General features: G+C 38.2%; 1 protein-coding gene across 1 annotated transcript; it reads right to left on the bottom strand.

The window, feature by feature from the left end:
• Positions 1-96,349: 96,349 nt before the first annotated feature.
• On the bottom strand, positions 96,350-98,487 carry LOC131597157 (uncharacterized). Its single transcript, XM_058869868.1, has 3 exons — positions 97,651-98,487; positions 96,915-97,524; positions 96,350-96,369 (listed from the first exon to the last, which is right to left on the bottom strand). Exons 1-3 carry the CDS (start codon positions 98,485-98,487, stop codon positions 96,350-96,352), a joined length of 1,467 nt encoding a protein of 488 aa, XP_058725851.1.
• Between the last annotated feature and the right edge of the window lie 45,692 nt (positions 98,488-144,179).

The raw sequence follows: 144,179 nt of genomic DNA, 5'->3' as shown, positions 1-144,179 counted from the left end.
TCATTTAAGAGTCTGCCTCAACCTTGGGCTTTGTACAAGGCAGAAAATAATGTTTTCCCTAGCTAGAGTCAGCCACAACCTTGGGCTTTGTACAAGGCACACAAAAATAGAGTCATAATCTAAAAAAACCCAATTTCCTCAGCAGTCAGCCACAACCTTGGGCTTTGTACAAGGCACACAAATAGAGTCTCCCTAAGAAGAGTCAGCCTCAATTCTGGGCTTTGTACAGAACACCAAATAAAATCCATCAAATAAACACTCTCCAAATAGAGTTAGCCTCAATTCTGGGCTTTGTACAGAACACAAAAAATACCCTGTAATTAACCCCCAGTGGAGCCATCTCCCAGAGTCAAATAAATCATTAATAAATCAATCAAAAAGCCTCAAGCTTGGGCCTCATACAAGCCAGCTAAAGTCAAATCTTTTATACAGTAGATAGACATAGCTTATCTCTATAGAGAGATATTTTTACTACTCTACCACATTCAAACAAACATTACATTTCAATTTCAATTTCAAACAAGTCTCCCATTTAGGATTTTAAAAGGCATGAGCTGGCAGTAAAACCCAGACATGTGCTAACTTTCCCTAATTTGGACGAGCATCTTTCTTTCATTTAAGAGGCATCTGACTGGCATACTTGTACACACAAGTAAGGTCCCCCTCTTGAATGAAATGAATTCAGTTATTCTGTCACTCCTTTACAATGTTTGTGGTAGAATAGTACAAATACCTCTCTGTAAAGATGATTTCATGTCTCTTTACTGTAAACAGAGATTTAATTCAAGCTTCACCCTTGAGCTTCATGCAAGGCACCAAAAACATTAATTTCCCTAGTTAGTTCCCCGAACTACATTAAGCTCTGACTTCCACTAGGGATATGTAGGCATGAGGTTCACAAGGAATCTCAGCGAGCTAATAAAAATACCAAAAATAGTCAGTCTGTCTATCTGTCTGTCTTTTCAAATCAATTCAATTCCTTCTCCTAACACAAAGGAGAAACTTTCCCAATCATTAGCAATAAACACAAACACAAATGACACAGAGAAGGTTCCTGTAGAGTACTACAGATATGTAGGGTGTTTAAACACTTCCCTATGTATAACCGACCCCCCGGACTCCAGAATTTCTAGTCTAGGTGAAATCCCCACACTTAGCAAACTCCTAGGGTTTAGTTGAGATCTTTTTTTCCCTTTCCTACTCGTAGGACAAATAAGAAAGTTCGTGTGATATCGTAGGAAGAACTGAAACAAAATTCATCCCACCACGGGCGCATTCTCCTTCCAAATTTCGCGTGAAGGGTCTAGCGTGCCGTCCTCCCAAGTGAAACGGGGAGGTAAAGAAAACGACACCACAGAAACAAACCGTCCTCTACTGGGAGAGACTGCCATTTGTCGACCCTGTTATGAAAGAAAGTGAGCAAACTGTCTTCTGCTGAAAGAGACTGCCATTTGCTGACTTCTGCCGGGGATTATGAACTATCCTCTGGATGAAGACTACCATTCATTGACTCCGCTGGCGAATCATTTGTCGATCTCCTGGGAGATTCTGATTTATTTTCTTTGACGAAAAAGTGGCATCTCTTGACCTTGCTGGGGAAATACCAAACTGTTTTTTTTTCTTAGGAGGAAAAAACGTCCACTTGTCAATTATGTCGAGGAATCCACCCTATTTGGAGAAGAGAACTGCTCATCGACCCTCTGGGGAATGCGAAATAGATTATATTATCCGAATAAGATTGTCGAGTGTCGCTCTGTGGGAGAATCTCGGCTGAGGATTTCCAAAAGTGAACAAACTATCTCTTTGAGGGAGACTACCATCTATTGACTTGCTTGGGGAAATCTCTCTACATGGATTGTTGTCTTAAAGGAAAAAGTTTCTCCAGGACTTGCAGGGGAAACTTGAGTTCATGCCCTCATGACTCGGGCATTCTCATGATTAAAAGCCTAATTTGACTATGCAGTTGTGATGTAATGTATGCATGAATATTATGACAATTATAAAATGTAAAGTGAATGTGAATAGAATTGCCGCGGATGTAAAATCCTATGCTGCGACTTGAAATTCTTGTAGAGCAGAAGATGTCCTCTTCTTGTAGTTCGAACTCTGTTGGGAATATCTGATTATCAGTTGTCCGCTGTCCGAAGTGAGTAGTATGATTTGAAGTAAAGATCCGTCATCGGGAGATGCTCGCAAAGCGACCTCACGGGGAAATCTTGGTTCCCGGAGTCTCAACCGTTCTCGGAGCAACTATTTGCATTCTTCCTATTGTTTGTAAACCTTAGAAAGAAATTTCACCTTTATTTTTGCAAGTAAATTCATTTTATTTATAAAAACATTTGTTTCAAGAAAATGACTGTTTAAACTAAAAATGTATTTCAAGAAACTGAATAAGACTAGATTGCAAAGGAAAAGCACAAGGCTCAAAATATTATATATGGAATGGTAATCAGCCAAATGCTTGATTCCATGGAGTATTTACAAAGTTGGAAATTGGTAATTTTCGGGAAAAGGGCTACGATGAAACGTGACGACCGTTATCTTTCCCTTCCACTCCAAGTTGCGCTGTATTCGTGCTTCGTAGAAGATGACCTACTGCTGATGAACACTCCGCTATGGATTTTGAATGATCAAGTTTTGTCCTGAACACAGTTACTTGCCATTTATCCCTAACTTTTGCGTAAACTACCCCTTTCGGGTTTTAAGTCTACCGGGATTGATTTTTTTTTTTATGTCTCTAACTTTTGCCTGAATCGCCCTTTCGGGTTTTCGATTCACCGAGACGCTCTTTTTTGCCTAAGTCGCTCTTTGCGAGTTTTCAACTTAGCGAGCTGTTCTTTTGTTTATTTAGGCGAAGTATTTCTTGACTGCGTCGACGTTCACAGGACGGGTGAATTCTTCTCCATCCATAGTCGTGAGTATTAAGGCTCCTCCTGAGAAAGCTCTCTTGACCACGTAGGGGCCATCATAATTGGGAGTCCATTTCCCTCTCGAATCTGTGAGAAAAGATTGAATCTTTTTTAGTACAAGGTCGCCTTCTTTGATTGTTCGAGGTCGGACCTTTTTGTCGAAAGCTTTCTTCATTCTTTGTTGATATAGCTGTCTGTGGCATAAAGCTGTCATGCGCTTTTCTTCGATTAAGTTCAATTCATCGAATCTGCTTTGACACCACTCGGCTTCTGTTAATTTTGCCTCCATCAAGACTCTCATTGATGGGATTTCAACCTCTATAGGTAGGACTGCCTCCATGCCATATACAAGGGAGAAAGGAGTTGCTCCAGTCGAAGTACGTACTGATGTACGGTAACCATGAAGAGCATACGGGAGCATTTCATGCCAATCCTTGTAGGTGATGACCATCTTCTGAATGATTTTCTTGATGTTTTTGTTAGCTGCTTCTACAGCTCCATTCATCTTTGGTCTGTAAGGAGATGAGTTGTGATGTTCAATCTTGAATTCTTCACAGAGATCCTTCATCATTTTGTTATTCAAATTTGACCCATTGTTAGTGATTATCTTGCTAGGAATGCCGTAGCGACAAATGATGTGATTCTTGATAAACCTGACGACAACTTGTCTTGTAACGTTTGCATATGAAGCTGCTTCAACCCATTTGGTGAAATAGTCTATAGCTACCAAGATGAAGCGATGTCCGTTGGACGCTTTTGGCTCGATCATTCCAATCATGTCGATTCCCCACATGGAGAAAGGCCAAGGGGAAGAGAGTATGTTGAGAAGAGATGGTGGCACATGAATTCTATCGGCGTAGATCTGACATTTGTGACACTTCTTTGCGTACTGGTAGCAATCTGACTCCATTGTCAGCCAATAATATCCTGCTCTCAGTATTTTCCTTGTCATGGTGTGTCCATTGGTGTGAGTACCAAAGGAACCTTCATGTATTTCTCTCATGAGTACTTCTGCTTCTTTTTTGTCAACGCATCTGAGCAGAACCATGTCGAAGTTTCTCTTGTACAGAACATCTTCATTCAGGAAGAATCTACAAGCTAACTTTCTCAAAGTCTTTCTATCTTTCTTTGATGTCCCAAGAGGGTACTCTTGCTTTTGAAGAAAGTTCTTGATGTCGTGATACCACGGTTTGTCGTCGATGATTGCTTCTACGGTGAAAACATGAGCGGGCCTATCCAGGCGCATAACATCGATCTGAGGAATGTCATTCCAATGATTTATCCTAATCATGGAAGAGAGTGTGGCTAATGCATCAGCCAAGTTGTTTTCTTCACGAGGAATGTGATGAAAATCTACCCTGTCGAAGAATGGTAACAATCTTCTTGCGTAGTCTTTGTAAGGGATTAGCCCAGGTTGGCGTGTTTCCCATTCTCCTTTGATTTGATTGATGACCAAAGCAGAATCTCCATATACATCCAAGTGTTTGATTCTTAGATCCATGGCTTCTTCGAGACCCATGATGCAAGCTTCATATTCGGCCTCATTGTTTGTGCATTTGAAAGTTAATCTGGCAGTAAATGGAATATGGGTACCCTGAGGTGTAACAATGATTGCCCCAATTCCTCGTCCATAAGCATTGACAGCTCCGTCAAAGATTAAGCCCCACTGGGATCCTATCTCAGGTCCTTCGTTTGGTAGTGGCTCATCGCAATCCTTCATCTTGAGGTACATGACGTCCTCGTCTGGAAAGTCGAAACTGGTTGATTCATGACCATTGAGCGGGTGGTGAGCCAGGTGCTCAGCTAGAATGCTTCCTTTCACGGCTTTCTGTGCGTGATACTCAATGTCGTATTCTGATAACAACATCTGCCAACGGGCAATCCTCCCGGTTAAGGCAGGCTTCTCAAAGATGTACTTGATTGGATCCATATGAGAGATCAAACAAGTAGTATGTCGAATCATGTACTGGCGGAGACGCTTGGCAGCCCAGGCCAAAGCAAAACACGTTTTCTCGAGCATGGAGTAGCGGGATTCACAGTCAGTGAATTTCTTGCTCAGGTAGTAAATGGCATGCTCTTTTCTTCTCGTCTCGTCTTGCTGTCCAAGGACACAACCCATGGAATCTTCTAAGACGGTTAAGTACATTATCAAAGGTCTTCCTTCCACTGGAGGAGACAAGATGGGTGGTTCGAGCAGATATTCCTTAATGCTGTCGAACGCTTTCTGACAATCGTCTGTCCAGACGCAACTTTGATTTTTCCGTAGAAGTTTGAAAATAGGAGCACAAGTTGCTGTCATGAGATATATGAATCTCGAGATGTAATTCAGACGTCCAAGAAATCCTCTAACTTGTTTCTCGGTTCTGGGTGAAGGCATTTCTTGAATTGCCTTGACTTTGTCTGGATCTACTTCAATTCCTCGTTTGCTGACAATGAAACCAAGGAGTTTTCCTGAGTAGACACCAAAGGTACACTTGTTGGGGTTCAGGCGAAGCTGAAACTTCCGTAAGCGTTGAAATAACTTTGTCAAATCCTGTATGTGATCTTCTTCATTTTCTGATTTGGCAATCATGTCGTCCACATAGACTTCCACTTCTTTATGCATCATATCATGGAAAAGTGTAGTCATGGCCCTTTGATAAGTTGCCCCGGCGTTCTTTAGTCCAAAAGGCATAACACGATAGCAGAACGTGCCCCAGGAGGTGATGAAAGCTGTTTTTTCCATGTCTTCAGGTGCCATTTTGATTTGGTTGTATCCTGCGTTGATCTGCTTTTGAACTTCCTCTTTGATTTTCATGGCCATCTCCGGATGAGTTCTTCCTAATTTTTGCTTGACCGGAGGGCATTCTGCTTTTAATGGCAAGTGATGCTCCACTATACTGGTATCCAATCCTGGCATATCTTGATAAGACCAAGCGAAGACATCTGAGAATTCTTTGAGCAGCTGTATCAAACTCTCTCTGATCTCTGAATTGAGCGAAGCTCCAATCTTAACCTCTTTTCTGTTTCCATCGGACCCAAGGTTAATGATCTCTAGAGGCTCATTGTATGGCTGAATGGCCTCTTCCTTTTGTTGAAGTAACCGTGAAATTTCCTTTGATATTTCTTCGTCTTCTTCTTCCTCTGCCTCGAATACAGGAAACCCAAAGTTTGGAGAAGTCATACGGTCGTACGTTTCAACGGGGTATTTTATGATTAATCTGCATATGTGTGATAAGTTTTATTTAGACAACGAGGGAAGACTCGGTGTATGCAGTTAATAACATTTTTGATGTTTTTAAGGGTGTTTTTTTTTTTTTAGGATTACCAATTTCCGAAAAAAGAAAAGGGAAAACTAAACGAAAGAACAGAATGACATTTTTATTTATGGACAGTCATTTCTTGAAACAAAGACCCTATAAAACAAAACTCTATTGCTTTGGGCGAAGCAAAGAGGGACATTTTCCTAAGAAATAGTAAAATGCAAAGCCCTATGAAACATCTCTTCACCCTGGGCTATGGTGAGAGGACAAAATAACGGTGAAAGTTCCTACTTAGGAGTGCGAACAACAGTTGAAACTTCAACAGCTGTCCAATAGTGGCGAACCCCATTGTGCACTAAGTAATCTGGAACCTTAGGCTTAAGCTGGCCTATGGTAGGTCTTGATTTACCAACCACTGTCTTTGCAACACTCAGACGATCTTCTTCTACTTCAGCAGACTGAGCGGTGTGAGCATACCCATTTCCAAGTGGAGTATGTCGGTTTTTCTTTTGAGGAAACCTCCAATCTTCTGAATGGAGAGACTCGTTGTCGGAGACACTTTCGAGATCATCCTCTTCTGTATTTTGGTCTTGCTCTTCTCCCAAGATGGCATTGACTAGATATGTGAACTCTAAATCCGTAGCCTCGGAAGGTGACTTGGGGATATAATCCTCAATGATGACTTCACCAGGTGCTGATGATGAATAGCAAGGGTTATACATCTCTTTTGGCTGAGAGAGGTACTCATAATCAATGTTCCATCCAGTTGGAACAATGTCTTCAAGAGAGATTCTTGAACTTTCAGGAGCGGAGTATTTTACCATGTAGTCGAATTTTCCGCTTGGTTCTCCTAATGTATCCCAAGTCTCTTCGGGGATAGGAGGAACTTCTTCTGATGAACCATGACTTTTGGTGGTGAAGCTGTCAGTAACTTCATCACTGCTTGGTTGAGTCTTACTTTCAGATTCTCCATTTGGATAACAACAAAGTGGTTCAGACTCTGATAGGGAGATATATCCTGCTTTGTTAAGATAGGATAACCATTCCTCTTTATCGGTGTTTTCCGTACCGATGGTATTGACTGTTTGTTGAACAGGTTGAAGAAAGCCTCCACTGCAGAAAGTTTCTTGAATAGGGAGAACTACCTCAATCCCTGGAACAGTTTTTGATGATGTTGGAAAGAATCCAATTCCTACTGTTCTTGTTGTTGGTAGGAATATTAATGTTCCCCCAACCACTGGTAGTGCCATCCTTTATAACTTGGATTGCATCTTTGTATGAAGAGATAGACGCTGCTTTCTCCTTTCCTTTGTCCAAGGAAAGTGCTTGGAATTTAGTTCCAACAACTTCTTTTGGTTCTATGTCGGAGAATGATGACAGGTTGCTGACGATCAGAGCTCGTTCTCCATATACGGTTACCAATTTGTCATTTCTTATGAACTTCAGTTTCTGATGAAGTGTTGAAGTAATTGCCCCAGCCTCATGAATCCATGGGCGACCTAGCAAACAGCTGTATTGTGCTGGAATATCCATAACTTGGAAAGTGATTTTGAACGTCTGAGGTCCAATAGTTATGGGAAGATCTACCTCTCCGAAGACTGACTTTCTTGATCCATCAAATGCTTTGACGATGACATGATTTTTTCTTAGAGGGTAATCTTCGAAAGATAATCTTGATAATGTTGATTTAGGCATGACGTTGAGAGAGGATCCATTGTCTATTAGGACTCCTGTGAGTGTATCACCCATGCAGCCAACTGAGATGTGAAGTGGAAGATTGTGGTCCACTCCTTCTTCAGGAAGATCTTCGTCACAGAAACTTAGGTTAGTTCCGGCGGAGATGTTGGCAACGATGTTGTTGAATTGGCTTATAGTAACACTTGGTTCTACGAAAGCTTGTTCTAAAACTTTCTGTAGAGCTTCCCTATGAGCTTCAGAACTCAATAGCAGGGAAAGAACAGAAATCCTAGACGGAGTATGTAGTAATTGATCTACAATGTTGTATTCACTCCTCTGGATTAACTTCAAGATCTCATCATTTTCTTTCGCTTGAACAGCATTGGTCGGATGATGGTCTTGTCTATGTGGTACTTCCTCCGAAGGTTTCTCCACATTTTCTGTTGTTCTGTTGAAGACTCGTCCACTTCTGGTGACTCGACTAACATCAGCAATGTTGACAACAGAAGGTAATGGTATTTCCTTACCATTTTCAATGAATGTAGCGTTGTACTTGTATGGTATAGCCTTGTCAGACTCATACGGTACAGGTCCTGGTAAGTATATGACTAGTGGTGCAACTGCTGTCTTCCTGCTATCATACTTGACTTGCATAGGTTCAACTTGATTAATTTGAGGAGATACGGTAAAGACTTCATCATCTTCTCTGTTGGCAAGAACAGTAATGGTATTGTCATCCATCAGCTTTTGAATGTCGTTGCGAACATGCAAACATCCTCGTGAATTTCTTCGACAGGTTTCGCATCTACTGTAAGCGTGGAAATCTGTTCCAAAGTAGGCAAGTTCATTTCAAGTTTTGTGGAACCTGACTACCGATCCTTCAAGATCTTCAACTTTGTAGATTTTGTATTCTCCTGGACATCCTTGAACCATGTTGATGTCATGTTCAGTTCTGACTCGGATATGTTGAATCCATCCTAAGTCCATTTGTTCTTGTAATGCAGCTTGAACTACGGCACATCCTTGATTATTCTTTGGACAAATTTCACATGTGAAGTAGTTGTGAGGTGGTACATGACTGTACCCAGCTTGTCTAGCGTGCATCTTGACAAGATTTTCCCCTATCTGACGAATGTCGTAGATTTGAATGACGTTAGGGTGTTGATCTATCAGATTTACTGAAGCTTCTTTATGCTGCGGCAAAGGATTTGCTTGGACGTTTGGATTAGTATCTTTGAAGGATAGCATTCCGCTCTTTACTAATCGTTGGACGTCAATCTTGAAAGCGAAACAATTCTCAATATTGTGACCTGGTGCCCCCTGATGATAGGGACAAGATTGGTCAGCCTTATACCATGGTGAGGAACTGTTTGTAGGATTTGGAGGACTCCTTGTCTGAATGAGTCCTTTTGCCAGTAATGTTAGAAACAATTCTGCATACGACATTGGTATGGGGTCAAAGGCAGGATACCTTGGAGCCCGATTGTTGTAATTTGGAGCTCGAACCTGCTGCTGAGGTTGCTGCGACCTTTGTTGAATTTGTTGTTGCGAGACCTGAGGTTGATAAGCTGGCGCTGAGTTAACAACCGGAGTTATTGTTGCAACCTGAGGTTGGAATTTCTTCTTGATTTTGTGCAAGACATTGCTGACATCTTGATCCTTTTTCTTCTGGAAAGAACTTCCATACTTCCTTGGACCAACAGAAGATTCTGGTTCTTTGTTCAAGCGTCCTTCTCGAACTGCTTCTTCTAAAAGTACACCCATGTTTACCATCTCGGTAAAGTCACTTGGTGCACTTGCAACCATTCGTCCGTAGTAAAATGGACTCAAAGTTTTGAGATAGATTTTCGTCATTTCTTTCTCTTCAAGTGGTGGACAAATTTGAGCAGCAACTTCACGCCATCTCTAAGCGTATTCCTTGAAGCTTTCTCTATCCTTTTGAGTCATGGCCCGAAGTTGATCTCTGTCGGGAGCCATATCCAGATTGTACTTATACTGTTTGACGAAGGCCTCTCCGAGGTCTCGAAAAGTACGAATCTCTGAACTGTCCAAGTTCATGTACCATTTGAGTGCAGCACCAGTCAGGCTGTCTTGAAAATAATGAATGAGCAATTGTTGATTATCAGTCTGAGTCGACATTCTTCGAGCGTACATTACGAGATGACTTTGTGGGCATGAATTCCCTTTGTACTTCTCGAACTCTGGTACTTTGAATTTGTGAGGAATCTTAACATTTGGAACCAGACAGAGGTCTGCAGCATTCTTCCCAAATAGATCTTGTCCTCGGAGAGTCTTGAGTTCCTTCTGCATTTGCAGAAACTGTTCCTGGAACTCGTCCAATCTTTCATACACGCCAGCATCCTCACTTGGAGCGTGATGATATACTTGTCCACCCTGCGGGGGAAAAGTATGCATAATGGGCTGTGGAGAAGCCATGACAGCAGATCTTGGAATCTCAGCATTCTGTTGTGTGAAACCCATTGCCGTTGCTCTTGGAACTTCAATTTCCAGAGGTTTGTAACCCTCCGGTGGACGCATATCCATGGTGACTTTTGGAGCTTCAGAAGCTGGAGGTATGTACCCTTCTGGAGTAAAGTTATACGGCATGCCCCAAGGTCGATCAGGCGGCATGGTATACTGAGGAATAGGAGTAGAAACAATCTCGGAAACCACAGTCCTTTGTGGTTCTTCTGGCGTTGGTCGATTCTGCGCAACTACCAGGGCTTCTACCATACTATTGAGTCTTTCAACAGTACCTTTGATAGTATTAATCTCTTCTCTGAGTTCTTCATTCTCTTGCTCAAAGTCTTCCATTCTCTTCTTGCGACTTGAACGAGTGTTGTATGGATGAGACAGCTTGAAAGTCTTGGTTCACCTCCTTCTCCTCCTCTCTTTCTGGAGAAAGGAAAGTGACTATTAGATCCGCGACAATTCTCGTGTCAGTGCGTAAAACTAAAGCGATGTATGATATGCAATTAAGTTATTATTTTTTCAAGGAAACACCATAATTACGTTATGAAACATCAAACTTTTATTAATTAAGCGAAAACGCCGTTTTTACATACTTTGAAAAATGAAATACAGAGAAATTGAGAGAAAGGACACTAAAACTTTGATGAAGAGTCGACTTCACGTTCTAACATCTTCTTCTGTTTCTTGAGCTGAGCGTTCTCTGACGTGAGCTGATCGATGATCCAGGAAGCAGGAGGGATATGATGAGAAAGTGATGATTGTGTCACTTGTCGATCGAGTACTTCAAGCAACTCATCCTTCCTTCTTAGGATGTTTTGAATCTCAACATTTTCCGTGTTGACGATTCGATACTTGTTCCTCCAAGCATTCCTTTCTTGGCATACCTTGTTTAATGTCGCTTGTAATTTTTCAACATCGGTGGAGAAAAGGTAAATTGGTTCCCTTAGGGGAATAGGTTCTTGATAATGATATGGCATCCTGAGCTTGAATGCTCTGACGCGTACCCATTGAAGGTAAGGATCCAGGGAGATGCAAAGATGTTTTCCTAACAATCTTCTCCCTTTGCTGTGAACAAGACGCCAGGCTTGGACAATTTCCTTCTTCAGCATGTTGCCATGATCGTCGATGTTCTTGAAGAACAGACCCTCCAATTGGATGTTACTTGGAATATTTTTCATGGGATAGCCGTATTGACGACGGGCTAAAGCTGGATTGTAACTGATTCCTCCCTTAGTTCCAATAAGGGGTATGTTGGGAAAACTTCCGCAACTGAAAATGATCTTGGTTTCGTCGTTGTCAGGACTACACCAATCAATGTCTGTATGAGTGAGAGACATGATTTTCTGTGACCAGTAAAGGCCATCCCTCATATTCCAGAAAGTGCTAGACTTCGGCAGGTGCGAAACGAACCATTCGTACAACAACGGTACGCAGCATGTGATTAATCCTCCTCGCTGCAGGTTTCTTGAATGCACAGAGTGATAAGCATCCGCAAGCAAGGTTGGAACTGGATTTCCAATTAAGAAGATCTTAATTGCGTTGATGTCATGATCCATGATGTAGATCCTTAAGTCCTTTCTCCGTTTCTCTCTTTCTATGAAGTTCAAAACGTTCGTTATTTAGTTTCCTTGAAAAACGACTCGAAAAAGACTCTTTTTGTTTTGTTTTTAGTTGTTTATTAATGAATGATGCATGAATGCATGAATGCACACACAAGAGTTTTAAACAAACATGGCGTTGAAGGGTATAGTGGTCATGAAGTCAAAACGCGAACCCCGCCCCAATGGTAAACTAAGGATAAGGATTTTTGTACCTGTAGAACGAGTTCTAGGGGTCTCAGAGTTTTTGCTCAACCTTAAAGATACGTTGACTGGTATCTATAAGAGAGTTTCCTCTGAGTGTAGTATCTGCGTGACAATTACTTCCGTAATCACCGCTCTACGTCCTAAAAAAGGCTTTAAGTGGGGTTAATGTGTTTCTAGGTCCTCCTGGTACAAATCAGTCTCGGAATGCAGTGGCGCAGTTAATCACAACCAGCCAGGCAAATCCCAAGAGTAGAATTGTGAACCAAGATTAGAGGGTCTTCACCGGGAAGACATCCTCCATCCTATCTTATGTTGCACTCAAATCCGGGTATAGGATTTCTCACCACAAGGGGGAATCAAGCCCTTTCCCGATACAGAATAAACAAAATAAACAAATATATATGCAGCAAACACATGATATGACACAGAGGTTAGGCAGGACCTCTCTTGTTTGAGGGGGAATTTGGCATCCCTAATTCCTCATTGGGGCTGGACCAGCAACAGGTCAACCATTGGTTTGGATGAAAAACCAAGGTTTTTAACACTTATATCCCCAGCAGAGTCGCCATTTTTCTGTGGTGTCGTTTTCTTTACCTCCCCGTTTCACTTGGGAGGACGGCACGCTAGACCCTTCACGCGAAATTTGGAAGGAGAATGCGCCCGTGGTGGGATGAATTTTGTTTCAGTTCTTCCTACGATATCACATGAACTTTCTTATTCGTCCTACGAGTAGGAAAGGGGAAAAAAGATCTCAACTAAACCCTAGGAGTTTGCTAAGTGCGGGGATTTCACCTAGACTAGAAATTCTGGAGTCCGGGGGGTCGGTTATACATAGGGAAGTGTTTAAACACCCTACATATCTGTAGTACTCTACAGGAACCTTCTCTGTGTCATTTGTGTTTGTGTTTATTGCTAATGGTTGGGAAAGTTTCTCCTTTGTGGTAGAAGAAGGAATTGAATTGATTTGAAAAGACAGACAGATAGACAGACTGACTATTTTTGGTATTTTATTAGCTCGCTGAGATTCCTTGTGAACCTCATGCCTACATATCCCTAGTGGAAGTCAGAGCTTAATGTAGTTCGGGGAACTAACTAGGGAAGTTAATGTTTTTGGTGCCTTGCTTGAAGCTCATGGTTGAAGCTTGGAATTAAATCTCTGTTTACAGTAAAGAGACACGAAATCATCTTTACAGAGAGGTATTTGTACTATTCTACCACAAACATTGTAAAGGAGTGACATAATAAATGGATTCATTTCATTCAAGAGGGGGACCTTACTTGTGTGTACAAGTATGCCAGTCAGATGCCTCTTAAATGAAAGAAAGATGCTCGTCCAAATTAGGGAAAGTTAGCACATGTCTGGGTTTTACTGCCAGCTCATGCCTTTCAAAATCCTAAATGGGAGACTTAATTAAAATTGAAATGTAATGTAATGTTTGTTTGTTTGAATGTGGTAGAGTAGTAAAAATATCTCTCTATAGAGATAAGCTATGTCTATCTACTGTATAAAAGATTTGACTTTAGCTGGCTTGTATGAGGCCCAAGCTTGAGGCTTTTTGATTGATTTATTAATGTATTATTTGACTCTGGGAGATGGCTCCACTGGGGGTTAATTATAGGGTATTTTTGTGTTCTGTACAAAGCCCAGAATTGAGGCTGACTCTACTTAGGGAGACTTTATTTGTGTGCCTTGTACAAAGCCCAAGGTTGTGGCTGACTATTGAGGAAATTGGGTTTTTTTTAGACTATGACTATGACTCTATTTTTTGTGTGCCTTGTACAAAGCCCAAGGTTGTGGCTGACTCTAGCTAGGGAAAACATTATTTTCTGCCTTGTACAAAGCCCAAGGTTGAGGCAGACTCTTAAATGAATTAAGTATGGATGACTCTATGGGGAAAGATCCTAAGTGTTAGGAATCTTTGACACATGAAAATATGGTCTATCTGCCTTGTACAAAGCCCAAGGTTGTGGCTACTGAGTGATGAAGAACTCACTGGGGAGACTCTATTATCTGCCTTGTACAATGCCCAAGGTTGAGGCTGACTCTTGACAGGGGAGTTTTATTGTATGGGTGCCTTGCATGAAGCCCAAGGTTGAGGCTAACTGTTTTTGTTGGTTTTGACTCTACTGGAGATTAAAAGGACTGTTTTTCTTTTGGAAGCTAACCCTTTCCAGGGATTTTGACTCAGCTGGTGAATTGTTTGTGAAAGATTGACTTTATCATGTTTTTTTGTTGTTTTGGAGGCTGACCCTTTCCAGGGGTTTTGACTCTTTTGGGGAAATTATCTCCTAAGAGAAATGAACCTTTATTTTATTTATTAACTGATTTTTGGAGGCTAACCCTTTCCAGGGGTTTTGAAAGAATAAAAGAATGTGTTGGAGGCTAACCCTTTCCAGGGGTTTTTATTGAAATGATTAATTTGGGTAGCACTCCATTAATTATTAAAGGATGAAAAGATTGGCAGAAAGATTATCTAGTGGAGACTTCTTGTTTAAAGCCCAAGATGAAGGCTGACTCAATGCTGAGGATGACCAAAACATGGATCCTAGACTCTACTAAGGAGGATTGATGAAAATAAGGGTGACAGAGACTGTCCATGTCTCTCATTCCAAAAGGTGTACTCAATGTAAAATTGAGACAAACTTGGCTTGTTTAAAGTCTGGTTTAAATTGGAAGAAACTCACCAGGGTAGGCTAAAAGGTGACTAAAGACCTGTTCCTATGTTTATAAGAAACCTGATGGGTCCTTGTATACAAGCTCCAGAGGAAGCTGGAAATGCTTTTAAGAAGCCTGTGGGTCCTTGTACAAAGCCCAAGAGGAGGCTAATCGAGGGTCCTTGTTATAGCACAAGAGAAAGCTATGTGGTTTTGAACTTATTTTGGCTCTAAGCAAATGGGTAAGAGGTTTCACCGGGAATAATTCCTCTTTGGGTGGATGTGCCCTATTATTTTGGATTATAAGGTTTTTGCCAAGATGTTTCACCGGGAATAATTCATCTTGGTGGTTTGAACTACAGATCTCTAATTAGGAAAGAGCCTTCACCGGGAAGACATTCTCAATCCTAGGTCATATTCCTATAATATATATATATATATATATATATATATATATATAGTTTAACTGTCCTAGGGTTTACACTCAAACGTAGTTCTAAACTAATATATGTACAGTTTATATTTGACAGTAATTTAAATAAAGACTGTAAATGGAAAGCTTGTAAAGCCTAACCTGGATGGAGTGGAGGCCTTTGAAGAAGTATGTACAGAGCCTCAACAGTATTTTTGTTGTTTTGTTGATAACAGTTGAATGTATATGATAAACAGTTAATGGTTTTTTTGAAAACAGAAGAAGTGAAGATGGACAAAGGTCACATAGGTATCTGAAGTGTTTCACCGGGAATAATGCCCTTCAAATACCAGAAGAATGTTTTGAAAACAGAAAGGAGATTTTGAAAATACAGTTTTGAAAACAAGCTAAGAAGAGAAGGTTTTTGGGACTTACACTCTATTAGAGGCCCAGTACTTTACAGTACTGGTGATAAAAGCAATTGAAAATGATTTGGAATGATACAAGGTTTTGTTGTTTGAAAACCTTAATCATTTGATTTAATCAGAGATTGAAAACAGTTTTGAAAATTGACAAAGGTCAACTTAATTAAAGTAGAAATAAAGATTTTTTACTTAATTAAGACCTAATCAATTAGGGTTTTATCATAAACTTTATTTACAAAATGTTTTAGGTTAAAACAAAGTGAAAATATGTATTAAAGTATTTAAGAAAACACCTAAAACATACTATTTTAAACCTAATAAAAATACATGAAATAAATAATATTTTTATGATTTTTTTGATTATTCACAAAATAGATATATTAAATAACAAGTATGTGAAAAATGAAGTGAAAATGAATTAGTTTGATAGGTTAAATAAATATGTGAAGTTGTGAAGAAAAATGAAAGAAATTAGTGTTAAAAAATAAGTTTTGGCCCTTGGAGGGTTTGAACCCACGCCCTTGAGGTCATTTCCTCAAAACTATACCACTGGGCCAAGGCGCGCTCGGTGTTAGTGACTTGCCTTCATTTGGTCATGTTTCAAAACAAGTTGTAAATCTTTGAAAAATAAAAGAATCAAAAAGTCTGGGGCGAGGGGGATTCGAACCCCAGACTTGTGGCATGATGAGACTAAGGGCGTATAGGTGGCCACTGGGGCAAGTTGTTCAGTCGTTAATAAAACGCACACCATTCAAAATAAAATAAACTCTCCCCTGAGAATTCAAATTTGCGCGCCACCACCATCTTCGTCTTCAACCTCAAGCTCTCCATTTTTGAATTTCTGAACTTACTCGTTTCTCAACCATTTGCAACGATGTAAACATGAAACTTGCTCTAAATTCACTCACGATTCTAAATATGTAACTAACATGAACTATCATTAACTACATCTAACTAATTTACCAGAAATCGTGAAGAACCCTAAAATTTCAAAATTAAATTAAATGACTATACTGAAAGATAAATGGATGATGATAGAGGGTTTTCAATCCTCTGATGATGCTGAACAAGATAGAATCGAGCTATTTCACAAAGAGTACTTAAATTAAAGAGAAGGAGTTCAGAAACTTACCTCTGAAAATGGAGATCGTGAGGATGATAGAGAGCAACTGGGCTTGTATGAATGATCCCAAAAGCTTCCTTGTGGCTCAGTGATGCTAACTGAATGCTTGTAATGACCTCAAACCTCCTGAATTGTTCTATGGACCTCCCTCGATTTCAGCTTCAAGTGAACATGGAGGGTGTTGATTCTCGAGTTACAGATGAGCTGCAGCCATCTGGTTAGCTTCACTATGACCTGAGGAGTGTGTCTGGATGATTGGCTTGCCTTGAAACCTTCTGAATCACTCCATGGACCTCCAACTGCAGATGCTCCAAAGTGAGAGCAACAATGGTGTTCCTCCACCTACAGAAGTGATCCAGGTGCTTGGATCACCTCAAATGACCTCCCTTGAGATGTTAGAATGCTCACTTCCCAAAGATAAGCTCTGGTTTGAAGAAATCGATTCTTCTTGCCAAAGAACTTTGAAAAACAATGAACAAGAGAAGAGAAAGAGAAAGCAAGTAATATGGTTGCTTTGGTGTGTTTTTTGAATGAGAATGAGGCCTCTATTTATAGGCAAATGTCTCAGTACTGATTGGGAGAGTGAGCTTGCTTAGTGAAGTAAGTTTGGTTTCTTAGCCATGAAGAAATTTCAAAGAATATCCAAATGTGATCATTGCATTTTCGAGCCACCTCCCCTATCCATTGATTCTATCTGATCTTAGGGGACAATTCAGATGCAAAGTGAGCTCTAATTGGTTGGTGAGAAGATTCCTTGGGTGATTCATCAGTTTGCCATAAATTCTCAAATGTAATCATTACATAATCACATGTTCTTGTTTTAGGAATCTTCTTCAATTATCATGGCATGGTGAAAATGAATGCATGGCATGTTTGCAGATGTATTATGGGTCATGTAGCATCTGTATTTGAGGTCATGTGCACAAAACTTCAAAGTTCCAAAATGATGCATGACCTATAATTTCACTTCATGAGGCCAACTTTGAACAAGCATAACTCTTAGGTCAAATTGAATTTTGAGAAGGTTGAACACAATTTGGAAAGCCCTAAACATCTACTTTAAATCATTAGTTTATGTCTTCTTCAGAATCCTTTGGGAAATTTGTGAAAAATGAGGCCAAAGTTGGAAGAAAACTAGGTTAAAACACTTAGAAAAATTTCTAAGTGTTTATGACCTAAACTTCAAAATTTCCAAAACTTCATAAATGGTTGATCTTTTGAAAAAAGTTCCCTTGTAAGATGTTGTTTTATTTGGCAAGATCTACAACTTTCATGTTGGAAGTTTTTTGAGTTGTGTAGGTGAAATTTTGAGATCTCACCATGCCTTCAAAAACCCTAATTCCCGACTTTTCGCTCCTTGATGAATTTCTTTGAATTTCTTTGACCAAATGACTTTGACATCCATATATTGATGATATTGATCTTTGAAAGTCATTTTTTGACCAAAAACCTTAAAAGTCAATGATGATCCTTCACAGTTGACTTTTTCCTGACAAAGTGAATTTTTGGGCTTTTGTGTAGAAATAAGATCTTCTCCCCAAATGGATGATATAAATGGATTATATGGAGGTAGTAGAGATCCTTGAATCATGTCTTGAGTTTTGGATTCATGCCCTGATTAAAAGTCAACTATCTTGGTGAATTAGGTCAAAACCCTAATTTGTCGACCATGTGAAAATAATGACTGTAGACTTTGAATTGAAGTGTGATGTCTAGTAGATCTTGTCATATGAGTTATTTGAAGATGATTGATGTCTTTGAATGACCCTCTGAGGTTTTTTAGGGTTTCCCAAATGTGATCCCTGATTTCAGTCCTTGATAGGCTCAAAACCCTAGTCTGGTGACCTGAGTAAACCTGTACTCAGATGACTGGATGTCTAATCAATCATAGATGAGAAAAATGAAGTTCTTGAGCCCCATGATTGTATTAGGGACTAATCCTTGTATTGATTGATCCTTTGCCTGAGCTTTCTTGTCTTTGAGCATCCTCGATTAGGTACCAGATGGAGAAATGACTGCTCTGGGTACTTGTCTTGACCTGATGAAAATCCTGAAGATATGTCATCTCAGGGGGGTCAAAAATTAGGGTATGACAGATTGTATTCTTATTGTAACTTTCTATGTAATTCTATTTGGATTTTTGTAATAGATTTTGAATGGAACTTGAATGGATAATTGTAATGAGCTTTTGTGATCTTTTTGTAATGGATTTGGATGGAATGTAATGGTATTGTATGAACCTTGGAAGAATTTGATGATGTATAGAACTTGATTTTTGTAATGAAATTGGGAATTTATAATGAATGGATTCTTTTGAAGTATTTGAATGGTGGAACTTGAATATGGCATAATGAATGTCATTTGGAACTTGAATATGGCATAATGAATGTCATTTGGATCTTGAATTTTGAGTTGAATGAATTTGAATAGAATTGCACCAATGCCTAACAAATCTTTTTGACGAATAATCATGCACGCCTTAGTCTTGTAACGGGAATACGAAGCACTTCCGATTACTCTCTTTTTTATTTATTTACGCAAATCCACTTCAAGTTTTAATGAATAACCTCAAGTCCACTTAATAAACCTTCACTTCCAAATTTCAACGGCAAGTCTTGAATCATTAATTCTCGAAATCTCAATTAACCCGCAATTGAAGTACTAAGTACATGATGCGAGCCAAAAGTTGTATTGATCAAGATAAATGAACAAGTCAACCTCTCCTGCCATTACCCTTGTATTTCAACCCACCACAACAGTAATGCCTTGAGGAATTCTTGAAGAAGATAAGAATTGAAGCGTGTAAGGACATATCGACATGAAATCCGATGAATCTCAGTCGAATTAATGATTGCAGACACCACATATAAAACCCATATTCCTCTTCCCCTTGGTGAATCTTCATAGAGGAAAACCTTGTAGCTTTAGGAGAAAGAAGCACACAATGAATGACCATATAAAACTCTAGCTTCCAAGATCCTTGATCCAATGCAAAGTTATTGATTAATGATGCATGATGTTATGTTAATGCCCTAATGGAGAAATGTATATGAAATGATAGGCCTAAGCCAATTAGAAATAAATATGTGGGCAAATTTTGGGGTGCAACAACAGGCCACAGTTTTACACTCCGGATTCAATATTTCTATAACATACGTCTACGCTTTGATAATCATGGCTAAATCATATATGTGGCCACAGTTTCTGAGCTGTGGACAACTTTAGCGTGGCCGTAGGCCAAATTTCTAGTAGTGGTGGAATGGGAAACATCTAATGAATAGGTGTAGCCAATGTACTTTGAAACCTGATAAATGGCCACACAAAGTTATGCCAATCCCTAGGAGGAGATTAGATGCTGAGGTAGCTATGAGTGGTCAGTGGTTACCAACTTGGGCAATGGGGGAAAAATTTCAAGTCACACATTCTTATAACAGCCAAGAATTTATAGTTGACATAGCTAAAAGGTCATGCTCATGTAATTTTTGGCAGCTAGTTGGTATTCCCTGTAGGCATATTGTTGCTGCCCTAGGCTTTAGACAACAAAATCTAGAAATGTTTGTTCATGAATGTTATAGCAGGGAAAAATATGCTTTATGCTATGGTTTTCCTATTAGTCATATAAATGGACAAGACATGTGGCCTATGGTTGAAAGTGAAGATCTCTTGCCTCCTGACTTCAAAAAGGGTCCTGGTAGACCAAGGAAATTGAGGATTAGGGAGACTGGAAAGGAAGGTGCTAGGAGGAGGCTACCTGGTGTGTCTTACAGGTGCACTAAATGTGACAAGATTGGGCATAATATTAAGTCATGCAAGAGCAAGGTGCAAGATCCAAGTGCCTTGAAAAGAAAGGTATGTCATTAATGGATATTGATATTTCTTTTTACTTTAAATTATATACTGATAATATAATAATGTTGCAGAAAAAAGGACAATTGAGAACTGCTACTAATGCATGTGCAGACACTCCAAGTGCTAGTGAAGTCAACACAAATGAGGTCAATGAGTTCAACACAAATGAGGTCAATCCAAATGAGGTCAACACAAGTGAAGGCAAGGCAAGAGAAGGCAATCCAAGTGAAGGCAAGCCAAGAGAAGTCAATCCAAGTGAAGTCAAACCAAGTGAAGTGAAGACAAGTAAAGCCAAACCAACTCCATCTGAAGTCATTTCCAAAAACAAAGGAAAGGCTCAGGTGAAACCAGTGAGAAATAGGGTTAGTGAGAGAATTAAGGAAAATTGGTTTAAAAAACCAAAACCTTACAAAGGTCCTGAGTCTGCACCAGAACAGCCATTATGCTTGACAGAAGAAGAAAATAACAATGTATCACAAAAAAAAGATGAAGACTACTCCTAAGAAGAATTTAAAGAAGACCCCAAAGAAGAAGTCTATCAATGACTTGTAATTTGGTGTTACTAGTTTACTATGTCTTTTGCATAATTTGGTGCTTTTTGTAATGAACTCATTATGCACATTTATGTTTTTGATGGTTTTCTGAATTATGCACTTTGGTGTTTTTTGTATTGACTGAATTATGCACATTTGTGCTTTAAGTGGTTTTCTGAATTATACACATTTGTGCTTTTTGTAGTAACTGAATTATGCACATTTGTGCTATTGGTAATGAATCAAGTATGCATTAGTGTTATTTATATATGATTTTGAATTATGCACATTTGTGCTTTTGGTTATTTCTCCCTTATGCAGTAGTGTTTCTCAATACATGTTACTCAGCAAATTGAACCAAATTAAACTGTTAACAAAATCAGCAAACTCTTTTCAAATTTTAGACAAAATCATAAAACTCCTTCAATTAATAGCTTTTATCCAAGTATATTACACATCATTGAAACTTACATCATTTAACCCTAACTAAATTAGACAAATTACATGAAATTGTAAATAAAACCAACAATCAAACCCCACCAGCCTTATCTTCTATTTCGTTTGAGAAATCATTTGTGGCTACCTTTAGATCATCACATGTAAAGTCATGAACCCCAAACTTTTGGATTATATCTAATCTTTGACTTTGTTGTCTCAATGGATAAGAAGATAATCCCACAGATTGTACATATGATTCAACATAGTTATTATTGTATTGGCTCTATAGAGATATATGATTACATTTACTAGGAGTTGTTGCACCCCAAAATTTGCCCTCTTTATTTGAGCTTTAATTTAATAACGACGTTTATTCCGTTGTTTAAAAATTGAAGAAAAGTAATAAAAGAGTTCTTATGGTTTCGAAGAAGCGCGACGTGAAAATGGTTTAAGCAGTGGAAATACGAGAAAATTCACAAGTCTTATTATGATAGTGATATGAGCTGAATTCCCGCGTTGGTCAGACCGTTTCGACAATATCTACAATCTTCGTGTTCGGCTCAAAAGCCAATTCTTTGAGGAGGGTTGTCAGATTTGCAAATTACTCGAGAGATGTAGGGTTTCGTGCCTCGGAAAATTCATATCTCATGATCCGTTGGTCGGATTAGCTTGAAAATTTAACTAGAGCTCCGTGCCGTCATTACCCAGATTTCATATGTTTGTACCGTCGGCCAATTATCCACCGAAAGTGCTCAGTATTTTAAGGATCGTCGCGTTGTTTCGATAAAAAGTGTGTTTTCGAGTGTGTCGCATCGAGTTTGAAAATTCATAACTTCTTCGATTTTTATCGTATGAAGTCCGTTCCGGTGGAATTTTCTTGGAAATTTCGTTAGCTTCGATTCTTCTTCACACGTGCCAGGTCAGATTTTGAGCCAAATATTGAGTTTTGTCGAGTTCTTTGAGCGGTACGCGCAAAATTCTGCACAAGTCGCGCCACATGAACCGACGTTTCTCGTCATTCAAACGCGCGTAATTTCGTCGTCGCTTATCCGATTAAGACGATTCTCGCAACTATGATCTAAAATTTTCGTCATCTTCGATTGGACGTTGGTTTCGTTCCGAAATTTGGAGCCGAACCGAGTTTCCTTAAAAACGAGCCGAAATAAGACGCATCGAGGGCAATTTGGACGTTTCGCGTTAATAATATATAAAATTTTGCTCTTCACAAATCAAAGGGACTCTCATAATTTCAATTCACCAAAAATTCATAAACACTTTCTCTCAATTCTCTTGAATCAAAACCACAAATTACATAAAACTTTCATCAAAAACTCATCAATCTTCATCAAGATCAAGAACATGGATTGAAGAATCAAGATTCGGAGTTCGAGTTTCTTCTCCTCTCTCCTCAAATCTCGCGCGCCTCTCCCTCTTTCTCCTCGGATTTCGCGTTCGCGTTCGTGTCGCGTTCGTGTCGTGTTTCGTATCGTGTTCGTGTTCGCGCTTCGGTTTAGATCTTCATCCGGTAAGTCTTCGGATCTTGAATTAAGTTTTTAATTGTTGATCATTATGTGAATTAAAATCTAGATCTACCTCTTGTTCTTGATTAATGAATGATTGATGATGATTGATCGGTGAATTTGCGTATTGTTGCTCGAATTGATCGTGTTCATGTGAATTGTGGTTAGATTTAATGTTCATTGCATGTAATTGATGTCTGTTGATGATGGATTGTGATATTAGTGTTTGGATCCATGATCCGTCGGTGATTTCATGTGTTTAATTGTTAACATTCATATAGACGACTTGTGTCGCACTCAAAGTGTTTGAATAAATGCATGTGTTACGCTTTTGCTTGATAATTGCTTTGCTTGACGCGTCGCGCTTTGCATGATTATGCTCGTTTGACTTGTATGACTCGTGTTTAATCCATGATTCAATGCTTGTTTGTTTTGATTGCGAGTCGGTACGATTTTGAATTGAGTGCGAATGGCTCCGAGGCTTTAAAAGTGTGTAAAAAAACTGTTTTCTACAGCAGGAACCGGGTTGTCCCAGGCGGGAACCGGTTCCCACTCAATCCAAAATTGTTGTCTCTCTGGTTTTCGTACCAGGAACCGGGTTGTCCCTAGGTGGGAACCGGTTCCTGTGTTGTTTTTACTCTCTGGTTTTTGTACCAGGAACCGGGTTGTCCCTAGGTGGAAACCGGTTCCTGCGTTGTTTTTACTCCCTGTGTTTTTGTACCAGGAACCGGGTTGTCCCTAGGTGGGAACCGGTTCCCAGCTTGCTTGTTTGGCCAGTCTCTGGTTTTTTGTACCAGGAACCGGGTTGTCCTATGCAGGAACCGGTTCCTGTGTGTTATTTTTGTGTTTTCTTTTCTAACTTCTATCTTGCATAACTTTTTGCTCATAACTTCAATTTGCACGTTCTTTATATCGTCGGAAAGTTTATGAGACGTACTACCTTGATATATGCTTAGTTTACATTAACTTGTAGATCATTCATGTGTGGTTTCACTTTGATATGTCATCGTCCATTTCGTGTTTACATTACTTGCCCACTTCTTTTCGCTTTATGATAATAACGCAATTCCGATTGCGGTGTTTGTTATCTCTAACTTGTGTGCTAGTGTGCAAGAAATATGGATAGTCACCGATCGATGCTTATTACTCGAGTGTTCCACTTCACTTGCGGGATACAATTCTATTTCACTTGTGTCGTGTTCTCGACTTGGAGACACGATCCCATTGCTTTATATCTGCTTGTTTGGTTTGCTTGTTACTCTTACAGGTGTATTGCGATTATGCTCGACGTGCATGTCGATGTTTGTACGCTTTATGGCTAATTGGTGTGCTGACTATTTGCTTTTGCTTTGCTAGTTCGCTCGCGGGATACTATTTTGTTCGCTTCGCTTTAGTTTACAGATCATCATCCGTTTGGTATTGATTCCGTTTCATTTTACTTCTTCTCGCACTTTATCACTTTCTCGCATCATCCTTTAACATGAGAAGTAGGATTTAGACATGCATCTGGCCAAGCCTTCGAAAGAGTCTCTGTTTTTGTTGGTGTGTTTACATTTGTGCTTTGCGGCAGGGAGTCACGGTGTAATAAGTCCTATATGGCACTCCGTTAAGTCCTCATGGAAGGCATGCGGGAAGGGTTAGTAATCAACCCCTGTCTAGTCTCATCGAGTCCGTTCGGTATGCACACGCTACGCGTTGCTTTCTTCCGAACCTGCACAAGATCTTGTTATCGAGTATGTCAGGAAAAGGGTTCATGTAGCCGGACCCCCTCCTTTCTTATAGCTCGCATCGCTCGATGTTGATGCTCGGTGTACGCACGTACCGTTTTCCTTTACGATCCGTGACGGCTTGGTTTCTGAGAGGAACTCGCTCCTCTTGTCTATGGCCCAATCATTTTCGCGAGGTCTGATGCTTGGTTGACTTGGGTTGAGCTACTCCCCTTGGCTATGGCGGGACCGCCTTTCTACCATTCGGCCAGTGCCGTTGGTTTGTTTTCTTTACAAGCGGATGCTCGTTTGTGTGCTATTTGTTTGCTTTCGCTTCTCCTCGTAGGCTGATTAGTTTAGTTTAGACTGGTACTCTTTGTATGCTAACAATAGGTAGCAAGCTTTCCCCCTTAGCTTAGGTCTTCCTCATGCATCTTTTAAAACACAAACCACACTCTTTGATTTTCTTTTCTTAAGAACTTGTTATTTCCGCTCCATTTCCAAGCGTAAGCCTCCAAAGGTCGAGCAGCGGAGTGTGAATGTAACTCGTTCACCTAAAAAACACAAAACAAACAGAAACTAGTTAGCCGAGCTACGGTACCTCTGATTCCGCAAAACGGATACGTAGGCATCGGGGTAGGGCCCGTGCGAGTATAACTCTTTATTTTCCCTACATTTTGCATGCATTTTAGTCCAGATTAGCGCAATTTGCTTACACACCCATAGTTTTTAGACACAAGCGTGGATACCATCGAGTACGATGGGCGCGTGGGGTGCTAACACCTTCCCCTCGCGTAACCGACTCCCTTACCCTTTTTCTCTGGTCTTGAGACCGTTGTTTTGTTTTGTGGTTTGCTGGCATTCCCTTCCTTTTCAGAATAAATATGTTAGTGGCGACTCTGTTAATTTTCGCCGTAGCGACACGAGTGTTACCAACAAAACATAAATAAAACATTTTAAAGAAACAAAGTGTAAAACATTGTGTTTATAACTAATCTACTAGAAAAATGAGGTAAAATATCAAGGAAAAAAATAAATTTATTACCAATAAGGAATTTCATTTTTGAATTCAACCCTAGTCCAACAACTAGTTATGAAAGAAAATATGAGTTTGCATTTTGATAATTTAAAGATAATACTATACTAAAATATTCACATAGAATATTATATTGGATAGACCTTTTAGTGTCGTGGATCTATTTGTGATACATGTAACTACATTTTTTGATTTTTTAAAGCCACATATACAAGTCATATTTTTAATAAGTTAAGATTGAAATTAGGATTTTTCTTAAAATCATATGTTACTCTTTCGTTAATAAAATAATTTCATTTATTTTAATCAATTTATTTTAGTCGATCCGTGTTTATGAAAAATGAGCTAAAATAAAAAGTTATTTTTTAAGAGGACTTATATTAACATGTGATGAAGTAATTAATTAAAAGAAACTTTCACAAATTGATATACTTTTGGTACATAAAAGTATATTGCAAATGTTTGTTTGTATATAGCAACCTAGCCTATATAGACTTCATGTAACAATGTTTTTGCCTGAAGCTAGAATTTACATTTCATCAATCTGCTTAAAAATAAAACTCAAATAAATATGAGGAAACTAAATTTGTATTTCCTTCAATGTAATTATAAATAATAAATAAATATAATGACTAATAATAGTATATAAAAGATATACAAAATAAGTAGTTCTTTTAGTAAAAAATAAATATTTTGGTAAAAAGAATAAATGAAATAATTAAGTAGTCATCTATCTGTGCGTTTACACGATCGTATAATGTCGTTATAAATAATAAAAAAATATAGTATAGTGATGGTTAAGAAACATATATAAAAGATATATAAATTAAGTAATCTCAACTCGTCGAAAATGTCTATTTTAGTAGAAAAATAAATAAAATAATTAATTGGATAATTATTGTCTATTTAAATTTGGAACTTATAGTTGATTTCAAAATATCAGAATACTGAGAAATAGCCATTTTAAAAAGAACGTAAAAATGATGACTCTTGATTTTTTTTCCACACACCATAGACAATCGTGTTTTTTTATTAAAACAAATATTTATATTATTTTTTAATATAAATACAACGATCTTATATAAATGAAGAATAAGATTCCTTATAATTTCCTAATAATATAACGTTATATAAATATATTTTAAAATATGAGTTAATATTAATATGTAAATTAAAGTATGCGTCACATATAAACTACACAAATATTTTTATAATTTTAATTATTATTAATATTGTGATAAGACTACAGAGTATAATTTAAAAAAGTACTAATAAATTAGGTTTCCTGCATAAAGAACAACATATTTTATGGAGATTATCTAGTGATTTAATAAGTATGTAGCTTAACTTCAATTCTAGAAGAGTATGTAGTTCTAATTTGTTTACAAAATAATCTTTTTTTTTTGTATTAGTATTCAATTCGAATACGAGAAGATTCAAATATAAGAGCAACCAACTTGTTCACCACCAACAATTGTCCATGTTGAATCGAATGGAATCTTTTTTAAAGAGTAAGTGGCCAACATTGAGTGGAGTTATAATAAAAATAGGTATGAGCTAGAAAGCTATAATAAAAATATGTATATTCAAAAATGGATAATATGTGAAAAGCTAAACTTTGATAGAGGCAGAGAAAATAAAATGTGATAGTGAAATGTTCCAAATCTATCATTGTATATTAGGTAGTGTGAATTTTTTAGAGTTAAATCATATATTTCAAATATATTCTAATTTTACATATAGTCTAGCTCTGCATTTACCATACCTTCTCATAACATGTTTATTGTATGAAGTATGACATTGTGTATAAGATTTATTGGTGACTATTCTTAAACCAAAAAGCTCTTTTATCAGACAATGATTTAAATAGTCTTCAATTTAATTCTAATAAGAGTAAGGAAAGATTTTGTTTATAAATAAATCATTCAAAATCTTAACAGAGGAAATAAAATTTAAAATAAACTACAGAGTAAATAAGACTACAATAAGAAAATTAATACTGTGATAATTATCTAATTTCACAATATTAATTATTATTAAGGGTTAAATGCAATTCACTCCCTGCCATTAGGGCGTGTTTCCGATTTGTCTCGTGAATCTTTTTTTAGGAAGACACTCTTATAAAAGTGTAAAGCCAAATTGACCACACCCTTTTACTACTCATGATGACTGCGCATTGACTGAATGGCTGACGTGGCAAAGGAATAATTTTAAAAAATAAAATTGAAGAAGAATCCTTTTTTGTTAGGTTTACCCCCGTGAATTGGAAAAGCTAGGTTTCATTGTTTGGGTTGGAGAAGACGGCTTGAAAGCGTAACGCAGTGGAGGAAGACGAATCCATGGACGGCAACGGCGAATGTTCTAAGGTTAGTTCCCTTAATCGATGTCTGTAATTTGATGCTACCATGGTTTTGTAAACTTTTTTCTTACATTAAGTTTAACATTTCAAAATAATGTACTGTTTAATGTTGTGTTTCGACATGAAGGATAGTTTATTGATAATAATGATGGTGAAACGATTTACAAGGGTGGTGTTTCTACTCTGATTTCTGGGGAACATATAGATGAGTGGAAAATGCATCATGTTCTTAACTTAGTAACTAGATGGGGGTACTTAGAAGGGTTTTTTAGGTTGTGGACCAAAATAGTTAACATAGACCCTAATTACTTTCAGATTAGAAATGATGGGGATGCTTATAATTTTGCTGCCTAAGGTTGTGCGATGCAAGTGGATGGGGATATTTTGGGGAACATGATCCAAGTGTAATTGGTAGAACCCCTAAGTTTGTGTCTGATTTAGAGGTTAGTGATGAAGAGGTTGTTGAAGGTTTTAATGCTATTGAGGATGAAAGGACAACTGCCATTATTGATGGGTTTGATGAACTTGATGGTATTGATGTCACTGTACCAATTAGGGAGGGTCCAGTTATTGCAGGTTTGTTACCATGTCCAAAGAAGAAGAAATTTGATGATGATGAGGAGGAGGAGTACCTTAGTAAAGAGCTTAATAGTTCTGACACTGATAACCCAGAAGATGACAAAAATCCTAAGTTTGAGAAGTTTAAGAAATAACTTACAAAGGATTTTAAGTTTAAGTGGGGTATGCAGTTCACTTCCCTAGATGACTTTAGGGAGGCTATACGTGAGTGGACAATTTTAAATGGGAGGGAAATAACATTTATAAAAAATGAGGGATATAGGGTGAGAGTTGAATGTAAGGCCAAGTGTGGTTTTTCAATGCTTTAATCAAAAGTGGGCCACAAGCACACTTATGCAATTAAGACTATAAAGGACACTAACACATGTGCTAGGAGTTTGGATAATAAAACTGCAAATTCAAAGTGGGTGGCCAAGGCAGTGGTAAAGAAAATGCAGACTTGTGACAACTTGAGGATCTGTGATATTATTCAAGATATGAGGCAAAATTATGGAGTGGGTATCACTGTGGGCTGAGCATGGAAAGCAAAAATGATTGCAAGACAAATGATAGAAGGGGGTGTAGACAAGCAATATTCAAATTTGTGGAGATATGCAGCTGAACTGCATACGGTGAGTGCTGGAAACACTGTAAAGATCAACATTAAGATACCATCACCTTCCATCCAACCAAGGTTGGTTCTTTCTATTTCTGTTTTGAGGGATGTGAAATAGGGTTCATAAATGGTTGTAGACCTTTTATTGGGGTGGATGGCTGTCATCTAAAGACTAAATATGGAGGGAAATTGTTGATAGCAGTGGAGAGGGACCCCAATGATCAATATTTTCCACTGGCCTTTGGGGTTGTTGAAACAGAAACAAAAGAATCTTGGAAGTGGTTTGTATAGTTGTTAATGGAAGATATTGGAATAGAGAATAGATATGTATTTATCTCAGACCAGCAAAAGGTATTGCCTTTAACATTTAATTATATACTGTTGTTTTATATTTAAACTAATTATGTGTTATTTATCATTGTTGCAGGGATTGGTGGCAGTATTTGAAGAAATGTTTGAGAGAATTGAGCACAGACTTTGCTTGAGGCATTTGAATTCAAATTTCAAGAAAAGGTTTGGTGGAAGAGCAATTATAAGAGATCTAATGATGGGAGCAGCCAAGGCAACATACCATCAAGCATTCTTGCAGAAGATGACTGCATTAAAGGCAGTAGATCCACAAGCTTGGACATGGGTAATGGGAGTGCCTACTAAATCTTGGTGTAAGCGTGCTTTTAGCTTTTATCCTAGGTGTGATGTTTTGATGAATAATATCTCTGAGTCCTTTAATGCAACAATCTTATGTGCTATATATAAACCCATATTGACAATGTGTGGGTGGATTAGGAAACATCTAATGAATAGGTGTAGCCAATCTACTTTGAAACTTGATAAATGGCCACACAAAATTATGCCAATCCCTAGGAGGAGATTAGATGTTGAGGTAGCTATAAGTGGTCAGTGGTTACCAACTTGGGCAATGGGGGAAAAATTTCAAGTCACACATTCTTATAACAGCTAAGAATTTATAGTTGACATAGATAAAAGGTCATGCTCATGTAATTTTTGGCAGCTAGTTGGTATTCCCTGTAGGCATATTGTTGCTGCCCTAGGCTTTAGACAGCAAAATCTAGAAATGTTTGTTCATGAAGGTTATAGCAGGGAAAAATATGCTTTATACTATGGTTTTACTATTAGTCCTATAAATGGACAAGACATGTGGCCTATGGTTGAAAGTGAAGATCTCTTGCCTCCTGACTTCAAAAAGGGTCCTGGTAGACCAAGGAAATTGAGGATTAGGGAGACTGGAAAGGAAGGTGCTAGTAGGAGGCTACCTGGTGTGTCTTACAGGTGCACTAAATGTGACAAGATTGGGTATAATATTAAGTCATGCAAGAGCAAGGTGCAAGATCCAAGTGCCTTGAAAAGAAAGGTATGTCATTAATGGATATTGATATTGCTTTTTACTTTAAATTATATACTGATAATGTAATAATGTTGCAGAAAAAAGGACAATTGAGAACTGCTACTAATGCAAGTGCAGACACTCAAAGTGCTAGTGCAGTCAACACAAATGAGGTCAACACAAGTGAAGGCAAGGCAAGGAAGGCAATCCAAGTGAAGGCGAGCCAAGAGAAGTCAATCCAAGTGAAGTCAAACCAACTGAAGTGAAGACAAGTAAAGACAAACCAACTCCATCCGAAGTCAGTGCCAAAAACAAAGGAAAGGCCCAGGCGAAACCAGTGAGAAAGAGGGTCAGTGAGAGAATTAAGGAAAATTGGTTTAAAAAACCAAAACCTTACACAAGTCCTGGGTCTGCACCAGAACAGCCATTATGCTTGACAGAAGAAGAAGATAACAATGTATCACAAAGGAAGATGAAGACTACTCCTAAGAAGAATTTAAAGAAGACCCCAAAGAAGAAGTCTATCAATGACTTGTAATTTGGTGTTACTAGTTTACTATGTCTTTTGCACAATTTGGTGCTTTTTGTAATGAACTAATTATGACATTTGTGCTTTTGATGGTTTTCTGAATTATGCACTTTGGTGCTTTTTGTATAGACTGAATTATGCACATTTGTGCTTTAAGTGTTTTTCCTGAATTATACCTATTTGTGGTTTTTGTAGTAACTAAATTATGCACATTTGTGCTATTGGTAATGAATCAAGTATGCATTAGTGTTTCTCAATTATGCAGTAGTGTTTCTCAATACATGTTACTTAGCAAGTTGAACCAAATTAAACTATTAACAATATCAGCAAACTCTTTCCAAATTTTAGACATAATCATAAAACTCCTTCAATTAATAGCTTTTATCCAAGTATATTACACATCATTGAAAATTACATCATTGAACCCTAACTAAATTAGACAAATTACATGAAATTGTAAATAAAACTAACAATCAAACCCCACCAGCCTTATCTCCTATTTCGTTTGAGAAATCATTTGTGGCTACCTTTAGATCATCACATGTAAATTTATGAACCCCAAACTTTTGGATTATATCTAATCTTTGACTTTGTTGTCTCAATGGATAAGAAGATAATCCCACAGATTGTACATATGATTCAACATAGTTATTATTGTATTGGCTCCTATAGAGATATATGACTACATTTACTAGGAGTGTTGCCAACAAAACATAAATAATACATTTTAAAAAAACAAAGTGTAAAACAATATATTGTGTTTATAACTAATCTACTAGAAAAATGAGGTAAAAAATCAAGGAAAAATAAATTTATTACTAATAAGGAATTTCATTTTTGAATTCAACCCTATTCCAACAACTAGTTATGAAAGAAAATATGAGTTTGCATTGTGATAATTTAAAGATAATACTATACTAAAATATTCACATAGAATATTATATTGGATAGACCTTTTAGTGTCGTGGATCTATTTGTGATACATGTAACTACATTTTTTGATTTTTTAAAGCCACATATCCAAGTCGTATTTTTAATAAGTTAAGATTGAAATTAGGATTTTTCTTAAAATCATATGTTACTCTTTCGTTAATAAAATAATTTCATTTATTTTAATCAATTTATTTTAGTCGATCCGTGTTTATGAAAAATGAGCTAAAATAAAAAGTTATTTTATAAGAGGACTTATATTAACATGTGATGAAGTAATTAATTAAAAGAAACTTTCACAAATTGATATACTTTTGGTACATAAAAGTATATTGCAAATGTTTGTTTGAATATAGCAACCTAGCCTATATAGACTTCATGTAACAATGTTTTTGCCTGACGCTAGAATTTACATTCCATCAGTCTGCTTAAAAATAAAACTCAAATAAATATGAGGAAACTAAATTTGTTTTTCCTTCAATGTAATTATAAATAATAAATAAATATATTGACTAATAATAGTATATAAATAATATATAAAATAAGTAGTTTCTTTTAGTAAAAAATAAATGTTTTGGTAAAAAGAATAAATGAAATAATTAAGTAGTCATCTATCTGTGCGTTTACACGATCGTATAATGTCGTTATAAATAATAAATAAATATAGTATAGTGATGGTTAAGAAACATATATAAAAGATATATAAATTAAGTAATTTCAACTCTTCGAAAATGTCTATTTTAATAGAAAAATAAATAAAATAATTAATTGGATAATTATTGTCTATTTAAATTTGGAACTTATAGTTGATTTCAAAATATTAGAATACTGAGAAATAGCCATTTTGAAAAGAACGTAAAAATGATGACTCTTGATTTTTTTTCCACACACCATAAACAATTTTGTTTTTTTATTAAAACAAATATTTATATTATTTTTTAATATAAATACAACGATCTTATATAAATGAAGAATAAAATTCCTTATAATTTCCTAATAATATAACGTTATATAAATATATTTTAAAACATGAGTTAATATTAATATGTAAATTAAAGTATGCGTCACATATAAACTACACAAATATCTTTACAATATTAATTATTATTAATACTGTGATAAGACTACAGAGTATAATTTTTAAAAAATACTAATAAATTAGGTTTCTTGCATAAAGAACAACAAATTTTATGGAGATTATCTAGTAATTTAATGAGTATGTAGCTTAACTTCAATTCTAGAAGAGTATGTAGTTCTAATTTGTTTACAAAATAAAAACTTTTTTGTATTAGTATTCAATTCGAATACGAGAAGATTCAAATATAAGAGCAACCAAGCTGTTCACCACCATCAATTGTCCATGTTTAATTGAATGGAATCTTTTTTAAAGAGAAAGTGACCAACATTGAGTGGAGTTATAATAAAAATAGGTATGAGCTAGAAAGCTATAATAAAAATATTTATATTCAAAAATGGATAATATGTGAAAAGCTAAACTTTGATAGAGACAGAGAAAATAAAATGTGATAGTGAAAATGTTCCAAATCTATCATTGTGTATTAGGTAGTGTGAATTTTTTAGAGTTAAATCATATATTTCGAATATATTATAATTTTACATATAGTCTAGCTCAGCATTTACCATACCTTCTCATAACATGTTTCTCGTATGAAGTATGACATTGTGTATAAGATTTATTGGTGACTATTCATAAACCAAAACGCTCTTTTATCAGACAATCATTTAAATAGTCTTCAATTTAGTTCTAATAAGAGTAAGGAAAGATTTTGTTTTTAAAATAAATCATTCAAAATCTTAACAGAGTAAATAAAATTTAAAATAAACTACAGAGTAAATAAGACTACAATAAGAAAATTAATACTGTGATAATTATCTAATTTCACAATATAATTATTATTAACGTATAAATGCAATTCACTCCCTGCCATTAGGGCATGTTTCAGATTTATCCCGCGAATCTTTTTTTTAAGAAGACACTCTTATAAAAGTGTAAAACCAAATTCACCACACCCTTTTACTACTCATGATGACTGGGCATTGACTTAATGGATGACATGGCAAAGGAATAATTTAAAAAAAAAATTGAAGAAGAATCGTTTTTTGTTAGGTTTACCCCCGTGAATTAGAAAAGCTAGGTTTCATTGTTTGAGTTGGAGAAGACGACTTGAAAGCGCAACGCGGTGGAGGAAGACGAATCCATGGACGACAACAGCGAATGTTCAGAGGTTAGTTCCCTTAATCGATGTCTGTAACTTGATTCTACCATGGTTTTGTAAACTTTTTTCTTACATTACGTTTAACATTTCAAAACAACGTACTGTTTAATGTTGTGTTTCGACATGGAGGAGAGTTTATTGATAATAATGATGGTGAAACGATTTACAAGGGTGGTGTTTCTACTCTGATTTCTGGGGAACATATAGATGAGTGGAAAATGCATCATGTTCTTAACTTAGTAACTGGATGGGGGTACTTAGAAGGGTTTTTTAGGTTGTGGACCAAAATAGTTGACATAGACCCTAATTACTTTCAGATTAGAAGTGATGGTGATGCTTATAATTTTGCTTCCTATGGTTGTGCGATGCAAGTGGATGGGGAAATTTTGGGGAACATGATCCAAGTGTAATTGGTAGAACCCCTAAGTTTGTGTCTGATTTAGAGGTTAGTGATGAAGAGGTTGTTGAAGGTTTTAATGCTAGTGAGAATGAAAGGACAACTTCCATTGTTGATGGGTTTGATGAACTTGATGGTATTGATGTCACTGTACCAATTAGGGAGGGTCCAGTCATTGCAGGTTTGTTACCATGTCCAAAGAAGAAGAAATTTGATGATGATGATGGTGAGGAGGAGTAACTTAGTGAAGAGCTTAATAGTTCTGACCCTGATAACTCAGAAGATGACAAAAAGCCTAAGTTTGAGAAGTTTAAGAAAGAACAACTTACAAAGTGTAAGAACAAGCATACACTCACAAATGAGTTTTTGATTCATGGCAAACATCACAAGCAACCAAATGCAAGAGCACAAGTGATTGACTCAAAGAAAATGAAGTTTTGGCCACCTTTGCATCTGTCGTGTCGACCTAGCTCACAATCAGGTCGACTCAAACTGAAACAAAAACTGCATACTTCAATTAGGTCGACCCAGCTCTTCAGCAGGTCGACTCAAAGTGAAGCAAAAACAACATGTCTCTGTTAGGTCGACTCATCCTCCATCCTAGGTCGACTCAACTGGAAGCAATCACAACTTAGCCAAATCTATCTCTGTTAGGTCGACCTAACCAACAAAGTAGGTCGACCTATCTGCTCAAAAGCTGCTAAATTCTGTGTGTTTCACTGATACACTCCTGCTCCTTTATATATTCCTTCATGTGAATTATTGTAATGAACACCAACAACTGAAAGAGACACAAAGGCTTCTCATCTTCGATCTTCTTCTCAACTCCAACACGACTACACACAATCATTTTTGCGTTGAGGGTTTGCGATCAAGATCGATAACATCCATGGAACGGAATTGAAGATTCCTAGTGGGTGAAGATTTGTGGGGTTTTTGGTGAATAAAATCTGCGGGTTTTGTCCTCCAAGATTGGTGAATTTTGGGGGTTTTTATCAAGAGGCTTCATCAAAGGATTCCGCTGAGTGTGAATATTGAAGAAAAAGGGTTCAAGCAATTCAAGACACTGCAGAAGTGGAATCAAAGTGAAGCTCTTGGAAGACTTTGATCTGGCTCAAGATTAAGGGGAAAGAAGATTCAAAGGATCAACATATTTGGTTTATCGTTTATCGCTTTGTTATCTTCTTTGTATAAATGGTCTTTAATCATAATGAAAGACATCCCAATTCCCGTTTGGAATAGGGGCAGATGTAGTCGTAGCGAGGACGATCGACGAACTTCCTGAACAAATATCGTGTTCTTATCGCTCTAATATTTCTGTTTACGTTTTGTTCATACCTGGTAATAATCGCAAATTGATCAACGATTCAAGTGTTAAAATTGTGTATTAAGAGTTTGTATAAACATCACAATTCACCACACATTGAATCACCATCAATTTGAATATTATCACCAAGTGTTTGTATCTTTGCTTCAACCATTATTAAAGCATTGCAAACAACGTTTATCAAATTAGAAGTTAATCGATTTTCACTAGAGCAACGAACTGATTCTATAAGCTATCTTTTCATTGTTAATCTCCAATTATTTTGTGGTTTTATCACATATCCAGTCCTCTCAATAGAGGTTCGGAATAAGCGCGAGTCGATCCCGAAACGCTTTCGCTTAAGTTCGAAATAATTCCGTAAAACTCTGAGAGATCTATTCACCCCCCTCTAGATCCTTAAGCCTAGCGTCTAACAAGTGGTATCAGAGCTCTGGTTTATTCCGTGCTACGTGAAACACTTATTGGAAAGATGGCTTCCGGACCTAAAGGGGCTCACAATAGAGCTCCAGTTTTCAACGGTGAAAACTATGGCTATTGGAAGGATTGTATGTGCGTTCATATCAATGCCATTGATAGGAACATCTGGACAGCAATTGTCAATGGTCCCATTCAAATTACCACGACAAATGCAGCTGGTGCTATTTGTCATACCCCAATTTTTGACCCGCATTTCATGTGTCAATTTCCATTTCATATGAAAAATCAAAAAATATATGTATGCGTTCATTTTGCGTGCTTCATTAGAGTTTCTGATTTAATAGCATTTTCATTAACTTTTTTTAACGCTTTTAGATTTATAATTTTAATTCTTAATTCATTTTAGATTTAATTTGAATTTTGAATTAAAATTAATAAATCATTTTTTATCATATTATTTTTGTCATTGGTTTGTATTTTTCTTTTCATTTTAATAGGTGGTGCAAATAAAGCAAGGAGGTCCATTTACTTCAATCTAAGGTCCAAATTTCTAGTCCATCGGTCCATATTTTATTTGATGAAGTCGTGAGATTCAAAAGGAGGTCCATTTGATACAAAATCTTAAAGCCCATCTGTGTTTGGTCCAAGGGTCCTTAAGCCAAAAACGTTGCAGCTCATTTGTAATTGCATCAAAAAGTCGTGTTATCAGTGACAAGCCAAAGAGTCCAAGTGACATCAGTAAAATTCTTTCACATTAGCAGATAAAACAAAAACAGATATTTTCTCAGATTTCTTGAGTCACGATTTTCATTCAGCATCAGCTCATTCTCGCCTCCTTTCTTCACACGTATGAGCAACAAACTTCACACGAATCTGATTCTTTTTCTTACCTACAAACTTCCGCACTTTATTATATTGTTCTTTATTATTTCTCACTTTATGCTTTATTTTATTGTTCATATGTTTATGTTTCCACTATTTTCTCTTTGTCCATTTGGACGTATGTTTATGTTTCTGCTATTTTCTCTTTGTCCATTTGGACGTTTATATTTCGCTATTTTCTCTTTATCCATTTCGACGCTATGTTTATGTTTCCGCTATTTTCTTTTTGTCCACTTGGACCATACTCTATTTTTGTGCTAAAACATTAATAATCAACTTAAAATCTAAAAAAAACACATAAGGGCCCTATGGACTATTGGTTACTATCTTGAGCATTTTGGAGACCTGGACTTGTTGGACTTAGTACCTCTGGACCCTGTTATGCTATTGTTATTCTGCTGTTATTATGTCTGTCTGGCATTGGATTGTTCTCTGTTTGTGTGTGCAGGTATTTCCTCGAAAGCCCTTGATGGTTAATTCCAAGGCGTCGTGATAAGGATTTTACCCGAAAACAGACGTTACTCTGCCCGATTTTCGTTAGAATTTTAATGTGCTTAATGCAAAGTTGTGCTAAAGTCAATAAGTTCATCTGGATCTCCAAGTGGTAATGTGTTGACTTAGTGTCGATATTCCAAAGGATGGGAAATCTACTTTGACTCTCAATGTCAAGTATTGGCCTCTTATTTCGGTTAGACCGTTTTCTTCCTTAGCTTTTATTTTACGCAGTAGAATAGCCTCTTCATCTCCTCCCACTTCTTTAATTTTCAAAATCTTCTCCCTTTTTCCAAAAACCTTCTTATGTTTGTAAAACCTTTTTTAAACATTTCTTTAAAAATATCTTTGGCCCTTAGTGGCTTTTCATCAAAAAGTTTAGACACGACTAATTGTTGAAACGAGTGGCGATACCCCACGATTTTGAAATTGATTGATATAATGAGATCTTTTCCGCATGAGAGAGCTAGTGGCATACTCGTTGATTTCTATCCGAGTTGGAGCCCTTCTTTCATTTGTGATGCAAAGAATTCATTTGTTCACATGATCAAGATCAATGGCTGAGTATTTCTCTCCGACGACGATAAAGTGTTTATTCCTTTTAAAAAAAACCTTTTCCCTTTTAAGCGGAACTACATTAGCTCTGACTTTTCCATTGCACTAAGGAGGTATGTAGGCACAAGATATAATGTCTTGCCGAGCTTATTTTAAAATTCAAACAAACCCTTTTTTTTTCACACACAATATCTTTTAATAAACACAGATTTTCTAAAAGGTTCCTGTGGAGTACCACATATATGAGGGGTGCTTAAAACATTCCCCTTGTATAATCAACACCCGTACCTAATATCTCTTTTTGTTTTAAAAACAAACTTTGGGTTTTTTCGTTCATTTCCCATTTCCTTTAGAAACAATAAAGTGTGGTGGCGACTTTCACTAAAATATTGAGTCGAGTCAATCCTATGGCTTAGATCTCAGATTTCCCCCGCTACACTGTTGTCCCAAAACCTGAAAATACTGGGGATGCTGAAGATGAAAAGAGATATGCATACGATTGAAAAGCGAGAAATATTCTAATCTCAGCTCTAGGAGTTGATGAATACTATCGTGTTTCTCATTGTAGATCCGCTAAAGCTATGTGGGACACATTGCAAGTTGCCCATGAGGGCACGGATGATGTCAAACTAGCTAGAATCAATACGTTAACTCAAGAGTTCGAACTCTTTCACATGGAAGATGGTGAATCCATCAAAAACATGCAAAAGAGATTCGTGCATCTTAAAAATCGTTTAAACTCTCTTGATAGACCTGTTTCCAATGCAACTGCTACTAACAAAATTTTGAGATGTTTAAATAGGGAATGGCAACCTAAGGTCACAGCCATAAAGAAAGCAAATGATCTAAATACCTTAGACATCACCCCTCTCTTCGGTAAACTGGAAGAACATGAACAACGCCTTAAATGCCTTGACATGCATGAGAAAAGGACAAAGAAAGATAAGAACATGGAGAAAGAGGTAGAGAAGCAGTCAATTGCTCTAAAGGCTTCAACTTCCAAAACCTCAAAGCAAGAAAAAGAGGATAGTGATACGAGCGATGATGAAGACTCCGATGATGAGGAAATGGTACTGTTTGTGCAAAGATACAACAAATACCTAAAGAAAAATGGAGCACAACATTCCGACAAAGGTTTGATCAACTATAGAAAGCAATCAAACAAGTACAAACAAGATGAGAATAACAAAGGAAAAATCAAAGGTCCTTGTTTCAATTGCGGCAAAGTTTGTCATTACAAACCGGATTGCCCATACCTTAAAAAGGAAAATGAGAAGAATCAAAACAAAGGTCACAATAAGTCTAGAAGAGCCTACATAGCGTGGGAAAGTGATTCATCTAGTGAAGACTCATCAAGTGATGAAGAAGAATCTGCAAACTTATGTCTCATGGCTCATCAAGACAAGAAAAAGAAACATGTAAGTCACCTCAAACCTGAACTTGTAGATAAAGTATCTCATTCTCAATTAAAACTTGCTTTTGAAGAATCACATAGAGATGCAATTGAAGCTTTCAAACTTTTGGCCTCAAACAAGAAAATATTTTCATATCTTGAATCAAAAGTTGAGAAGACCGAAAAGAACATGGAAGCTTTAAAACAATCTATGCTAGATATTCAAAAGGATAAAGTTGAAATAGACCCTACATCATGGTTTGGTTGTGAGACATGTCATATTTGGCAAAAAGGAGTAAGAGATCTAAAGACCAAATTAGATAAGGCTCTACAACCAAATGTGACTTTTGCGGTTGATCCAAATAAGTTCAAAAGATTGTATACTCCTTTATATAGTGAATACACTTTTGTACCAAAAGTATCAACAAGCAAAACAGCATATTCTCATCATATTACCTGCCACTATTGTTGCAAAAAAGGTCATACCATTGAAAAATGCAAATTTAGGAGGATTTTAGTTCCTAAAGGAGTATTTCAATGGTTGTCGAAGTGCAACAATTTATGTACTCACTACCAAGGACCCAATAAAAATTGGGGACCTCCCATTTTAAATTAATTTTGCAGGAAAAGTGTCTTGACATTGCCGAAAGGTTGTGGTTCCTTGATAGCGGATGTTCAAGACACATGACGGGTGACATATCACTTTTTGTTGAGTTTCATGCGAAGAAAAAGGGATATGTCACATATGGAGACAACAATCGGGGAGCTATACTTGGTAAAGGAAGTGTAGGTAACCCTTCTACCACAACTATAACTGATGTACTACTAGTAGAAGGACTTAAACATAATCTCTTAAGTATTAATCAATTGTGCGACAAAGACTTCAAACTAACTTTCACAAATTCTGGTTGCACAATTGAACATATAAAGAAAAGAGACATTATGTTTAATGGCATAAGAGTAAATAACATCTATATGTTAAATTTGGACGAGGTATCCAAGTCAAGTACCAAGTGTCTCATTGCTCTAGGCGAAGACTCATGGCTTTGGCATAGACGTCATGCCCACATAAACTTTGACTTACTTAATAAAGTTGTCACAAAAGACTTAGTAATCGGTTTACCAAAAATAAGGTTTTCAAAGGATCATCTATGTGATGCATGTCAAAAGGGGAAACAAACAAAAACCTCTTTTAAATAAAAAATTTGGTCTCAACATCACGCCCTCTTGAACTCCTTCACATGGATCTCTTTAGCCCTTCAAGGACCAAAAGCTTAGGTGGCAACATCTATGGTTTGGTCATTATTGATGATTACTCTAGATTTTATTGGACAATTTTCTTACCTAGTAAGGATCAAACTTTTCCAGCCTTTACTCAATTTGCAAGGTTGTGTCAAAACAAGATGAACACTAAAATAGTTGCAATACGTAGTGATCACGGTGGAGAATTTGAAAATTATCTTTTTGAAAAATTCTGTGATAAACATGGAATTGAACATAACTTTTCAGCTCCTAGAACACCACAACAAAACGGAGTGGTTGAACGTAAAAATCTTGTTCTAGAGGAGTTGGCAAGAACAATGCTCAATGAGGGTAGTCTACCTAAATATTTCTGGGCGGATGCGGTTAGCACTACATGTTATATTTTGAATAGGATATTAATACGTCCTATACTTAACAAAACTCTATATGAACTATTAAAGGGTAGAAAACCAAATGTGTCACATATCCACGTATTCGGTTGCAAATGTTTTGTGTTAAATAACGGCAAGGATAACTTTGGAAAATTCGATGCTAAAGCTGACGAAGGCATATTTATAGGATACTCTCAATCTAGTAAAGCATATAGGATTTACAACAAAAGGTTACTTATAGTTGAAGAGTCAGTTCATGTGTCCTTTGATGAATCTTATGTAAAATATGTCGAGAAAGGTATATCTTTTGATAGTGCAGGCCCATCTACTGAAGACATTGTCAAAGATAAGGAAGACGAAAGTGAAAGTGTTATGAAGAAAGATGCTGAGAAAGAGAAAGATGAGTCTCATGATAATGTTGAAAAAGAAAGCATCTCAAACAATGAAGAACTTCCTAAGGTCTGGACAAACGTAAAAGATCATCCAATTGACAACATCATAGGGGACATCTCAAAGGGCGTTACAACACGCTCCAAGATAAGTAACTTTTGTCATCATTTTGCTTTTGTTTCACAAATTGAGCCGAAAAACGTAAAATACGCATTACTTGATGAGCATTGGCTAATGGCCATGCAAGAGGAATTAAACCAATTTAAACGGAATGATGTTTGGGATCTTGTTCCTCATCCGGGAGATCATCAAGTAATCAGTACTAGATGGGTTTTTTCGTAACAAACTTGATGAAAACGAAGTCATTACTAGAAATAAGGCTAGATTAGTTGCTCAAGGTTACAATCAAGAGGAAGGTATTGATTATGAAGAGATGTACGCTCCTGTAGCACGTCTCGAAGCTATTCGTCTCTTACTTGCTTATGCGTGTTCAAAAGATTTTAAACTATTTCAAATGGATGTTAAAAGTGCCTTTCTAAATGGCTATATTAATGAAGAGGTCTACGTCGCTCAGCCACCCGGCTTTGAGAATTACATGTATCCAACTTATGTTTATAAGTTCAAACATGCTTTATACGGTCTCAAACAAGCCCCTAGGGCTTGGTACGAACGCTTAAGCAAATTTCTACTTGGTCAAGGATACCTTAGGGGTAAAGTTGACACTACTCTCTTTATTAAAAGAAAAGATAAAGATATACTCTTGGTTCACGTTTATGTAGATGATATTATATTTGGGTCAACTAATGAAAAACTTGTCAAAGAATTTTCTAAGCTTATCCAGAGTGAATTTGAGATGAATCTCATGGGAGAGTTGAACTTCTTCCCTTGCCTACAAATCAAGCAACTAAGTCATGGAACATTCGTAAATCAAACCAAATATTGCACAGAGTTTCTTAAGAAATTTGGAATGAATGAGGCAAAGGAGATTGACACACCTATGGCAACAAATAGCAACCTAGACAAAGATGAAAAAGGTATAGAGGTTGATGTGAAATTGTAGCGACGCATGATAGGTTCACTATTGTATCTCACTGCTTCAATACCGGACATCATGTTTAGTGTATGTATGTGCGCAAGATATCAGTCTTGTCCAAAGGAATCACACTTAAAAGCCGTAAAAAGGATTCTACGATATCTCCGTGGAACCACTACATACGGTCTATGGTACCCTAAGGGAAATGAATGTTACTTGGTGGGATTCTCCGACTCCGACTTTGCTGGATGCAAATCTGACAGAAAGAGTACCAGTGGGACATGTCACCTATTCTCCAACTCATTGATAAGTTGGCACAACAAGAAACAAACAGCAACTCATTGACTTTGGTATTAAGCTTGATCGCATACCTATCATGTGCGACAACACTAGCGCCATAAACTTAAGCAAGAATCCCGTTCTACACTCACGAACCAAGCATATCGAAATAAGGCATCACTTCCTAAGAGACCATGTAGAAAAAGGAGAAGTTATATTTGAACATGTAGAAAGCAAGAAGCAACTAGCTGACATCTTCACCAAACCTCTTGCAACTGAGCAATACTTCAACATTCGCAGAGAATTAGGGATACTGGATATCTCTAATTTGAGCTTAATTTGTGTGTGTACTTAATTTTATGCTTAACCTTATTTTCTCATTATGCCCAAACTAACATTTCTCTTAGCATGAAGGTAGTTCATCATTAAATCAAGGATCTTGCTATTTGACAAGACGATCATATATCACTCTACAAACTAATGACGAGCCATCTGAAATTGACAAAGTGGTAACATGTTTGTTGTTCACTTCCAAAAATATTATTGATACTATGATATGCTATCAATTAACATGTTTATAGTGACTTCATATATGTTTCTTCACATATCTCACTTGCATATATACGTGCTCATCATCACTCATAATCGTGTCTTGGACATACAAGCATATCATCAACATTCATAAGCATATCTCTGCATTTCTAACATTTAAGGCATTTTAGGTCGACGTAATGTGTCTCTGCGTCGACCTACAGAAGTTCTCTTTTAAATAAACCAACTAATGCTCAATTACGTCGACCTACCACTCCTTTAGGTCGACCTAATCTGAATGCGTTTTTAAGTTCCAGGTCAACCTCGCCTCACTTTAGGTCGACCCACTGATACAAAATTACCAAATTTGGGTCTGTTAGGTCGACCCGACCCATTCTCATTCACCATTAAACATACATTTTTCATTCTTGGTAAACCATTAAACCCTTGTGTACGGCTAACCCTAACTCTCCCACATCAAAATTCCTCAAAACTTCATCCTTCTCACTCAAATCTTTAACAATCATGGCACCCAAATCAAGAAAAGGAAAGGAAATCACATCCGAATCATCCTCTCAACCGGTAAGTGCTATAGCTCTTGTTCATCCTGGTTGTCAAGAAAATTTTGAAAAGTGGCAAATAAAAAGGAAAATAGTCAAGCAATATATCTATAACCCAAATGTTGCCAACCGTATGCACATTCCTGATGTTGTCAATCTGATTAAGCATCAAAATATTCATCCCTTGTTGGAATGTGACACTCTGTACTATGAGAATACCGTTAGGGCTTTCTATGCAGGTTTCGAAAAAGGGAACGGTTGTAATTTTCGATTTAAGATGGGGTCCAAATCGCATGTTATTGACAAACGGGCTTGGATAAGAATTTTTGGCCTTACACTTGTGGGCGATGAATTCTGTCTAGAAGACGGCGAGATCCCGGCCAACTATGATCATGTGGCCTACATGAAATCAATTCTCAAAGACCCTTCCGTCTTTGACAGGCCAAATGAAACAATCACAGTTGGGCAGTTAAAGAGAGATCCTAGGCTCCTAAATTGGATCATTTCAAGAGTCATTCGACCACGGGCAGGAGGATTCTCAAGAATTGAACGCAATGAAATTGTGTTAATGTATCTACTTCAAAACAGAACGCGTGTCCACTGGCCAAATTATCTAGCTGCCAAGTTCCATGAAATACAGTAGAAGACTACTGTTCTATGCTATGGTTCAATCATTCAAACAATCATGAACCATTTCGGCATGAAACTTGATAGATTACCCTACATCCACATGAAACAGTCTCAAGACTTCTCCCAAACAACCTTAACCCTCTATAGGAAAACCTATTATCTCCTTCAAAAGGGAACCGGGAAGGTCATATGCAACTATGACATTCCTACGGAATTTGGCAACCTTGCAGGTAATGAAGAAGAATGAAATGATCAAGACATAGCAAATGATGATGATCATACTATGGAAGATGTTTCTCTTGATACGGATCCAAATTGGCAATATGTTCCACCTCAAGAGGAGGAAATTCCTTGGCGCCATACATCCCAACCTCAGCCTGATCAATCAACCATTATTGCTATGCTAGAAAACATGCAACTCCTTCAACAGTAAAACTTTGAAGCACAACAGCTCCAAATTCATAATATGCATCAGCTTCAACAAGACCATCACAATGCACAAAGACTCCAACATGCAGATCTTCAACGATTGGTTCAAGAGCACAAAAGTGATTTTGAAACCTTTGCATCAAATATGATTGAGCGCCAGAATCGTCTTGAAGAAACATCATCAAATAGACATGCCAGTCTGAGCCAACGCTTCAACATCCTTAACACTTCCGTCCATGACCTGCTGGAACAAGTTGAAGAGGATCGACCTCAAGGATTCCACAAAGGACGAGGAAGACGGGGCAGACATTAGCAAACCTTGCATATCATTAAACATCTCATTGCATTGCATTTCATTTTCATGTCTCTTATGTCCATATTTTTCTTGTCTACCTTAATAACTTGACGTAAAGCTTTGTTTTGTACTCTTAATTATGTTTGGATATTATATTGTGTCCTTCTATATTATAATTGATACGCACTATTATGATACGTATGATATTGTTTTATTTCAATTATCATGTTGCCTTTTTGCTTCTCTCTTCCCGTTTTCTATCTTTTGATGTTGTCAAAGGGGGAGATGAATTGAGAGTACATGGGAGCTTAGTACGGGGGGGCTAACACATACAAGATATGAGTTGTGAGTACGGGGGAGCATTTGTCACTCAATCTAATGTTTGCCATCATCAAAAAGGGGGAGTTTGTAAGAACAAGCATACACTCACAAATGAGTTTTTGATTCATGGCAAACATCACAAGCAACCAAATGCAAGAGCACAAGTGATTGACTCAAAGAAAATGAAGTTTTGGCCACCTTTGCATCTGTCAGGTCGACCTAGCTCACAATCAGGTCGACTCAAACTGAAGCAAAAACTGCATACTTCTATTAGATCGACCCAGCGCTTCAGCAGGTCGACTCAAAGTGAAGCAAAAACAACATGTCTCTGTTAGGTCGACTCATCCTCCATCCTAGGTTGACCTAAACTGAAGAAAAGTCTCAAGAATGCAAATTAACTTATTTCACGTCGACCTAGGCCACCAATAGGTCGACTCAACTGGAAGCAATCACAACTTAGCCAAATCTATCTCTGTTAGGTCGACCTAACCAACAAAGTAGGTCGACCTATCTGCTCAAAAGCTGCTAAATTCTGTGTGTTTCACTGATACACTCCTGCTCCTTTATATATTCCTTCATGTCAATTATTGTAATAAACACCAACAAGTGAAAGAGACACAAAGGCTTCTCATCTTCGATCTTCTTCTCAACTCCAACACAACTACACACAATCATTTTTGCATTAAGGGTTTGCGATCAAGATCGATAACATCCATGGAACGGAATTGAAGATTCCTAGTGGGTGAAGATTTGTGGGGTTTTTGGTGAATAAAATCTGCGGGTTTTGTCCTCCAAGATTGGTGAATTTTGGGGGTTTTTATCAAGAGGCTTCATCAAAGGATTCAGCTGAGTGTGAAGATTGAAGAACAAGGGTTCAAGCAATTCAAGACACTGCAGAAGTGGAATCAAAGTGAAGCTCTTGGAAGACCTTGATCTGTTAGGAGAGCTATCCAATTCCAAGAGGAAGGAGAGACCTCTCAAGAAGGATTTCTCCCTCCTCCACAAACCAAAGGGGCAACCCGCACAGTTCGTATTCCTGCAAACAATGTCCCTAAGGATGATGATTACCTAGAGCTACAATACGGAGTGCAAGAGGTGGACAACACAGACCAAGCACCTCAGACACAACAGTCTATTCCTAACTCTGAGGTAGACTCCAAGGACAGTGAACAAATCAAGGCGCTGGAGGAAAGACTAAAAGTAGTAGAAGGATACGACGTCTTCGATGTAGATGCCTTCGAAATGAGCTTAGTCTCAGACTTGACTATCCCTCACAAATTCAAGATTCCCGACTTCGAGAAATACAAAGGACTCAAAAAGCTAATGATACATTTCTTTCAAGAAAGCTTAAGTGGACCGTCTATTGACTGGTACATGCAATTAGAGAAGTCTTCTGTCCGAAGCTGGAATGATCTGGCCAACACCTTCTTAAAGCATTACAAGTACAACCTGGACATGACACCCAATCGGATGCAATTACAAAATATGTCACAGAAGAAGGATAAATCATTCAAGGAGTATGCCCAAAGGTGGAGGGAAATGGCTTCTCGAGTCCAACCTCCCCTAATGGACAAAGAACTGGTGGACATATTTATGAGCACTTTGCAAGGCCCCTACTACGACAAGATGGTCAGATGCACATCTTCAGGGTTCTCGGACTTGGTAGTCATTGGCGAAAGAATTGAAGATGGGATCAAAAATGGAAAGATACAAGGGGCACCCTCAGGTTCCTATCACACAAAGAAGTCATATGGCGGAAAAAAGGAACCCAACACTGTTGGAGCGATCCTGGTTAATCAGACACCAACACTACAACATAAGGGTCAGCAAAAACAACAGGGTGGCCAACGCCCCTAGAGGTCCAAGCCAAAACAAGCATTCACCCCATTGCACATGCCGCTGTCTCAAGCTCTGCAACGTCTGCTCGGTGAGAACTTGATAACTCTGTTGCCTCCATACTCAGCTCCGGCTAACCCCGCTCCCGGGTATAAGCATCATGCTAGGTGTGCTTATCATTCAGATAGTCCTGGTCATGATACAGAGGATTGTGGTCCATTGAAGCACAAGATCCAAGATTTGATTGAAGAAGGGCTCGTTGGGTTCGAAGATCCTCACAAGTCCAATGCCATAGGTGGCTAGAAGGAGGATTTCTTAGATCATTAGTTTTGTTTCGATTCGCAATTTCTTTCCGTTTGTTTAAACATTAGTCCTATGACATATGCTATGTACTTTTCAAAAATCATTAATGCATTGCTTACGTTTGTCTTGATTCATTCCTAGTGTTCTCGCTATATTTAAAACTGTGTTTTTACTCGGTTTTCTCATTTTGTGATATTCAACTCTCGTTAAAAGTTGTACACCTTTAGAGGGAGAATGACGAAAACGATACCACAATTTCATACACTACGCTTTCAAACAGACCATGTTGACGATGTACAGGCATTGTTTCAATTCCTAAATAACGGAGATATAAGGATGTTAATCCCTCGTCAACCCCTTTGAGCCTAAAGAAGTAGGAGTTTTCCTTCATATAAAATAAAACCCTTCATACATAACCTGGGGTAGGGTAGTTGCTCAGTTAACTTAATTATTCCAAGTTTTTCCTTTGAACATAATCACCGATGGTTCCCCATCATCATTAAATCCGGCAGTCAATATCCGCAAAGAAAAAGAAAGCAGTGCAAAGACCTGCTAAGTCAAAACCTATTAAGGAGACTTAGGCAAAATTGGGGCATCCCGCTGACTGTAGTTTTAAAACAAACAGTTCAGGCAAAAGTTAGGGATAACAAAGTCGAAAAAGAGGTCATTACATACCCTCACAAGAGAAAATATTACAAGAAAGCAGGATGACTGCCTTTGCAAAATAAACTTCTGGTTTTTTTAACCATCAAAAATATCAATATTCCCAAAGTCTTTTTGGAACTTAAATGCATAGCTAACTGAGCATAGGACTGGAGAACATCACGAAGATTGGGATGGGTACAAATAAACTTTGAGCCTCTATCTTTTGTTTCCCTAAACCGTGAACCAGGCCACGCTACAACCCTTAAAAGTCCTAACTGAAACATGGTTAGTTCGAAAGCATGTCGTTACCAAAGGTATCCCGACTCCTTAAGGTCTACTATAACTCTTGAGTTGATATCACTTTCTTACAAAAAAAAAACTTCGTTTTATTCAAAAAAAATGTTTTTAAAATTTCAAGACAAACATATGCATTCGCATCTTATGAATTTCATTACGAAGTACACTTGTCTATGTAGTTTCAGGTGTTTAAACATCAGGGAGAAGTTGCATGGGGCATGGTTAATGGCTAAAAATCCTACTGACTGACGAAGTAGCTTTAAAAACTCGTCAAAAGAAGAAACATCCCTTACTCATGACTGGGATGGCTAATGTGTACACGGGGCATAACTCGTCATTATCCCATTTACATGGGGAAATCAAATCAAGATCCATGGAATCTCTCAAGGACGCTGAATAGCCCATGGGGCAAGTCCATTACCTGGGGGCATGTTGCAAAGATCACTCAGTATCATATGGTGTCAACGCCACTCTCACATCCTTTCCAGGAAACTTTATAGGATATTTCTCAATCTGTCCATATAGTCTTCTTTAAGACATGTTCAAATACTTTTTACCCTTTCTAGGAGCCTTTTTCAGATAGTCTTTTTAAGACCCATCTTCTTATCCTTTCTATTTTCAAACCCTTTCAGACAGTCTTCTCTAAGACATATTCCTTTCTACGAACCTTTTCTAGGTAGTCTTCTGTAAGACATCTCTTAACTTTTTCAGTTAGTCTTCTTAGACATGTTCAAAACTTCTCTTATGCTTCCAAGAACCTTATCAAACTTTGTTTAAAGTACCGAGTCTTCTCTAAGACAGTTCACCATCCTTTCTAGGGTGATCTTCTTCAAGATGTTTTTCCTAAGTTTTGTTTAAAACCCCACGCTCCTTAAAACGGCCTTTATCCTCTATAGGAATATTTTTTACCCTCTACACAAACACATCCCTGTGAGCTTTGTTTAAAGCGCAATCTTGTTTAAGACAATTTCCCATTATTTCCAAGGACCTCTTCAGGTAGTCTTATAGAAGACATCATCTCATTCTGAGTACTCAGCAAATCACTGTCCGTCAGGCGCGACCGAAACGCATGACTCATTCTGAAAAGCATCTGCTTCGCATTCAAATCAACACTTAGCATCAAGGAGACCTCAAAACTGGTCTAATCAAAGACGATCATTCCTGATAAAGACTCTTGAATGGGGAAACCACATCCAGAGGGTTCTCCTAAAACAGGGGCATACAATCAAGGACCCTATTGACAAGGGGCATATCTTTCAAGAATTCAAACACTGGGGCAATACATATCAGGCAAGACATGGTGAAACTCGAGTTCCCTCTAAAGGTCCATCCTTCAAATTAAGGGGCATATCTCTCAAAATTTCTGATATTCGGGGAGTCACACTAGGAGCATTGTTGCATAATTGATCTTCCCACGCCTGTACTATTTACATCCCGCAGTGTGGGATAGGCATACATGCATAATTCTCATTTATTTTGAGAATCTCATTACATGACGCATGCATCATGACATTGCATAAAACTAACGCTACCTTTTCAGGTCACTTCATAATCAAAAGGATGTGATCATCTAAATACGGTGCAAATACGATCGTGTCAACGATTAAATCTTAACAGATACAATTCTAAAACCTCATTCCAAGTCTTTCTTCAAAGGCAATCCAGAAGCAATCTAAGAATTCCTCACCTTTCAAGGTAGTCTTGTCCAAGATAATTATCCTAACCTTTCCAAGCAGTCTTATTTAAGGCATATCCTAACCTTTCTAGGTAGTTTTGTTTAAAACGTTTCATTTCCTTTAAAGGAACCTTTCTAGGTAGTTTTGTTTGAAATATTTCATAGCCTTTATAGGAACCTTTCTAGGTAGTTTTGTTTAAAAAATCTCACGACCTTTATAGGAACGTTTCGAGGTAGTTTTGTTTAAAACATATCATTCCCTTTATAGGAATCTTTCTAGATAGTTTTGTTTAAAACATATTGTTCCCTTTATAGGAACCTTTCTAGGTAGTTTTGTTTAAAACATATCGTTCCCTTTATAGGAACCTTTCTAGGTAGTTTTGTTTAAAACGTCTCACGACCTTTATATGAACCTTTCGAGGTAGTTTTGTTTAAAACATATCGTGTCTTTTATAGCAACCTTTATAGGTAGTTTTGTTTAAAACACGCCATGTCCTTTATAGGAACCTTTCTAAGTAATTTTGTTTAAAACGTATCGTTCCCTTTATAGGAACCTTTCTAGGTAGTTTTGTTTAAAACGTCTCACGACCTTTATAGGAACCTTTCGAGGCAGTTTTGTTTAAAACATATCGTGTCTTTTATAGCAACCTTTATAGGTAGTTTTGTTTAAAACACGCCATGTCCTTTATAGGAACCTTTCTAAGTAGTTTTGTTTAAAACGTATCGTATCCTTTATAGGAACCTTTCTAGGTAGTTTTGTTTAAAACGTCTCACGACCTTTATAGGAACCTTTCGAGGTAGTTTTGTTTAAAACATATCGTGTCTTTTATAGGAACCTTTATAGGTAGTTTTGTTTAAAACACGCCATATCCTTTATAGGAACCTTTATAGGTAGTTTTGTTTAAAACGTATCATGCCCTTTATAGGAACCTTTCTAGGTAGTTTTGTCTAAAACATGCCATGTCCTTTTTAGGAACTTTCCCAGATAGTTTTGTCTAAAAACATTTCATACACTTTATAGGAACCTCTTTAGGTAGTTTTGTTTAAAACATTTTGTGCCCTCTATAGGAATCTTTCTAGATAGTTTTGTTTAAAACGTATCGCATCCTGTCTAAGAGCCTTTCCAGGTGAGTCTTGTTTAAGACGTATCACATCCTTTCCAAAAACTTTTCTAGGTTAGTCTTGTGTAAGACGTATCCTAATCTCTCTAGATAGTCCTGTTAAGACGTTCATATCCTTTATAGGAACCTGTGTAGGTAGTCTTATTTAAGACACATCATGCCTTTCTAGGTAGTCTTCTTAAAATATTTATCCAATCTTTTCTAAGACATACCTTATTCTTTTAAAAGAACTCCTCAGTTAGTCTTCTCTAAGACATTCTTCCTAAGCATTGTTCAAAGCCTAAGCTTCTTCGCATCAACCTTCGATACACCCTATTCATTAGCCTCTTCAGGTAGTCTTATGTAAGACATTACTTTATATCTCTTCAGATACAATCAAATGGATGGCATCTATAAGCCCATCTCCCACAGAGTTCCTTCCCTACGCAAGCAAATTTCAGGGCATTTCAGTGTCCAATCATCTTCTACCTCTTCAGGTTCAAGAAGATTGAACAGGGGCAGCTGTCATACCCCAAAATTTGCCTTCCATATTCCATCTACAATGATTCAAAATTCAAGTTCCAGTCCGAAAGATTACTCATTCAAAAGTCCAAATGATCCACGATCAACTGGTTTGACCGAAAGTCAACCATAATCAGAGCATAGTCAAAGCCTCCCAATTTTGGTCAACATCAAGTATGTGAAGCATAACCATCATTTGATCAAAGATTGATCATGATTCCATTAATAGTAACTCAGAGATGAACGAATACAAAAAGGTTCAAATTAGGGTTTCTTAGGAGAAAGTCAACCCAACTTTGACTGGGCATAACTTTCACATGGAACATCAAAAATTCCTCACTCAATGCCTATCTTGAAGGAAATTGGATTCCCTACAACTTTGTCTCTCACAAGCCAGGGCTAGAAGTGCTACATTTGAGAGATATGGTGCAAAAGATTATAGGTCCTCCAAAAAAAAGTCAACAAGAACACCTCCTGGGTCAAAGCTCATAACTTGAGCATGGAAGCTTCAATTAAGGTAAAACCAAAAGGGTCATTTAGAGGACACTCTAAGCTTTCTAAATTTATCAAGAACACCTCCGTAGGGTTAAAATTAAGAGAGATACAAGTTGCAGAAGTTGGACAATTTTGAAGAGGTGCATGAAGAGAAATACTTGTTAAAATTAATTTTTCTTCCCATTGGGCCCAAGTCATTTTGATCTAAACTTATTCCTAAGCCCATCCATAATCTCTAAGCTCATTTGCACGCCTCTCCCTCTTTTATTTAATTTATTTTTGAGATAATGAATTAAAATTCAATTTTAATTAAATAAAATACAAATATGAAGGGAAAGGCATATTGGGTTTAATTTTTATTTGTCTTGAGGCCCATGAAGTATCATGAAAGTTGGCAAGAAAACTACAAGGCATAATGACATGGATATTGGCCAAGTTTGGAAAGGAGATATCTGATTTTTCAATAAAATATTTCTCCCTAAATGCCAAATATTTGATCATGATTTTTGACCTAATAATCTCTTCCATATATATGCTACGAAATCATAAGAAGAGGGGATTTTTTGGTCGGCCTCCTAGAACAAGAAACCGAATGCACACGTTCAAGAAAATTCAAGGAAACAACCAAACTCGGATTCCAATTTGCAGTCATATTCAAGAAGACTTGAGGTTCAATTTACATTCCTGGACGTTTTCTGAAACTACTGGAGTCATCATCAAGGCCAAGAGCATCCTGAATCGATTCCACCATGGCCACGTTTTTGTCTATTTTATTTTGATTCGTTCTTGTTCAATCACACATGATTAATAGGTTTTGATTGCGTATTCAGATTCATGGTGATGTATGGAATATGTCTGATGCATTTAATTTGAGTTTCGGTACAAGAATTTCAATTCACCATTATTAGGTTTTCGGAGCTGTGTTTTAGGGACTCTTCTTGCAGGCAAAATTGGCTAAAAAGGAGGTCACCATTGGCTTCAGGGTGCGAAAACGAATCGGAATATCATCTTCTCGTTGATTTTATTCCGTTATCCACAAGCTTGTCGTGTACAGGGGTTATGGCAACAATACAAAAACTGTGAGTATAGGCTTCTGCATTTTTTCCAGAAAAATAAAGAAGAGGATGATGTGTCGTCCAGCCATTCGCTCATTCGAATTCTCGCGCGGACCTCACTAATAGCCCAGGGTTTGTTTATCATTCGTCAAATGCATATGGTTAACAAAAGGGGCGCGTAGCTGGATTGGTAAAGGTGTTTCTTCTGAGTAAAGGGGCGTGGGTTCGACCCACACGCTCCACAATTTTTTTGTGAGATAGCCAGTTTCATCATACAGCGCGCGCACCTGCATGTACATACCGTGCACTCTCGCTGCAGGACCACAGGATGATCCCAAGGTTTGATACAACATATAGGAGCGCTCAGGTGCAGGGTGGACACTCAGGAAGCATCACATACGATCTCAGCCCAGGTTTCCTTTATTGTTTATACATATTATTTATATTTTGTTTATTTAATTGTTTAATTATTTTCATGCATTTTAGTATATATATGTGTAATTTAATTAGAATTAAGGTGAGAATAAATTGGGATTATGATTATTTAGAATTGTCTTCCCGATTATTTTGAACTTTCGATTTAATTGATAGAATTAATTTTAATATAGCCTTTAATTAAAAAAATCACAAAACCCTAAAAGATTGTTATCAATTAGGGTTTACCCAATCCCATTGGCCATGGGCCCAAGTATTAGAATTAGGGTTTTTTTTAGCCGACTTAGCTTTTACCCCAATAATTTTAGAATTTTATTTGCATCGATTAAATCAATTGATCGCGGTGGGTAATAATCATTCATTTAAATAATTAAATACAAATTAAAATAACATTTATTTTGCTAAATGGTTTTAACCAAATCTATTGGTTAAGATGATTAGCATACCTTTTAAAACTCGTTATTATTTGTAATCGAATCTATCGATTATGAGGGATAACGATAAAACCAATAATTAATTATTAAAACACATCAATTTGCTAACGGTGATAATCGAATCAATCGATTAGAATAATTAGCAATGCTTTTGTTAATCTGTTAATTATGGAGATCAAACCTATTGATCATCGCGATTAATAGTACAAATTAAAATCAGGGTTGTACGCCCAAATCCTAAAACACTTCCCAAACTATTAAAACACACTAAACCACGATACTACGGTGTTTCAACACTGCGATGTTCACAACTACGATAAAGTAACTCAAAATACCTTCGAACATTCCCATTTCAAAACAACTTCAAAACAAATTCAAATAACTTCATCTCAAATTCAAATTCTAAGGCGTACAATCCTGTGCCCGAACTACGTTGACTCTAATTCTCCTTAAGGAGATACGTAGGCACTTGGCAACAAGGTGAGTCCCCCTCTTCCAAACTCTGATTATGTTCAAATAATTAGCCTTTAACCCTATTTACTGTCTGTCATCTTTCTTTATGTTTTGTCATAACCCTTATCTTTGCAATGTTAACCTTTAGGAAAGGGTTGAGGGTGCCTAACACCTTCCCTCGACCTGAATATAGTATCTTACCCTGATCTCTTAACTGCGCGAGGTTTCCTATTCGCCTTGGTAGAATAGGTGGCGACTCTCTAAGCTATAACTTTTTAGGCAGGTTGCTACATTACCAACTTGGGCAATGCGGGGAAAATTTCAAGTCACATTCTTATAACAGCCAAGAATTTATAGTTTACATAGCTAAAAGGTCATGCTCATGTAATTTTTGCCATCTAGTTGGTATTCCCTATAGGCATATTGTTGCTGCCCTAGGCTTTAGACAGCAAAATCTAGAAATGTTTGTTCATGAATGTTATAGCAGGGAAAAATATGCTTTATGCTATGATTTTACTATTAGTCCTATAAATGGACAAGACATGTGGCCTATGGTTGAAAGTGAAGATCACTTGCCTCCTGACTTCAAAAAGGGTCCTGGTAGACCAAGGAAATTGAGGATTAGGGAGACTGGAAAGGAAGGTGCTAGGAGGAGGCTACCTGGTGTGTCTTACAGGTGCACTAAAAGTGATAAGATTGGGCATAATATTAAGTCATGCAAGAGCAAGGTTGTAACATCCCTAATTGTCTAAGCATAAGTGTATATATTATGAGTTGTTAAGAGAAGATTGGTTGGAATCAAAGAAGTTAGTTGAAATTGGACCAAATGGCAAACTTGTAGTTTACACATAGTTAAAGGACAAGATGGTCAATTTCACATGAATAAGTGTAGTAAGGGGTTGTTTGGTAGAATAACTTGGTATCATTCATTTGTTACAAAAAAAAAGAAAAGAAAAAGAAAATCAGAATTGTGAGAGAGAAGTAGAGAGGAAACGTGAATGGGAAGGAGAGGGAGGAAGAGTTCATCTTGCTTGATCAAATGGGTTGCATGTATGAATCCTTGAAGAATCTTCATCATCCAAGTGAAGCAAGATACCATAAAAGTGGATTACTACCAAGAGATTTAAGGGATCATCAATATTCATCTTCATCTATACTTCAAGAGATTTAGGGTTTGAGAACTAAGAAGCATGAATGGGTGTTCTAAGAAATTGATGAAGGGCGCAAAATTCGGATTCCATGACTAGCCTCTACTAAACAGGTGATAACTTTTTCTCTGTAACTCGTATCGATGCGAATCTTGATTTTCTGGAATCTACACAAAATTCCCTTCAGTTTAGACACTAATTTTGTTAGCTGGATGTTTGTTATGAGGTTGGAATGTGTGTTTGAAGTTAGGGGTCTGAAGCTGAATTATGCAGAAAATCTGCGTGCAAATTATCGAGCTTTGGAGCGACACAAGCGATCAGAAGCAGAATTAGAATATCTTATCAGGTGAGTTCCATAGTTAGAACTTGGGGTATGAATTGGGATTTATGCATGATTAAGGGTTTAGGTAGTGATCAATACCTTGCATGTGGATTTAATCGGTTAAATATCTGTTCGTTTGATGCAATTGTATGATATGGACCGTTAATATATGATGGGATTCGTATTTGGATTGTTGGGGAACCTATGGATGAGTTAGAACTCTTTTGGAACTGGTTTTATGCAAGAAAAATATGATTTTTTCTTCTGGTTCAGTAAGCAATCGATTGCAGGGGTCAAGCAATCGATTGCACTGTGAAAAATTGGCATTCTGCGCTTCTGGTTCAGTGAGCAATCGATTGCACACCAGTGCAAATCGATTGCACCTGACAGAAAATAATCCTTTTACTATTTTGACCATAAATGGAGTTCCGTAACTCGGAATCAGGCGCCGTTGGAGGCATTGGAAAGCTAACGGAAAAGGCTACGAGATGCCTAAGCTTCCACAACCTTATCATAATTTTAAGTACTAATTAAACCCATGTGAATATTATTGTATCGTGGTTACTAAACGATAATGCTCGAATATTGATTCGTTAATCACTCTAAGGGCCTTGCTGCCCAAGTGTTCCTTCAATTGGGTTGTAGGGATCATGGAATGAGTGGTAATGTAAATCAAATCATCCACGTACACTAAAGATGTTGAGGTCTTAGAGCTTGTTTAGCTAAGCATGTGAACCAAGAGGCGAGGAGGTCTTATAACTTGGTGCAACTTGCGTACGTCAATTAACAAAATATGGATATGGTAAGTTGAGCCTTAGGATACCTAAACTAAGGTATATGAACATATTACAGCCTGATATTCCCTCTTTCCTATCAAGCGACTTCTTATGAAATTCTACAATCTAATGGTGTAGTAAGTATGTGACAAGGGGTTAGAGGACATACAAAAGGACAGTAACTGCAAGTAGGCACGTTACATATATGTTGGCTACTTCTTGTGAAGAAATTCCAAGGATGCCCTTGTGCCACATATATTGCAGGCATTCTCGGGCTTTGGTCTCGGGAATGGGTCGACTCCTTAGTTCAGGAGTTATTCTTCGGGGATGTGTACCTCACCTTCTCCTTTTGTTGTTTCCTTATGGGTGAATTTCTATGTGAGATTTGGACCCAGGAAATTGGACGAGTTGAATCGTTGTAGCGATTCAATGTCGGTTCCATGGTTCTCTATAGTCATATCAGTTACTTACCATGTAGATTGAAAAGGTATGTTTTGGGGTCTTGTTTCGAGGGCAGATAGGCAGGTAAACCCGGAAGACCAGACCTTGAGGGTAGCTCCCGACAGAAGGTTGGCAGGTAAATCCGTAAGACCTATTCTGGAGGAAACATGTACCTAATATTCAAACATGTGATATGTTCTTAGTGGATCCAATTGGGTGGTTAATGGACACTCAATCGTGGTGCTACGAGTTGATGGGTTTTCCTGTACTGGATAGTGAGGAAACCTTAGGATCTGAGATGGATCTGTAGATTATGTTTGTACCTTGTAGAGCCGAGAGGACCCATAAGATAGGGGAACTCACTGAGATTTAGTAATCTCACCCCATTCATCTTATTATTTTTCAGGTACCATGCAAGATCGAGTTTTGCTAGATGCTTGGATCAAGAGCTTTAGATCGGATGTCATGAAGATTATGCCTAATCTTTTCTTCCGCTGTGTATTAATATCTCTGTGTAGATATATTCATTGTATCCAACTTCAAGATGATTTTGAAATGTATACACTTATGTTATTATTCCTGACTTTTGTATGTACTCAGTACCAGTTATTAGTATTCTGCTGATATGATTCTAGACACATATTGGTAGGATATTACAGTTGGTATCAGAGCAGGTCGACCCTCGACCTAGCCGTGAGGCATCATTAGCAAATTTCTTTCTTCCTCACAAGTGTGTGTTGCTGGCTCGATTCTACTGTCATGTTATTCAGTTGATGAACTTGATCAATTCACCAACTGTATACGTGATAGGAAGGATTGCGGCAGAGCCGCCACGAGGACACGTTAGCCCCGTAGTAACTCATGTAGTGATAAAAGTGCAATAAGGGATTGTGGAGAATTGTCGGACGTGGATAGTGTCGCATATGCAAGGTAGTTGCGATAGTAGTCTCCACAGAAGAAATCAGGAAGTTGGAAATTCCATAATACTTTATGGGACAGAGTGAACCTTCTAGACGAAGTTATGTTAGAGGAATCAGTTGAAGTGGTTGAAGTCGGTTAAGTTGGGAGAATGATGGGATTGTCATACGTAAGAGGATAAATTGTCACAGAATAGTTGACAACCCAGTTGTCGTGATATGGTCAAAGACGAATGGAAGTTCCAAGACTTTGATTGGATGTAGTGAACCTTGTCTGGAATCTCGGTAGTAGTAAAGTAGATCCATGAAGCACCTAAGTAGGAATGGAGTAAGGGAATTCTGTGATGGAGCTGAGCTTGAAGCCGTTAGGAATTCGTTACTCGAACATGGTGCCAGTAGCAGACTTGGACAGAGAAACGGTTGGATGGAAAACCTTGGGAGTTGAACAAAGATATTGGATCTTTCTAATTACTCTTGCCTAGACAGTATTTGGAGGAACAAGATTATTACCTATGACTCGTTTTGGTGTACCTTAAGATGCGGGTAGTTATCTAGTGAATGGTTGGTAGAACGAGTGGAAGTGGTGATCTACAAATTGGGAAATCTGAGATGCCTGATAGGGTGGAAGAAACTACTACATCTCCTTGTGTATTCTGAAATGCGTGAGACCTAGAACTACGCTAGGCAGAAACCGAATGGAGGGATATGCAAAGGGCAGCAATCCATGTTCCCTGCTAGTGACGAATCATTTAATCCCGAGTGAAGCCATCAAGCTACGATATGCATTGGGTACTTAGGTGAACTACACTAGTGGTTGTCTGAAGCATCGGTGAGTTGACCGCAGTAAGTGACTTTTATTTGTTACCATGATATTCCTATATGGTGGGAGTTAACGTTGAGAATCTCTCGTGAGTGCCCTGTGTGATGGAGTACACACCTGGCATAGGAACTGGAACTGGATTTGTAGTGAGTCAGATCTAATTTGTTGTGTTCAGTGGAGGTTAACCTTAATCGTGTGATTAGAAGGATCTGAGTAGCGATGACCTCAGTTGAGACATGTCCAATCATCATCGGTCGTGGCTATAGGATACGGGTGGGGATCGTTATATGCTACTGGGTAGGTTACTTGAGTGCATGGCCTCAGATTTGGACCACCATGTTAGTACTACCATACAGGTATATCGCCACAGTATCGCTATCATGCACGAGGCGCGTGAGTCAACCTTTCCTGACAGATGTGGGACATGCTGATCTGGAACTCAAGGTAGGATGGAATTGGTATTCATGAGACGCGGATCTGAGTTCTCATAAGGTAGGCAAGAAAGGATCCTATGTCGCACTCGATGATTGAGGATTATGCGAGCGGACGATGATAAAGTGGATTAGATTTTAATGCTACGCTTATGAGGAGATATTGGGTGGTCGTAATCGCTTGAGAATTTTGGATTCTACATTGTATATGCTTATTGTTCCGTTGGATTTAGTGAACCTTTTGTGTAGTTTCTGAGATGGGAATGTGTGTGTGATCATCATATTTTGACCAGCGTATTGTGTGGCTATTCTTTAACATTGGTGGTTAGTGTAAGAATAGATGAAGTATGTCTTAGAGGGTTCTATGAAGTGTGTGACCGGTTAAGATCAGAGTAGTGCAACAGACAAGGAAGAATAAGATTTGCCTGTAGTAGGTATGTATGGGGATACCTTCCGAAGATGAACTCGACAAAGTAATGTTTCGTTCATTGTAGACTCAAGAATCCACCATAAATTAGAGAATCCCGCCGATGGACTGGTATAGAAGGACGCTGTGGTCGAGGTATAATCGGAAGTTTCAAGGGCTGGCTTGTGAATATTGGAAGGAGTATTGTGATCATCGGAGATGCTGGAAGTAATACAGGATTTTACTTGATGAAGTTTATTTGACTATGTCGGGTGAACTTGTGAGCGTATGTAGAAAATTTGAGCAATGTTGCAGGTCAACCGTTAGAGCTTTCTCTTCATTGGCAAGACCTTGTGTGAGGTATTTAGCTATCAAGATAGATAGTTGCAGGAATTGTGTACCCTTGTGGATTGCAGGGCAGTTATGCCGTTTAAGGCTGAAGGAAGAATCAAAGTAAGAAGCTTGGTAGTACAAGGAGGTAGATGTGGAGCAAGTCAATCTAAGCATATGGAAATTAGAAGTCAGGACCAAGAATTCAACAAGCATCTGTATGACACAATAAGGATTTGCTTGGAAGTAAAGTTGGAATGTCGTCATTAGAGAGAGACGCTGCACTAGAAGAGTGTTGATTTGAGATAAAGGAATAAGCCAAAGGAAAAGAAGTTGGAATCAGTACCATGTGTAGAGCAAAGGTGTTAGAACAAAAGTGTATTGGTGGATTGTGTTTCTTTGGGTGGAGTAACTTCTAGGTGAAATCGCGTAGTTATCCGAAAGAGGAATTTTAGCAATGATTCATTCCTTCGTTAGAAGAAGATGTGAGAAATTGTCGTCGTAATAACTGAAAGGAATTCGAGGACGAATTCTATTTATGGGGGGAGAGTGTAACATCCCTAATTGTCTAAGCATAAGTGTATATATTATGAGTTTTTAAGAGAAGATTGGTTGGAATCAAAGAAGTTAGTTGAAATTGGACCAAATGGCAAACTTGTAGTTTACACATAGTTAAAGGACAAGATGGTCAATTTCACATGAATAAGTGTAGTAAGGGGTTGTTTGGTAGAATAACTTGGTATCATTCATTTGTTACAAAAAAAAAGAAAAGAAAAAGAAAATCAGAATTGTGAGAGAGAAGTAGAGAGGAAACGTGAATGGGAAGGAGAGGGAGGAAGAGTTCATCTTGCTTGATCAAATGGGTTGCATGTGTGAATCCTTGAAGAATCTTCATCATCCAAGTGAAGCAAGATACCATAAAAGTGGATTACTACCAAGAGATTTAAGGGATCATCAATATTCATCTTCATCTATACTTCAAGAGATTTAGGGTTTGAGAACTAAGAAGCATGAATGGGTGTTCTAAGAAATTGATGAAGGGTGCAAAATTCGGATTCCATGACTAGCCTCTACTAAACAGGTGATAACTTTTTCTCTGTAACTCGTATCGATGCGAATCTTGATTTTCTGGAATCTACACAAAATTCCCTTCAGTTTAGACACTAATTTTGTTAGCTGGATATTTGTTATGAGGTTGGAATGTGTGTTTGAAGTTGGGGGTCTGAAGCTGAATTATGCAGAAAATCTGCGTGCAAATTATCGAGCTTTGGAGTGACACAAGCGATCAGAAGCAGAATTAGAATATCTTATCAGGTGAGTTCCATAGTTAGAACTTGGGGTATGAATTGGGATTTATGCATGATTAAGGGTTTAGGTAGTGATCAATACCTTGCATGTGGATTTAATCGGTTAAATATCTATTCTTTTGATGCAATTGTATGATATGGACCGTTAATATATGATGGGATTCGTATTTGGATTGTTGGGGAACCTATGGATGAGTTAGAACTCTTTTGGAACTGGTTTTATGCAAGAAAAATATGATTTTTTCTTCTGGTTCAGTAAGCAATCGATTGCAGGGGTCAAGCAATCGATTGCACTGTGAAAAATTGGCATTCTACGCTTCTGGTTCAGTGAGCAATCGATTGCACACCAGTGCAAATCGATTGCACCTGACAGAAAATAATCCTTTTACTATTTTGACCATAAATGGAGTTCCGTAACTCGGAATCAGGCGCCGTCGGAGGCATTGGAAAGCTAACGGAAAAGGCTACGAGATGCCTAAGGTTCCACAACCTTATCATAATTTTAAGTACTAATTAAACCCATGTGAATATTATTGTATCGTGGTTACTAAACGATAATGCTCGAATATTGATTCGTTAATCACTCTAAGGGCCTTGCTGCCCAAGTGTTCCTTCAATTGGGTTGTAGGGATCATGGAATGAGTGGTAATGTAAATCAAATCATCCACGTACACTAAAGATGTTGAGGTCTTAGAGCTTGTTGAGGCATTCTCGGGCTTTGGTCTCGGGAATGGGTCGACTCCTTAGTTCAGGAGTTATTCTTCGGGGATGTGTACCTCACCTTCTCCTTTTGTTGTTTCCTTATGGGTGAATTTCTATGTGAGATTTGGACCCAGGAAATTGGACGAGTTGAATCGTTGTAGCGATTCAATGTCGGTTCCATGGTTCTCTATAATCATATCAGTTACTTACCATGTAGATTGAAAAGGTATGTTTTGGGGTCTTGTTTCGAGGGCAGATAGGCAGGTAAACCCGGAAGACCAGACCTTGAGGGTAGCTCCCGACAGAAGGTTGGCAGGTAAATCCGGAAGACCTATTCTGGAGGAAACATGTACCTAATATTCAAACATGTGATATGTTCTTAGTGGATCCAATTGGGTGGTCAATGGACACTCAATCGTGGTGCTACGAGTTGATGGGTTTTCCTGTACTGGATAGTGAGGAAACCTTAGGATCTGAGATGGATCTGTAGATTATGTATGTACCTTGTAGAGCCGAGAGGACCCATAAGATAGGGGAACTCACTGAGATTTAGTAATCTCACCCCATTCATCTTATTATTTTTCAGGTACCATGCAAGATCGAGTTTTGCTAGATGCTTGGATCAAGAGCTTTAGATCGGATGTCGTGAAGATTATGCCTAATCTTTTCTTCCGTTGTGTATTAATATCTCTGTGTAGATATATTCATTGTATCCAACTTCAAGATGATTTTGAAATGTATACACTAATGTTATTATTCCGCACTTTTGTATGTACTCAGTACCAGTTATTAGTATTCTGCTGATATGATTCTAGACACATATTGGTAGGATGTTACAAAGGTGCAAGATCCAAGTGCCTTGAAAAGAAAGGTATGTCATTAATGGATATTGATATTGCTTTTTACTTTAAGTTATATATTGATAATGTAATAATGTTGCAGAAAAAAGGACAATTGAGAACTGCTACTAATGCAAGTGCAGACACTCCAAGTGCTAGTGCAGTGAACACAAATGAGGTCAATGAGGTCAACACAAATGAGGTCAATCCAAATGAGGTCAACACAAGTGAAGGCAAGGCAAGAGAAGCCAATCCAAGTGAAGGCGAGCCAAGAGAAGTCAATCCAAGTGAAGTCAAACCAAGTGAAGTGAAGACAAGTAAAGCCAAACCAACTCCATCCGAAGTCAGTTCCAAAAACAAAGGAAAGGCTCAGGCGAAACCAGTGAGAAAGAGGGTCAGTGAGAGAATTAAGGAAAATTGGTTTAAAAAACAAAAACCTTACACAGGTCCTGGGTCTGCACTAGAATAGCCATTATTCTTGACAGAAGAAGAAGATATACAATGTATCACAAAGGAAGATGAAGACTACTCCTAAGAAGAATTTAAAGAAGACCCCAAAGAAGAAGTCTATCAATGACTTGTAATTTGGTGTTACTAGTTTACTATGTCTTTTGCACAATTTGGTTCTTTTTTTAATGAACTAATTATGCACATTTGTGCTTTTGATGGTTTTGTGAATTATGCACTTTGGTGCTTTTTGTATTGACTGAATTATGCACATTTGTGCTTTAAGTGTTTTTCCTGAATTATACATATTTGTGCTTTTTGTAGTAACTGAATTATGCACATTTGTGCTATTGGTAATGAATCAAGTATGCATTAGTGTTTCTCAATTATGCAGTAGTGTTTCTCAATACATGTTACTCAGCAAATTGAACCAAATTAAACTGTTAACAATATCAGCAAACTCTTTCCAAATTTTAGACAAAATCATAAAACTCCTTCAATTAATAGCTTTTATCCAAGTATATTACACATCATTGAAAATTACATCATTCAACCCTAACTAAATTAGACAAATTACATGAAATTGTAAATAAAACCAACAATCAAACCCCACCAGCCTTATCTCCTATTTCGTTTGAGAAATCATTTGTGGTTACCTTTAGATCATCACATGTAAAGTTATGAACCCCAAACTTTTGGATTATATCTAATCTTTGACTTTGTTGTCTCAATGGATAAGAAGATAATCCCACAGATTGTACATATGATTCAACATAGTTATTATTCTATTGGCTCCTATAGAGATATATGATTACATTTACTAGGAGTGTTGCCAACAAAACATAAATAACACAGTTTAAAGAAACAAAGTGTAAAACAATATATTGTGTTTATAACTAATCTACTAGAAAAATGAGGTAAAATATCAAGGAAAAATAAATTTATTACCAATAAGGAATTTCATTTTTGAATTCAACCCTAGTCCAACAACTAGTTATGAAAGAAAATATGAGTTTGCATTGTGATAATTTAAAGATAATACTATACTAAAATATTCACATAGAATATTATATTGGATAGACCTTTTAGTGTCGTGGATCTATTTGTGATACATGTAACTACATTTTTTGATTTTTTAAAGCCACATATCCAAGTCGTATTTTTAATAAGTTAAGATTGAAATTAGGATTTTTCTTAAAATCATATGTTACTCTTTCGTTAATAAAATAATTTCATTTATTTTAATCAATTTATTTTAGTCGATCCGTGTTTATGAAAAATGAGCTAAAATAAAAAGTTATTTTATAAGAGGACTTATATTAACATGTGATGAAGTAATTAATTAAAAGAAACTTTCACAAATTGATATACTTTTGGTACATAAAAGTATATTGCAAATGTTTGTTTGTATATAGCAACCTAGCCTATATAGATTTCATGTAACAATGTTTTTGCCTGACGCTAGAATTTACATTCCATCAATCTGCTTAAAAATAAAACGCAAATAAATATGAGGAAACTAAATTTGTATTTCCTTCAATGTAATTATAAATAATAAATAAATATAATGACTAATAATAGTTTATAAAAATATACAAAATACGTAGTTTCTTTTAGTAAAAAATAAATGTTTTGGTAAAAAGAATAAATGAAATAATTAAGTAGTCATCTATCCGTGCGTTTACACGATCGTATAATGTCGTTATAAATAATAAATAAATATAGTATAGTGATGGTTAAGAAACATATATAAAAGATATATAAATTAAGTAATCTCAACTCGTCGAAAATGTCTATTTTAGTAGAAAAATAAATAAAATAGTTAATTGGATAATTATTGTCTATTTATATTTAGAACTTATAGTTGATTTCAAAATATCAGAATACTGAGAAATAGCCATTTTGAAAAGAACATAAAAATGATGACTCTTGATTTTTTTTCCACACACCATAGACAATCATGTTTTTTTTATTAAAACAAATATTTATATTATTTTTTAATATAAATACAACGATCTTATATAAATGAAGAATAAGATTCCTTATAATTTCCTAATAATATAACGTTGTATAAATATATTTTAAAATATGAGTTAATATTAATATGTAAATTAAAGTATGCGTCGCATATAAACTACACAAATATCTTTACAATATTAATTATTATTAATATTGTGATAAGACTACAGAGTATAATTTAAAAAATACTAATAAATTAGGTTTCCTGCATAAAGAACAACATATTTTATGGAGATTATCTAGTGATTTAATGAGTATGTAGCTTAACTTCAATTCTAGAAGAGTATGTAGTTCTAATTTGTTTATAAAATAAAAACTTTTTTGTATTAGTATTCAATTCGAATACGAGAAGATTCAAATATAAGAGCAACCAAGGTGTTCACCACCATCAATTGTCCATGTTGAATTGAATGGAATATTTTTTAAAGAGAAAGTGGCCAACATTGAGTGGAGTTATAATTAAAATAGGTATGAGCTAGAAAGCTATAATAAAAATATTTATATTCAAAAAGGATAATATGTGAAAAGCTTAACTTTGATAGAGACAGAGAAAATAAAATGTGATAGTGAAATGTTCCAAATCTATCATTGCGTATTAGGTAGTGTGAATTTTTTAGAGTTAAATCATATATTTCAAATATATTCTAATTTTACATATAGTTTAGCTCTGCATTTACCATACCTTCTCATAACATGTTTATTGTATGAAGTATGACATTGTGTATACGATTTATTGGTGACAATTTATAAACCAAAAAGCTCTTTTATCAGACAATGATTTAAATAGTCTTCAATTTAGTTCTAATAAGAGTAAGGAAAGATTTTGTTTTTAAAATAAATCATTCAAAATCTTAACAGAGTAAATAAAATTTAAAATAAACTACAGATTAATGAATACTACAAAGTAAATAAGACTACAATAAGAAAATTAATCATGTGATAATTATCTAATTTCACAATATTAATTATTAATAAGTGTTAAATGCAATTCACCCCCTGCCATAAGGGCGTGTTTCAGATTTGTCCCGTGAACCTTTTTTTTAAGAAGACACTCTTATAAAAGTGTAAAGTCAAATTCACCACACCCTTTTACTACTCATGATGACTGGGCATTGACTGAATGGCTGACGTGGCAAAGGAATAATTTTTAAAAATAAAATTGAAGAAGAATCCTTTTTTGTTAGGTTTACCCCCCGTGAATTTGAAAAGCTAGGTTTCATTGTTTGGGTTGGAGAATACGACTTGAAAGCGCAACGCAGTGGAGGAAAACGAATCCATGGACGACAACGGCGAATGTTCAGAGGTTTGTTCTCTTAATCGATGTCTGTAACTTGATTCTACCATGGTTTTGTAAACTTGTTTCTTACATTATGTTTAACATTTCAAAACAATGTACTGTTTAATGTTGTGTTTCGACATGGAGGAGAGTTTATGGATAATAATGATGGTGAAATGATTTACAAGTGTGGTGTTTCTACTCTGATTTCTGGGGAACATATAGATGAGTGGACAATGCATCATGTTCTTAACTTAGTAACTGAATGGGGGGTACTTAGAAGGTTTTTTTAGGTTATGGACCAAAATAGTTGACAAAGACCCTAGTTACTTTCAGATTAGAAATGATGGGGATGTCTATGACTTTTCTGCCTATGGTTGTGCGACGCAAGCGGATGCGGAAATTTTGGGGAACATGATCCAAGTGTAATTGGTAGAACCCCTAAGTTTGTGTATGATTTAGAGGTTAGTGATGAAGAGGTTGTTGAAGGTTGTAATGCTAGTGAGGATGAAAGGAAAACTGCCATTGTTGATGGGCTTGATGAGCTTGATGGTATTGATGTCATTGTACCAATTAGGGAGGGTCCAGTCATTGATGGTAGCAAAGCTTTCTTTTTTTTCTAACATTAGTACGCAGATCCCATGGTGCCAGCATACGTGAGTCCATGATACAGCCTCGCCTCAAGGCCTTACGATCACACCAGAATTGGATCCAACGCCTACAGGTTTGCAGCTCCACCATGGGACTTCCAGGCCTCATCACACTGAATAAAAGCTGAGTTTTCTAAATTTTCTTATTATTTTTATTTTTTATTTATTCAATAATACTTATATCTTATTTATATAAAATTTCTTTTCATTCTTTTTCTAATTCTTTTTTTCTAAAAAACATAATAAGTAATCATAATATATTTTGTTTTAATTATATTTTAATTGTTTTTATTTATTTATTTTAAATAGATTATTTATATTAAATAGATTATTTATTTATATATTTTCAATAATTCCTATTTATTTTATTTTTATTCTAAAAAAATTCATAAAAAAATATATACTTTTGCGTCCGATTTTATTTTCTCTTCTCGATTTAATTAATTAGGTCGCGAGACCAATAATTAATTAAATCATTCATGTTTTTATCCAATTCGTACCCTAATCAGGATCTACGAAGATCATGCCATACACTGAGATACTTGCTTTTCTGTGCCTTTTCAGGGTTGACTTTTCAGATCCCTTCCGACTATGAGCCTTCAAAATCCGAAGCTAGGTATTCAATTAAATTTCAAAGTCTATTTGGTTTCCTTTTATTTTTAGGGTTTACCCTTTAAACCTCTTTTGAACTGTGCGTACATTCACCTACTGTTCTGCCTTTGCCTTGCCATTTTTCAGGGTTAACCCCGAGGCTTCGTCCGACCGCCAACCATGTCAGATCAAATTCAAAGCTAAGTGCCTATTTATTTATTTGTTTATTTGAATTTCTTTTATCCTCTTGTTTTTTAGGGTTAGCTGTGTTTGCCTCCGAACCGATAATGCACTCACCCTATTTTTGTTTGATTATTTTTCCCACCTTTTCAGGGTTTGTCAAAATGCCAAAGCTACGAATATCGGTAACCCTAAACCCTGGTCTCAATTATTACTTGTTTCAAACCTATTTGCTTTATTTTACCCCGTTGGTGTCAATTCCCCTCTCCTCCGCTGGTTGCAATTTCCCTTCCCCCATTATCACTGTTAATATTAATTGTTGTGGTTAGTAATTTTAGCGAGTGTAACTCTGAACTGAATTAACATCACTTAAATTTACAAGATAATATAACTGAATATAATCACGTGATTGCTGCACCCACGCACTCTTTTGGGGTAACCTCTTTGTTGCCTTGTTGCCTGTTGCCTTGTTGCCTGTTGCCTTGTGTATTTTTTTGCAGAATAGCCATGTCCCTCGAATTCGAGGATACCTCAGCCATGCTGCCTTGATAAATATAAAGGTCATAAGACCCTAATGATGCTGCCTTCGATACACTAATATGACCTCGACCCTCGGAAGTTGCCTACGAAAAGGCTGAGGTATCCTCTGGCTGCCTACGAAAAGGTTATTCTGGTCCATCCCTTAGACTACCTGCCTGTCTATGGCATGGGACAGTCTTATGGCGAACGACATTACGACGACCCTTCAACCTCCAAATGAAAGGCTTCCTGCCCTCTTATGGCAAGGATAGACCCTTTCGCCCTGAAAGGCTAAAAGAACTTCTTTTTCAAACTATAAGGTAATTGCCCCTAATTGCTTTGTCTTGCTCTAAAACTTTTTTTTCATATTCTTTCTCATAAATCTTCAAAATGACTATGCTCATTTACGAGCTAAAGTCCATATTCTTTTTCTTCTACATTTCTGAAAACAAAGAGCAAAGCAATTAAGAGCCCATAGAAAACCATGGATGCAAAGGGTGCCTTACACCTTCCCTTTGCATAAATTACCCCCCGAACTCAAAATTTCTTTTAAAGGTTTTTTTCTGTTCTTTTTAGCCTTTCTAATATTTGGATAAAATAAAAGTCGGTGGCGACTCTTGCTTACCGCGACATTTTCGATTATAAAAGTCAGTTCACCGTATTACAGAACTGGCGACTCTGCTGGGGATTTACGATAAAAAGAGGGGTTACCTTAAAAGTTTAGGAATCACTTAAATGTTTTATATTGTTTGCTTTGCTTGTTTTATTTTTCAGGGCTGTTTTGGGAAAATTGAAGGACGAATCATATTCCCGGATTCAAGAATACATAAGATTAGGAGCGGCATAGTCATGGAGACCCCCCTTGTGCATGCTTGGGGTTGGTCAAAATGAAGTTCGCGCTTGAGTTAGACCTCCACCGGTTATTGTGTACCTCTTTGGCATGAGGGAGGTTTATGCATGTATCTTTGGGTGCGTCGGAGCTCAAGGACCTTTAGTCACCTTTAACCCATCCTGACTTTTAGGAACATAGTGGGAGGGCTATTCTTGGTGCATGCCAAGTTATGGTCGCTACCCGATACTACAACTCAGATAGGTTTCTTCCTAAAGTATCATTGCGTGGTATGCATGTTGTCGCACGCTCGCGAAAAATGAACAGAGTCGCCACCAATATATTTATCCCATAAGGGAAAGGAATATCAGATAACCTAACAAAGGAAGGAACATGGTCTTGCGACCAGAGAATCAAGGTACGGGAGTCGGTTACGCGAGGGGAAGGTATTAGCACCCCTCACGCCCATCGTACTCGATGGTATCCACCTATGTTTGTTTCTATCTAAAGGGTGTATAACTATGTCTATGTCTAAATGCGAAATGAATGCAAAATGTAGGGAAAAGAAAGAATTGTACTCGCACGGGCCCTACCCCGCTGCCTACGTATCCTTTTCAGGAATCAGAGTTACCGTAGCTCGGCTAAAGATTTTCTGTTTGTTTTTGTGTTTTTTAGTTGGGCGGCGTTAACGCTCACGCTCTTGCATAAGGGGACAGCCTAGGATGCAATGGAGCGGAGATAACTTGCCCTTAGAAAGGAGAAAAAGAGATTGGTTTGTATCTTTTAAGGGTAATTCCATGATGACGAGAACCCACTACAAGGTCTCGCATCACTTCCTCACTTTTGTTTTAAGTCTGAACATTTATTAGGTTTTTTGAAGTGTTTTTGGTTGGTGTTTTTTAAGGGGATTTAATTTGTGACTTAGATCATACCAAAAAGAGTTTTGTTTTGCATATTTAGAGAATGCACATCGAGGCCTACGCCACAATCGTTTCTCTAAATAACGGTTAAGAAATACATCGAGGCTTCACACCTCAATCATTTCTTTTCCGCTAAGTAGGAAAGAACATACATCGGGGCCTACACCCCAATCATTTCTTTCCTACTATGAAATATAGTAACGGTATGATCTTCATTGATATTTATTAAGTATTTTAAAAGTTGAAAAGAAAAAGAAAAGGGGAGGATGAGGGAACTATTCCTAAATTCTAATCTAAGTCGTCTACACATGGGAATTAAAATGATAAACTATACAATTTATTAACAACAAACTATGCATGGAATAGGTAAAGGAAAATCAATATGCGACAAATAAAATTGAGAATTATAGGAAACAAATGATACTCACAAGCACACATACATCTATTAATTCTACACAAAAAATAGAGACTAAAAATTAATTTCTAGGTCTATCGGAGAGTTATTTACAAAAAGTATTGTCAAAGGAGATTCAAACATATTGTGAAGAAAAAGATTTATTAAAAAGGTTAAAACAACTAAGAAAAATCCATACAAATCATGACAATTATTTACACATCTTAAAATGTCTAAACTCATTTTTTATGTATTTTCATTTGAGTTAAAAAGAATTATGAAACAAAAGTTAAAAGAAAACAAAATTTAAAAGAAAAATTCTAAACAGGTGGGGGTGTTAAAGTAGTTTTCTAATGAACTAAAATTATGTTATACAGCAAACTGGGCCTAAAAGAGGGGGTGTGGAAAATAGGGGCGCTCAGGCCAAGGTTCACTGAATTGGGTGTGTATCAGTAACATGGGAGTGTGATTCAGAAGAAAGGAAAAGCCCAAGTAATCTACGGCCCAATTGCATTATCATTCATTTCCTTCTTTATTCAGCAATTATTTCACTATTATTATACAGCATGCATTATTTCTTATCATATGGTTTTTATTATATGTAACGTGACAAGAGGGTTCACACATTCATCAATCGGTCAAGTGGATTTTAAGTGAAATAAGACAAAAAAAAACACTCTTGACCCAATCACACACGTCCACCTCAGCTTCTAATCATTTAAGTAAAACAAAACACAACAAGACAAATGGGAAGTGATCCAATGGCACGCTGCCACGCACGCAGCTGGGGGGAATGGTGCTCGGAAAGCAACAGACGCCGGAGCAACGCTCCGGTCGTCTTCTCCGGCGGATCCCGCGGCGGAGCTGCTTGATATTTTCCAGAAATCAACAAAAAGGGCACTCTTCGGCTCGGTTTTCATCGCTGAATATGGATTTGATCTTAGATTTTATTAATAACCTCTCTATTACATGAACCGATACAAAAGGTAAAACCCTAACTTGGTCATTCTTCACCAAAACGAAACCAAAGCATGTCAAAACGTTCACACACCTTCATAGCACTCAAATATGAGAACCAATCGTGCACACGCGCATTAAATTCATACGAACCGAAAACAAACAATTCAAGAATGGAGGAACTTCATACAGACGCAACAAGTAACACCGAATAGATTTGCCTTCAATAATGCACCAGATGCACATGACTTATTCACGTATTTCTAGTATTCTTATAAATTCAGAGCCCTTACTTGGATCAAGTTCTTGAGAAAGAAAGACTCCTCGACTTTTTCGCCTCGCGAGCAAGATGAAGATGATGACACTGTTGCAGTAGCGGTGGAACGATCGTGAGATGATGGAGATGAATGAGGTTGCTTCAATGGTGGTGATGAAGGTTCAGTTAGAGGTTGCGTGGTGGTTATGGTGTTTGTTAGAGGTGGTTGAAGATGGATACATTGAGAGCTTGATGATGATGATGATGATTGGAGAAGGTTGAAGGAGGAGGGTGAGAGTGACGGTTATGGCTAGTAGAGATAGGTTGTTACAGTTTGTTACAAGGTGTAACAAACCTTTTGAAGGTGAGTGATGGAAGGGGAAGGGAGAGAGAACCGAGAGAGATGGAGAGTAAAGTGAGGAGAGAGATTTTGAGAAAATGAAGAAAATGAGAGTGTGTGTGAAGGTTGAGAGAAATGAAAAGTGTGTGATGGATTTGTGAAGGGTACGGCTTTATATAGTGTGCATGCGTGAGTGTGTATGGTGTGCATGAGTGTAGTGAATCAATGAGGTAAGTTTTTTTTGGTGAACTTTTCACGTGACAGTCCTGTGCATGGTGATTTGTAGTGCAGTATTTGTATGGAAATGTTGGTGAGTGTCCTCTATATTGCAACAACAAGGTCATGTCCAGGTCTTACTTTGGGTGCTTTTATCTCTCCCTATAGCTCATCATTGGACTCAAACTTATGCTCAAAAGGTAGAAGAGATAGGGCTGAGAAGATTATATGTTACAAAATTCTTGAGGTGTGGCTTGCATCTCACTCAAATTTGCATTGAAGTCATGAAGTTTCAACTTCTTGGCCCTGGCGCGCGTGGCTTGGTTCTGCTGGCCCATATCGTTGGCAGTATGTAACTTGGTCAGGGCACAACTTTAGAACTCTCTATCTTAGTTCATGTGCACTCAATTATCACAATACGTAGCTCTTTGGAAAGAGGGCATGGCGGAGAGGAGATTGACATTATAATTAACTCCAAATGTTGCTTCTACTTTTCTGAAATTAGCTTCAAACATGGTACACCACGTGTTTGATGAAATGCATGCGTATGACTAAGACTCTGGCCCAAACTCTTGCTCACGCGTATCTTGGTGAGGTCACGACTTTGAATCCCTCCAATTTGTTCAATACTTGCTCAATCGACTCAATTCTTGTTTTGTTACATAGAGGGCATGGCAAAGAATGGTAGCATACCAAGTTTGCTTTCATGGCGCTTTTTTATAGCTCTGAAACTGGCTTGAGATTTGGCCTGCCACGTGTTTGACAAAATGCTAGGTCATGACCTGACTGGTGACCTGGAATGTGACTTGATTCAAATGAGTTTCCAACAACTTCACACCAATCTAACTCTTTATACAGGCTTCAAATGAAAAAGTGTCCAACTACAAAGTTGTTCTCCTCCATGAGAGGAACAACTTTGATGTTGGGAACTATTCCGGAAAATGTCGTTTGCCACGTGTAATCTGGTGCTGAAGTGGACTGCTCAACAAGATTTAAGACATCAAAATTTTTTCTAAGTATTGGAATGTCTTTTTTCTATTTTTCCCAACTTTTTGCCGAACTCCCGATTTTATCCATTCTTCGACTTTCCTTGATTAATTTTCCACCAAAAGTCAATATTTGAATAATTTTCCCGATTTTGACCCAAAAGTCAACTGTTCTGATTTTCCTCCGATTTCAATGAAATTCCCGATTAATCCACTTCTGACCCATATGAATCAACTGAACACTTCCACACAAGCATCATGCCACTTCTCTCCATAAAATCAGCTCTTGATCAATGTATTTGACCAAAAAGTCAACTGCGTTGACTTTGGTCAAGAAACCCTAATTTAGGATAATCAGATGAACATCAAGCTTGCACTTTTCAACCAATGCCTTGAGTTGAGGATGAGAGAACCCTAATCCAGGAGGACTTCAATGAACATAGAGCCACATGATTACAGATCCACACATTTGGTAGGAAATCCTCTGCCATAAAAGCTATCCCTTGCTAGTCTCTGATTAATACCAATGATATGAATGCATGGGTATGGATTATGACCTGAGTGTATGTATGTGAATGCAAAGCCTAAGCCAGATTAAAGTTAACGGGTGGGACAAATTTGGGGTATGACAGCTGCCCCTATTTAATCGTCTTATACTCGAAGGCGAGATTGGCGCCAGCCTATCGAACATTCGAAGTAGAAGGAGATTAAATATCAGAGACCCGAAATTTGTCCTGAGGAGATGGAGTGGCTGTTATCCTTATTTTTGTTTGATATCTGCTGGGGAAAGAGAGTTTTTTTTTTTTTTTGGTGGAAGAATTTACAGTGGGTAATGGGTTTGAATGGAGATAGCTTATAACGTGGTAGTGGTGCCGACACGGGGTTTTCAAAGAGAATGGTTGATGAAACAATGACTGAAAGGAAATAGATCTTGTGCGATTTATGACTCAACATCAGGACTGAAAGGAATAAGATCTCGTGGCGATCTATGACTCAACATCGAAAGAAGATCTCGTGGCGATCAACTCATCAACAGAAGAAAAGGGAATAAGATCTCGTGGCGGTCTTATGACTCAACATCGAAAGAAAATCTCGTGCGATTTTCCACACTTTGGACAGGAATAAGATCTCGTGGCGATCTATGACTCAACATCGAAAGAAGATCTCGTGGCGATCAACTCGTCAACAGAAGAAAAGGGAATAAGATCTCGTGGCGGTCTTATGACTCAACATCGAAAGAAAATCTCGTGCGATTTTCCACACTTTGGACAGGAATAAGATCTCGTGGCGATCTATGACTCAACATCGAAAGAAGATCTCGTGGCGATCAACTCATCAACAGAAGAAAAGGGAATAAGATCTCGTGGCGATCTTATGACTCAACATCGAAAGAAGATCTCGTGGCGATCAACTTGTCAACAGAAGAAAAGGGAATAAGATCTCGTGGCGATCTTATGACTCAACATCGAAAGAAGATCTCGTGGCGATCAACTTGTCAACAGAAGAAAAGGGAATAAGATCTCGTGGCGGTCTTATGACTCAACATCGAAAGAAAATCTCGTGCGATTTTCCACACTTTGGACAGGAATAAGATCTCGTGGCGATCTATGACTCAACATCGAAAGAAGATCTCGTGGCGATCAACTCATCAACAGAAGAAAAGGGAATAAGATCTCGTGGCGATCTTATGACTCAACATCGAAAGAAGATCTCGTGGCGATCAACTCGTCAGCAGAAGAAAAGGGAATAAGATCTCGTGGCGATCTTATGACTCAACATCGAAAGAAAATCTCGTGCGATTTTCCACACTTTGGAAAGGAATAAGATCTCGTGGCGATCTATGACTCAACATCGACTCGACATCGAGGGACAAAAGAAGACATTGTGTCAGACATTCATCAGAGATTGAAGATACTTCGCATCGGCACCGTGGTTGGAAGAGATTTGAAATGTAGTAGCAGATATCAATCGGGATTTGTAAAGACAACTTTTTATGTGGGGAAGTATTATTGTCTTGATTGAGTGATGATTTGTATTATCTGGCTTATGCTTTGTATGCATGTTTGAATTTTGATACATGGCGTAATGATCCCCTTTGATGGATGTGCTACGCTTTTGAGGATGCAATGTTACATGCAATGGAAACTATATGCAGAGAGTGCCAAATAAAGGCCCTTGGTGGGACAGAAGAGTAGGATCATTGGGGTCCGTTGCTTGTGATCTTGAGACGCCATTGTGGGTGGGCGTTGAAAACCTCATAGTGCCAAAGATGATTGGCAACTGTGTGGAGGATTAGAACATAACTCTGTTGGGGAGGAAGTGACTTTGCTCGACTTTCCTTACATCCTGCGCTGCTTGGGGAATCACGAGTTTTGAGAGACCGCTCTTCGGCCGCCATATGGAAGAGGGATATGGACCTTTTCAGGTGCCTCAAGCTTACCAGTACTGATGAATTATATTCTGGAACTTTCATGCGGGATGATGATGACCTTTGTGACATATCATGAGCCAAGATGACGGCTAGAACCTGCAACCTGCACAGAAAAACAACGTTTGGATGCAAATGGTGCCCCTTAGAGCACTTTTATGTTTATGTAACATCATGTTTCGTTTTGATTTTGTGATTATTATTCCTATGTTTTCAATGCAATGTTTAATAACGAATTAAATCACACCTCGCATGCGAAAAAAACGAAAAGCAGGAAAGAACACTTCTTATCAAAAGATCATTTTATTGATGGAATGCCTATGAATAGGCTTCTGTACAAGGAAGCAACTCCTAAATGAGGTAGTTGTGAAAGGAAAATAAAATGCAAAAAGCAAAATGGCAAAGAGAAATGCTCGAATTTCCATTAAAATTGACATTGCTACAATTCCCATATCCTCGATCCTCTCAATGCTTTGCTTCAGAAGGGTAATGGTTGGATTGATCTGTCCGTTCTGCCAAGGGCGTATAGGGGTCTTTGTGAAAGATATTCAGACTGCAGCCTCTCGCTTTTGATCCCTAACTTTTGCCTGGATCGCCCTTTCGGGTTTTCAATCCAGCGGGATGCCCCTTTTTGCCTAAGTCGCCCTTTCGGGTTTTCAACTTAGCGGGTTATTCTTTTTTTTTTTTTATCCCTAATTTTTGCCCAAACCCTTTTGGTTTGCCGGGATGCCCTTATTTTTGCCTAGGTACGTCGACCTAGCGGGTCTTTCACGCGTAGTATTTTTTGACTGAGTCTGAATTGACTGGGAGTGGAACGTCTTCCCCATCCATCTTTGTCAAGATTAAAGCACCACCTGAAAATGCTTTCTTCACAATGTATGGTCCCTCATAGTTGGGAGTCCATTTTCCCCTTGGATCGGTATGAATTGGCAAGATCTTCCTTACGACTAGGTCACCTGTGTGGAATTCTCGAGGCTGAATCTTCTTGTCATACGCTTTCTTGATCCTCTTTTGGTACAACTGGCCATGGCAGATAGCAGATAAGCGTTTTTCCTCAATTAGGTTGAGATGATCAAGCCTCGTTTGAACCCATTCAGTTTCATCGAGTTTGGCGTCCATCGAGACTCTCAACGAAGGAATTTCCACTTCGACAGGTAGTACGGCCTCCATACCGTAGACAAGAGAGAAGGGAGTTGCCCCAGTTGAAGTACGAACCGAAGTTCTATAGCCATGCAAAGCAAACGGTAACATTTCATGCCAGTCCTTATACGTTCTGACCATCTTCTGGACGATCTTCTTTATATTCTTGTTAGCAGCTTCGACTGCGCCATTCATCTTTGGCCGATAGGGTGATGAATTGTGGTGTTCAATCTTGAACCCTTCGCACAACTCTGCCATCATCTTGTTATTAAGATTGGACCCATTATCAGTGATGATCTTGTTTGGAACCCCATACCGGCATATGATCTCTTTCTTGATGAAGCGAGTAACGACTTGCTTGGTTACGTTCTTGTAAGAAGCAGCTTCAACCCATTTGGTGAAGTAGTCGATAGCAACAAGAATAAATCTATGTCCATTTGAAGCTTGTGGCTCTATCCGTCCAATCATGTCTATGCCCCACATAGCAAAAGGCCAAGGCGACGTCAGGACATTCAGAGGAGTCGGAGGAACATGAATTCTGTCAGCATACACTTGACATTTGTGACATTTCTTCACATACACATAACAATCACTTTCAATCGTCATCCAATAATATCCTGCTCGCAAGATCTTTTTAGCCATGGAATGTCCACTGGAATGAGTTCCAAAAGATCCTTCATGAATTTCCCGCATGATCAATTCTGCTTCGTGTCTATCCACGCATCTGAGCAAAACTGAATCATAGTTTCTTTTGTACAGGACGTCTCCTGACAAGAAGAATTTGGATGCTAACCTTCGAAGCGTTCGCTTATCACCAATCGTAGCATCTTCGGGATACTCTTGCTTCTCAACGTACCTCTTGATGTCGTAATACCATGGCTTTTCATCATACACATCTTCAGTAGTGAGACAATGAGCAGGGAATGCATGGGCGGGCTCTTTGTAACGGAGGATCGTTATGTCTGGTACTTCCTTAGGGGAGCTAACTCTGAACATAGCCGCCAAAGTAGCCAGAGCATCTGCCAATTGATTTTCCTCTCGGGGAATGTGATTGAAAGTGATCTCCTCAAAAGCGGGCAACAACTCCAAAATATAGTCCTTGTAAGGAACTAAATTGGGGTGTCGTGTTTCCCAATCACCTCTTACTTGATGTATGACCAATGCAGAATCCCCATAAACCTCAAGGATCTTGATCCTCATATCAATGGCTGCTTCGAGGCCCATTATGCAAGCTTCGTACTCTGCGACATTGTTTGTGCAATCAAAGCATATTCTAGCTGTGAAAGGGATGTGAGTTTGACGAGGAGAAGTCAAAACTGCCCCAATACCATGGCCCATAGCATTTGATGCACCGTCGAACGTGAGAGTCCATCGCTCTCCTGGTTCGGGTCCTTCATTATCATCCAGTTTCATGATATCTTCATCAGGAAAGTCAAACTTCATTGACTGATACTCTTCTAATGGCTGATGAGCCAGATGATCTGCAAGGACACTCCCTTTGATGGCCTTCTGTGTGACATACTGGATGTCGTATTCTGATAAAAGCATTTGCCATCGGGCTAGTCTTCCAGTAAGAGCCGGTTTTTCAAAGATGTACTTTATCGGGTCCATTTTGGAGATCAATAGAGTGGTGTGGGTCAGCATATACTGCCTCAGTCGGCGAGCAGCCCATACCAAAGCGCAGCAAGTTTTCTCGAGTAGTGAGTAGCGGGATTCACAATCGGTAAACTTTTTGCTCAGGTAATAAATGGCGCACTCTTTTCGACCAGACTCGTCATGTTGGCCCAGCACACACCCCATAGATCCTTCAAGCACAGTTAAGTACATAAGAAGCGGCCTCCCAGGAACCGGAGGCATGAGAATTGGTGGCTCTTGGAGATACTGCTTGATCTTTTCGAAGGCTTCCTGACAACGATCATCCCAACGGATATCTTGATTTTTGCGCAGCAGTTTGAAGATGGGTTCACAGGTGTCAGTGAGATGAGAAATGAACCTGGCTATGTAATTCAACCTTCCAAGGAACCCTCGAACTTCTTTTTCATTCTTCGGTGCTGGCATGTTCTGTATTGCTGTAATACGGTGAACTGACTTTTATATCGAAAAATGTCGCGGTTAAGCAAGAGTCGCCACCGACTTTTATTTTATCCAAATTAAATCGGAAAGGCTAAAAGAACAGGAAAAACCTTTTAAAGAAATCTAAGTTCGGGGGGTAATTTATGCAAAGGGAAGGTGTAAGGCACCCTTTGCATCCATGGTTTTCCATGGGCTCTTAATTGCTTTGCTTGCTCGTTTTCAGAAAATGTAGATGAAAGAGGAAAAAATGGACTTTAGCTCGTAAAATGAGCGTAGCCAGTTTTTGAAGAATTTTGAGAAAGAATATAGAAAATAGAACATGGCAAGGCAATTAGGGGCAATTACCTTAAACTCAGATGATAGGTCTCTTTTTAGCCTTTCAGAATGAAAGGGTCAATCCTTGTCATAAGAGGGCAGGAAGCCTTTCGTTTGGAGGTAGAAGGGTCATCGAATTATCATTCGCTCAAAGACTGACCCATGCCATAAAGAGGCAGGTAGTCTAAGAGGAAGGATCAGAATAGCCTTTTCCGTAGGCAACCAGAGGATACCTCAGCCTTTCGTAGGCAACTTCCGAGGGTCGAGGTCATATTGGTGTATCGAGGGCAGCATCATTAGGGTCTTATGACCTTTGTATAACCGAGGCAACATGGCTGAGGTATCCTCATATTCGAGGGACAATGGCTATTCTACAAAAAAACACAAGGCAACAAAGAGGCAACAGGCAACAGGCAACAAAGAGGTTACCCCAAAAGCGTGCGTGGTTGCAGCAATCACGTGGTTAACTTCGATGACATTTATCTTGTAAAATTAGTGATTCTAGATTCAATTCAAGGTTATCACTCCCTAAAATTACTAACCACAACAATTAATAATTAAAGCAATAACGGGAGAGGGAAATTGAAACCAGCGGAGGGAGAGGGAAATTGAAACCAGCGGGATAAGATTTATAGGTTTGAGACAAGTAATAATTAAGATTTGAGTTTAGGGTTACCAATTATTCATGACCTTGGCAATTGACAAACCCTGAAAAGGTGGGAAAAATAGCAAGTGAAAGTAGGGTGAGTGCATTATCAATTCAGAAACAAATATGGTTAACCCTAATAAAAAAAATGTAAGGATAAACGAAAAAGGAAAGTGTATAAAGAACTTAGCTTCGATTGATGAAGGTCGATGGTCGGAGGCAAAATCCTGTTGCTAACCCTGAAAAAGTTTGACAAAGGCAAAGGCAAAAACAGGAAAGAAAGTGAGTGTAGGAAGAGTCCATTGACTTCTGAGGATGAAACCCTGATAATATTTCATAAGACAAACACATATTTAAATGAAATAATAGGGTCGGGACTTAGCTTTTGATAGGCGAGGCGCGTAATCGGAAGGCATATGGAAATAAACCCTGAAAAAGGACACAAAAAAAAATTTAGTGTAGGGCAAATCCTCGTAAATATTAAATCGAATGAAAATTGAATTGAATAACAATCGGATTTAATTAATTATTGGTCTTCGACCTAATTAATTAAATCGATTAAAAATAAATATGGATTTGTAAAAGGTCAAAATATATTTTAATTGATTAATCAAAATTAATTTATGAATTAAAACAATTTTAACAATTTTAAACAAATAAAAAATTAAAATCGAATAATCGATGACAAAATAAAAAAATATGATTAAGATACAAAAGGTTTTTTCTTAGAATTTTTATAGAAAAAGGAAATTTTTATATAATATATATATATTAATAATATAAATTAAATAAAGTTATGTAATTAAAAAGAAAAGAAAATTGGAAGCTTAGCTTGTGATTGGGTGTGATGCAGCTTTGAGTGTCCACCATAGAGCAGCGTCTTCTTGGAGGTTGGATCTGAACCCCTGAAGATCTGAAGGTTGATTATTGAAGGCACATGGTGGTCCTTGGCAAGGGGCGTACATAGGATCAGAATACTTGAGGTTTTATAAAATATATGAGAGAGTGAGGGATCGAACCCACTCCCTCATGCGTGATGACCCTCAAACGCTATCCCCTCACCACTCAACCATGGCATGTTTGCTGTCTTCAATACACTTTATTAGTTAAAATATAAAAAACCGAATTAGTTAATATTTGAAATGAAAAGCGCGCCCCCTGGTAACTTCATCTTCTTCGCTGGCTTCACCCTTTTGGCCACGCTTTTACCCAGTTTTTGGCCACGCTTTTTTTTTTCTGTAGCCGTAAACCTGCAAGTTCTAAACTCAAGAGACAAATGCAATAAATCGTAAATAGGAACCCAGATCTATCCTAAAGGTCCTTACGAACACCACATAACCATTAATTTGGCGTAAATCGACTCCTAAATAGGATTCCCCAAACGGTAAGGTCGAAACCCTAGTCATGGTGGACCTTCATATCTGCTATTAAACACAAATTGAAACGCACAGAAAGCTTCCACACATCTCCACGATCAAGAATATGTATTCACATGTAATTTATATTGATGATATGAGTGTAATCGAATGCAAAAAAGTTTGACACAAACCTTGGCTATGCTTGCGTGATTCTCGAAGCTTCAAGGCTTGATAATGATTGGGGAATGATCTACGATTCTCCAGGAACACAGTGGAACCTTCAAAACACCTTGAATTAATCTCCCACCTCAAAAACGAATTCACTTTTTCTTTGAGTTTTTAGGAGTTTCTTAGGGTTTTTGGATGCTCAGATTTCGTCCAAAAAAATCTCCCCTAATGTTTGGCACATGCTGGAATATATAGGGTGAGCAATTAGGTCACTAAAAATATGGATGAATCTCTTGTTGAATCAAGACTTGAATTTTGATTGAGATTTGATTTTTATTCCTCCAAAATTGACTCAATTTCAATCTTTTCCAACTAGTATTATTATGCACGAAATTGAACTGAATATATGGTTTAAATGAAGATTGGAATTAGTTAAAAATAGAATCAAATCAAATTTCTTGCAATTATATGATTTATTTTGATTTTTAATTACTTTTAATATGAATAAAAATTCATAATAAATCACATAATTCAAGTAAATTCGTGGAAATTGATTTTTAGGCTTTAGATGACTTGTGGATCAAGATTGAATCAAAATAACTTGGGCCTCTTTGCAAAAAATTTCAATTTGAATCTTTTTTCTTCATATTTTTTCTCTTAAATTTGCCCAACTTTGACAAAGCCTATCTCTCTCAACTTTTGAGGTATGAGAGTGCTCTAAGCCTTTTTAGAAACCTTAGAGAGTCCTCTAACCAGTGTCTTTGGTCTCATATCAAAATGATTTTCCATCAGAGCGACAAAACCCTAGTTCCTTGAACATTGTGTAGGAGGGATGTTTTTGAGCCATGTGACTTGATTTGAATTTGAAGGAGAGAAGTAGTATGGGCAAATTTTGGGGTATGACAGCTGCCCCTGTTCAATTATCTTAAACCTGAAGATGTAGAGTGGTTTGTGTGCCAGTCGGTATCTGAAGGTGGAAGATGATTGAACACTAGAATACCAAGAAATTTGCCCTAGCTGAAGTAGGGACTTTTGTCGGAGATGGGCTTAAAGATGCCATCGAAGCCTTGAGAGAAAGTTTATTGGAGATTGATCATGTCAGCACAGTTCGTAGTGACGGAATTAGACCTAAGTCTTTTGAACTATTCATGGAGGATGCTCGAAACTAAGTATCAGAACTAAATCATCGTCTTGGTTATTTCTGAACTATCTTCGAAATAATTGGCACAATTAAATCTCTATCTTGATTATCTCTGAACTATCTTTGGAGGATACCCAAAATTAAGTGTCAGAATTAAATAACTATCTTGATTATCTCTGAACTATCTTTGGAGGATACCCAAAATTAAGTGTCAGAATTAAATAACTATCTTGATTATCTCTGAACTATCTTTGGAGAATACCCAAAATTAAGTGTCAAAATTAAATCTCTATCTTGATTATCTCTGAACTATCTTTGGAGAATACCCAAAATTAAGTGTCAAAATTAAATCTTCGTCTTGACCATTTCTGAACTATCTCTGGAAGATATCCAAAATTAAGTGTCAGAACTAAATCTTTGTTTTGATCATTTCTGAACTATCTCTGGAGAATATCCGGAACTAAGTATCAGAATTTAGATATATGTGTTGATTATCTCTGAGCTATCTTTGGAAGATATCCAAAATTAAGTATCAGAACTAAATCTCCATCTTGAATGAGCGTCAGAATTAAATCTTTGATTTGATTATCTCTGTACTATATCTAGAAGACAATGTTTATTTGATTGTAAAAGTAGGCTGAAAAAGGAACCTTAGTTTTATGCAATGTTGTGATGCATGTATTGTAATGTTTATGAATGAAAGTGTTATGCATAGGCGATGAGGCGTATGTATGTTATGTATGAATTTACTATGACACATGATGTATGAAATGATTTATGCTATTTGGAGTATCTTTGAGAAAATAAATTTCTGTATCATTGTGATTTTGTCGTTTGATTTTGTCTTGAAGAAGTACAGCCGGGGATTTATGATTCTTGCTTGGGGATGATCAGTAACTTGATGTACCCTGATTGGGAATAAAGACCATAATAAACCATGTTGGCGAAGAGCAAAATGTTGGAGAAACGACAGTGTTGAAGATGTAAACTCTGTTGGGGATCCATATCTGTGTCGGGACGAGAACTTTTGAAGATATCTTCTTAATGATTACTTTGTGGGGATATGATCTTATGAGCCTGGCTCTGTGGGGAGATGTGGATGTCTTGAAAGTTGCCCCCAGTATCATAGTAACTTACTACTCGATTCAGGACACGCCAATGAGTATTGATCAAGATGTTGAACTGGACTTGCATAGATTTGCCCCAGTTAGCAGGAACTTTGGAAAGATTCGCCTCGCGAGGACTTTGTGAGATGTTCACTATGGGCGATATGCCCCCAGTAATCATAGGCTCATGACAATGTCTTACGTTGATTGGGGAGTAGCTTTAGATATACTTGGATGCATGCCCCTGATTGTTCGAGCGTCCATGAGATATTCTTGGAATTTTGACTTGATTGCCCCAGATTGATTGGGCAAAACATGTCATGCCCCTTGTATACGTCAGAGACATGGCTTCTTGGAATAATAGTGTCTTTCGGGATAACTTTCAGTCATTAGTTGTACCCTGTGCAAATTCTTTCTGTTGCTGACATTTGAAATTATGTAGCAGAATATGTTTAATAATGTATTCATAAGATGCAATGCATACGTTGGTCTTGAGTTTTTTTAAAACAGGAGATGTAAAAACATGACATTTGTAAAAACATGATATTTGTAACAACGTGATATTTGTAAAAAACGAAATATCATCTCAGCATTTTTGGTAAACCTTAAGGAGTCAGGATACCTTTCTGGTGACAATATGCTTTCGAACTAACCATGTTTCAATTAGGACTTTCAAAGGTTGTAACGTGGCTTGGTTCACAGTTTAAGAAACAAAGGATAAAGGCTCAAAGTTTATTTGTACCCACCCCTCTTCGTGATGTTCTTCGATCCTAATCTCAGTTAATTCACCTTATGTATTCAGGTTCCAAGAGATTTTGATAATGTTGATGATTCGCAAGTAGAGAGAACTTTTGAGATGGCAGTCACTTCTTCCTTTTGGTAGTCACAACTTTGAGTTGTTCAAGAATTTATTGACTTCTTTTTTTTCTTTTGATATCCCTAACTTTTGCCTGAACTGTCTGTTTTGAGCTTACAGTCAGCGGGATGCCTTGATTTTTGCCTAAGTCATCTTTTTGATTTTTGACTTAGCAGGCTTTTCTTTGTATATATGTTTTTTCCATTTTTTTCTTTTTTTGAAAGATATTGACTGCCTTGTTTGATGATTGATGAACCGTTATTGTCTTTTGATTGACATCTCTAACACTTCTTTGATGCGTGCGGATGAACGCTTGCGATTGAAACCTTTGTTGAAAGGTGTACTGAATGATTCTCTTAAAATAGAATGCACAACCAAATTAACTGAGAACTACCCTGCCCCAGGTTATGATTAAGGGTTTTAATTAGCACAAGAAAGAAACTTCTACTTCTTAGGCTCAAAGGGGTTAACGAGGGATTAACATCCTTATATCTCCACTGTTTAGGAATTGAAACAATGCCTGTACATCGTCAACATAGTCCGTTCAAAAGCATACTGTATAAGGTTGCGGTATCGTTTTCGTCATCCTCCCTTAAAAGGTATACAACTTTAGCAGGAGTTGAATATCACAAAACATATGCAAAGTAAAGACATAATTTAAAATGAGTGATAGCGAAATAATTTATTCAAGACAAACATATGCAATGCACTGATGATGATTATTAAAATAGATAATGTCTATCATAATTCGAATGTTTAAACAAACAGAATAGAAATTGCAAATGAAAGTAAAGCTAATGATTAAAAGCTCATCCACTTTAAACATTAATCAGTCTTGTCGTGATTGTGCCTGGGAGTAGTGATCACTATAGGAGTCTTGGGATGAGGGAATTCAATTTCACCAGCATCGATCATATCTTGGATCTTGTTCTTCAATGACCAACAATCATTCGTATCGTGTCCAGGGCTATTGGAATGATATGCGCACCTCGCATTGGGTTTATAGTTAGGAGAGGAAGTGTTGGGCTTTATAGGAGGATCCCTCACAGTAATCAAGTTTGCTTTCAACAAATGTTGTAATGCCTGAGCCAACGACATGTTGATCTCTGTGAACTGACGCCTAGGTGCATCGGACTTGCGTCTTTGTTGTGGAGCTGGTGTAGAGATCAGAATTGTCCTCACAGATTGGTTGCGTTCATTGCGACCTTTCCGATTGTGCACAACATTAGTCAAGTGAGGTTCCCCAGGTGAGTTGAAGTCAACGACCTTTTCATCAATTAAGTCTTGAATCTTGTGCTTCAATTGCCAACAATCCTTTGTATCATGACCAGGACTATTCGAATGATAAGCACATCTCGCATGGTACTTATACCCAGGAGTGGGATTGGTAGGAAATGAATATGGAGGTAACAGAGTTATCAAGTTCTGATTGAGCAGTTGTTGGAGAACTTGAGACAGCGGTATATGTAATGGAGTAAAGGACCTCTTAGGCTTGGATCTCTGATTATCTTGCACACCTTGCTCCCTTTGCTGGTCCTTCTCCTTCTCGGTCAGAAGTGCCTTTAGTTCTTCTTGCCCCTTGGCCAAGTTAAAGATCATCTCTTGGAATTGGTCGTTCTGAGCTTGGAGATTTTTGACAGATTGTTCAAGGTCCATGATGCTGAAATAAATAGCGAGGGAGATGAGAGACCTATTGTAAGAAACCTGTTATGCGATGTTATGAATGCAAATGCAATATTTTCAAGGATCTTTAGGAAATTTAGTTCACGACATATAGAAATTAAATCGGTCGCAGCCTTATCTGAAGAACTCTGACTTTCATCTTGGAACATCCTTCTTTGAGAATCAAGCTCACCATATCGAGTGGGTCATCGCCTCCGATTCGAGATACCTCTGAATTTGAAAGTATATGGCTAGAGGAAAATAAATCCTCTTGCCCCTTGATAGGTACAGCGTCTCTGAATTGGAAGGCATGTGGCGAGAGGAAAGTAAATCCTCTTGCCCCTTGATAAGAGTTCAGCCCTTGATAAGAGCACCTGAAATTGTGCGCTCTAAATTCCTAAGATCCTTGAAAGGGTTAGTAAGCATGCAATGTTATGATGTCATGACGTCATGAATGTTATGCGAATGCAGTTCATCAGGCATAGCGTGAGATGGTAAAGACAAACAAGTCCTTTCAACAAAACCTGCGAGGAAATGAAGGTTAGTAGTAAACACAAGCAAGTCACACCAGTCACGCAAGTCACACAAGTCACACAATTTTTGGCTTAAGGCTTGCATGGAGTCTGATCAGGTGTCCTTCCCAAGGGTATTTCTATGGATAAGGAGATTTCAGCAACGGGTTCTACCAAGTGACTCAGAATTGTCAGCCCCCTCTAAAGCACCCTCGAACATGGTACATGCATACCACGCAATGATACTTTAGGAAGAAACCTATCTGAGTTGTAGTATCGGGTAGCGACCATAACTTAGCATGCACCAAGAATAGCCCTACCACTACGTTCCTAAAAGTCAGGATGGGTTAAAGGTGACTAAAGGTCCTTGAGCTCCGACGCACCCAAAGATACATGCATAAACCTCTCTCATGCAAAAGAGGTACACAATAACCAGTGGAGGCCTAACTCAAGCGCGAACTTCATTTTGACCAACCCCAAGCATGCACAAGGGGGGTCTCCATGACTATGCCGCTCCTAATCTTAAGTGTTCTTGAACCCGGGAATAGGATTCGTCCTTCAATTTTCCCAAAACAGCCCTGAAAAATAAAACAAGCAAAGCAAGCAATAGAAAACATTTTAGTGATTCCTAAACTTTTAAGGTAACCCCTCTTTTATCGAATTTTAATCCCCAGCAGAGTCGCCAGTTCTGTAATACGGTGAACTGACTTTTATATCGAAAAATGTCGCGGTTAAGCAAGAGTCGCCACCGACTTTTATTTTATCCAAATTAAATCGGAAAGGCTAAAAGAACAGGAAAAACCTTTTAAAGAAATCTAAGTTCGGGGGGTAATTTATGCAAAGGGAAGGTGTAAGGCACCCTTTGCATCCATGGTTTTCCATGGGCTCTTAATTGCTTTGCTTGCTCGTTTTCAGAAAATGTAGATGAAAGAGGAAAAAATGGACTTTAGCTCGTAAAATGAGCGTAGCCAGTTTTTGAAGAATTTTGAGAAAGAATATAGAAAATAGAACATGGCAAGGCAATTAGGGGCAATTACCTTAAACTCAGATGATAGGTCTCTTTTTAGCCTTTCAGAATGAAAGGGTCAATCCTTGTCATAAGAGGGCAGGAAGCCTTTCGTTTGGAGGTAGAAGGGTCATCGAATTATCATTCGCTCAAAGACTGACCCATGCCATAAAGAGGCAGGTAGTCTAAGAGGAAGGATCAGAATAGCCTTTTCCGTAGGCAACCAGAGGATACCTCAGCCTTTCGTAGGCAACTTCCGAGGGTCGAGGTCATATTGGTGTATCGAGGGCAGCATCATTAGGGTCTTATGACCTTTGTATAACCGAGGCAACATGGCTGAGGTATCCTCATATTCGAGGGACAATGGCTATTCTACAAAAAAACACAAGGCAACAAAGAGGCAACAGGCAACAGGCAACAAAGAGGTTACCCCAAAAGCGTGCGTGGTTGCAGCAATCACGTGGTTAACTTCGATGACATTTATCTTGTAAAATTAGTGATTCTAGATTCAATTCAAGGTTATCACTCCCTAAAATTACTAACCACAACAATTAATAATTAAAGCAATAACGGGAGAGGGAAATTGAAACCAGCGGAGGGAGAGGGAAATTGAAACCAGCGGGATAAGATTTATAGGTTTGAGACAAGTAATAATTAAGATTTGAGTTTAGGGTTACCAATTATTCATGACCTTGGCAATTGACAAACCCTGAAAAGGTGGGAAAAATAGCAAGTGAAAGTAGGGTGAGTGCATTATCAATTCAGAAACAAATATGGTTAACCCTAATAAAAAAAATGTAAGGATAAACGAAAAAGGAAAGTGTATAAAGAACTTAGCTTCGATTGATGAAGGTCGATGGTCGGAGGCAAAATCCTGTTGCTAACCCTGAAAAAGTTTGACAAAGGCAAAGGCAAAAACAGGAAAGAAAGTGAGTGTAGGAAGAGTCCATTGACTTCTGAGGATGAAACCCTGATAATATTTCATAAGACAAACACATATTTAAATGAAATAATAGGGTCGGGACTTAGCTTTTGATAGGCGAGGCGCGTAATCGGAAGGCATCTGGAAATAAACCCTGAAAAAGGACACAAAAAAAAATTTAGTGTAGGGCAAATCCTCGTAAATATTAAATCGAATGAAAATTGAATTGAATAACAATCGGATTTAATTAATTATTGGTCTTCGACCTAATTAATTAAATCGATTAAAAATAAATATGGATTTGTAAAAGGTCAAAATATATTTTAATTGATTAATCAAAATTAATTTATGAATTAAAACAATTTTAACAATTTTAAACAAATAAAAAATTAAAATCGAATAATCGATGACAAAATAAAAAAATATGATTAAGATACAAAAGGTTTTTTCTTAGAATTTTTAGAGAAAAAGGAAATTTTTATATAATATATATATTAATAATATAAATTAAATAAAGTTATGTAATTAAAAAGAAAAGAAAATTGGAAGCTTAGCTTGTGATTGGGTGTGATGCAGCTTTGAGTGTCCACCATAGAGCAGCGTCTTCTTGGAGGTTGGATCTGAACCCCTGAAGATCTGAAGGTTGATTATTGAAGGCACATGGTGGTCCTTGGCAAGGGGCGTACATAGGATCAGAATACTTGAGGTTTTATAAAATATATGAGAGAGTGAGGGATCGAACCCACTCCCTCATGCGTGATGACCCTCAAACGCTATCCCCTCACCACTCAACCATGGCATGTTTGCTGTCTTCAATACACTTTATTAGTTAAAATATAAAAAACCGAATTAGTTAATATTTGAAATGAAAAGCGCGCCCCCTGGTAACTTCATCTTCTTCGCTGGCTTCACCCTTTTGGCCACGCTTTTACCCAGTTTTTGGCCACGCTTTTTTTTTTCTGTAGCCGTAAACCTGCAAGTTCTAAACTCAAGAGACAAATGCAATAAATCGTAAATAGGAACCCAGATCTATCCTAAAGGTCCTTACGAACACCACAGAACCATTAATTTGGTGTAAATCGACTCCTAAATAGGATTCCCCAAACGGTAAGGTCGAAACCCTAGTCATGGTGGACCTTCATATCTGCAATTAAACACAAATTGAAACGCACAGAAAGCTTCCACACATCTCCACGATCAAGAATATGTATTCACATGTAATTTATATTGATGATATGAGTGTAATCGAATGCAAAAAAGTTTGACACAAACCTTGGCTATGCTTGCGTGATTCTCGAAGCTTCAAGGCTTGATAATGATTGGGGAATGATCTACGATTCTCCAGGAACACAGTGGAACCTTCAAAACACCTTGAATTAATCTCCCACCTCAAAAACGAATTCACTTTTTCTTTGAGTTTTTAGGAGTTTCTTAGGGTTTTTGGATGCTCAGATTTCGTCCAAAAAAATCTCCCCTAATGTTTGGCACATGCTGGAATATATAGGGTGAGCAATTAGGTCACTAAAAATATGGATGAATCTCTTGTTGAATCAAGACTTGAATTTTGATTGAGATTTGATTTTTATTCCTCCAAAATTGACTCAATTTCAATCTTTTCCAACTAGTATTATTATGCACGAAATTGAACTGAATATATGGTTTAAATGAAGATTGGAATTAGTTAAAAATAGAATCAAATCAAATTTCTTGCAATTATATGATTTATTTTGATTTTTAATTACTTTTAATATGAATAAAAATTCATAATAAATCACATAATTCAAGTAAATTCGTGGAAATTGATTTTTAGGCTTTAGATGACTTGTGGATCAAGATTGAATCAAAATAACTTGGGCCTCTTTGCAAAAAATTTCAATTTGAATCTTTTTTCTTCATATTTTTTCTCTTAAATTTGCCCAACTTTGACAAAGCCTATCTCTCTCAATTTTTGAGGTATGAGAGTGCTCTAAGCCTTTTTAGAAACCTTAGAGAGTCCTCTAACCAGTGTCTTTGGTCTCATATCAAAATGATTTTCCATCAGAGCGACAAAACCCTAGTTCCTTGAACATTGTGTAGGAGGGATGTTTTTGAGCCATGTGACTTGATTTGAATTTGAAGGAGAGAAGTAGTATGGGCAAATTTTGGGGTATGACAATTGCTCTTACTTTATCAGGGTCGACCTCAATCCCTCGTTGGCTCACAATGAATCCAAGTAACTTTCCAGATCGCACTCCAAAAGTGCACTTGTTTGGATTAAGCCTCAACTTGAATTTACGCAAACGAGCAAACAATTTCTCAAGATATACCAAGTGTTCCTCCTCAGTTTGGGATTTTGCAATCATATCATCGACGTACACCTCAATCTCTTTATGGATCATGTCATGGAAGAGGGTCACCATTGCTCGTTGATATGTTGCACCAGCATTCTTAAGACCAAAAGGCATCACCTTATAACAATATGTACCCCACGGAGTGGTAAAGGAAGTCTTGGTCATATCTTCAGGAGCCATCTTTATTTGATTATAGCCAGAAAAACCATCCATGAAAGAGAACACCGAATACTGAGCAGTGTTGTCGACTAGCACATCAATATGAGGCAGAGGGAAATCATCCTTCGGACTTGCCCTATTCAAATCTCGGTAGTCAACACACATGCGTACCTTTCCGTCCTTCTTAGGAACAGGTACTATGTTTGCAATCCAAGGAGGATATTCACACACAGATAAGAAACCAGCCTTCAACTGTTTTTCAACTTCTTCCTTGATTTTCAAAGCCATATCAGGTCGAGTTCTTCGTGGTTTCTGCTTTACAGGCGGACATTCTGGTTTGAGCGGAAACCTGTGCATAACTATATCTGTGTCTAAACCAGGCATGTCTTCGTATGACCAGGCGAAGATGTCAACATACTCTCGAAGCAGCTCAATCAACCTTCTCTTTACATCACTTTGCAAAGCGGCCCCTATCTTGACTTCTCTCTTTGCTTCTTCTGTACCGAGGTTGATGATTTCTATGGCTTCTTGATGTGGCTGAATAGATTTCTCTTCTTGTCTCAAAAGTCTTGCCAATTCCTCGGGGACTTCACAATCTTCCCCACTATCCTCATCAGCTTGGTCAATTGGATTCTCAAAGATATCAAGACGTGGAACTGTAACATTATCATTTTTGATGGAGTTCGAGCCGGATCTGCACGATGGATGATTTATGCCTTAGAATGCAACACATAAAAAGGAAGAAAAAGGGAAATCTTTGCCATTTTTGAAAAAGTTTTTTTTTTTTTATGTAAAAACAAAAATGAAAGAAATGGAACAGTAATTGCATGCGAAGATATGATTTTCATTCAATATTAAACAAATTGAAACAACATGGGGGCCCTTCTTTATACAAGTGGTCAAAATGCTTAGGGCGAAGCACATGACTTATCGAAACAAGAAAATTACATCTCCATAAAAGTGACTCTAGGGATGTCCAAGATAGTCCAATTGTTGAGTTCCTGCCCAGGTGCAGCATGGAAAATGAATCTGGAGAGATCTTCTTCATCATCATCATCCACGGCGAGAACTTGACTTCCAGAACTGGTGCTTGCACTAACGAACACTTGAGAAATGGGGGGAATCACCTTCTTTCCAGGACTTAAGCTGAGCTGAGTAGAAGAAGATGGTTGATATCCAAGGCCATACTTGTCTCGCTTCTCTTGAACGTCGATCAGCTTGCCCCAGGCACTATGGGGAGTACCAGCTTCTAAGAAGGCCTTAGCATCATTCAGAGACGAGAGGGGTGCTCCGAGTTCCTTCTTATTCTCAACCACGGGGAGTTTATCAACCGACACAATCTCTAAGGCTTGAAAAGGTGTCTCTTGTATCTCTCCCTCAACTTCAACATAACGGTATGATGCCAGATTATTGACTATCAAATCCTCTTCACCAGTGATCACAACAATCTTGTCATTCACAACAAATTTCAAACACTGGTGGAGAGTAGATGTCACAGCTCCAGCAGCATGAATCCAAGGACGACCCAAGAGGCAAGTGTATGAAGGGTTTATATCCATAACGTAGAAGGCAATGTAGAACATGTGAGGACCAATCAAGACAGGCAGATCAATTTCTCCTTCTACGGACCTTCTAGAACCATCAAATGCTCTAACACTCATAGTGCATGGTCTCATCATAATCCCATCCATACTCAGCTTAAACAAAGTGGCCTTGGGCATCACATTAAGAGAAGAACCTGTATCAATCAGAACTCGAGACAACACAGCGTCCAGACACTTGACGGAGATATGCAATGCTTTGTTGTGTGCTCTACCCTCAGGTGGAAGTTCATCATCAGAAAAACCCAAACAATTACCAGCAGCAATGTTGGTCACAACCCCTTCAAACTGAGGCACAGTAATGTCTTGAGTCACGTGAGCGGAAGCCAGAACTTTCATCAGAGCATCACGATGAGCTTCAGAATGTACCAAGAGAGACAAGATGGAGATCTTGGCTTGGGTCTGATCAAGTTGGTCAATCACATTGTAATCACTTTTCTTAATGATTTTCAAGAGTTGTCCGGCATCTTGGGCATTACGTGTTACAGGAGGATCAACAGCAACTTGCTTTCCTTTTGCTTGTGTACTAGCCTCTTTGTTGGTCTCTTTAGGAGGCGGAGGAGGGGCGGCAAAGATCCGACCACTACGGGTAATGCCACTAGTGCCAGTAATATTTGTGATACTTGAAGTACCCACTGGAGGACAGTCAAACTTCTTCCCTCGAATATACACGGCATTATAACTCCAAGGAACAGCCTTAGAATCATTCACAGGAGAGGGAACAAGAGACGAGGTTGAAGGAGTCGAAGGAACATTTGGAACCTGAATAACCAGCGGAGTCCTTGGAGCCTGAATGACCAAAGGAGTACTCGGAGCATGAATGACCAAAGAAGCGTCCTGAGTCTTTGATATCTCAGCAGGGTAGTAAGGGATCTCTAAAGTAGCCACATCTTCGACAGGAACGACCCTTTCCACCCTAAGAACACCTTCATCCATTAATTCCTGGATTTCTTCTCTCAACCTAGTGCATTCCTCAGGATTAGAAGAACATTGCAAACAGTAGTCATGTAGTTCACACAAAACCTTTTGTTGCATAAGATACTCTCTGACAACTGCTAGCGGCATCCTAACCTCATTAACATCATTTACCAGGATCTGATCATCACATAACTCAATAGCATTGGTCGTACCAGCATGAGGAGGCATAGGATTATTCTGCACATTAGGACCAGTAGGAGCGAACGAGATAAGCTTGTCGTCAAGGAGATCCTGAACCTTCAATTTGAATGCTCTACACTTTTCAATAGTATGGCCTGGAGCCCCTGAATGAAATTCACATCGAGCATTAACATCATAACCGGGAGGGAGAGGACTAGGTGGAGGTCCAAGTTCACGGAGTTGTACCAATTGACCAGCAAGCAACTGAGGGAGAAGCTGAGCATATGACATCGGAACCGGATCGATACGCCTATCTTGGAATCTTGTTCTTTGCGGGCCCCTTTGACCTTGAGGCCTAGGGTTTTGTTGACGATTCTGAGGAGCAGCAGCTTGTTGTTGTGGTACGAAAGGCTGTTGAGGTGCCATCCATGGTTGTGGAAGAGCAGCAGCATATGCTTGAGGGACATACGGACCAGGAACAGCATAAGGCATCGGATAATAAGGAGGTGGAACAGCAGAATATGCAGGAGCTCGGCCTTGGTCAACAGAAGCGGTGCTAGTCTCACCTTCCTTCTTCTTCACAAACCCAGAATACGGCTTCTTACCATTACCACTTGAGTTGCTAGGATTAGTAACACCTTGAATGGTACCAGCTTTGACACAATTCTCAACCCTCTCACCAATGATGACCACATCCGAAAAGGAAGGAGAAGTATTACTAACCATGTGTTGAAGATACGGCCCTTTTAGAGTTCCCATAAACAGATCAATCAATTCTCGGTCCAATAAGGGAGGTTGAACTCGAGCAGCAAGTTCACGCCATCTCTGGGCGTATTCTTTAAAGGACTCTTCAGATTTCTGTGACATATTCTGCAGTTGGGCACGGCTAGGAGCCATAGTAGTATTGTAGTGGTATTGTTTCAGGAAAGCATCAACAAGTTCTCCCCAAGTACTGACATTAGACCTTTCGAGTTTCATATACCACTCCAACGGGGCTCCAGTGAGACTATCCTGGAAGAAATGCATAAGCAGAGGTTCGTTCTCAGCGTGAGCGGCCATCTTACGGCAGTAGGAACGAATGTGAGTCTCTGGGCAGGTAACTCCCTTGTACTTATCAAAATCTGGCACCTTGAACTTCGGGGGAATAACAATCCCAGGTACCAAGCACATAGCAGCAGTGTTAAAACTCGAAGTTTTAGCAACCTCAACGGCCTTAAGGCGTTCTTCAAGAGCTTGGTACATCTTAGCAGTCTCGGTCAACTCAGCAGTAAGATCATGTTCAAGGTCAATAACCTCGTGGTGGTCGTCCACTACTTTCAGTGTCTCATTAATAGGAGTCTCTTTAGTTTTCACCCCTCCGTCAGCAGAATTGGTAGGAGTATCTTTGACCAAACTAGCGACGCTCTTTCTGAGTTCATCCTGTCCTTGAACAACGGCATGGAGAGTCTCCATAAGTTGGGCCATTCTTTCCCCCATAACATCCATATCCCTACGGAGGGCAGCTTGATTCTGTTCAAATTGTTCCATGACTCTCTTCTCGTTGTTTCTGGTGCGATAAGGATGTAAGGAAGTCAGCTTTGTTGTTGAAGCAGAAATCTGGATCTGAAAGGGACCCCGATTAGTTTCTTGTACAATAACCTGAAAAATGCAATGTGATAATGTGAATGTATGAGTGCATGTGTGCGTATGACGTGATGTGCCATTTTCAGAGTATCCAAGGTTTAATATTGATCCATAATAGCTAACAATGTGGCAAAAGATAAGTATCAATAGAAACTAGTTCTTTTTATTCATAACAGAAATTTAAACTTGGGCAAGCCATACATCAACAAGATAGTTCAACAAGGGAAATAAAAGACCCCATCCAACAAGTCTGGTGGTGGTCGAAACATACAGACTCAAACATCAATCCATCTGAATATAAAACAGAGGTCCTCCTTGTCTGAAGTGCTCATCGCTCCACTTCTTAGTTTCATCAAACAGTTTCTTGGTTGCTTCTCGATCTCTTCCTTTAAGAAGGCTTTGGATCACCTCATCTTTGCGAAACAAATGCCCATCCAGCTTCTTGCAGCACTCTCTGAGTTCGTCACATCCTTTGCATTCTGGGAGATAATCCTTCTCAGATATGTCCTCCATCATTCGATCTCTGAGCTTGGCATTTTCTTCTGTTAGTCGAGTATTACGGAGGTGACTTCCTTTCAGTTGAGTCTCAATTGCCATTCTTTTAGTGGTCTCTTCTTCCAGTTTCTTTTTCAGATTCTTCACTTCAACTCTAGCATCCCTTTCTATCTTGAGCTTATAAGCTTTCAAGTCTTCTCGGTACTCTTGCTTGAGTTTCTCTTCTGCTTCTTTCATGGCCCTTTTTAGGATCTTTTGGTGATCCTCGACAGTAACAGTAGTATCTCTTTCACCCTTTTCGGTTCTAGCCTTCTTTTGAACTCTGGAAGATCCTCCCTTTAGCATTTTGGCTTCGCGCGTCAACTCAACTCTTTTCTGGTCCACAAGACAATGTTTCGGTTGCGCATCCGACTTCTTTTCGTGCAATTGGGTGCATTCCATATCTACCGGGATGCAATTCTCAGCAGGCATAATGGCAATTGGAACCTTAGGTGGTTGCTTGTACAAAGGATTAACCTTCGGGAAAGGCAACAGACGATCTTTAACTCTATCCTCAACCCAATCCGTGTAGGCTTGTTTGGCAACGGCATTCTTTTCACCTAGAGAAATCTGATCACTTGTATGGATGTCATTCCAGGCACTCACCACTTTTTCTAAACCTTTTAGATCGGTTCCCTTCTCAAAGCAAACGGATTCAAATATCTCTTTGTCCAAAGGCTTGTTTTCAAGTGCAAAACCCAATTGACGCAGCGCTAGCTTAGGATTATAATTGATAACACCTTTTGTTCCTATGAGAGGAACGTTGTCAAAAGTACCACAGCTAGTTATAACTTTCTCCACATCCTTTCCAGTGGGACACCAGACAATGTCATTTCCGGTAAGCCCCATGATCCTTTGAGGCCATTTCTGAGTAGAGGTAATGAAGGGACCACTTGCAGGTAGGTGGGACTTAAACCAGGTGTATAACAACGGCAAACAATTTCTTATGGCTCCTCCTTTCCCATATCGAGAGTGAACAGAATAGTACGTATCGGCTAGCAAAGTAGGGACCGGATTCTTCTCCACAAAAAGACATATAGCAGCCAGATCAACGAACTTGTGAATGTTAGGGAACATCACGATCCCATAAATCAAAACGGCCAGAAGGGCGTTGAAGGCCTCACACATCTTTTTGTTAGCCAACTCTTGGGCCTTCTCAACCAAGAAACTCATATAGAAACCCTGAGTGCTACCATTCTTTTTCCAATTTCCATGAACATCTCCTATGCTCAAATAAAGAGCATTGGCAATGTGGTCCAAATCAGGCTTCTCTGGGACGCAAACGAAAGGAACCTTGTGTTGGATCCTGATATTGAGGAAGTGAGAGTACTCCTCGAGAGTGGGAGCTAACTGATAGCCTGAGAAGGTGAAACAACGCAAGTCAGGATCATAGAACTGAAGAAGAGTAGACAATCCCCATTCGTCGACGTGTGAGTCCAAAAGAGTCAAGATGTTTCCATAATTCTCAGTGAACACAGTTTTATTATGACCAGTGATCAATCCACCCAATTGCCCCAACTGAATCAAGCCTTCGCGATGGAAACTGTAAGTGTGAGTACGCCTTGTAGCTTCTCTGGTAGCGGTCACGTTGTTAGCCATCCTGGATGAAAGATGATAGCCTCGGATACCCTGAAAAATGGCATGCATATGAGAAATAATACTATTTTTCTTCTTTTTTTTTTCTTTTTTATTACATCTTTTCTTTCTTTTCTTTTCTTTTTTTTTTTGAAAGGTAAACATGCCATGATGTAAATGATGCAATGGAGGTTTCCCCACATAGGAGAAGTATGTGTGGCCTTTGAATGAGATCGGACGTTGCAGGATCAAAGGTCTGGCACAGGCACAGTGAAACCATTAAGAACACAAGTCACCAACAGAGCAGAACGGTCACCAACGGTACCTGTCATGTATATCCCTCCCCACTCACAGGTGAATCTAGGTCAGGGTAGGTCAAAAAAGCCAACAGAGGATTGAAAGTAGGCGTAATCATACGATATTGCCTCTTTCAACCAAGCTCTGCCCGTGGATACATGATCGGATCAATCAGACATACGTCTTCTGTCCGTCATGGCCACTCTATTCCTAGTTCCTAAGGTATCACTCATGGCCTGGGTATTGGGCCTTTTACCTCATAGAACAATCCCACCCAACCTGCAAAACAGAACAGAAGACCCCAAGGAACACAGAATATAATCCATATGCATGATGTGCAAACAGAAATAAACATGATATGCAGGCAGAAAAGTAAACATGCAAACATATATACAAGGTATAGACATAAAAACAAATAAACACCCAGTAAATAAACAAACAAACGCAGGCTAGGATCGACTCACTAAGGATGGACCAGCAACAGGTCTAGCAACATCCCCAGCAGAGTCGCCAGCTGTCGCACGCTCGCGAAAAATGAACAGAGTCGCCACCAATATATTTATCCCATAAGGGAAAGGAATATCAGATAACCTAACAAAGGAAGGAACATGGTCTTGCGACCAGAGAATCAAGGTACGGGAGTCGGTTACGCGAGGGGAAGGTATTAGCACCCCTCACGCCCATCGTACTCGATGGTATCTACCTATGTTTGTTTCTATCTAAAGGGTGTATAACTATGTCTATGTCTAAATGCGAAATGAATGCAAAATGTAGGGAAAAGAAAGAATTGTACTCGCACGGGCCCTACCCCGCTGCCTACGTATCCTTTTCAGGAATCAGAGTTACCGTAGCTCGGCTAAAGATTTTCTGTTTGTTTTTGTGTTTTTTAGTTGGGCGGCGTTAACGCTCACGCTCTTGCATAAGGGGACAGCCTAGGATGCAATGGAGCGGAGATAACTTGCCCTTAGAAAGGAGAAAAAGAGATTGGTTTGTATCTTTTAAGGGTAATTCCATGATGACGAGAACCCACTACAAGGTCTCGCATCACTTCCTCACTTTTGTTTTAAGTCTGAACATTTATTAGGTTTTTTGAAGTGTTTTTGGTTGGTGTTTTTTAAGGGGATTTAATTTGTGACTTAGATCATACCAAAAAGAGTTTTGTTTTGCATATTTAGAGAATGCACATCGAGGCCTACGCCACAATCGTTTCTCTAAATAACGGTTAAGAAATACATCGAGGCTTCACACCTCAATCATTTCTTTTCCGCTAAGTAGGAAAGAACATACATCGGGGCCTACACCCCAATCATTTCTTTCCTACTATGAAATATAGTAACGGTATGATCTTCATCGATATTTATTAAGTATTTTAAAAGTTGAAAAGAAAAAGAAAAGGGGAGGATGAGGGAACTATTCCTAAATTCTAATCTAAGTCGTCTACACATGGGAATTAAAATGATAAACTATACAATTTATTAACAACAAACTATGCATGGAATAGGTAAAGGAAAATCAATATGCGACAAATAAAATTGAGAATTATAGCAAACAAATGATACTCACAAGCACACATACATCTATTAATTCTACACAAAAAATAGAGACTAAAAATTAATTTCTAGGTCTATCGGAGAGTTATTTACAAAAAGTATTGTCAAAGGAGATTCAAACATATTGTGAAGAAAAAGATTTATTAAAAAGGTTAAAACAACTAAGAAAAATCCATACAAATCATGACAATTATTTACACATCTTAAAATGTCTAAACTCATTTTTTATGTATTTTCATTTGAGTTAAAAAGAATTTATGAAACAAAAGTTAAAAGAAAACAAAATTTAAAAGAAAAATTCTAAACAGGTGGGGGTGTTAAAGTAGTTTTCTAATGAACTAAAATTATGTTATACAGCAAACTGGGCCTAAAAGAGGGGGTGTGGAAAATAGGGGCGCTCAGGCCAAGGTTCACTGAATTGGGTGTGTATCAGTAACATGGGAGTGTGATTCAGAAGAAAGGAAAAGCCCAAGTAATCTACGGCCCAATTGCATTATCATTCATTTCCTTCTTTATTCAGCAATTATTTCACTATTATTATACAGCATGCATTATTTCTTATCATATGGTTTTTATTATATGTAACGTGACAAGAGGGTTCACACATTCATCAATCGGTCAAGTGGATTTTAAGTGAAATAAGACAAAAAAAAAACACTCTTGACCCAATCACACACGTCCACCTCAGCTTCTAATCATTTAAGTAAAACAAAACACAACAAGACAAATGGGAAGTGATCCAATGGCACGCTGCCACGCACGCAGCTGGGGGGAATGGTGCTCGGAATGCAACAGACGCCGGAGCAACGCTCCGGTCGTCTTCTCCGGCGGATCCCGCGGCGGAGCTGCTTGATATTTTCCAGAAATCAACAAAAAGGGCACTCTTCGGCTCGGTTTTCATCGCTGAATATGGATTTGATCTTAGATTTTATTAATAACCTCTCTATTACATGAACCGATACAAAAGGTAAAACCCTAACTTGGTCATTCTTCACCAAAACGAAACCAAAGCATGTCAAAACGTTCACACACCTTCATAGCACTCAAATATGAGAACCAATCGTGCACACGCGCATTAAATTCATACGAACCGAAAACAAACAATTCAAGAATGGAGGAACTTCATACAGACGCAACAAGTAACACCGAATAGATTTGCCTTCAATAATGCACCAGATGCACATGACTTATTCACGTATTTCTAGTATTCTTATAAATTCAGAGCCCTTACTTGGATCAAGTTCTTGAGAAAGAAAGACTCCTCGACTTTTTCGCCTCGCGAGCAAGATGAAGATGATGACACTGTTGCAGTAGCGGTGGAACGATCGTGAGATGATGGAGATGAATGAGGTTGCTTCAATGGTGGTGATGAAGGTTCAGTTAGAGGTTGCGTGGTGGTTATGGTGTTTGTTAGAGGTGGTTGAAGATGGATACATTGAGAGCTTGATGATGATGATGATGATTGGAGAAGGTTGAAGGAGGAGGGTGAGAGTGACGGTTATGGCTAGTAGAGATAGGTTGTTACAGTTTGTTACAAGGTGTAACAAACCTTTTGAAGGTGAGTGATGGAAGGGGAAGGGAGAGAGAACCGAGAGAGATGGAGAGTAAAGTGAGGAGAGAGATTTTGAGAAAATGAAGAAAATGAGAGTGTGTGTGAAGGTTGAGAGAAATGAAAAGTGTGTGATGGATTTGTGAAGGGTACGGCTTTATATAGTGTGCATGCATGAGTGTGTATGGTGTGCATGAGTGTAGTGAATCAATGAGGTAAGTTTTTTTTGGTGAACTTTTCACGTGACAGTCCTGTGCATGGTGATTTGTAGTGCAGTATTTGTATGGAAATGTTGGTGAGTGTCCTCTATATTGCAACAACAAGGTCATGTCCAGGTCTTACTTTGGGTGCTTATATCTCTCCCTATAGCTCATCATTGGACTCAAACTTATGCTCAAAAGGTAGAAGAGATAGGGCTGAGAAGATTATATGTTACAAAATTCTTGAGGTGTGGCTTGCATCTCACTCAAATTTGCATTGAAGTCATGAAGTTTCAACTTCTTGGCCCTGGCGCGCGTGGCTTGGTTCTGCTGGCCCATATCGTTGGCAGTATGTAACTTGGTCAGGGCACAACTTTAGAACTCTCTATCTTAGTTCATGTGCACTCAATTATCACAATACGTAGCTCTTTGGAAAGAGGGCATGGCGGAGAGGAGATTGACATTATAATTAACTCCAAATGTTGCTTCTACTTTTCTGAAATTAGCTTCAAACATGGTACACCACGTGTTTGATGAAATGCATGCGTATGACTAAGACTCTGGCCCAAACTCTTGCTCACGCGTATCTTGGTGAGGTCACGACTTTGAATCCCTCCAATTTGTTCAATACTTGCTCAATCGACTCAATTCTTGTTTTGTTACATAGAGGGCATGGCAAAGAATGGTAGCATACCAAGTTTGCTTTCATGGCGCTTTTTTATAGCTCTAAAACTGGCTTGAGATTTGGCCTGCCACGTGTTTGACAAAATGCTAGGTCATGACCTGACTGGTGACCTGGAATGTGACTTGATTCAAATGAGTTTCCAGCAACTTCACACCAATCTAACTCTTTATACAGGCTTCAAATGAAAAAGTGTCCAACTACAAAGTTGTTCTCCTCCATGAGAGGAACAACTTTGATGTTGGGAACTATTCCGGAAAATGTCGTTTGCCACGTGTAATCTGGTGCTGAAGTGGACTGCTCAACAAGATTTAAGACATCAAAATTTTTTCTAAGTATTGGAATGTCTTTTTTCTATTTTTCCCAACTTTTTGCCGAACTCCCGATTTTATCCATTCTTCGACTTTCCTTGATTAATTTTCCACCAAAAGTCAATATTTGAATAATTTTCCCGATTTTGACCCAAAAGTCAACTGTTCTGATTTTCCTCCGATTTCAATGAAATTCCCGATTAATCCACTTCTGACCCATATAAATCAACTGAACACTTCCACACAAGCATCATGCCACTTCTCTCCATAAAATCAGCTCTTGATCAATGTATTTGACCAAAAAGTCAACTGCGTTGACTTTGGTCAAGAAACCCTAATTTAGGATAATCAGATGAACATCAAGCTTGCACTTTTCAACCAATGCCTTGAGTTGAGGATGAGAGAACCCTAATCCAGGAGGACTTCAATGAACATAGAGCCACATGATTACAGATCCACACATTTGGTAGGAAATCCTCTGCCATAAAAGTTATCCCTTGCTAGTCTCTGATTAATACCAATGATATGAATGCATGGGTATGGATTATGACCTGAGTGTATGTATGTGAATGCAAAGCCTAAGCCAGATTAAAGTTAAAGGGTGGGACAAATTTGGGGTATGACACATGTACCATGTTCGAGGGTGCTTTAGAGGGGGCTGACAATTCTGAGTCACTTAGTAGAACTCGTTGCTGAAATATCTTTATCCATAGAAATACCCTTGGGAAGGACACCTGATCAGACTTCATGCAAGCCTTAAGCCAAAAAATGTGTGACTTGTGTGACTTGCGTGATTGGTGTGACTTGTTTGTGTTTACTACTAACAGTCATTTCCTCGCAGGTTTTGTTGAAAGGGCTTGCTTGTCCTTACCATCTCGCACTAAGCCTAACGAACTGCATTCGCATAACATCATGACATCATAAACATAACATGATTTAACTAACTCTTTCAAGGATCTTAGGGATTTAGGGCGCGCAATTTTAGGTGCTCTTATCAAGGACTGAATTCCTATCAAGGGGCAAGAGAATATATTTTCCTCTGGCCATTTGCCTTCCAGTTTAAAGACATCATACCTATCAAGGGGCAAGAGGATTTATTTTCCTCTAGCCATATACTTTCAAATTCAAAAGTATCCCGAATCAGAGGCGATGACCCACTCGATATGGTGAGCTTGATTCTCAAAGAAAGACATTCAAAGACCAAATTTAGATTTCTTCAGACAAAGACGCGACCAAATCATTTTCTGATGTTGCTAGCTAAAATCCTAAAGATCCTTGAAAACACTGCATTTGCATTCATAACATCGCATAACAGGTTTCTTATAATAGGTCTCTCATCCGTCCTCACTGTTTCTTTCAGCATCATGAATCTCGAACAATCAGTTAAGGATCTCCAAGCTCAAAACACTGAGTTCCAAGCCTTGATTCTGAATTTGTCCAAGGGGAAAGAAGAGTGGAAAGCCATGCTGACTAAAAAGAAGAAGAAGGGTAAGAAGACTCAAGTGAAAAAGCTTAGACCGATCTTACAACTCAAGGATGCCGAAACCTCTGAAGACAGTGATGAAGATGAGCAAGATGATGGTGCTAGTATCAAAACTGATGTAAAAAGTAACCATGATTCTGCCAAACCCTCTGAAGAAGAAGAGGACTATCACCATGAGGATGAACATCCTGATGACAAATACAAGTTGCTGGAAGAACGCATGAAAGCCATGGAAATTCAGAAGATACCTGGATTGGATTTTGAGGAACTAGGACTCGTCTCTGGAGTTGTTATACCTCCGAAATTCAAGATTCCAACTTTTGCAAAATACGATGGAGTCTCTTGTCCTAAACTGCACTTGAGGTCCTATGTAAGAAAGATTCAAGCTCATACTACTGATAAGAAGCTATGGATCCACTTCTTCCAAGAAAGCCTGTTTGGAACTCAACTCGAATGATACTATCAACTGGAGAGTACTAGCATCCGTACTTGGGAAGATTTAGTTGTTGCTTTCTATAAGCAATACCAATATAATTCCGATCTTGCACCAACTCACATGCAACTACAAAGCATGTCTATGGGACCTAAGGAAAGTTTCAAGGAGTATGCTCAGAAATGGAGAGATCTAGCTGGAAGAGTCAAACCTTCCTTGGCTGACACAGAGTTGGTAGATATGTTTATGAATACACTGACTAGCCCTTTCTATAGTCATTTGTTGGGAAGTTCGTCATCTGGATTCACTGAACTTATACTGACTGGGGAACACGTTGAGAATGGCATCCGAAGTGGTAAGATTCAAGCTGCTACGTCCTCAGGTGTTAAAAAGAAGCCTCTTAGTGGGAAGTCAGATTCAAATAATAACCATAGCCAATCTGTTGGGGAAGTTTTGATCTCCACACCAGCACCTCAGAGAAGTCGTCAAAACACGCAAGACACGCCTAGGCGTCAGTTCACAAAGATCAATATGTCACTGGCTCAAGCACTACAACAGATATTGAAGTTAGAGTTGATCACTCTAAACGATCCCCCTAAGAATCCTAGTACTTCTGCTCGAAGCTATAATCCTAATATGAGGTGTGCATACCACTCTGATAGTCCTGGTCACGATACGAATAGCTGTTGGACATTGAGGAACAAAATCCAAGATATGATCGATGCTGGAGAAATTGAGTTTGATCCTCCTGAGACTCCTAATGTAACTACTAATAATGTGGATGGCTAGAAGGGTGGACTTTAAGATCATTAGTTTTACTTTCAGTTGCAAATCTCTTTTCCTGTTTGTTAAAACATTTGACTTATGATAGACATTATTTGTTTTAATAATCATCATCAGTGCATTGCATATGTTTGTCTTGAATAAATTATTTCGTTATCACTCATTTTAAACTATGTCTTTACTTTACATATGTTTTATGATATTCAACTCCTGCTAAGCTGTAAGCCTTTTAAAGGGAGGATGACGAAAACGATATCGCAACCTCATACAGTATGCTTTTGAGCGGACTATGCTGACGATGTACAGGCATTGTTTCAATTCCTAAACAGTGGAGATATAAGGATGTTAATCCCTCGTCAACCCCTTTGAGCCTACGAAGTAGAAGTTTCTTTCTTGTACTAATTAAAACCCTTGATTATAACCTGGGGCAGGGTAGTTCTCAATTAATTTGGCTGTGCATTCTATTTTAAGAGAATCATTTAGTACACCTTTCAACAAAGGTTTCAATCACAAGCGTTCATCCGCACACATCAAAGAAGTGTTGGAGATGTTAATCAAAAGCCAATGATAGTTCATCAATCATTAAGCAAGGCAGTCAATATCTTTCAAAAAAAAATGAAAAAACATATATACAAAGAAAAGCCTGCTAAGTCAAAAATCAAAAAGAAGACTTAGGCAAAAATCAACGCATCCCACTGACTGTAAGCTAAAAATAGACAGTTCAGGCAAAAGTTAGGGATATCAAAAAGATAAGTCAATAAATTCTTGAACAACACAATGTTGTGACTACCAAAAGGAAGAAGTGGTTACCATCTCAAAAAGTTATTTTTGCTCATGAACCATCATCATTATTGATAACACGATTTTATATCATATATTTGGCTTAAAATCCATAGATATTTATAGCATTTTCCGTTTATTATGTTAATTTGTTATGATATTACGCGAGTATTTGTTTTGTTTCAGGTTTTACACTTTAATTACGACTACTTGCGAAAAAGAAAGAAAATGGAGCTTAAATGACCAATATTTATGCATAAAAGATGAAAAAGGAGTGCTGAAGTGAAAGAGGGGTGCAATTAGGACCCAAAAGGCCCAAAAGAGATAGTCCAGCCCACCATGGAACCAAAGGCGCGTGGCCCAGACCTTCCCAGCAAGTGGAGACGCACGTCTCCAACGTTCTTCTGCCACGTCACCAAGAGGAGACGCCCGTCTCCAACTGCCCCTAGATTCTCTCCACTTGAGACGCACGTCTCAAGTCTTGCACCCAGTCTTCCTGAAGAATCGGAGACGCACGTCTCCACACCCAGCCTGCAAAGTCTCCTCTTTTCACGCAACGTCACAGCAAAACCTCTCCTATACATAGGACCTGCTATCTCACTTCCAAAGGGTCCGATTTCCTGCCAACGAAGTGCTGCCGAAATTGTACCGCGAACCGTATTTCTTTATTCTGCTTTCATTCAAACACTTATTTTCTCACAACGATTTCTACACTGGAAATTGTTGTGAACTTTTTATAGATCTAGCCTTACGTTAGATTTATCGCTTTATTTCCTTGTTTTATTTACTGCAATTCCAAGAACGATCCAGCCAACCTGTGGTGGAAGTTCAGTACTTGAAGATCCAATTACCATTTATTTAATTCAGGTTTTTATTTACCGCCTTATTTATATTTATTTGCATGATATATTGTATGCCACTTAATATGCTTATTATTATGAACCGAACCAATTTATGCATGTTTAATCCTATTAATATGTCTGGCTAAATTACTAAAGGTGTCGGTATGTAGAGTAAGTTAACCGTAGGGATCCGAAATAAATTGGCTTAATTATGTTTTATTAAATATCACTTGTTTTTGGTTTGTATGTCTAATTTAATTAGTAAGTCTTAAAACCAACAGAGCGAAAGTTTGAGGGGTTAAGATAGTCAAAGGTTAAAATCAATAGAGCGAAAGTTTGAGATCGTTAACCAGATAGTAGACATAGGACATTAGTTTTAAGGATGGCGAAAGCGTATTAAAACTAATTGGGACTTATTTATTTTCAAAAATTGTTTTTACACCCGAGCGGGATGGCGAAAGCGTACGTTAGGGATATTAGCTTGCTCCGAGTCAACAGAGCGAAAGTTTGAGATTAGGAGATTTAAATAGATAACAAACTCATAAAATAGGCATTTTATTAATTACGTTGTTTCCAAAAAGCTCTTCTAAAATCTAATGGGATGGCGAAAGCGTACATTAGGATTAGGATAGTAATCTGAATCAACAGAGCGAAAGTTTGAGACGAGGATTTTTAATCAATTGAATTAGTAAAGATTTTTAATTTAATTATGCAAAAGCCAATGGACCTTCGGATTCCCTTAAGTTAAACGAAATACTTACTGATACCTGTCTTTTATTATATTCTTTATTTTCTCACAATCACTTCCCCTTAGGAACAATCAAAAGTTTAGTAGCCCTAACTTTACATAGTAACCTTAGATAACGGTAGATCGATTCATAGTCCCTGTGGATTCGATATCTTTTAAAACTACACGACACGACTGTGCACTTGCAGTTATCAGATTTATAGACACGTAAAGTCGCGATCAATTATCAAAGGTGCAAATCCAAAAGTCTCTTGGAACCTGAATGCATAACTCGAATTAACTGAGCTTAGGACTGAAGAACATCATGAAGATCGGGATGGGTACATATAAACTTTGAGCCTTTATCCTTTGTTTCTTAAGCCGTGAACCAAGCCACGTTACAACCCTTGAAAATCCTAATTGAAGCATGGTTAGTTCGAAAGCATACTGTCACCAAAAAGGTATCCTGACTCCTTAAGGTTTACCAAATATGCTGAGTCGATATTTCATTTTTACAAACATCACGTTGTTACAAATATCATGTTTTTACAAATATCGCGCTTTTACATCTCCTGCTTTAATGTTTCTCAATAAAACTCAAGACAAATGTATGCATTGCATCTCATGAATTCATTATTAGACATATTCTGCTACATAATTTCAAATGTTAGCATCAGAATGAATTTGCACAGGGTATGTCTAATGACTCGAAGTTATCCCGACCAACACGAATTACTCCAAGAAGCAATGTCTCCTACGTATACAAAGGGCATGGCACGTTTTGCCCAATCAATCTGGGGCAATCCAGTCAAGATTCCAAGAATCTCTCAAGGATGCCAAAACAATCAGGGGCGTCATACTAAGTACTAGGGGCATGTCGCCCATAGTACACATCTCACAAAGTCCTCGCGAGGCAAATCTTTCCAAGGTTCCCACTAGTAGGGGCAAATCTATACAATCCAGTTTGACATCTGGATCAATACTCAGTGACATGTCCTAATCAAATCCAGGAATGGTAGTTACTATAATACTGGGGGAAATATTCAAAGCATCCATGCCTTCCCGCACTTTCGATCTCACAAGATCATATCCCCACAGAGCAATCCTCAAGAAAATACCTTCAAATACTCTCAACAAAGGACATAGCTCCCCGACAGAGATTTACATCTTCAACATTACCAGTTCTCCGACATCTCTCATTCCCAATCAGGGTACATCAAGTTACTGATCATCCCCAAACAAAAATCATAAATCCATAGTCAAGCGTTTCCAAGATAAGATCAACAACAGAAAGATCTATCCTCTCAATCAAGATAATCGAATAAGCACAAATCATAGTCATACATCATATGTCATGAACATATTCATACATTGCATACATTACCTCATATGCAAGTTTCTCATTTATTTTAAGAAACTCATAATACATGCATCATAACATTGCATAAAGACTAACTCTACTTTTTCAGGACACAAGAACAAGCAGATAAACAATATCCAATTCAGTTACTACGAACGGTACTGACACGATCATCTCTCCAAGACCTAATTCGGCCACCACAAATGGTGCTGACAAAAGAAAGAACCATACTTAATCATGACACTCCATTCAGAAAAATCACGACAACTGAGTCACGATAAAGGAATCACGACAACTGAGTCACGATAAAGGAATCACGACAACTGAGTCACGATAATGGAATCACGACAACTGAGTCACGATAACGGAATCACGACAACTGAGTCACAATAAAGGAATCACGACAACTGATTCACGATAATGGAGTCACGACAACTGAATCACGATTATGGAATCACGACAACTGAGTCACGATAATGGAATCACGACAACTGAGTCACGATAAAGGAATCACGACAACTGAGTCACGATAAAGGAGTCAAGACAACTGAGTCACGATAATGGAATCACGACAACTGAGTCACGATAATGGAATCCCGACAACTGAGTCACGATAAAGGAATCACGACAACTGAGTCACAATAAAGGAATCACGACAACTGATTCACGATAATGGAGTCACGACAACTGAATCACGATTATGGAATCACGACAACTGAGTCACGATAATGGAATCACGACAACTGAGTCACGATAAAGGAATCACGACAACTGAGTCACGATAAAGGAGTCAAGACAACTGAGTCACGATAATGGAATCACGACAACTGAGTCACGATAATGGAATCCCGACAACTGAGTCACGATAAAGGAATCACGACAACTGAGTCACAATAAAGGAATCACGACAACTGAGTCACGATAATGGAATCACGACGACTGAGTCACGATAATGGAATCTCGACAACTGAGTCACGATAATGGAATCCCGACAACCGAGTCATGATAAAGGAATCACGACAACTGAGTCACGATAATGGAATCACGACAACAATGAAGTCACGACAATGGAGTTACAACGAGTAAGTCACACATCTAATCCCGGTATTCAGTTCAGAAACAATCATGACAATAGAGTCACTACGATTAATTCACTTCATACTCCCATCTGTATGGCATCTTCAAGCCCATCTTTGACAAAAGTCCCTTCATCATCAGCTAGGGAAAATTCCTGGGTATTCTAGTGTTCAATCCTCTTCAACCTTCAGATTTCGATTGGCATACATACCACTCTATATCTTCAGGTTTAAGAAAATTGAACAGGGGCATCTGTCATACCCCAAAATTTTCCCATGTCATTTCTCTTGTACAAATTTAAATCAACACACAAAGCTCCAAGACACACTCTCCTATACAAGGCTCTGAGACTAGAATTGGCTTATTCAAAGGAAAATCAGAAAATCAATGGCTCCAAGGCATCTCATATGGCTCAATATATCCCCATGACAAGTATCAAGTCTCATCTCAAAGGATTGGTCACTCAATTATTCAGAAAATCAACAGTCGACTAAGTTAACCTAAAAGTCAACTGTGGTCAAAGTAAAGTCAAAACTCCTGATTTTTTGTCAAGATCCTCATATTGAAGTATCATTCACCATTTGATCAAGAATTGATCATGTTTCATCAAGGAAAGATCAAAAATCAACAAATCAAAAGTTTCTAAATTAGGGTTTGTATAGGAAAAGTCAACTGAACTTTGACCAGCCATAACTCCCACATGGAACATCAAAAATTTTCCATCCAAATCTCATCTTGAAGGAAATTGAATTCTCTACAATTTTGTATCTCACATGCCAAGTCCAGAAATGCTTCATTTGAGAAATATGGATCAAAAGATTATAGGTCCTTTTTTAAAGTCAACCGAAAGCAGTTTTTTGTCAAAGCCAATATCATCAAGATAAATTCTTCAAATGGAAAAAAGCTTCCAAAGTGGCTTGAAGAGGACATCTTGAGGTTTCCAAAAAGTCCTAGAACTCCTCCATATCTTAAAATTTGAGGGAGATATGCCTTGTCAAAGTTGACCAATTTGAAGGGAAAAAATGTGAAGTAAAAGGCTTAAAAATGGATTTCTTTGCAAAGAGGCCCAATATTTTATGATCCAATCTTGCTATACAAGTCATCTAGAAGCTCTAATCTCTATGCCACGAAATTTTGATTATTATTTGATTTCTTAGTGAATTTTATTCATTAAAAATTGATGAAAATCAAAGATTTAAAGAAATTATGGAGAGATTTGATTTAATTTTAAATTATCAACTAATTCCAATCATCAATTACACTCCACAATCATTCCAAATTCGTGCAAAATCATCTTAATAAGATTAGATTGAAATTGTGACATTTTTGGAAGCTTTAACACCATACTTCCATCAAATCTCCAATCTTTGATCCAAGAAGATTTAGTTGAGTATTGTTAACCTAAAACCTTGTACTATAAGTACATAATGTATCCATAAGGTGTGGGAGGATTTTGGCCGCAGCAAGAACCAAAGGAGAGCTCAAAAAAATCGTGGATTCAAGTGCCATAGCAAACGGATTTTGAGGCCAATTCAAGCCCTCCCACGCATCCAAAACGCTTCCTCATGATTCTCTGAATCTAACCATATCACTCCTATCGATCGAAGCATCTGGAATCCCCACGAAAGAACTCACAGTTTGCATCAAAATTTTCGAGTCCAATTATACCGAACCACGCATCATAAACTAATTTCAATTGCATATTTGTGTTTACATTGATGTTTACGATCGTTCTGGATAATTAATTTGATTTTGGTTGCGTTTTGAGAATTTTACCATGGTTAGGGTTTATACGCCATGAATTGGGGATTGCAAGTTAGGTGCAAAATTGATCCAAATTAAGGGTGATTTTGTATTCATAGACCGACCTTTAATTATTATGGACTTTTATTTGATGTTTATCTGGTCTATATGTTGAGTTTTAAGCTCGCAGGTTTTAGCCATGGCGGAAATCCGTAGGTAAAAGTAACCTGAAACCGTGGGCAAAAGTCCCAGTCTCCACGAAGAAGATGAACAGGGCAAGGCGCGAATTCTGTTTGAATTTCTGAATGATCTTTTTTTTATATATTACGCTTAACGTTGGTTATGTTAACAACAAGCGAAAATTGGCTTAGCGGTGAGGAGGTGCGTCCCAAGGTCTGTGCTGAACGTCAGGGGTTCGATCCCTGTAGGAAGCAAACCTTTCTTTCTTTTCTAACATTAGTACGCAGATCCCATGGTGCCAGCATACGTGAGTCCATGATACAGCCTCGCCTCAATGCCTTACGATCACACCAGAATTGGATCCAACGCGAAAATTGGCTTAGCGGTGAGGAGGTGCGTCCCAAGGTCTGTGCTGAACGTCAGGGGCTCGATCCCTGTAGGAAGCAAACCTTTCTTTTTTTTCTAACATTAGTACGCAGATCCCATGGTGCCAGCATACGTGAGTCCATGATACAGCCTCGCCTCAAGGCCTTACGATCACACCAGAATTGGATCCAACGCCTACAAGTTTGCAGCTCCACCATGGGACTTCCAGGCCTCATGACACTGAATAAAAGTTGAGTTTTCTAAATTTATCTTATTATTTTTATTTTTTATTTATTCAACAATACTTATATCTTATTTATATAAAATTTCTTTTCATTTTTTTTTCTAATTCTTTTTTTCTAAAAAACATAATAAGTAATCATATTATATTTTGTTTTAATTATATTTTAATTGTTTTTATTTATTTATTTTAAATAGATTATTTATATTAAATAGATTATTTATTTATATATTTTCAATAATTCCTATTTATTTTAATTTTATTCTAAAAAAATTCATAAAAAAAATATATACTTTTGCGTCCGATTTTATTTTCTCTTCTCGATTTAATTAATTAAGTCGCGAGACCAATAATTAATTAAATCATTCATGTTTTTATCCAATTCGTACCCTAATCAGGATCTACGAAGATCATGCCATACACTGAGATACTTGCTTTTCTGTGCCTTTTCAGGGTTGACTTTTCAGATCCCTTCCGACTATGAGCCTTCAAAATCCGAAGCTAAGTATTCAATTAAATTTCAAAGTCTATTTGGTTTCCTTTTATTTTTAGGGTTTACCCTTTAAACCTCTTTTGAACTGTGCGTACATTCACCTACTGTTCTGCCTTTGCCTTGCCATTTTTCAGGGTTAACCCCGAGGCTTCCTCCGACCACCAACCATGTGAGATCAAATTCAAAGCTAAGTGGCTATTTATTTATTTGTTTATTTTAATTTCTTTTATCCTCTTGTTTTTTAGGGTTAGCTTTGTTTGCCTACGAACCGATAATGCACTCATCCTATTTTTGTTTGATTATTTTTCCCATCTTTTCAGGGTTTGTCAAATTGCCAAAGCTACGAATATCGGTAACCCTAAACCCTGTGTCATACCCTAATTTTTGACCCCCCTGAGATGACATATCTTCAGGATTTTCATCAGGACAAGACAAGTACCCAGAGCAGTCATTCCTCCATCTGGTATCTAATCGAGGATGCTCAAAGACAAGAAAGCTCAGGCAAAGGATCAATCAATACAAAGATTAGTCTCTAATACAATCATGGGGCTCAAGAACTTCATTCTTCTCATTTATGATTGATTAGACATCCAGTCATCTGAGTACAGGGTTACTCAGATCACCAGACTAGGGTTTTGAGCCTATCAAGGACTGAAATCAGGAATCACATTTGGGAAACCCTAAAAAACCTCAGAGGGTCATTCAAAGACATCAATCATCTTCAAATAACTCATATGACAAGATCTACTGGACATCACATTTCAATTCAAAGTCTACAGTCATTATTTTCACATGGTCGACAAATTAGGGTTTTGACCTAATTCACCAAGATAGTTGACTTTTAATCAGGGCATGGATCCAAAACTCAAGACATGATTCAAGAATCTCTACTACCTCAATATAATCCATTTACATCATTCATTTGAGGAGAAGATCCTGTTTCTACACAAAGGCCCAAAATTTCACTTTGTCAGGAAAAGTCAATTGTGAAGGATCATTATTGACTTTTAAGGTTTTTGGTCAAAAAATGACTTTCAAAGATCAATACCATCAATATATGGATGTCAAAGTCATTTGGCCAAAGAAATTCAAAGAAATTCATCAAGGAGCGAAAAGTCGGGAATTAGGGTTTTTGAAGGCATGGTGAGAACTCAAAATTTCACCTACACAACTCAAAAAACTTCCAACATGAAAGTTGTAGATCTTGCAAAATAAAACAACATCTTACAAGGGAACTTTTTTCAAAAGATCAACCATTTATGAAGTTTTGGAAATTTTGAAGTTTACGTCATAAACACTTAGAAAATTTTCTAAGTGTTTTAACCTAGTTTTCATCCAACTTTGGGCTCATTTTTCACAAATTTCCCAAATGATTCTGAAGAAGACATAAACTAATGATTTGAAGTAGATGTTTAGGGCTTTCCAAATTGTGTTCAACCTTCTCCAAATTCAATTTGAGCTAGGAGTTATGCTTGTTCAAAGTTGGCCTCATGAAGTAAAATTATAGGTCATGTGCAAATTGGACTTTGCAAATTTTGTGCAAATAACTTCTCTTATGGATGCTACACGACCCATAACATGTCTGAAATAATACCATGCATTCATTTTCACCATGCCATGATAATTGAAGAAGATTCCTAAAACAAGAACATGTGATTATGTAATGATTACATTTGTGAATTTATGGCAAATTGATGAATCACCCAAGGAATCTTCTCACCAACCAATTAGAGCTCACTTTGCATCTGAATTGTCCCCTAAGATCAGATAGAATCAATGGATAGGGGAGGTGGCTCGAAAATGCAATGATCACACTTGGATATTCTTTGAAATTTCTTCATGGCTAAGAAACCAAACTTGCTTCACTAAGCAAGCTCACTCTCCCAATCAGTACTGAGACATTTGCCTATAAATAGAGGCCTCATTCTCATTCAAAAAACACACCAAAGCAACCATATTCCTTGCTTTCTCTTTCTCTTCTCATGTTCATTATTTTTCAAAGTTCTTTGGCAAGAAGAATCGTTTTCTTCAAACCAGAGCTTATCTTTGGGAAGTGAGCATTCTAACATCTCAAGGGAGGTCATTTGAGGTGATCCAAGCACCTGGATCACTTCTGTAAGTAGAGGAACACCATTGTTGCCCTCACTTTGGAGCATTTGCAGTTGGAGGTCCATGGAGTGATTCAGGAGGTTTCAAGCCAAGCCAATCATCCAGACACACTCCTCAGGTCATAGTGAAGCTAACCAGATGGCTGCAGCTCATCTGTAACTCAGGATTCAACAACCTCCATGTCCACTTGAAGCTCAAATCGAGGAAGGTCCATAGAACAATTCAGAAGGATTCAGGCTACAATAAGCATCCAGTTAGCATCATTGAGTCTCAGGGAAGCTATTGAGATCATTCATTCAAGCCCAGGTGCTCTCAATCATCCTCACGACCTCCATTTTCAGGTGTAAGTTTCTGAACCTCACCTCTCTAATTTAAGTACTCTTTGTGAAATAGCTCAATTCTATCTTGTTCAGCATCATCAGAGGATTGAAAACCCTCTATCATCATCCATTTATCTTTCAGTATAGTCATTTAATTTGATTTTGAAATTTTAGGGTTCTTCACGATTTCTGATAAATTAGTTAGATGTAGTTAATCTTAATTCATGTTAGTTACATATTTAGAATCGTAATTGAATTTAGAGCAAGTTTCATGTTTAAATCATTGCAAATGGTTGAGAATTGAGAGAGTTCAGAAATTTGAATTGATGGAGCTTGAGGTTGAAGACGAAGATGGTGAAGCGCGCCATTTTTGAATTCTCAGGGCAGAGTTTATTTTATTTTGAGTGATAGTTGTTATATTAACGAATGAACAACTTGCCCCAGTGGCCACACATACGCTCTTAGTCTCCTCATGCCCAAAGTCTGGGGTTCGAATCCCCCTCGCCCCAGACTTTTTGATTCTTTTATTTTTCAAAGATTTACAACTTGTTTTGAAACATAACCAAATGAAGGCAAGTCACTAACACTGAGCGCGCGTTGGCTCAGTGGTGTTGTTTTGGGCTGGTAACTTCAAGGGCGTGGGTTCAAACCCTCCAAGGGCCAAAACTTCTTTTTTTTAAACACTAATTTCTTTCATTTTTCTTCACAACTTCACATATTTATTTAACCTATCAAACTAATTCATTTTCACTTCATTTTTCACACACTTTTTATCTAACATATCTATTTTGTGAATAATCAAAAAAATCATAAAAATATTATTTATTTCACATATTTTTATTAGGTTTAAAATAGTATGTTTTTAGGTGTTTTCTTAAATACTTTAATACATATTTTCACTTTGTTTTAACCTAATCATTTTGTAAATAAAGTTTATGATAAAACCCTAATTGTTTAGGTCTTAATTAAGTAAAAATCTTTATTTTTAATTTAATTAAGTTGACTTTTGTCAAATCTCAAAATTGTTTTCAATCTCTGATTAAATCAAATGATTAAGGTTTTCAAACAACAAAACCTTGTATCATTCCAAATCATTTTCAATTGCTTTTACACCAGTACTGTAAAGTACTGGGCCTCTAATAGAGTGTAAGTCCCAAAAACCTTCTCTTCTTAGCTTGTTTTCAAAACTGTATTTTCAAAATCTTCTTTCTGTTTTCAAAACATTCTTCTGGTATTTGAAGGGCATTATTCCCGGTGAAACTCTTCAGATACCTATGTGACCTTTGTCCATCTTCACTTCTTCTGTTTTCAAAAAACCATTAACTGTTTATCATATATATTCAACTGTTATCAACAAAACAACAAAAATACTGTTGAGGCTCTGTACATACTTCTTCAAAGGCCTCCACTCCATCCAGGTTAGGCTTTACAAGCTTTCCATTTACAGTCTTTATTTAAATTACTGTCAAATATAAACTGTGCATATATTAGTTTAGAACTACGTTTGAGTGTAAACCCTAGGACAGTTAAACTATATATATATATATTATAGGAATATGGCCTAGGATTGAGAATGTCTTCCCGGTGAAGGCTCTTTCCTAATTAGAGATCTGTAGTTCAAACCCCCAAGATGAATTATTCCCGGTGAAACATCTTGGCAAAAACCTTAGAATCCAAAAATAATAGGACACATCCACCCAAAGAGGAATTATTCCCGGTGAAACCTCTTACCCATTTGCTTAGAGCCAAAATAAGTTCAAAACTACATAGCTTTCTCTTGTGCTATAACAAGGACCCTCGATTAGCCTCCTCTTGGGCTTTGTACAAGGACCCACAGGCTTCTTAAAAGCATTTCCAGCTTCCTCTTGAGCTTGTATACAAGGACCCATCAGGTTTCTTATAAACATAGGAACAGGTCTTTAGTCACCTTTTAGCCTACCCTGGTGAGTTTCTTCCAATTTAAACCAGACTTTAAACAAGCTAAGTTTGTCTCAATTTTACATTGAGCACACCTTTTGGAATGAGAGACATGGACAGTCTCTGTCACCCTTATCTTCATCAATCCTCCTTAGTAGAGTCTAGGATCCATGTTTTGGTCATCCTCAGCATTGAGTCAGCCTTCATCTTGGGCTTTAAACAAGAAGTCTCCACTAGATAATCTTTCTGCCAATCTTTTCATCCTTTAATAATTAATGGAGTGATACCCAAATTTATTCTTTCAAAATCCCTGGAAAGGGTTAGCTTCCACACATTCTTTCATTTCAATAAAAATCCCTGGAAAGGGTTAGCCTCCAAAAGTCAGTTAATTAATTAATAAAGATTCATTTCTCTTAGGAGATAATTTCCCCAAAAGAGTCAAAAATCCCTGGAAAGGGTCATCCTCCAAAACAACAAAAAACATGATAAAGTCAATCTTTCACAAACAATTCTACCAACTGAGTCAAAATCCCTGGAAAGGGTTAGCTTCCAAAGAAAAACAGTCTTTTTTAATTTCCAGTAGAGTCAAAAAACCAACAAAAACAGTTAGCCTCAACCTTGGGCTTCATACAAGGCACCCATACAATAAAACTCCCCTGTCAAGAGTCAGCCTCAACCTTGGGCATTGTACAAGGCAGATAATAGAGTCTCCCCAGTGAGTTCTTCATCACTCAGTAGCCACAACCTTGGGCTTTGTACAAGGCAGATAAATCATATTTTCATGTGTCAAAGATTCCCTAACACTTAGGATCTTTCCCCCATAGAGTCATCCATACTCAATTCATTAAAAAAGAGTCAGCCACAACCTTGGGCTTTGTACAAGGCACACAAAAATAGAGTCATAGTCTAAAAAACCAATTTTCTCAGCAGTCAGCCACAACCTTGGGCTTTGTACAAGGCACACAAATAGAGTCTCCCTAAGTAGAGTCAGCCTCAATTCTGGGCTTTGTACAGAACACCAAATAAAATCCATCAAATAAACACTCTCCAAATAGAGTCAGCCTCAATTCTGGGCTTTGTACAGAACACAAAAATACCCTGTAATTAATCCCCAGTGGAGTCATCTCCCAGAGTCAAATAATTAATTAATCAATCAAAAAGCCTCAAGCTTGGGCCTCATTCAAGCCAGCTAAAGTCAAATCTTTTATACAGTAGATAGACATAGCTTATCTCTATAGAGAGATATTTTTACTACTCTACCACATTCAAACAAACATTTCAATTTCAATTTCAATTTTAATCAAGTCTCCCATTTAGGATTTTGAAAGGCATGAGCTGGCAGTAAAACCCAGACATGTGGTAACTTTCCCTAATTTGGATGAGCATCTTTCTTTCATTTAAGAGGCATTTGACTGGTATACTTGCACATACACAAGTAAGGTCCCCCTCTTGAATGAAATGAATTCAGTTATTCTGTCACTCCTTTAAATGTTTGTGGTAGAATAGTATTAATACCTCTCTGTAAAGATGATTTCATGTCTCTTTACTGTAAACAGAGATTTAATTCAAGCTTCAACCTTGAGCTTCAAGCAAGGCACCAAAAATAATTAATTTCCCTAGTTAGTTCCCCGAACTACATTAAGCTCTGACTTCCACTAGGGATATGTAGGCATGAGGTTCACAAGGAATCTCAGCGAGCTAATAAAATACCAAAAATAGTCAGTTTGTTTGTCTGCCTGTCTTTTCAAATCAATTCAATTCCTTCTCCTAATACAAAGGAGAAACTTTCCCAATCATTAGCAATAAGCACAATCACAAATGACACAGAGAAGGTTCCTGTAGAGTACTACAGATATGTAGGGTGTTTAAACACTTCCCTATGTATAACCGACCCCCCGGACTCCAGAATTTCTAGTCTAGGTGAAATCCCCACACTTAGCAAACTCCTAGGGTTTAGTTGAGATCTTTTTTCCCCTTTCCTACTCGTAGGACAAATAAGAAAGTTCGTGTGATATCGTAGGAAGAACTGAAACAAAATTCATCCCACCACGGGCGCATTCTCCTTCCAAATTTCGCGTGAAGGGTCTAGCGTGCCGTCCTCCCAAGTGAAACGGGGAGGTAAAAGAAAACGACACCACAGAAAAAATGGCGACTCTGCTGGGGATATAAGTGTTAAAAACCTTGGTTTTTCATCCAAACCAATGGTTGACCTGTTGCTGGTCCAGCCCCAATGAGGAATTAGGGATGCCAAATTCCCCCTCAAACAAGAGAGGTCCTGCCTAACCTCTGTGTCATATCATGTGTTTGTTGCATATATATTTGTTTATTTTGTTTATTCTGTATCGGGAAAGGGCTTGATTCCCCCTTGTGGTGAGAAATCCTATACCCGGATTTGAGTGCAACATAAGATAGGATGGAGGATGTCTTCCCGGTGAAGACCCTCTAATCTTGGTTCACAAGTCTACTCTTGGGATTTGCTTGGCTGGTTGTGATTAACTACGCCACTGCATTCCGAGACTGATTTGTACCAGGAGGACCTAGAAACACATTAACCCCACTTAAAGCCTTTTTTAGGACGTAGAGCGGTGATTACGGAAGTAATTGTCACGCAGATACTACACTCAGAGGAAACTCTCTTATAGATACCAATCAACGTATCTTTAAGGTTGAGCAAAAACTCTGAGACCCCTAGAACCCGTTCTACAGGTACAAAAATCCTTATCCTTAGTTTACCATTGGGGCGGGGTTCGCGTTTTGACTTCATGACCACTATACCCTTCAACGCCATGTTTGTTTAAAACTCTTGTGTGTGCATTCATGCATTCATGCATCATTCATTAATAAACAACTAAAAACAAAAAAAGAGTCTTTTTCGAGTCGTTTTTCAAGGAAACTAAATAACGAACGTTTTGAACTTCAGAGAAAGAGAGAAACGGAGAAAGGACTTAAGGATCTATACCATGGATTATGGAAGAAAAAGAGCTAGGAAATACACCTTCAAGATTCCCCAGGTCGAGGAACTGGGTAAGCTCGGAAAACTGGTGGTCAACCCCCAGGCTTTCAAGGAGAAGTATGGAAAACTTCTGCCTTTGCTCAATACCAACATGGTGGAGGGGATCCTTCCCACCTTGGTACAGTTTTACGATCCAACGTATCACTGTTTCACCTTTCCAGATTATCAACTCATGCCTACGTTAGAGGAGTACTCTCGTCTGATTGAGATACCCGTGTACGCGCAAGATCCGTACTCCGGTTTGGAAAAGAATCCTGACGACATTATCATTGCTGCAACTACTCCTTTGAACGTAGTCGACATCAGAACTCATATGGTGAGTAGAGGAGGAATTCAAGGATTGCCCTCCAAATTCCTGTTTGACCAAGCTCGGTACTTCGTCGGCATCCAAGATATGAGCGCTTTTGAGGAAGTCTTGGCTTTGCTTATCTACGGATTGTTTTTTTCCCTAACATTAACGATTTCGTTGACATCAACGCAATTAAGATCTTCTTAATTGGAAATCCAGTTCCAACCTTGCTTGCGGATGCTTATCACTCTGTGCATTCAAGAAACCTGCAGCGAGGAGGATTAATCACATGCTGCGTACCGTTGTTATACGAATGGTTCGTTTCGCACCTGCCAAAGTCTAGCACTTTCTGGAACATGAGGGATGGCCTTTACTGGTCACAGAAAATCATGTCTCTCACTCATACGGACATTGATTGGTGTAGTCCTGACAACGACGAAACCAAGATCATTTTCAGTTGCGGAAGTTTTCCCAACATACCCCTTATTGGAACTAAGGGAGGAATCAGTTACAATCCAGCTTTAGCCCGTCGCCAATACGGCTATCCCATGAAAAACATTCCAAGTAACATCCAATTGGAGGGTTTGTTCTTCAAGAACATCGACGATCATGGAAACATGCTGAAGAAGGAAATTGTCCAAGCCTGGCGTCTTGTTCACAGCAAAGGGAGAAGATTGTTAGGAAAACATCTTTGCATCTCCCTGGATCCTTACCTTCAATGGGTACGCGTCAGACCATTCAAGCTCAGGATGCCATATCAACATCAAGAACCTATTCCCCTAAGGGAACCAATTTACCTTTTCTCCACCGATGTTGAAAAACTGCAAGAGGCATTAAACAAAGTATGTCAAGAAAGGAATGCTTGGAGGAACAAGTATCGAATCGTCAACACGGAAAATGTTGAGATCCATAACATCCTAAGAAGGAAGGATGAGTTACTTGAAGTGCTCGATCGACAAGTGACACAATCATCACTTTCTCATCATATCCCTCCTGCTTCCTGGATCATCGATCAGCTCACGTCAGAGAACGCTCAGCTCAAGAAACATAAGAAGATGTTAGAACGTGAAGTCGGCTCTTCATCAAAGTTTTAAAGTCCTTTCTCTCAGTTTCTCTGTATTTCATTTTTCAAAGTGTGTAAAAACGGCATTTTCGCTTAATCAATAAAAGTTTGATGTTTCATAACGTAATTATGGTGTTTCCTTGAAAAATAATAACTTAATTGCATATCATACATCGCTTTAGTTGTACGCACTGACACGAGAATTGTCGCGGATCTAATAGTCACTTTCCTTTCTCCAGAAAGAGAGGAGGAGAAGGAGGTGAACCAAGACTTTCAAGCTGTCTCATCCATACAACACTCGTTCAAGTCGCAAGAAAAGAATGGAAGACTTTGAGCAAGAGAATGAAGAACTCAGAGAAGAGATTAATACTCTCAAAGGTACTGTTGAAAGACTCAATAGTATGGTAGAAGCCCTGGTGGTTGCGCAGAATCGACCAACGCCAGAAGAACCGCAAAGGACTGTGGTTTCCGAGATTGTTTCTACTCCTATTCCTCAGTATACCATGCCGCCTGATCGACCTTGGGGCATGCCGTATAACTTTACTCCAGAAGGGTACATACCTCCAGCTTCTGAAGCTCCAAAAGTCACCATGGATATGCGTCCACCAGAGGGTTACAAACCTCTGGAAATTGAAGTTCCAAGAGCAACTGCAATGGGTTTCGCACAACAGAACGCTGAGATTCCAAGATCTGCTATCATGGCTTCTCCACGACCGATTATGCACACTTTTCCCCCGCAGGGTGGACAAGTATATCATCACGCCCCAAGTGAGGATGTTGGCGTGTATGAAAGATTGGACGAGTTCCAGGAACAGTTTCTGCAAATGCAGAAGGAACTCAAGACTCTCCGAGGACAAGATCTATTTGGAAAGAATGCTGCAGACCTCTGTCTGGTTCCAAATGTTAAGATTCCTCACAAATTCAAAGTACCAGAGTTCGAGAAGTACAAAGGGAATTCATGCCCACAAAGTCATCTTGTGATGTACGCTCGAAGAATGTCAACTCAGACTGATAATCAACAATTGCTCATTCATTATTTTCAAGACAGCCTGAGTGGTGCTGCACTCAAATGGTACATGAACTTGAACAGTTCAGAGATTCGTACTTTTCGAGACCCCGGAGAGGCCTTCGTCAAACAGTATAAGTACAATCTGGATATGGCTCCCGACAGAGATCAACTCCGGGCCATGACTCAAAAGGATAGAGAAAGCTTCAAGGAATACGCTCAGAGATGGCGTGAAGTTGCTGCTCAAATTTGTCCACCACTTGAAGAGAAAGAAATGACAAAAATCTATCTCAAAACTTTGAGTCCATTTTACTACGGACGAATGGTTGCATGTGCACCAAGTGACTTTACCGAGATGGTAAACATGGGTGTACGTTTAGAAGAAGCAGTTCGAGAAGGACGCTTGAACAAAGAACCAGAATCTTCTATTGGTCCAAGGAAGTATGGAAGTTCTTTCCAGAAGAAAAAGGATCAAGATGTTAGCAATGTCTTGCACAAAATCAAGAAGAAATTCCAACCTCAAGTTGCAACAATAACTCCGGTGGTTAACTCAGCGCCAGCTTATCAACCTCAGGTTTCGCAACAACAAATGCAACAAAGGTCGCAGCAACCTCAGCAGCAGGTTCGACCTCCAAATTACAACAATCGGGCTCCAAGGTATCCTGCCTTTGACCCCATACCAATGCCGTATGCAGAATTGTTTCCAACATTACTGGCAAAAGGACTCATTCAGACAAGGAGTCCTCCAAATCCTACAAACAGTTCCTCACCATGGTATAAGGCTGACCAATCTTGTCCCTATCATCAGGGGGCACCAGGTCACAATATTGAGAACTGTTTCCCTTTCAAGATTGACGTCCAACGATTAGTGAAGAGCGGAATGCTATCCTTCAAAGATACTAATCCAAACATCCAAGCAAATCCTTTGCCGCAGCATAAAGAAGCTTCAGTAAATCTGATAGATCAACACCCCAACGTCATTCAAATCTACGACATTCGTCAGATAGGGGAAAATCTTGTCAAGATGCACGCTAAACAAGCTGGGTACGGTCATGTACCACCTCACAACTACTTCACATGTGAAATTTGTCCAAAGAATAATCAAGGATGTGCCGTAGTTCAAGCTGCATTACAAGAACAAATGGATTTAGGATGGATTCAACATATCCGAGTCAGAACTGAGCATGACATCAACATGGTTCAAGGATGTCCAGGAGAATACAAAATCTACAAAGTTGAAGACCTTGAAGGATCGGTATTCAGGTTCCATAAAACTTTAAATGGACTTGCCTACTTTGGAACTGATTTCCACGCTTACAGTAGATGCGAAATCTGTCGAAGGAATTCACGAGGATGTTTGCGTGTTCGCAACGATATTCAAAAGTTGAGGGATGACAATACCCTTACTGTTCTTGCCAACAGAGAAGATGATGAAGTCTTTACCGTATCTCCTCAAATTAATCAAGTGGAACCTATGCAAGTCAAGTATGATAGCAGGAAGACAGCAGTTGCGCCACTAGTCATCTACTTACCAGGACCTGTACCGTATGAGTCTGACAAGGCTGTACCATACAAGTACAACGCTACATTCATTGAAAATGGTAAGGAAATACCATTACCGTCTGTTGTCAACATTGCTGATGTTAGTCGAGTCACCAGAAGTGGACGAGTCTTCAACAGAACAACAGAAAATGTGGAGAAACCTTCGGGGGAAGTACCACATAGGCAAGATAATCATCCGACCAATGCTGTTCAAGCAAAAGAAAATGATGAGATCTTGAAGTTAATCCAGAGGAGCGAATACAACATTGTAGATCAATTACTACATACTCCGTCTAGGATTTCTGTTCTTTCCCTGCTATTGAGTTCTGAAGCTCATAGGGAAGCTCTACAGAAAGTTTTGGAACAAGCTTTTGTAGAACCAAGTGTTACTATAAGCCAATTCAACAATATCGTTGCCAACATCTCCGCCGGAACTAGCCTAAGTTTCTGCGACGAAGATCTTCCTGAAGAAGGAGTGGACCACAATCTTCCACTTCACATCTCAGTTGGCTGCATGGGTGATACACTCACAGGAGTCCTAATAGACAATGGATCCTCTCTCAACGTCATGCCTAAATCAACATTATCAAGATTATCTTTCGAAGATTACCCATTGAGAAAAAGTCATGTCATCGTCAAAGCATTTGATGGATCAAGAAAGTCAGTTTTCGGAGAAGTGGATCTTCCCATAACTATTGGACCTCAGACGTTCAAAATCACTTTCCAAGTTATGGACATTCCAGCACAATACAGTTGTTTGCTAGGTCGCCCATGGATTCATGAGGCTGGAGCAATTACTTCAACGCTTCATCAGAAACTGAAGTTCATAAGAAATGACAAATTGGTAACCGTATGTGGAGAACGAGCTCTGATCGTCAGCAACCTGTCATCATTCTCCGACATAGAACCAAAAGAAGTTGTTGGAACTAAATTCCAAGCACTTTCCTTAGACAAAGGAAAGGAGAAAGCAACGTCTATCTCTTCATACAAAGATGCAATCCAAGTTGTAAAGGATGGCACTACCAGTGGTTGGGGGCACATTAATATTCCTACCAACAACAAGAATAGAACAGGAGTTGGATTCTTTCCAACATCATCAAAAGCTGTTCCAGGGATTGAGGTAGTTCTCCCTATTCAAGAAACTTTCTGCAGTGGAGGTTTTCTTCAACCTGTTCAACAAACAGTCAATACCATCGGTACGGAAAACACCGATGAAGAGGAATGGTTATCCTATCTTAACAAAGCAGGATATATCTCCCTACCAGAGTCTGATCCACCTTGCTGTTATCCAACTAAAAGATCTGAAAGTAAGACTCAACCAAGCAGTGATGAAGTTACTGACAGCTTCACCACCAGAAGTCATGGTTCATCAGAAGAAGTTCCTCCTATCCCCGAAGAGACTTGGGATACATTAGGAGAACCAAGCGGAAAATTCGATTACATGGTGAAATACTCCGCTCCTGAAAGTTCAAGAATCTCTCTTGAAGACATTGTTCCAACTGGATGGAACATTGATTATGAGTACCTCTCTCAGCCAAAAGAGATGTATAACCCTTGCTATTCATCAACATCAGGTGAAGTCATCATTGAGGATTATATCCCCAAGTCGCCTTCTGAGGCTACGGATCTAGAGTTCACATATCTAGTCAATGCCATCTTGGGAGAAGAGCAAGACCAAAATACAGAAGAGGATGATCTCGAAAGTGTCTCCGACAACGAGTCTCTCCATTCAGAAGATTGGAAGTTTCCTCAAAAGAAAAACCGACATACTCCACTTGGAAATGGGTATGCTCACACCGCTCAGTCTGCTGAAGTAGAAGAAGATCGTCTGAGTGTTGCAAAGACAGTGGTTGGTAAATCAAGACCTACCACAGGCCAGCTTAAGCCTAAGGTTCCAGATTACTTAGTGCACAATGGGGTTCGCCACTACTGGACAGCTGTTGAAGTTTCAACTGTTGTTCGCACTCCTAAGTAGGAATTTTCACCGTTATTTTGTCCTCTCACCATAGCCCAGGGTGAAGAGATGTTTCATAGGGCTTTGCATTTTACTATTTCTTAGGAAAATGTCCCTCTTTGCTTCGCCCAAAGCAATAGAGTTTTGTTTTATAGGGTCTTTGTTTCAAGAAATGACTGTCCATAAATAAGAATGTCATTCTGTTCCTTCGTTTAGTTTTTCCTTTTCTTTTTTCGGAAATTGGTAATCCTAAAAAACACCTTAAAAAACATCAAATATTCTATTAACTGCATACACCGAGTCTTCCCTTGTTGTCTAAATAAAACTTATCACACATATGCAGATTAATCATAAAATACCCCGTTGAAACGTGCGACCGTATGACTTCTCCAAGCTTTGAGTTTCCTGTATTCGAGGCAGAGGAAGAAGAAGACAAAGAAATATCAAAGGAAATTTCACGATTACTTCAACAAAAGGAAGAGGCCATTCAGCCATACAATGAGCCTCTAGAGATCATTAACCTTGGTTCCGATGGAAACAGAAAAGAGGTTAAGATTGGAGCTTCGCTCAGTTCAGAGATCAGAGAGAGTTTGATACAGCTGCTCAAAGATTTCTCAGATGTCTTCACTTGGTCTTATCAAGATATGCCAGGGTTGGATACCAGTATAGTGGAGCATCACTTGCCGTTAAAAGCAGAATGCCCTCCGGTCAAGCAAAAATTAAGAAGAACTCATCCGGAGATGGCCATGAAAATCAAAGAGGAAGTTCAAAAGCAGATCAACGCAGGTTTCCTCGTCACTTCAGAATACCCTCAGTGGTTAGCTAACATTGTTCCTGTTCCTAAGAAAGACGGAAAAGTCCGCATGTGCGTCGACTACAGAGATTTGAACAAAGCTAGCCCTAAGGATGATTTTCCTTTACCACATATTGATATGTTGGTAGACAGTACAGCAAAATCCAAAGTTTTCTCGTTCATGGACGGATTTTCAGGATACAACCAAATCAAAATGGCACCTGAAGACATGGAAAAAACAGCTTTCATCACCCCCTGGGGCACGTTCTGCTATCGTGTTATGCCTTCTGGACTAAAGAACGCAGGGGCAACCTATCAAAGAGCCATGACTACACTTTTCCACGACATGATACATAAAGAAGTGGAAGTCTATGTGGATGACATGATTGCCAAATCAGAAAATGAAGAAGATCACATACAGAATCTGACAAAGTTATTTCAACGCTTACGGAAGTTTCAGCTTCGCCTGAACCCCAACAAGTGCACCTTTGGTGTCTACTCAGGAAAACTCCTTGGTTTCATTGTCAGCAAACGAGGAATTGAAGTAGATCCAGACAAAGTCAAGGCAATTCAAGAAATGCCTTCACCCAGAACCGAGAAACAAGTTAGAGGATTTCTTGGACGTCTAAATTACATCTCGAGATTCATATATCTCATGACAGCAACTTGCGCTCCTATTTTCAAACTTCTACGGAAAAATCAAAGTTGCGTCTGGACAGACGATTGTCAGAAAGCGTTCGACAGCATTAAGGAATATCTGCTCGAACCACCCATCTTGTCTCCTCCAGTGGAAGGAAGACCTTTGATAATGTACTTAACCGTCTTAGAAGATTCCATGGGTTGTGTCCTTGGACAGCAAGACGAGACAAAGAGAAAAGAGCATGCCATTTACTACCTGAGCAAGAAATTCACTGACTGTGAATCCCGCTACTCCATGCTCGAGAAGACGTGTTGTGCTTTGGCCTGGGCTGCCAAGCGTCTCCGCCAGTACATGATTCGACATACTACTTGTTTGATCTCTCATATGGATCCAATCAAGTACATCTTTGAGAAGCCTGCCTTAACTGGGAGAATTGCCCGATGGCAGATGTTATTATCAGAATATGACATTGAGTATCACGCACAAAAAGCCGTGAAAGGAAGCATTCTAGCTGAGCACCTGGCTCACCACCCACTCAATGGTCATGAATCAACCAGTTTCGACTTTCCGGACGAGGACGTCATGTACCTCAAGATGAAAGATTACGATGAGCCGATACCAGACGAAGGACCTGAGATAGGATCCCAGTGGGGCTTAATCTTTGACGGAGCTGTCAATGCTTATGGACGAGGAATTGGGGCAATCATTGTTACACCTCAGGGTACCCATATTCCATTTACTGCCAGATTAACCTTCAAATGCACAAACAATGAGGCCGAATATGAAGCTTGCATCATGGGTCTCTGTCATACCCTAATTTTTGACCCCCCTGAGATGACATATCTTCAGGATTTTCATCAGGTCAAGACAAGTACCCAGAGCAGTCATTTCTCCATCTGGTACCTAATCGAGGATGCTCAAAGACAATAAAGCTCAGGCAAAGGATCAATCAATACAAGGATTAGTCCCTAATACAATCATGGGGCTCAAGAACTTCATTTTTTCTCATCTATGATTGATTAGACATCCAGTCATCTGAGTACAGGTTTACTCAGGTCACCAGACTAGGGTTTTGAGCCTATCAAGGACTGAAATCAGGGATCACATTTGGGAAACCCTAAATAACCTCAGAGGGTCATTCAAAGACATCAATCATCTTCAAATAACTCATATGACAAGATCTACTAGACATCACACTTCAATTCAAAGTCTACAGTCATTATTTTCACATGGTCGACAAATTAGGGTTTTGACCTAATTCACCAAGATAGTTGACTTTTAATCAGGGCATGAATCCAAAACTCAAGACATGATTCAAGGATCTCTACTACCTCCATATAATCCATTTATATCATCCATTTGGGGAGAAGATCTTATTTCTACACAAAAGCCCAAAAATTCACTTTTCAGGAAAAAGTCAACTGTGAAGGATCATCATTGACTTTTAAGGTTTTTGGTCAAAAAAATGACTTTCAAAGATCAATATCATCAATATATGGATGTCAAAGTCATTTGGCCAAAGAAATTCAAAGAAATTCATCAAGGAGCGAAAAGTCGGGAATTAGGGTTTTTGAAGGCATGGTGAGATCTCAAAATTTCACCTACACAACTCAAAAAACTTCCAACATGAAAGTTGTAGATCTTGCCAAATAAAACAACATCTTACAAGGGAACTTTTTTCAAAAGATCAACCATTTATGAAGTTTTGGAAATTTTGAAGTTTAGGTCATAAACACTTAGAAATTTTTCTAAGTGTTTTAACCTAGTTTTCTTCCAACTTTGGCCTCATTTTTCACAAATTTCCCAAAGGATTCTGAAGAAGACATAAACTAATGATTTAAATTAGATGTTTAGGTCTTTTCAAATTGTGTTCAACCTTCTCAAAATTCAATTTGAGCTAAGAGTTATGCTTGTTCAAAGTTGGCCTCATGAAGTGAAATTATAGGTCATGCATCATTTTGGAACTTTGAAGTTTTGTGCACATGACCTCAAATACAGATGCTACATGACCCATAATACATCTGCAAACATGCCATGCATTCATTTTCACCATGCCATGATAATTGAAGAAGATTCCTAAAACAAGAACATGTGATTATGTAATGATTACATTTGAGAATTTATGGCAAATTGATGAATCACCCAAGGAATCTTCTCACCAACCAATTAGAGCTCACTTTGCATCTGAATTGTCCCCTAAGATCAGATAGAATCAATGGATAGGGGAGGTGGCTCGAAAATGCAATGATCACATTTGGATATTCTTTGAAATTTCTTCATGGCTAAGAAACCAAACTTACTTCACTAAGCAAGCTCACTCTCCCAATCAGTACTGAGACATTTGCCTATAAATAGAGGCCTCATTCTCATTCAAAAAACACACCAAAGCAACCATATTACTTGCTTTCTCTTTCTCTTCTCTTGTTCATTGTTTTTCAAAGTTCTTTGGCAAGAAGAATCGATTTCTTCAAACCAGAGCTTATCTTTGGGAAGTGAGCATTCTAACATCTCAAGGGAGGTCATTTGAGGTGATCCAAGCACCTGGATCACTTCTGTAGGTGGAGGAACACCATTGTTGCTCTCACTTTGGAGCATCTGCAGTTGGAGGTCCATGGAGTGATTCAGAAGGTTTCAAGGCAAGCCAATCATCCAGACACACTCCTCAGGTCATAGTGAAGCTAACCAGATGGCTGCAGCTCATCTGTAACTCGAGAATCAACACCCTCCATGTTCACTTGAAGCTGAAATCGAGGGAGGTCCATAGAACAATTCAGGAGGTTTGAGGTCATAACAAGCATTCAGTTAGCATCACTGAGCCACAAGGAAGCTTTTGGGACCATTCATACAAGCCCAGTTGCTCTCTATCATCCTCACGATCTCCATTTTCAGAGGTAAGTTTCTGAACTCCCTCTCTTTAATTTAAGTACTCTTTGTGAAATAGCTCGATTCTATCTTGTTCAGCATCATCAGAGGATTGAAAACCCTCTATCATCATCCATTTATCTTTCAGTATAGTCATTTAATTTAATTTTGAAATTTTAGGGTTCTTCACGATTTCTGGTAAATTAATTAGATGTAGTTAATGATAGTTCATGTTAGTTACATATTTAGAATCGTGAGTGAATTTAGAGCAAGTTTCATGTTTACATCGTTGCAAATGGTTGAGAAACGAGTAAGTTCAAAAATTCAAAAATGGAGAGCTTGAGGTTGAAGACGAAGATGGTGGTGGCGCGCAAATTTGAATTCTCAGGGGAGAGTTTATTTTATTTTGAATGGTGTGCGTTTTATTAACGACTGAACAACTTGCCCCAGTGGCCACCTATACGCCCTTAGTCTCATCATGCCACAAGTCTGGGGTTCGAATCCCCCTCGGCCCAGACTTTTTGATTCTTTTATTTTTTCAAAGATTTACAACTTGTTTTGAAACATGACCAAATGAAGGCAAGTCACTAACACCGAGCGCGCCTTGGCCCAGTGGTATAGTTTTGAGGAAATGACCTCAAGGGCGTGGGTTCAAACCCTCCAAGGGCCAAAACTTATTTTTTAACACTAATTTCTTTCATTTTTCCTCACAACTTCACATATCTATTTAACCTATCAAACTAATTCATTTTCACTTCATTTTTCACATACTTGTTATTTAATATATCTATTTTGTGAATAATCAAAAAAATCATAAAAATATTATTTATTTCATGTATTTTTATTAGGTTTAAAATAGTATGTTTTAGGTGTTTTCTTAAATACTTTAATACATATTTTCACTTTGTTTTAACCTAAAACATCTTGTAAATAAAGTTTATGATAAAACCCTAATTGAATAGGTCTTAATTAAGTAAAAAATCTTTATTTCTACTTTAATTAAGTTGACTTTTGTCAATTTTCAAAACTGTTTTCAATCTCTGATTAAATCAAATGATTAAGGTTTTCAAACAACAAAACCTTATATCATTTCAAATCATTTCCAACTGTTTTTATCACCAGTACTGTAAAGTACTGGGCCTCTAATAGAGTGTAAGTCCCAAAAACCTTCTCTTCTTAGCTTGTTTTCAAAACTGTATTTTCAAAATCTCCTTTCTGTTTTCAAAACATTCTTCTGGTATTTGAAGGGCATTATTCCCGGTGAAACTCTTCAGATACCTATGTGACCTTTGTCCATCTTCACTTCTTCTGTTTTCAAAAACCATTAACTGTTTATCATATATATTCAACTGTTATCAACAAAACAACAAAAATACTGTTGAGGCTCTGTACATACTTCTTCAAAGGCCTCCACTCCATCCAGGTTAGGCTTTACAAGCTTTCAATTTACAGTCTTTATTTAAATTACTGTCAAATATAAACTGTGCATATATATTTGTTTAGAACTACGTTTGAGTGTAAACCCTAGGACAGTTAAACTATATATATATTATAGGAATATGACCTAGGATTGAGAATGTCTTCCCGGTGAAGGCTCTTTCCTAATTAGAGATCTGTAGTTCAAACCCCCAAGATGAATTATTCCCGGTGAAACATCTTGGCAAAAACCTTAGAATCCAAACAATAGGACACATCCACCCAAAGAGGAATTATTCCCGGTGAAACCTCTTACCCATTTGCTTAGAGCCAAAATAAGTTCAAAACCACATAGCTTTCTCTTGTGCTATAACAAGGACCCTCGATTAGCCTCCTCTTGGGCTTTGTACAAGGACCCACAGGCTTCTTAAAAGCATTTCCAGCTTCCTCTTGAGCTTGTATACAAGGACCCATCAGGTTTCTTATAAACATAGGAACAGGTCTTTAGTCACCTTTTAGCCTACCCTGGTGAGTTTCTTCCAATTTAAACCAGACTTTAAACAAGCCAAGTTTGTCTCAATTTTACATTGAGTACACCTTTTGGAATGAGAGACATGGACAGTCTCTGTCACCCTTATTTTCATCAATCCTCCTTAGTAGAGTCTAGGATCCATGTTTTGGTCATCCTCAGCATTGAGTCAGCCTTCATCTTGGGCTTTAAACAAGAAGTCTCCACTAGATAATCTTTCTGCCAATCCTTTCATCCTTTAAATAATTATTGGAGTGCTACCCAAATTAATCATTTCAACAAAACCCCTGGAAAGGGTTAGCCTCCAACACATTCTTTTATTCTTTCAAAACCCCTGGAAAGGGTTAGCCTCCAACACATTCTTTTATTCTTTCAAAACCCCTGGAAAGGGTTAGCCTCCAACACATTCTTTTATTCTTTCAAAACCCCTGGAAAGGGTTAGCCTCCAACACATTCTTTTATTCTTTCAAAACCCCTGGAAAGGGTTAGCCTCCAAAAATCAGTTAATAAATAAAATAAAGGTTCATTTCTCTTAGGAGATAATTTCCCCAAAAGAGTCAAAACCCCTGGAAAGGGTCAGCCTCCAAAACAACAAAAAAAACATGATAAAGTCAATCTTTCACAAACAATTCTACCAACTGAGTCAAAATCCCTGGAAAGGGTTAGCTTCCAAAAGAAAAACAGTCTTTTTAATCTCCAGTAGAGTCAAAACCAACAAAAACAGTTAGCCTCAACCTTGGGCTTCATACAAGGCACCCATACAATAAAACTCCCCTGTCAAGAGTCAGCCTCAACCTTGGGCATTGTACAAGGCAGATAATAGAGTCTCCCCAGTGAGTTCTTCATCACTCAGTAGCCACAACCTTGGGCTTTGTACAAGGCAGATAGACCATATTTTCATGTGTCAAAGATTCCTAACACTTAGGATCTTTCCCCATAGAGTCATCCATACTTAATTCATTTAAGAGTCTGCCTCAACCTTGGGCTTTGTACAAGGCAGAAAATAATGTTTACCCTAGCTAGAGTCAGCCACAACCTTGGGCTTTGTACAAGGCACACAAAAAATGGAGTCATAGTCATAGTCTAAAAAACCCTATTTCCTCAATAGTCAGCCACAACCTTGGGCTTTGTACAAGGCACACAAATAAAGTCTCCCTAAGTAGAGTCAGCCTCAATTCTGGGCTTTGTACAGAACACAAAAATACCCTTTAATTAACCCCCAGTGGAGCCATCTCCCAGAGTCAAATAATACATTAATAAATCAATCAAAAAGCCTCAAGCTTGGGCCTCACACAAGCCAGCTAAAGTCAAATCTTTTATACAGTAGATAGACATAGCTTATCTCTATAGAGAGATATTTTTACTACTCTACCACATTCAAACAAACATTACATTTCAATTTCAATTTCAAACAAGTCTCCCATTTAGGATTTTGAAAGGCATGAGCTGGCAGTAAAACCCAGACATGTGCTAACTTTCCCTAATTTGGACGAGCATCTTTCTTTCATTTAAGAGGCATCTGACTGGCATACTTGTACACACAAGTAAGGTCCCCCTCTTGAATGAAATGAATTCAGTTATTCTGTCACTCCTTTACAATGTTTGTGGTAGAATAGTACAAATACCTCTCTGTAAAGATAATTTCATGTCTCTTTACTGTAAACAGAGATTTAATTCAAGCTTCAACCTTGAGCTTCAAGCAAGGCACCAAAAACATTAATTTCCCTAGTTAGTTCCCCGAACTACATTAAGCTCTGACTTCCACTAGGGATATGTAGGCATGAGGTTCACAAGGAATCTCAGCGAGCTAATAAAATACCAAAAATAGTCAGTCTGTCTATCTGTCTGTCTTTTCAAATCAATTCAATTCCTTCTCCTAACACAAAGGAGAAACTTTCCCAATCATTAGCAATAAACACAAACACAAATGACACAGAGAAGGTTCCTGTAGAGTACTACAGATATGTAGGGTGTTTAAACACTTCCCTATGTATAACCGACCCCCCGGACTCCAGAATTTCTAGTCTAGGTGAAATCCCCACACTTAGCAAACTCCTAGGGTTTAGTTGAGATCTTTTTTCCCCTTTCCTACTCGTAGGACAAATAAGAAAGTTCGTGTGATATCGTAGGAAGAACTGAAATAAAATTCATCCCACCACGGGCGCATTCTCCTTCCAAATTTCGCGTGAAGGGTCTAGCGTGCCGTCCTCCCAAGTGAAACGGGGAGGTAAAGAAAATGACACCACAGTCTCGAAGAAGCCATGGATCTAAGAATCAAACACTTGGATGTATATGGAGATTCTGCTTTGGTCATCAATCAAATCAAAGGAGAATGGGAAACACGCCAACCAGGGCTAATTCCTTACAAAGACTACGCGAGAAGATTATTACCATTCTTCGACAGGGTAGATTTTCATCACATTCCTCGTGAAGAAAATAATTTGGCTGATGCATTAGCCACACTCTCTTCCATGATTAGGATAAATCATTGGAATGACATTCCTCAGATCGATGTTAGGCGCCTGGATAGGCCCGCTCATGTTTTCACAGTAGAAGCAATCATCGACGACAAACCGTGGTATCACGACATCAAGAACTTTCTTCAGAAGCAAGAGTACCCTCTTGGGGCGTCAAAGAAAGATAGAAAGACTTTGAGAAAGTTAGCTTGTAGATTCTTCCTGAATGAAGATGTTCTGTACAAGAGAAACTTCGACATGGTTCTGCTCAGATGCGTTGACAAAAAAGAAGAAGAAATACTCATGAAAGAAATACATGAAGGTTCCTTTGGTACTCACACCAATGGACATACCATGACAAGGAAAATACTGAGAGCAGGATATTATTGGCTGACAATGGAGTCAGATTGCTACCAGTACGCAAAGAAGTGTCACAAATGTCAGATCTACGCCGATAGAATTCATGTGCCACCATCTCTTCTCAACATACTCTCTTCCCCTTGGCCTTTCTCCATGTGGGGGATCGACATGATTGGAATGATCGAGCCAAAAGCGTCCAACGGACATCGCTTCATTTTGGTAGCTATAGACTATTTCACCAAATGGGTTGAAGCAGCTTCATATGCAAACGTTACAAGACAAGTTGTCGTCAGGTTTATCAAGAATCACATCATCTGTCGCTATGGCATTCCTAGCAAGATAATCACTGACAATGGGTCAAATTTGAATAACAAAATGATGAAGGAGCTTTGTGAAGAATTCAAAATTGAACATCACAACTCATCTCCTTACAGACCAAAGATGAATGGAGCTGTAGAAGCAGCTAACAAAAACATCAAGAAAATCATTCAAAAGATGGTCATCACTTACAAGGATTGGCATGAAATGCTCCCGTATGCTCTTCATGGTTACCGTACATCAGTACGTACTTCGACTGGAGCAACTCCTTTCTCCCTTGTATATGGTATGGAGGCAGTCCTACCAATAGAGGTTGAAATTCCATCAATGAGAGTTTTGATGGAGGCAAAATTAACAGAAGCCGAGTGGTGTCAAAGCAGATTCGATGAATTGAACTTAATCGAAGAAAAGCGCATGACAGCTTTATGCCACGGTCAGCTATATCAACAAAGAATGAAGAAAGCTTTCGACAAAAAGGTTCGACCTCGCACAATCAAAGAAGGCGACCTTGTACTAAAAAAGATTCAATCTTTTCTCACAGATTCGAGAGGGAAATGGGCTCCCAATTATGACGGCCCCTACGTGGTCAAGAGAGTTTTCTCAGGAGGAGCCTTAATACTCACGACTATGGATGGAGAAGGATTCACCCGTCCTGTGAACGTCGACGCAGTCAAGAAATACTTCGCCTAAATAAACAAAAGAACAGCTCGCTAAGTTGAAAACTCGCAAAGAGCGACTTAGGCAAAAAAGAGCGTCTCGGTGAATCGAAAACCCGAAAGGGCGATTCAGGCAAAAATTAGAGACATAAAAAAATATACTAATCAATCCCGGTAGACTTAAAACCCGAAAGGGGTAGTTTACGCAAAAGTTAGGGATATATGGCAAGTAACTGTGTTCAGGACAAAACTTGATCATTCAAAATCCATAGCAGAGTATTCATCAGCAGTAGGTCATCTTCTACGAAGCACGGATACAACGCAGCTCGGAGTGGAAGGGAGAGATAACGGTCGTCACGTTTCATCGTAGCCCTTTTCCCGAAAAATTACCAATTTCCAACTTTGTAAATACTCCATGGAATCAAGCATTTGGCTGATTACCATTCCATATATAATAATTTGAGCCTTGTGCTTTCCTTTGCAATCTAGTCTTATTCAGTTTCTTGAAAGGCATTTTAAGTTTCAACAGTCATTTTTTTTCTTGAAACAAATGTTTTCATAAAATAAAATGAATTTACTTGCAAAAATAAAGGTGAAATTTCTTTCTAAGGTTTACAAACAATAGGAAGAATGCAAACAGTTGCTCCGAGAACGGTTGAGACTCCGGGAACCTAGATTTCCCCATGAGGTCGCTTTGCGAACATCTCCCGATGACGGATCTTCACTTCAATATTACTCACTTCGGACAGCGAACAACTGATAACCAGATATTCCCAACAGAGTTCGAACTACAAGAAGAGGACATCTTCTACTCCACAAGAATTTCAAGTCGTATCATAGGATTTTACATCTGCGACAATTCTATTCACATTCACTTTGCATTTTATTTGTCATCATATTCATGCATACATTACAATTGCATAGTCAAGTCAGACTTTGATCATGAGAATGCCTGAGTCATTGGGGCATGAACTCAAGTTTCCCCTGCAAGTTCTGGAGAAACTTCTTCCTTCAAGACAACAATCCATGCCGAGGGATCTCACTAAGCAAGACAACAAATGGTAGTCTCTTCCCCAAAGAGATAGTTTGTTCACTTTTGGAATTCCCCAGTCAAGAATCTCCCAGCAGGTTGACAAATGATTCTCCAGCAGAATCAGTGAATGATGGTCTTCATCCAGAAGATAGTTCATGATCACCAGCGGAATCGACAAATGGCAATCTTTCCCAAAAGAAAAGATAGTTTGTCTGTTAAATACCCAACGGAGTCAGCAAATGGCAGTCTTTTTCAGCAGAAGACAGTTTGCTCACTTTCCTCCAACAGGGTCTACAAATGGAAGTCTCTCCCAGTAGAAGACAGTTTGTTCCCCTAGCAATTGGCAAATGGCAGTCTTTTCCCAAGAAAAGACAGTTTGTCTGTTAAACACTTAAAGAGATCGACAAATGGCAGTTTCTTCAAACAGTTTGTCTGTTTCAGGGATGTTTAGTTCCCCACAGAGTCAATAAATGGTAGTTTTTCCTCTTAGGAAAGCAGTTTGTTGATTCCCCAGGCACCAGTCGACGAATGGTAGTTTTCACCCCAAAAACAGTTCGTCCGCCTTCAAACAAAGTCATTAGCCCCTCAAAAGAGCGCGGGCCCATATGACAATCTTTCAAAGATGCCAGGTCGAAAGGGAAGATGGTGAAGTTTCTTTATTACCGTCAAATGGTATCTTACCTCCAAGTGCTGGTAAGAAGTTTGATGAGGAAACAAACCTTTGAAGTTTCTTTATTACCGTCAAATGGTATCTCATCTCCAAGTGCTGATGAGAAGTTTGATGAGGAAACAAACCCTTGAAGTTTCTTTATTACCATCAAATGGTATCTTACCTCCAAGTGCTGGTAAGAAGTTTGATGAGGAAACAAACCCTTGAAGTTTCTTTATTACCGTCAAATGGTATCTGATCTCCAAGTGCTGATGAGAAGTTTGATGAGGAAACAAACCCTTGAAGTTTCTTTATTACCGTCAAATGGTATCTTACCTCCAAGTGCTGGTAAGAAGTTTGATGAGGAAACAAACCTTTGAAGTTTCTTTATTACCGTCAAATGGTATCTTACCTCCAAGTGCTGGTAAGAAGTTTGACGAGGAAACAAACCTTTGGAAATTTTCTCTTTATCTGAGATATTGTCCAAACACAACTAAAACTAGTTTCGAGATATAGACATCCGAAACGAGGGGAAGTTGTTTACCTTTCTCTAAGTATCAACACTTAGTTAAAGAAGATGGATTGCGCATCCTACACTGCCATCCATTCACCAGAATCCACATCAAGTATTTCTACAGGAGTTTATCTCCTCATCCCCCGCCAAGTGCGACAACGGGATCAAGTCATGCAACGACTATGTCAGTTACAACATCTCAGGAGTGCCCAAAATTCGGGCATTCTTTGATATTTAAGTCTCTTTTACGCAGGAGAGATCGAGATATCAATCTCTCTCCCTCCGGATAAAAGAAACTTAAATAGGGGCATCTGTCATACCCTAATTTTTGACCCCCCTGAGATGACATATATTCAGGATTTTCATCAGGACAAGACAAGTACCCAGAGCAGTCATTCCTCCATCTGGTATCTAATCGAGGATGCTCAAAGACAAGAAAGCTCAGGCAAAGGATCAATCAATACAAAGATTAGTCTCTAATACAATCATGGGGCTCAAGAACTTCATTCTTCTCATCTATGATTGATTAGACATCCAGTCATCTGAGTACAGGGTTACTCAGATCACCAGACTAGGGTTTTGAGCCTATCAAGGACTGAAATCAGGAATCACATTTGGGAAACCCTAAAAAACCTCAGAGGGTCATTCAAAGACATCAATCATCTTCAAATAACTCATATGACAAGATCTACTGGACATCACATTTCAATTCAATGTCTACAGTCATTATTTTCACATGGTCGACAAATTAGGGTTTTGACCTAATTCACCAAGATAGTTGACTTTTAATCAGGGCATGGATCCAAAACTCAAGACATGATTCAAGAATCTCTACTACCTCAATATAATCCATTTACATCATTCATTTGAGGAGAAGATCCTGTTTCTACACAAAGGCCCAAAATTTCACTTTGTTAGGAAAAGTCAACTGTGAAGGATCATCATTGACTTTTAAGGTTTTTGGTCAAAAAATGACTTTCAAAGATCAATACCATCAATATATGGATGTCAAAGTCATTTGGCCAAAGAAATTCAAAGAAATTCATCAAGGAGCGAAAAGTCGGGAATTAGGGTTTTTGAAGGCATGGTGAGAACTCAAAATTTCACCTACACAACTCAAAAAACTTCCAACATGAAAGTTGTAGATCTTGCAAAATAAAACAACATCTTACAAGGGAACTTTTTTCAAAAGATCAACCATTTATGAAGTTTTGGAAATTTTGAAGTTTAGGTCATAAACACTTAGAAAATTTTCTAAGTGTTTTAACCTAGTTTTCATCCAACTTTGGGCTAATTTTTCACAAATTTCCCAAATGATTCTGAAGAAGACATAAACTAATGATTTGAAGTAGATGTTTAGGGCTTTCCAAATTGTGTTCAACCTTCTCCAAATTCAATTTGAGCTAGGAGTTATGCTTGTTCAAAGTTGGCCTCATGAAGTAAAATTATAGGTCATGTGCAAATTGGACTTTGCAAATTTTGTGCAAATAACTTCTCTTATGGATGCTACACGACCCATAACATGTCTGAAATAATACCATGCATTCATTTTCACCATGCCATGATAATTGAAGAAGATTCCTAAAACAAGAACATGTGATTATGTAATGATTACATTTGTGAATTTATGGCAAATTGATGAATCACACAAGGAATATTCTCACCAACCAATTAGAGCTCACTTTGCATCTGAATTGTCCCCTAAGATCAGATAGAATCAATGGATAGGGGAGGTGGCTCGAAAATGCAATGATCACACTTGGATATTCTTTGAAATTTCTTCATGGCTAAGAAACCAAACTTGCTTCACTAAGCAAGCTCACTCTCCCAATCAGTACTGAGACATTTGCCTATAAATAGAGGCCTCATTCTCATTCAAAAAACACACCAAAGCAACCATATTCCTTGCTTTCTCTTTCTCTTCTCATGTTCATTGTTTTTCAAAGTTCTTTGGCAAGAAGAATCGTTTTCTTCAAACCAGAGCTTATCTTTGGGAAGTGAGCATTCTAACATCTCAAGGGAGGTCATTTGAGGTGATCCAAGCACCTGGATCACTTCTGTAAGTAGAGGAACACCATTGTTGCCCTCACTTTGGAGCATTTGCAGTTGGAGGTCCATGGAGTGATTCAGGAGGTTTCAAGCCAAGCCAATCATCCAGACACACTCCTCAGGTCATAGTGAAGCTAACCAGATGGCTGCAGCTCATCTGTAACTCAGAATTCAACAACCTCCATGTCCACTTGAAGCTCAAATCGAGGAAGGTCCATAGAACAATTCAGAAGGATTCAGGCTACAATAAGCATCCAGTTAGCATCATTGAGTCTCAGGGAAGCTATTGAGATCATTCATTCAAGCCCAGGTGCTCTCAATCATCCTCACGACCTCCATTTTCAGAGGTAAGTTTCTGAACCTCACCTCTCTAATTTAAGTACTCTTTGTGAAATAGCTCGATTCTATCTTGTTCAGCATCATCAGAGGATTGAAAACCCTCTATCATCATCCATTTATCTTTCATTATAGTCATTTAATTTCATTTTGAAATTTTAGGGTTCTTCACGATTTCTGATAAATTAGTTAGATGTAGTTAATCTTAATTCATGTTAGTTACATATTTAGAATCGTGATTGAATTTAGAGCAAGTTTCATGTTTACATCATTGCAAATGGTTGAGAATTGAGAGAGTTCAGAAATTTGAATTGATGGAGCTTGAGGTTGAAGACGAAGATGGTGAAGCGCGCCATTTTTGAATTCTCAGGGCAGAGTTTATTTTATTTTGAGTGATAGTTGTTATATTAACGAATGAACAACTTGCCCCAGTGGCCACACATACGCTCTTAGTCTCCTCATGCCCAAAGTCTGGGGTTCGAATCCCCCTCGCCCCAGACTTTTTGATTCTTTTATTTTTCAAAGATTTACAACTTGTTTTGAAACATAACCAAATGAAGGCAAGTCACTAACACTGAGCGCGCGTTGGCTCAGTGGTGTTGTTTTGGGCTGGTAACTTCAAGGGCGTGGGTTCAAACCCTCCAAGGGCCAAAACTTCTTTTTTTTAAACACTAATTTCTTTCATTTTTCTTCACAACTTCACATATTTATTTAACCTATCAAACTAATTCATTTTCACTTCATTTTTCACACACTTTTTATCTAACATATCTATTTTGTGAATAATCAAAAAAATCATAAAAATATTATTTATTTCACATATTTTTATTAGGTTTAAAATAGTATGTTTTTAGGTGTTTTCTTAAATACTTTAATACATGTTTTCACTTTGTTTTAACCTAATCATTTTGTAAATAAAGTTTATGATAAAACCCTAATTGTTTAGGTCTTAATTAAGTAAAAATCTTTATTTTTACTTTAATTAAGTTGACTTTTGTCAAATCTCAAAATTGTTTTCAATCTCTGATTAAATCAAATGATTAAGGTTTTCAAACAACAAAACCTTGTATCATTCCAAATCATTTTCAATTGCTTTTACACCAGTACTGTAAAGTACTGGGCCTCTAATAGAGTGTAAGTCCCAAAAACCTTCTCTTCTTAGCTTGTTTTCAAAACTTTATTTTCAAAATCTTCTTTCTGTTTTCAAAACATTCTTCTGGTATTTGAAGGGCATTATTCCCGGTGAAACTCTTCAGATACCTATGTGACCTTTGTCCATCTTCACTTCTTCTGTTTTCAAAAAACCATTAACTGTTTATCATATATATTCAACTGTTATCAACAAAACAACAAAAATACTGTTGAGGCTCTGTACATACTTCTTCAAAGGCCTCCACTCCATCCAGGTTAGGCTTTACAAGCTTTCCATTTACAGTCTTTATTTAAATTACTGTCAAATATAAACTGTGCATATATTAGTTTAGAACTACGTTTGAGTGTAAACCCTAGGACAGTTAAACTATATATATATATATATTATAGGAATATGGCCTAGGATTGAGAATGTCTTCCCGGTGAAGGCTCTTTCCTAATTAGAGATCTGTAGTTCAAACCCCCAAGATGAATTATTCCCGGTGAAACATCTTGGCAAAAACCTTAGAATCCAAAAATAATAGGACACATCCACCCAAAGAGGAATTATTCCCGGTGAAACCTCTTACCCATTTGCTTAGAGCCAAAATAAGTTCAAAACTACATAGCTTTCTCTTGTGCTATAACAAGGACCCTCGATTAGCCTCCTCTTGGGCTTTGTACAAGGACCCACAGGCTTCTTAAAAGCATTTCCAGCTTCCTCTTGAGCTTGTATACAAGGACCCATCAGGTTTCTTATAAACATAGGAACAGGTCTTTAGTCACCTTTTAGCCTACCCTGGTGAGTTTCTTCCAATTTAAACCAGACTTTAAACAAGCTAAGTTTGTCTCAATTTTACATTGAGCACACCTTTTGGAATGAGAGACATGGACAGTCTCTGTCACCCTTATCTTCATCAATCCTCCTTAGTAGAGTCTAGGATCCATGTTTTGGTCATCCTCAGCATTGAGTCAGCCTTCATCTTGGGCTTTAAACAAGAAGTCTCCACTAGATAATCTTTCTGCCAATCTTTTCATCCTTTAATAATTAATGGAGTGCTACCCAAATTTATTCTTTCAAAATCCCTGGAAAGGGTTAGCTTCCACACATTCTTTCATTTCAATAAAAATCCCTGGAAAGGGTTAGCCTCCAAAAGTCAGTTAATTAATTAATAAAGATTCATTTCTCTTAGGAGATAATTTCCCCAAAAGAGTCAAAAATCCCTGGAAAGGGTCAGCCTCCAAAACAACAAAAAACATGATAAAGTCAATCTTTCACAAACAATTCTACCAACTGAGTCAAAATCCCTGGAAAGGGTTAGCTTCCAAAGAAAAACAGTCTTTTTTAATTTCCAGTAGAGTCAAAAAACCAACAAAAACAGTTAGCCTCAACCTTGGGCTTCATACAAGGCACCCATACAATAAAACTCCCCTGTCAAGAGTCAGCCTCAACCTTGGGCATTGTACAAGGCAGATAATAGAGTTTCCCCAGTGAGTTCTTCATCACTCAGTAGCCACAACTTTGGGCTTTGTACAAGGCAGATAAATCATATTTTCATGTGTCAAAGATTCCCTAACACTTAGGATCTTTCCCCCATAGAGTCATCCATACTCAATTCATTAAAAAAGAGTCAGCCACAACCTTGGGCTTTGTACAAGGCACA

Source organism: Vicia villosa, linkage group LG4, assembly GCF_029867415.1.
Source record: "Vicia villosa cultivar HV-30 ecotype Madison, WI linkage group LG4, Vvil1.0, whole genome shotgun sequence".
NCBI lineage: Eukaryota > Viridiplantae > Streptophyta > Magnoliopsida > Fabales > Fabaceae > Vicia > Vicia villosa.
Note: the sequence above shows the minus strand (reverse complement) of the source record. Positions and strands in the feature narration are given on the sequence as shown.

Excerpts from the sequence above, each read along its gene's own strand:
- LOC131597157 (XM_058869868.1), bottom strand. The coding sequence starts at position 98,487 with ATGGCTAACAACGTGACCGCTACCAGAGAAGCTACAAGGCGTACTCAC. Across the intron at positions 97,525-97,650 it reads GCTGTGGTACTTTTGACAAC|GGAACCGATCTAAAAGGTTT; the intron begins GTTCCTCTCATA and ends TGCTTTGAGAAG. Across the intron at positions 96,370-96,914 it reads ACTGAAAGGAAGTCACCTCC|GTTATTGTACAAGAAACTAA; the intron begins GTAATACTCGAC and ends TGCATTTTTCAG.